Source organism: Puma concolor, chromosome B1, assembly GCF_028749965.1.
Source record: "Puma concolor isolate L17-30 chromosome B1, mPumCon1.1.hap2, whole genome shotgun sequence".
NCBI lineage: Eukaryota > Metazoa > Chordata > Mammalia > Carnivora > Felidae > Puma > Puma concolor.
Window position 1 is genome coordinate 151015001 of NC_141670.1, and position 131738 is coordinate 151146738.

At 36.3% G+C, this 131738-nt stretch overlaps 1 protein-coding gene and 2 pseudogenes across 3 annotated transcripts; all 3 read right to left on the reverse strand.

Annotated features, from left to right (window-relative positions):
- Positions 1–15726: 15726 nt before the first annotated feature.
- Positions 15727–46082, reverse strand: LOC112858719 (UDP-glucuronosyltransferase 2B31-like; annotated as a pseudogene).
- Positions 37850–38256, reverse strand: LOC147581955 (large ribosomal subunit protein eL32 pseudogene; annotated as a pseudogene).
- Positions 46083–70510: 24428 nt separating the features above from the next.
- Positions 70511–120837, reverse strand: LOC112858061 (UDP-glucuronosyltransferase 2C1-like). 3 transcript variants are annotated; one of them, XM_086704904.1, is made up of 6 exons: positions 120697–120837; positions 92529–92677; positions 87209–87340; positions 78552–78639; positions 75098–75317; positions 70511–72935 (listed from the first exon to the last, which is right to left on the reverse strand). In XM_086704904.1, exons 2-6 carry the CDS (start codon positions 92649–92651, stop codon positions 72656–72658), a joined length of 843 nt encoding a protein of 280 aa, XP_086561030.1. In that variant the 5' UTR covers positions 92652–92677; positions 120697–120837; the 3' UTR covers positions 70511–72655. The 3 variants fall into 3 exon arrangements, with proteins under 3 accessions (XP_086561030.1, XP_086561031.1, XP_025777180.2); XM_086704905.1 differs by lacking the exon at positions 120697–120837 and adding an exon at positions 102738–103315; XM_025921395.2 differs by lacking the exon at positions 120697–120837 and adding an exon at positions 98867–99672.
- Between the last annotated feature and the right edge of the window lie 10901 nt (positions 120838–131738).

Genomic DNA, 131738 nt, shown 5'->3' on the forward strand with positions numbered 1-131738 from the left:
CCATTTCACAATCAGATGGCCCACCATGTGACAAGTTCTATGATTTTTGGCAAGATACTTTTTATTACCTATAAAATATGGATCGCTTAGGGTACCTAAAATGTTCCCTAAGCTTCTTTGTGACTTCAGATTATTCATTTTAGTCTTTTATTCCCACAGATCCACAAACCCACTGATTCATTTCAATCACCATCCAGCTTTCTACTTTGATTCTTTACCATTGATGAACTGTTTTCCTTCACGTCACCTTGCATGCCTTTCTTCGGAATCTCATTCCAAGAGCTTATTTTCTGTGACCTGTGATATATGATTAATTTTTACAGATTTATACTGGAGACTTTGGTCTTGGCCTATGCTTCAACTCACTGGCACTGGTATCCTCATGTATTATATATATACAGCCAAAGGTTAATATTTTATTAGAACTCAGGTATTTATTTCCTCTGTAACTGTAAATTAATCTTGCATACCTTCTTAGTCTTTGAGAGTAATTATTACATTTATGTTAATGACAGTTAAGTTCCATTCAAAAGGGATATTTTTTAGGTTACTAAAACGTTTACAATAATGCCCCAACCAAAAATGCTTCACATATCTTACTAAATGGCAGTGAGGGAACATCTCTCTTAGCAAATATAAGTTTGGATAGGTGAGTGATATTCTAGCTATGGAAGGTGTCTGTTAAAAACACCACCCAGATCAAGAAAAACTAACCTAATGGTCTTCCTTGGTGCTTGGTACAATGTCTTTATGAGTAATATGTTGGGTTTTGAAGTCAGGATCCCTCTATTTCCTTTTATTAAATGCAATATGGAAGTGATTAGGTCCAGGAGCCAGACTGCTGCTGATTTCAATCACATCTCCACCACTTTCTCTCCATGATAGCTAGGGTAAGTTACCTGAACTTTCTGTACTACAGTTTCCACATCTGTAAAATGAAAAGAATAATAGTGCCTATAAAAAGGATTTCTGGGGGCACCTGGGTGGTTCAGTGGGTTAAGTATCTGACTCTTGATTTCAGCTCAGGTCATCATCTCACACTTGTGGGACTGAGCCCCATGTCGGGCTCTTTGCTGAGCACGGAGCCTGCTTGGAATTCCCTTTCGTCCTCTCTCTCTGCCCCTCCCCAGCTCTCTCTCTCTCTCTCTCTCTCTCTCTCAAAATAAATGAAAACAAACTTAAAAAAAGTAAGGATTTCTCTGTGTTTTTTCATGAGTTAATAAATATAGAAGATTTCCTAGGAGAGAGTAAATTCTCAACAAATGTTTATTAATTTCCCCTTTAACCAAAAGACATAAGTGAAGCTCAGTAAATTTTTGTTATTGAATGAATGTGATCACAGAATCATGACAGGGATCAGTCAGATATGAAAAATACATTGGACCCTCATATGTTTCTTCATTTTTCAAACTGAGGAGAAGTGCTGAATCTAGCATCAAAAAACAGAAATTGATAATTCTAATGTAATTCCCAATATTTTAGGTTTACTTAGCAGATAATTTTGATCCGATAAAAATAAAGGAGTAATAGTAAATAATTCCTAGAAATAACTCATCCACAACTAGGCAATTTTCTTTCCTAAGGGAGATATTCCATGATCAGATCGAAGAAATAATACAGATATAACTGAAAATTGAATCTAGAAAACAGATATCAGAGACTTTGATTTTCAAAGCTGAGTGGAACCTTAGCTATAAGTTCATAGAAATGTTTAATTGTAAAGGGCAATAAACTTAAAGTTCATACAAAGTAGTCATACTTCCATACATATAAACTGTATATTTTTATTATAAACAGATTTGGAAAATATATTTCCCCAAGACTAACTTTCACTTGATTTCATAAATATATTTAATGAAGTTTTTTGCTATAGTATATTAAAAATGGTTACATTTTTTTTGCAATTTCTCCTATCAGGAGGTGAGACTACTTCTCCAATCTTTGATTGGACTTGCCTCATGACCTGTTTTACCAATAGAGGTGGCAAAATGACATAGAGTGACTGCTACACTTAGGCCTAGAACTTTCATGCAAGCTCTTGTAGACTTCTGCTGTCACTAGAAAAAGCACAAGATGGTCCACTGGAGAGGCCACGGGAAGTGAGAATCAAAGTGTCCTGCTAATCTAGAAAACCTAGCCACATGCGTGACACTTTCCTGGACCTTTCCTCCTTAGTTAAGTTGAGAGCTAGCTTCAGCCTACTGAGTGAGCCCAGGAAAACCCCAAAGAAGAAACATTTCCTTGAGTCCAGCCCAAATTGCTGGTCCACAGGATCATGAGCAAATAATGTTTCTTATTTAAACCCTAAGTTTTAAGATAGTGGGTTACACAGCAATAAGCAGAGACATTAGGATTTGTGAAAAATACCATGCATATTTTGCTCTTCAAATAAGCCCTAAGAATGTAAATATAATGGATCAATGTTTAACTGGAGAGAGGTCTGGAGTATTACAGGATACTTTGCACAAGCTGTCCATAATGGCCTAAATATATTTTGACTAAGAAACCATCATATTTCCACTTCCTCACTACTCCTAACAGATGTAAAATATTTTAATTCATATATATGAATATATGAATATGTGAATTATATACATATATATGAATATATGTATTATATAAGCAAATATGAATATATGTATTATGTACATGTATAATATATATTATATTAAATTGTTATAATGATTATGTGTGTATATGTGTGTGTATATGTATATATATATACACACATACATACATACATACATATGTACATATGACACAAATCAAAGTTTCTATTTAACTGCAGGGAAAATGTAATAAATAAACAATTCACTTACCTAATACTCCAGTGTTGACCCAGAGAGCCCCTGGACTGTGTGAACTAAAATATTTATTACTTTCAGCTATGGTGAATGGGTTCATATACTTTTGGGAGAAAAGGCACTAGTAGTGTTGATATTTCAGGTATTTGATAAACAACTCCATCTCCTGGAGTTTGAACACAGGACAAATTACAAAGACAGTGGAGATAGTGGTTTCTGCAAAATTCATGCTATGGAAAATAAAATGAAAAGGTGATGGTTATTAACCATCAAATTAAGGCAAAGTGTGAAAGCCAGAGAGGCCTCCTTTGCAGCATATAAAGAGATTCTCATCTCTAGCAGAAGGCAAAAAAAAAAAGTGTATATATTTAAAATAAGACATTTCCAGTTCTACTTAAATTCCCAACCTAGTCTGATCTCTTACCCATGTCAGGGCCCTAGTTGAAAGAGAATAGAATCCCAAGTCATCTGAGAAATGGTTAATTGTATTTGGCAATCTTGAATTCCAAGATTCCCCTGAACGCTTTGAGTCTACAGTGGCCTGCTCCTCGCTGTTAAGGAATAACACTTTCCCATTGTTTGAAGTTGATATATTATGATCTTTTCCACAGGGCTTCATGTGTCCCTCTCAGAACCATAGTTCTGGGCCATAGTTCAATAAGTAGGGTTAAATCACATTGTCAACAGCCAGGTATAAGCTGGACCTATTAAGGGAGAAAAGATATTACTCTAATTCAAAAGAACTGGAGGACCTAGAAAATATCTCCTAGTAGTAACTAGGAGATTATATTGGAAACTGTATGCTGAGGGACAAGATTAAGGAAAGTAGAATGTAAAACTGCAGAAGGAAGAATAGTTTTATTTCGTAGCACTCTCTCAGAACACAGAATACCTGTGTTCAAACTCCAGGACATGGTGGTAACAGACTACTAGGATGCCCACAGAACCTTGGGAAAAGCAATGGCCTACACAAAGTAAAACTGACAGGCTGAAAGTGCCATGGTAAATAGTGGAAGAAGGAATCAAAAGGCTTAGAGCAGTGGATATACTAAGATAGAGGTACTATATAAGTCTGGAAAATCTACCAGTGATTATTTACTTAAGTTATAAGAAATGCTCAATGTGGCTGTTCTCTGAAAATTAGTTCTTTTGGTAATTACAAAACTGAGTTTTAGGTTAATTATAATCAAATCTGAAAATAATAGAGACCACTTGATGGTGCTTCGGTCATCAGAAGTCAACCAATAAGGATGATCACAATGAGCAGTAAGGTCAGAGTGGCAGCCAGGCAGGCCTAAAGCTATGGATATGGTTATACAGCAGGCAGAGCTAGGGACAAAATAGATAAGCCAGCAAAAACGGCATTGCTCAGTCTATACTACCAGATTACTTCAAAGATAGATATCTAAAGGGTGAGGACAATTGCTTCCCCAGAATCACAATCACTTGCCAAGTTTTTGGACCTGAGTATTTTCATACCTCAAATTCATTGACTGATATAAGAGTGGGTCCCCCAGAGAAAAAATCCTGTAACATCACAGTGCATGTACTTGCTAATAACTCCCTCAATTTTTTCCTAAAGGGACAACAGAACCCCTGGAACAACTGATGATTTTCTCAGTCCCCAAAATATATAATTGAAGAGGTATACTTTGTCATTGGCACAAGCCCCAGATTGCATCCTCAGCCTGTGGGATAAGGTCATAATAGAAAAGGCCAAATAGAAGCACTTTTCATGAATTTCCTAAAGCTGCTATATCAAATTAACACAAAGTTGGTGGCTTAAAACAATAGACATTTATTGTTCCAATAGTTCTGGAGGCCAGAAGTCTGAAGTCAAAGTGTTGTCAGGGTCCATTCTTTCTGGAAGCTTGGGGAAAAATCCATTCCATGCCACTCTTCTACCATCTGATGGTTGTTGACAACCCTTGGTGTTCCTTGGCTGTGGCTTCCCTGCAATCTCTGTCACTATTTTCACATTACCTTTTCTTTTATAGGTATCAAAATCTACCTCCATCTTTCTTCTTATAAATAGTCCTGTCATTGGATTTAAAGCCCATCCTAAACCCAAAGGAATTTATTTGATATCCTTGACTTAATTATATTGCAAAGGCTCTTTCTCTAAATAAAGTCACTTTCATATATTCTGGATGTTATGACTTGGACATATTTTTGGAAGGACCACTATTGAACCCTCCATATCCTTGAAATAACTTCCTTCCACCATCTCCCTGGCCACAACCAAAAGACGAAAATAGAATATAATATCACATTTCGGGGGGAGGGGTGGACATTAAATGTCTTAAATTCTTAAATAATTTAAATAATGATGGATTCCATTACATTTCCATTAGCTCCGTTGCAGTTTGCCACTGCAAACCAACAGATCCTGAAGACTGATAGTAGACTCCTGGAAACTCTACCAAGTAGCTGCTCCAGTATCATCTCTTGTGCCAGAGGTGCGCTCCCTGACCAATCAGATTAACTCATCTTTGAGGCCATTGCTTTGGTGTCCTCTTCCAACCCTAGGAAAGAGGATCAGAAACATTTCTCATTCTTATAATTTTCATTCTGTTGGAACAGTCAGTCATTGGCATACATTTACAGTTCTGCCTCAGGATTACATAAAATAACTTAGCTCCAGGAGATATGGATTATATGGAAATCCTTCAGAAAATTTCTCTAATCCACTATGTTGATGTCATTATGTAAATCACACAGAATGAGCGAGAAGTGGCTAGGATTTTGGAGACTTGTGTGAGATACATGAGATCCAGAAAGTGGGAGATAAACCTTGACATGTCCCAAATAGAGAATGTATTTTCACATTTTGCCATTTTCTCCATTGATAAAGGAGAGAATAAAATGAAATAAACATTGCTAAAAGTGTTGTTTAAAATGGAGCTAGGAGGACATTGAGGAACTAGTGTTTATGCACATCTCCTGTCTCTAATTCTCAGAATTGTTGCTGAACTCAGTTAAAAGCCAAGGAATCTTTTCCCATTCCGTTGGTTGCCTTTTAATTTTGTTGGTTGTTTCCTTTGCTGTGCAAAGATATTTGCAAATGACATATCGGACAAAGGGCTAGTATCCAAAATCTATAAAGAGCTCACCAAACTCCACACCCGAAAAACAAATAACCCAGTGAAGAAATGGGCAGAAAACATGAATAAACACTTCTCTAAAGAAGACATCCGGATGGCCAACAAGCACATGAAAAGATGCTCAACGTCGCTCCTTATCAGGGAAATACAAATCAAAACCACACTCAGATATCACCTCACGCCAGTCAGAGTAGCCAAAATGAACAAATCAGGAGACTATAGATGCTGGAGAGGATGTGGAGAAACGGGAACCCTCTTGCACTGTTGGTGGGAATGCCAACTGGTGCAGCCACTCTGGAAAACAGTGTGGAGGTTCCTCAGAAAATTAAAAATAGACCTACCCTATGACCCAGCAATAGCACTGCTAGGAATTTACCCAAGGGATACAGGAGTACTGATGCATAGGGGCACTTGTACCTCAATGTTTATAGCAGCACTCTCAACAATAGCCAAATTGTGGAAAGAGCCTAAATGTCCATCAACTGATGAATGGATAAAGAAATTGTGGTTTATATACACAATGGAGTACTACATGGCAATGAGAAAGAACGAAATATGGCCCTTTGTAGCAACGTGGATGGAACTGGAGAGTGTAATGCTAAGTGAAATAAGCCATACAGAGAAAGACAGATACCATATGTTTTCACTCTTATGTGGATCCTGAGAAACTTAACAGAAACCCATGGGGGAGGGGAAGGAAAAAAAAAAAAAAGAGGTTAGAGTGGGAGAGAGCCAAAGCATAAGAGATTGTTAAAAACTGAGAACAAACTGAGGGTTGATGGGGGGTGGGAGGGAGGGGAGGGTGGGTGATGGGTATTGAGGAGGGCACCTTTTGGGATGAACACTGGGTGTTGTATGGAAACCAATTTGACAATAAATTTCATATATTGAAAAAAAATAAAATAACAATAAAAAAAGCCAAGAAATCTGATGCATATTAGAATAGACATAAATGGACTTTCTGCCTAGCATTTGCCCTAGTAACCAATCACGTATAGATTCATGTAACTGTAGCTATACCAGCACCAATCAGATTTCATTCAAAGCAACTTGTATCTTTCCTCTTTAAAAACCCTAAACTTCTTTGTCTCTCAGAAGCACATGTTTGATTTTAGTCAACTCTGTCTCCCAGATTGCAATTCCTAAGATCCCAAATAAACACACGCATTTTATTTTGCAGTTTTCAGTTTTGTCATTCATTGGTTGCCCTCATTAAAAAGAACACAGTGACTTGTAGGCCTCTTCAGGAATTAAAAGAAGAATATTCCATCCCCCCTCCCACAACCCGTCCTGTAACCCTTAGTTTATTCTCCATATTTATGAGTCTCTTCTGTTTTGTCCCCTCCCTGTTTTTATATTAGTTTTGTTTCCCTTCCCTTATGTTCATCTGTTTTGTCTCTTAAAGTCCTCATATGAGTGAAGTAATATGATTTTTGTCTTTCTCTGACTAATTTCACTTAGCATAAATCCCTCCAGTTCCATCCACGTAGTTGCAAATGGCAAGATTTCATTCTTTTTGATTGCTGAGTAATACTCCATTGTGTATATATATATATATATATATATATATATATACCACATCTTCTTTATCCATTCATCCATCGATGGACATTTGGGCTCCTTCCATAGTTATATATATATATATATATATATATATATATATATATACCACATCTTCTTTATCCATTCATCCATCGATGGACATTTGGGCTCCTTCCATAGTTTACCTACTGTTGATAGTGCTGCTATAAACATGGGGGTGCATGTCTCCCTTCAAAACAGCACACTTGTATCCCATGGATAAATGCCTAGTGGTACAATTGCTGGGTCGTGGGGTAGTTCTATTTTTAGCTTTTTGAGGAACCTCCATACTATTTTCCAGACTGGCTGCACCAGCTTGCATTCCCACCAACAATGCAAAAGAGATCCTCTTTCTCTGCAAACTTGCCAACATCTGTTGTTGCCTGAGTTGTTAATGTTAGCCATTCTGACATGTGTGAGGTGGTATCTCATTATGATTTTGATTTGTAATTCCCTGATGATGAGTGATGTGGAGCATTTGTTCATGTGTTGCTTGGCCATCTGGATGTCTTCTTTGGAGAAGTGTCTATTCATGTCTTTGGCCCATTTCTTCATTGTATTATTTGGTTTTTGGGTGTTGAGATTGATCAGTTCTTTATAGATTTTGGATACTAACCTTTTATCTGATATGTCATTTGCAAATATCTTCTCCCATTCTGTCAGTTGCCTTTTAGTTTTGCTGATTGTTTCCTTCACTGTGCAGAAGCTTCTTATTTTGATGAGGTCCCAGTAGTTTATTTTTGCTTTTGTTTCCCTTGCCTCTGAAGACGTGTTGAGGAAGAAGTTGCTGGGGCCAAGATCAAAGAGGTTTTTGCCCGCTTTCTCCTCAAGGATTTTGATGGCTTTCTGTCTTACATTGAGGTCTTTCATCCATTTTGAGTTTGTTTTTGTGGATGGTGTAAGAAAGTGGTCCAGGTTCATGCTTCCTATCCAGGAGCATGGAGTCTTTTTCCATTTTTTTGTGTGTGTCTTCTTCAGTTCCTTTCATAAGCTTTCTATAATTTTCAGTGCATAGATTTTTCACCTCTTTGGTTAGATTTATTCCTAGGTATTTTACGGTTTTTGGTGCAACTGTAAATGGGATCGATTCCTTGATTTCTCTTTCTGTTGCTTCATTGTTGGTGTATAGGAATGCAACCAATTTCTGTGCATTGATTTTATATCCTGCAACTTTGCTGAATTCATGAATCAATTCTAGCAGTATTTTAGTGAAATCTTTTGGGTTCTCCATATAGAGTATCATGTCATCTGTGAAGAGTGAAAGTTTGACCTCCTCCTGGCCGATTTGGATGCCTTTTATTTCTTTGTGTTGTCTGATTGCAGAGGCTAAGACTTCCAATACCATGTTGAATAACAGTGGCAAGAGTGGATATCCCTGTCTTGTTCCTGACCTTAGGGGGAAAGCTCTCAGTTTTTCCCCATTGAGGATGATATTAGTGTTGGGTCGTTCATATATGGCTTTTATAATCTCGAGGTATGCTCCTTCTATCCCTACTTTCTTGAGGGTTTTTATCAAGAAAGGATGCTGTATTTTGTCAAATGCTTTCTCTGCATCTATTGAGAGGATCATATGGTTCTTGTCCTTTCTTTTATTGATGTGATGAATCACGTTAATTGTTTGCAGTGGAATTGTTGCAGTTTTCCTTCCAGTTCTATTTTTTGGAACAGCTTCAAGAGAATAGGTGTTAACTCTTCCTTAAATGTTTGGTAGAATTCCCCTGGAAAGTCATCTGGCCCTGGACTCTTGCTTTTTGGCAGATTTTTGATTACTAATTCAATTTCCTTATTGGTTATGGGTCTGTTCAAATTTTCTATTTCTTCCTGTTTCAGTTTTGGTAGTGTATCTGTTTCTAGGAATTTGTCCATTTCTTCCAGATTGCCCATTTTATTGGCATATAATTGCTCATAATATTCTCTTATTGTTTTTATTTCTGTTGTGTTGGTTGTGATCTCTCCTCTTTCATTCTTGATTTTATTTATTTGGGTCCTTTCCTTTTTCTTTTTGATCAAACTGGCTAGTGGTTTATCAATTTCATTAATTCAAAGAACCAGCTTCTCGTTTCATTGATCGGTTCTGCTATTTTTTTTGGTTTTGAAAGCGTTAATTTCTGCTCTAATCGTTATTATTTCATGTGTTCTGCTGGTTTTGGGTTTTATTTGTTGTTCTTTTTGCAGCTCCTTAAGGCGTAAGGTTAGGTTATGTATCTGAGATCTTTCTTCCGTTTTTAGGAAGGCCTGGATTGCTATATGCTTTCCTCTTATGACTGCCTTTGCTGTGTCCCAGAGGTTTTGGGTTCTGGTGTTATAATTTTCATTGATTCCCATATACTTTTTAATTTCCTCTTTAACTTCTTGGTTGGCCCATTCATTCTTTAGAAGGATGTTCTTTAGTCTCCAAGTATTTGTTACCTTTCCAAATTTTCTTGTTGTTGATTTCGAATTTCATAGCATTGTGGTCTGAAAATATGCATAGTATGATATCGATCTTTTTGTACTTGCTGAGGGCTGATTTGTGTCCCAGTATATGGTCTATTCTGGAGAACATTTCCATGTGCACTGGAGAATGTATATTATACTGCTTTAGGATGAAATGTTCTGAATATATCTGTTAAGTACATCTGGTCCAGTGTGTCATTCAAAGTCATTGTTTCCTTGTTGATTTTTTGATTAGACGATCCGTCCATCGTGTGAGTGGGGTGTTGAAGTCTCCTATTATTATGGTATTACTACCGATGAGTTTCTTTATGTTTGTGATTAATTGATTTATATATTTGGGTGCTGCCACATTTGGCGCATAAATGTTTACAATTGTTAGGTCTTCTTGGTCTATAGAGCCCTTGATTATGATATAATGCCCTTCTGCATCTCTTGGTACAGTCTTTATTTAAAGTCTAGATTGATATAAGTATGGCTACTCCAGCTTTCTTTTGTTGACCATTAGCATGATAGATGGTTCTCCATCCCCTTATTTTCAATGTGAAGGTGTCTTTATGTCTAAAGTGGGTCTCTTGTAAACAGAATATAGATGGGTCTTGTTTTCTTATACATTCTGTTACCCTATGTCTTTTGATTGGAGCATTGAGTCCATTGACATTTAGAGTAAGTACTGAAAGATATGAATTTATTGCCATTATGATACTTGTAGAGTTGGAGTTTCTGGTGGTGTTCTCTGGTCCTTTCTAATCTTTGTTGCTTTTGGTATTTATTTATTTATTTATTTATTTATTTATTTATATTTTCATCTTTTCTCCCTTCAGAGAGCTCCCTTAAAATTTCTTACAGGGCTGGTTTAATGGTCACAAACGCCTTTAATTTTTGTTTGTCTGGGAAACTATTTATCTCTCCTTCAATTTGAATGACAGCCTTGCTTGATAAAGAATTCTTGGCTGCATATTATTCTGATTCAGTACATTGAATATATCCTGCCACTTCTTTCTGGCCTGCCAAGTGTCTGTGGATAGGTCTGCTGCAGACCTGATCTGTCTTCCCTTATAGGTTAGGGACTTTTTTTCCCTTGCTGCTTTCATGATTCTCTCCTTGCCTGAGTATTTTGCGAATTGGACTATGATATGCCTTGTTGATGGCTGGTTTTTGTTGAATCTAATGGGGGTCCTCTGTGCTTCCTGGATTTTGATGTCTGTGTCTTTCCCCAGGTTAGGAAAGTTTTCCACTATGATTTGCTCACATAACCCTTCTACACCTATTTCTCTCTCTTCCTCTTCTGGGACCCCTATGATTCTGATGTTGCTCCTTTTTAATGAGTCACTGATTTCTCTAATTCTTAAATCGTGCTCTTTTGCCTTAATCTCCCCCTTTTTTTCTGCTTCATTATTCTCTATAAGTTTGTCCTCTATGTCGCTGATTCTCTGTTCTGCCTCATCCATCCTTGGCACCACTGCACCAATCCGTGATTGCAGCTCAGTTATAGCATTTTTAATTTCATCCTGAGTAGCTTTTACTTCTTTTATCTCTGCAGAAAGGGATTCTAATCCATTTTCGACTCCAGCTAGTATTCTTATTATCATGTTTCTAAATTCTGGTTCAGACATCTTGCTTGTATCGGTATTGGTGAAGTGACTGGCTGTCGTTTCTTTGTGCTCTTTCTTTTGGGGTGAATTCCTTCGTTTTGTCATTTTGAAGGGAGAAAAGGAATTAATGAGGTAGAAAAATTAAAATTAAAAAATTAAAATTAAAAAAATATTAATTCAAAAATTCGAAACACACACACACAAAAAAATTGAATAGATAATGCTAGATCCTAGGTGTGTTTTTCTCTGTGTGTGGAAAGTGACTTGATAGATTAGAGAAAAAAGAGGAAAAGAATTGTTTGAAAATTTGAAAAAATGGATACACTGAAGTAGACTAAGATGAGATGATGGAAGTAAAACAGAATTTGAATAAATTTTCACAAAAGTAAAAAATATAGTAGAAACAAATTTTTAAAAATATTTTTAATAAAAATTGATAATAAACATGAATTTTTTCTTTTTCTGTATTTAAGAAAAAGAAAAATGAAAAAGAGAAAAAAAAGAAAGAAAGAAAATTGAATAGATGGACCAGCTAACAGACTGAAACATGACTGAAATTCCTTCGTTTTCCCCTGAAGTCCAACTATGAGGCGCTTTATAGTTCATAAACTAAGCAGGCATGAGACTTGTGTTCCTGAAGAGTGAGGTTGGCCCACTTGGGCAAGGCTTAGTGTAACGGCTGTTTTCTCCACTAGATGGTGCTGCTAGCCTACTGAGGTGAATTGTTGTGGCGCTTGTAGGTGCATATGTGCATGCGCAGGAGTGGTGAAAATGGCATCACCCACCTACCCAGTCTCTAGTATGGGAACTCTGTTCTCCCTGGTCAGCAATTGAGCACCAGTCCGTCTTAGGCTTCAGTCCACCCCCCATTTTCACACTGTTCATGACCAAGCTCCAGGAAGCACATCCCTCCTGAGTTTTGTCTCAGATGCAGCTGCCTTCTCCAGCCCCCCACTTCTGAGGAACTGCAGCTTTGACCCACTCTGGACCCCCCTGTGGAGGGTCTCACCAAGCAATGGCCGGGTGCTGGCCGCACCCAGGAATGCTTGTGGGACTGTGCTGCTGCCGATGCCCAGAGACTGTGGCCAGATGCCAGCCCACCCCAGAAAAAGTTTGCAAGACAGTGTAGCAGCAGTGCCTCAGGGATTATGGAATATCACAACACACATCTGGCACCAGGCTTCACCCACAATGAACTTGTTCCAGTAGCAGCAAATGTGGCCTTTCTCTGGGGTCTGCTGAGCCCAGAGGTCTCACAGCCTCTACCAAATGTCCTTCCAGCAGTGGAACCACTTCTCACCATGTGGCCCGAGAACCTCCTAGACCTCACTCTGCTCTTGGGTATTTGCCCTTCCCACCAGAGCACCACCAGGTATTGAGCTGCGGAGTTTCAGACTCTGTGCTTTCCCCTGTTTACAGTCTTAATGGAATTTAAACCCTCTCCTTTCTCCTTTCTCCTTTCTCCTTTCTCCTTTCTCCTTTCTCCCTTTTTAGTTTAGTCCCTGCGGCTGTTTTCAATTTTCCACTTTCTCTCCAAGCTGCTTTTGGGGAGGGGTGCTTTTCCCATAATCTCCCCACCATCTCCATCCTCTCTCTGCATGCAAAAGCACCTCCCTGCCCGCCGTGGCTGCTCTCTCCCCAAGTTCACCTCTCCATGTTGCATACCTGCTGAATTCTGTGGTTCAGGTTGTGCAGATTGTTGTGTTAATCCTCCAGTTTTCTAGGTGTGCAGGATGGTTTAGTGTTGGTCTGGCTGTATTTCATGGATGTGAGACATACAAAAAACTTCCATGCTCTTCTGCCATCTTGGCTCCTCCTCCTGAAAAGATCAGTTTTGACAAAGTCATTACCTAATCTGCAGAAGTTAACTTCATTAAGAAAACCAGTAGGTTGGAATTCAGTTTCAGTATTGCACAGAGGGGCTTCCTTATGCCTCATGCTAATGTGTATGTGTAAGATTTCTCTCCTCTGATCCCTCCCCCACTCTCCTATTTTTTTTAAAAAAGATATTAATGTATTAAAGAACACTAATGCCGGGGCGCCTGGGTGGCGCAGTCGGTTAAGCGTCCGACTTCAGCCAGGTCACGATCTCGCGGTCCGTGAGTTCGAGCCCCGCGTCAGGCTCTGGGCTGATGGCTCAGAGCCTGGAGCCTGTTTCCGATTCTGTGTCTCCCTCTCTCTCTGCCCCTCCCCCGTTCATGCTCTGTCTCTCTCTGTCCCAAAAATAAATAAACGTTGAAAAAAAAATTTTTTTTTAAAAATAAATAAAAAAATAAAGAACACTAATGCCTTACTTTTTTTTCTTTTTTGTACTTTACTATTATATGTTCCAAGTTTAATAAATATTCATTGTTTCTTTTCTGGATATTATTATAATTAGTTTCATCCGCGATTATTGCTGAAAGTAATTTTGTTGTATAGAAGAATGCTATAAAAATATCTCCGTATATCAAGAGTGCAAAGTATGCCTCATTTCTGTCCAACTGTTTAAACATGTCTCTTGTCAGGCAGAAGAACTGCTCTTAACTTGGTTTCTTTCTTCTCTTTGTGGTTCACTTTTTAAGTTGTGTTCGAAAGGCTCGATTACCAATATTTAAAGGCAAGCTTTGGAGATCTTTTTGCTATTTCAAATGTTTTCTTATGCATGGACTTAAAAATTGTTGCATACAATATTTGGTTCTTTATGCCATCTGCAATTTATTTTTCTATGAGATGTGTGGAAAAAAATCAATAAAAAGATTATATAATTTTCTGTTTTGATATTCTCAATATCCCAGGTATTAGAGTTGGAAATATCTGACTGACTTGACAAGGTAAGACCAAAATATGGGCGATCATATTGCAGGAGGAGGGAAATCTAACATAATCCAGAGGGTTGGGCCAAATCTTGCTGGGCCTCGCCTAGCATTCCTACCCTCCTTTTATTTTGTGTTTTACCATCCACTTATAAAGCATTGTTCGATAGAGAAGAGTAATTGAAACATATCCAAGGCTTTGTGTGGAAATTATCTTTAGTCTTTTTAACCAAAGATCTTTTTTACTGGTTGCCCAGATTTAGGTAGGAATCCAGTAAGAACCATTCAGATTCCTGTAACAAAGGAAATTTACAGGAAGGAATATTTTGTATTTCATGAGGGTTGTGAACTGTAAACACAAAGGACTTGCCTAAACACTGTGCTTAAGGGACTTGTCCAAATTTTAACTTCTCTTCCATCTGCATGTAGGTCATGGCTTGTGTCCTTCAAACTGGCCCCAGCTCCCTTATTTAAATCTTTGCTCTGGGGCACCTGGATGGCTCAGTCGGTTAAGCGTCTGACTTAGGCTCAGGTCATGATCTCACGGCTTGTGAGTTCGAGCCCCACGTCGGGCTCTGTGCTGACAGCTCAGAGCCTGGAGCCTTTCAGATTCTGTCTTTCTCTCTCTGTCTGTCCCTCCCCCACTCACACTCTGTCTCCCTCTGTCTCTCAAAAATAAATAAATATTAAAAAAAAGTCTTTGCTCAAGAAATTATGATCCTACCAAACAACAAAACATACACTGTCAAACCCAACTTGCCAAACCATTTTCAGTAATTTTCCACTTACTCCTTTCTGTAATCTTCCATTTCCATGTAGTCACCTCGTCTCTTTTTTGTTCCCCTTTTTACTTTTCCGTAGTCCCTTTTTGTTCCCTGTCTGCTCTCCCTTTAAAAACATCAGTCACCTTTATCTTAGTTGGAGTTGAACTCATTTCATACTGGAATGTCTCTCCCCTTCTATAAATGGATGAATAAAATCTATCTTGCCATCTTTAACAACTGTTCAGTTGTGTTTTTCTTAGTCAGGGACACATATGTTCTATTTGATTGATTTTATTTATACAGTAGATGTTTCTGAAAATGCTTGGTAAAAACAATCAGGCTTCTCACTCTTAAATCACAGAATAAGGCTGTAGTGAAATCCCTGTTTTTTTCAGTTAGGAAATTATATATGTCAGTATTAAAGTAGAATTATTTGAGGATTTATACAATTAGAATTATAAATTGAGCATAATCCATCTATAGGTACCACATCTTCTTTGATTTGATGAACAGAATTGAAGAATCTCAAGATAAATATTGAAGAAGTGTTTGTCAAAAAATACATAGAGTTATTTCCCCCTTAGGGTGGAATGGGTTAACTAACACAATACGTTTAGCCAAGAGGAAAATATTTGGGCATGGCACACATCTTACAACATGGATTGTTGTGGAGGAGACTCTGTCACAACCTGATCCACAGTGGTTGGATTAAATAGAATGACTTTGCTTGTGCTTACTAGCTGTTTCAAATGTTTGCTACGCCTACTGTGTCTCAAAAGCCTACTCCCTGTTTTCTTCTTATTTTCTTTTTTAAACTTTTGACAAAACAAGCAACATTTTATGACACAGAAAGTAGCAATGACCACGCAGGCCAGTAGGAATCCGATCACATCCAAAGAGTGGTCCTGGAAACAGGTGAGGTTGTAACAAGCTGGTCGTAGGTGCTCGGCTCCTTTGTGCCGCGTGACAAACTCAGTCCAGGGGACTGCTCCATCCAAAGGCTTTAGAAGCTGATCATGATGAATGGTTGATAACCACATAGCATTCTCTTTGTAGCTGGAGGAAAATCAAATAATTTATAGAACAAACTGGAGAAGTATGTTGATTTTCACGTGGAGGGTAAAAATGAGTGCCACATAACCCTGGAAGAAAAATCTATTCTTTTTCTTAGAGATGATTATAGAGATCTTAATGGGCTAGAATTTGCTAATGTCTAGGATTTCAAGCTGTGAAGAAAAAGAGAAGTTGGGCAAGGACAAGTATTTCTAGCTTAGAAAGGCAAGAAAAAAAATTGAAATACATGATTTCTTTGTGCAAATTTTGAATTATCCAGTAAGGAATTGTTAATAGATCTGTTGAGCAAGTTTCAAAATATTATTATAATCCAGAGATAGGATATAAGTCCGTGATGAGGTTAATGGACATGTCCGAGCAGAGCTGATCAGGAGCTGGTATTGACATGATAGCAGTGAAATTAGTGATTAGAAGTGTGGAAGTGGATTGTATTGGCTTGAATCCTGACTCTGACACTTGTGTGCTTTTTTTAGTGTTTCTGTTCCTCGGGTTTTCATTTTTGAATGGATAGGAATAGTACCTTTCTTATCTGATTATTTTGAGGAATGACATATTGATTCTTGGATTTGACCCTATCATTTGGTGACCCAGTTTGTGTTTGCTGTTGTGGTTTTTCTTGTTGGTATTGTCATTTTAGAATCTGGAGAGTGCTCAGCATTCCACTTTCAGGCATTGCCAGTTTCACTGGTTTCTACTGTTGAAATGATTATGAACTAACAGACAAGGAAGAAGGCTAAACAAAGAGGGCTTACAAACTTTAAATCACAAAGTGCTATAACATGGGACTGTAGCAGTACAGTGGAGGTAATATCTGTCTTTGTCCTGTAAAAACCAGTGAGAATGCTGGGTTTTTGAGAGGAGAGAAGTAATCCTGAAACATATTTGTAATACAATAAGCAAAGACTATAGTGAAGAAGTTACTTACTCCCTACAAAGAATTTACTAGTACAATGTGTACCATATCCCAAACATTCAGTATACATCAGCTAATTTTCTTTTTTGGGCACAGCTTTACCTTATTAAAAATTTTAAAATGTAGAAAGACATCTATATTAGAAAGATGTGACTTTACATAAAACCACCAAATGGAAGATACAATCCTTAAAAAAAATGTGCTTCTCGTGGTGCTTAAGATGAATAACAGGTGGACTAAATTAAAACTAGATAACATTGTTTTTAAAATGCAAATGTCCATTTAAAATGCAAATGATACTATAACCAATATATATTCAAGCAAAATTTTATTTCTAAAGTCATTATGAAACCAAAAGGAGAAAATGTATACATAATTATGATATAATTATGTATACATAATAATAGGAATAATAATAGGAATAATAGGAATAATAATAATAGGAATAATAATAGGAATAGTAACATCCTGAACTAATTTGGAAACCAAATATTTCTGATACAGAAAATTTTACTTTTAAAAGGAATATTCCAATATATCTCTTCTAAGTCAATTGCTTTTTGATTTTATGGTTCTTCTACCAAATAAGACAAAAACAAGCATAAACAAAATTAATAGAATTTAACTAAATTTATAAGTAGTGTTCACATAATTTTTAATCGAGTAAATTTGAAAGCCCTAGTTATTTATCATTTAATCTGTGGTGGGATCAAAATATTACCATAGAAAATTTGGGAAGTATTTAATGGGAATTTGAGACTGATCAGGTCATGCTGATTTACAGAAAGTAAACTATTTTAGATGAGTTTTAAAACAATTTAGTTCTCATGCTGAAAGAAAATCATAATTGTGCAGGTTAGTACTATAACAGTACTCATCTTTTTTTTTCTGTTTACTTTTTTTGATTTTTTTTGCATTTCCCATTTAGCTTGGGTAATGAAACTAGACTGGTCAGTTTTATTCCAGTTTCTGTAAAACTCAGTTTTCCTTCCTGGTTTTCTGAGACTTGTGTGTTGGTTCAGAGCCCTGTGGGAAGTGTTGGAAAGCAAGCATACTCTGTACCTCCTGTTTTTCTGAACCTCGCAGATGATGCCAGTTTTGATATTTTCCCCCTTTTCCTTCTGCAGACGTCCAAACGGATTCTTTGGACAGAGGTGTTTGGAGAAACTGCTTTTGCGATTATACATGTTAGAGCCTAGGCAAAGTATGTTTGAAGATACAGACACTAGTCTCTGCTCCTTAGAAAGCTTCTGGGTATAGTCTCCCCAGTGTAGGGCATAGGGCCAGGTGTGTTGGTTGTTTTGATATTTGGCTGTTTTATTTCTCCTTGTTTTTTTGTATTGTGGTTTGTTCTCTTGTTTTGCTTTGTTTTTCCTTTTTTTTTAATGTTTTATTTATTTTTGACAGAGAGAGAGAGAGAGAGACAGAGACAGAAACAGAGCATGAGTGGGGGAGGGGCAGAGAGAGAGGGACACATAGAATCTGAAACAGGCTCCAGGCTCTGAGCTGTCAGCACAGAGCCCAACACGGTACTCGAACTCATGGACTGCGAGATCATGACCTGAACTGAAGTAGGACGCCCAACCAACAGCCACCCAGGCACCCTGCTTTGTTTTTCATTTTTGCCCTAATCCTTAGGTTTAAAGTTCAGGGCTGCAGGTAAGGGGCAGAGTGGCAAGGCCAGTACAAGTGGTACCCGTGCGAAGGAACCCAGCTGGCATCACTATAACAACATTCATGGTTCCCGACTTCAACTTTGTTCTCAGTGCTTCCTCTTAATCTTTCTGTTAACCATTTCAGTGATTCTTTTTATTGATATTTCAAAATTTATCCATTATTCTTTGTTTTAAAATTTTTAAACATTTATTTTTGAGAGAGAGAGACAGACAGAGTGTGAGTGGGGGGGGGGGGGTGGTGCAGAGAGAGAGGGAGACACAGAAACCAAAGCAGGATCCAGGCTCTGAGCTGTCAGTACAGAGCCTCACTCAGGGCTCAAACCCACCAACCATGAGATCATGACCTGAGCTGAAGTCAGATGCTTAACTGACTGAGCCACCAAGGCACCTTAAAATTTCTCCACTTTTTTAAACCTGTTACAAACATTTCCCCTAAAACCAATGAAGAAAACTTACTGTGCCACTCAAAATGGGTTATTGATGGCTATCTTCAAAACATTGAGCAGATCTTACTCATAATTGTGTTCATGTTAGGACTCATTTTTGCTCACCTCACCTTCATATTAGCATCTCTCTAGAAATAGTATCTAGTAAAAAAAAAAAAATTGTACTCGTGAAGAATCATTAATGACTCACTTCAATGCATTGAGCAAATCTGTACTTGACATTGTGTTCAAGTTCAGTCTAACAGCTGCTTTTCTGGCCTTTATGTGAGTGATGTTACCAGGTTGATCCACAAGCAAAGGAATGCCCACCATTGGATCCCTGTGATAGATCATCAGTTCCACCATGAGTTATACAAGCTTCAGTTTTTGGATGACCTAGAATTGAGTGAATTTTACTAAAATTATTATAAGTCTTTAAATCAGAAATGAGCATTATAATGCACTGAATCTAGAGGCAGTATTTTTTAGATAACAGAATATTATATACGTGAAAATGCATTTAAATTGCTTTCAGAGCTCAGAGCAAGAAGCATGTAAGTCTGCTGGAGAGGTAAATGAAGACTACATGAAAGAAGTGGTGTGTCATTTGAACTTCAAAAATGAACACAAGATTGGCAGGTGAACAAATTGGAAGAACATTTTGGATAAAAAGAAACATGTGCAAAAAAGCAGGGGGCATGTTGGAAACATTCTCTTAAAGTAGTGAAGTCATTGAGTCTGATATAAGGGACTTCAGGGCAGCAGAAAGGGTGATGGTGGTGACACTGGAAACAGAAGAAGGAAAATCCACATTTATTCATGAAACGTATTATTAATTAATGAAAAACATTGTATATTTTTTCCTATAGAAAATGGAGTACAATAAAAGTGCTGTTATTTTTTCAATAGCATGTGAAATACCCCTGCAACTAGGAGAAAGATAGATAGGTGTATGGAGAGAATTAAAAGACAGCAACAATTTTGGAAGTTATTGAAAAATTCACCTGTGAAAAGTAATTACACCTGAAATAAAAGTATTTTGGTTTGGGCCATAAGGAATGTAATGAAATGCCAACTCTTACATTTTTTCCTTAATTTTCCTAGGACTGGAAATAATAAAAATAACTTGTTTTATTTTTTAATGTTTCAATAATAAATGCTCACTAAATTTGTTTTTTGTTGAGCTATTATCGCATTGCTCAGCTGTTATGTTTTCAGTATTTGTTCTCCTGAGTCATACCAAGAAGGTCATTCTGGGGGATCCACATATACAGCCGAGTATTGATTGGGTCCTAAGGTTTCTGGCTTCTTGCCATCAAACCACCATAAAACCTGTTAAGATAAAATACTTTTCTGTAGTTGAACTTCAAAGTTACAGCATATTAGGATTCTAGGGCGATTCAAAGACATCCAGTTAAATCCCTTCCATATGATGGATGAAGAAATGAGGATAGGAGGTGTTAGGTAACGAGAACCAGTAAGACACTGTTATAATAGAAATGCTCATATAACATGTACATATTTTTTATGTTAAGTCAACTATGGAGTAAAGTCACATATTATGGCGTAGGCAAATCATAGTGGCATAATCAATGACAAATTCAGAGATTTAAGAAATTGTAAGGCTGTCATGATTCTAGAGCAGAAAACAGTGGCAAATTAATCTACACATTTATGTTGCTATATATACTAGCTCTCATTTTCTAAACTTAATATTAGCCTGTATTTGTTTTTGGCTCTTATATAAGGGAATTTACTTATATCCACTTGTTTCTCAAGTTATTACATGGAGTTTTGTATCTTTTGATATACAAAAAGGCTAATATATGCAATCAACTACTTATGAGAAGTATTTGTATTTCCTTATAATTAATAGTTAATTCTGCTTAGGAAATAAGTATAACTTCTTTTAGATTATAGATTGTTAAAACACTACCCCCAAGAAAAATTTCAATTGATAAGTTTTGACATGAATCCAGAGTATTAACACTACTGCTGGTTTGGAAATTCTTTTGATGTTGATAATGTATAAATAGCAGTGTGGCTGTTGAAAAAGTTCCAAAATTGTAATGCTAAAATTTATTCAGCTGACTTCCAGTACTTAAAAAATGAAGCACAAAGCATTGACGGCATTGTTTAACATGGTTTATGTATATACCAGTACCAAAACATGGTGCCGATTTTGGAATTTCCAAGCAATCCCCATGACTTGGATTATAATTTACTAGTGTTTAACTTCTGTTTGTTAAGCAGAATGTAAAGTAACTTTAGATTTTCAGCAAAAAAATTAGCATAGGTGATTAAGTGAAGATTCTATCAGATGGGAAACTAAATAGTAGTTCGCAAATACCCAAAGACCCCAGGTATTTTTTATATGTTAGTAGAAACTATTATATCTTAAGGTGAAGGATGCATCTGAGCTCTTTACATGCAGTCTTCCCTCTGCTTGACTCCTTTTATTCCTTCTTTCTCCATCAGCAGTAGTTAGAAGCAGAGTCCATTTGAGGCCAGATTTTATAATGCACAGGGTTCACTTAAGGACAGGACCCATCTCAACTATCTTTTATTTTCTTGTTTCAGATTTTAGTAGGGCCCAGTCAACCAGGACAGACTGATTTTTCTTTCTCTAAATCATGGTGGCTGGCTTAGATACCTGGCCACGGCTTGGTGAGCTCTGGCCATCCTGAAAAGCACACTGAATAGGCCTATTCAAAATTTAGAGGAAATAAAAGAAGGATTATATGGCATGTGTAAAAACTGCATGATGCATTCAGATTTTTATCAATATTGCCTAACATTATTGTGCTAGTACAGCTACTGTGAAAGTTTAACTTTTTTCTGATAACATCTACAGCGTGCACAGGGTCCTCAGGAATCCTTCAGTGAAAAGGAGCAAATGATAAGGTAGAATTTAGTGATTTTGTACCTGCCCACAATACCATTATAATACCAAAATTTCATCGTGCACCTCATATATAAATATACACACACACACACACACACACACACAAACACACAAATATGTATAGTTTATATATGGTATATAGATATATATTACAGTGTCAGTGTCAAAGTTACTGTCAGACACCCTCGGTACTACTTTAGCCCCTGCTGTGTTTTATTTTGGTTTTTAAATGGATATCTGAGGTAAATCTGTAGGCATAATAGTTACCTGTCTTGCAGGAAATGTTTATAATCAAAACTTTTACAGAGCTTGACTTACTAAGTAGCTGTTTGCTATAAGATACTTTACCTTCTGTGGAATCTGGCAAGGGCTGATGCGATCACGTCGGCTCTTTTTTCTGTCATGTTACTGACCATTGACCCCAGAGTAAAAACCACAATACCATTTTTTTCCAGAGCTCTGGGAAAACTTTCCCATTTCCTGTGAAAAAAGAATTTGCTCCATCACAAAAAAAAAGAACAACAAAGCAAACACTATTTAAAGGATAACTGTAGAAACAAACACATAAAATATAATCAGGAATTAAGGGAGCAGCTGTTTTTTTTAATTGTAAAATGCATATAAATTTTACCATCTTAATTATGCCTAAGTACACAGTTCAGTAGTGTATTCGTTGTGCAACCAATCTTCAGAACTTTTCTGTCTTGTAAAGCTGGAAGTCTATACCTATTAAAACTCTGTATCTCCCTCTTCCCTAGCCCTTGGCAATCATCATCCTACTTTCTGTTTCTATGAATTTGACAAGTCTAGATACTTCATGTAAGTTGAGTTGCACAGTATTTGTCTTTTTGTGACTGGCTCCTTTCGCTTACTGTCAACTTAGTCCGTGTTGTGACATGTGTCAGAATTTCCTTCCTTTTAAAGGCCAAGTAATATTCCATTTTTTGTTTATACCATGTTTAGTTTATTACTTTATCTCTTGATGGCCACTTGGGTTGCTTTTGCTTCTTGGCACTTGTTAATAGGGTTGCTGTGAACATGGCTGCACAAGTCTGTCATCTGGATCCTGATTTCAGTTCTTTTGTATATATACCCAGAAATGAAACAGCTGGATCATTTGATAATTCTATTTTAATCTTTTGAGGAAACTCCTTGTTGTTTTCAGTAATGGCTGTTTTTTTAACAGATATAATCCCTCATATCCTGGGAAAGAGATGTGTCCATGAGGTCAATTTCCTCTATTATATATATTTGTGCAAATGAGTGTATGTGTGTGTAAGCAAGAAATTAAGTAGAGCCAGTACACAATAGTGTGGAGGAGATCCTCTTAGAGAGTATTATATTCAGACTCTTTATAAATAATGCTATCAGTTACTACTGTGGGGGCCCCTGAGTGACTCAGTCAGTTAAGCGTCTGACTTTTACTCAGATCATGATCTCATAGTTCGTGAGTTCAAGCCCCGTGTAGGGCTCTGTGCTGACAGCTCAGAGCCTGGAGCCTGCTTCATATTCTGTGTCTCCTTCTTTCTATTCCTCTCCCGCATTCATGCTCTCGCTCTCTCTCTCTCTCTCAAAAATAAATAAATATTTTTTTGAAAAACCTTTTTTTTTTTAATTACTACTGTGGATTTTTGGATGAGAGCCACACAGCATTTATCGTTTATTGTTATACTTCTACTAAATCATTTGTGTTTATTCCAGGCAGGTTTTCTGGAGAATTATTTTACTCATTAGAATTTCATTTACCTGACTATGAGCACTACTAGGAAAATGTTACTTACGATTAAGATGAGTTTATATCTAACGTTATCTCAGCCTTATAATTCTTTATACCTTACCTTCAAATTTTTAAAATTTCCCAAACTCTCTCCTTAAATTACTGATTGCTGACATTGAGGAGTATGGTATTATAGTTTGAACTTTTGTGAAAGCATCCTATGAATCCTCTTTACAACCCGGAAATATACTTCTGTAGTTACATATTTGAGTAACAATATTGCTGGGTTTGTCTACATATGATACCATATACCCTGAAATTATATTGTAAAATTGATGTCTCATCAGAATGTGCTGTGTGTAGCTGGAAGTGAATGGAGGGGCCCTGGTCATCACCACAGTGAGTGTCTCAGAGAGCACTTGCACTGCGGTGGGAGAAGTATGCAGGGCTTTGTCCAGCAGACATGTGGTCATCCTCCTTAGTAGCTCAGTTCAAACTATATAAGGCTTCTGGTGAGGACATATTTGCCTGCAAATGTTTCAGAATCATCATGTCTTGTCCCTGATCCATGCCAGTTAAAAACAAATATTACTTTCTACGCTAGACTAACTCCACATTGCTCAGTGTACCCTCCTACCAAAAAAAGAAAAAAGAAAAAAAAATTGTAGAGGAACAAAAGTTTCCTAGATACCAGGTCGAAACCATATACTCATCTTTGTCTTTTTTTTTTTTTTTTTTTTTTTTTTTTTTTGCTTCTTTTCTTTAAATTGGTTATTCTTTTCTCTCTGGAACATAATGATCTAACTTTCCAATATAAAAACTCTACTTTCTCATCCTAATCATTGTCAAAAAACTTCTTTTCAAAATTGTTTTTACAGAAAAAGGAAACTGTTTTCAAGCTTTGGTGATCCTGTTGACTATATTTTGTAGAGCATTCTTCAAAGTATAATTCCACCCAGATAACATTATTTTTAATATGAGGATCACTGAACTTTCCTGTAATTCACCCAGTGCATCCTTGTTACATGTGTGATTTCAGTGATGTGTACCAACAGTTAAGGTTACCTGTTTTCAGTGTTTTGTTTCATTGGCCTAAAGCTTCTTCATTTGTACTGTGGAAGATGGTTCCTTATGGTATTACAGTAATATATCCTCTGTGGATTAATGACTGATGTGGACTGGTTGTTCTCATTCCCTGACATGCTTATGAAAATAATTTAAGCTTATTGCAAGAAAACTTACAAAAGTATAAAAAATCACAAAGAAGGAAATAAGAGTTACTCATGCTTTATATCAGGATATGCCTGGCTTAATATTTTGTATGCTTTCTTTTTTTAAATTGAAATGTGATATATAACATTGTGTAATTTAAGGTACACAACAGGTTGACTTGATACATTTGTATATTGTGATATGATTGCCATTGTAATTATAGCACCTCTATTGTGTCACATAATGATTTCCTTTCTGTGGTTGGAATAATTAAGATCTAGTCTCTTAGGAAATTTGAGGACTACAATACATTATTTTTGTATTCACTATACTCTGCATTAGCTCTCTAAGACGTACTTACTGCTAGTTGCAAGTCTGTACCCTTAAACAATATCTCTGCTATTTCTCCACTTTTTTTGGTGGTTAGCCCCTGATAACCACACTAACCGCTCTCTGTTTTTTTATGAGTTTGGCTTATTTAGATTCCACATATAAGAGATATTGCATATTTTTTCTCTGTCCTTTTGAAAAGATAAACAAAATTGGCAAAGCTTTAGACAGACTAAGAAAAAAGACTCAAAATTAGAAGACGTTATAGTTGATAATTCAGAAATGCATAGGATCACAAAAAACTACTATGAACAATTATATGCCAACAAATTAGATTACCTAGAAGAAAGGGATAAATTCCTAGAAACACAGAACCTATCAAGACTGAATTATGAAGAAATAGAAATCTGAACAGACCAATAATGAGTAAAGAGATCGAATCAGTAATCAAAAACCTTCCAACACAGAAATTCCCAGGAACAGACAGCTTCACTGGTGAAGTCTAACAAACATATAAAGAAATGTTAATGCCAATCCTTTTCAAATTCTCCCAAAAACTTGAAGAGGAGGAAGCACTTTCAAAATCATTCTCCAAGGCCAGCATTACCCTGATACTAAAGCCAAATAAGGACACCTCAAGAAAGAAAACTACAAATCAATATCCTTGATGAATATAGATGTAAAAATTCTCAACAAAATATTAGCAGACTGAATTCAAGACCATATTAAAAGGATTATACACCATGACCAAGTGGGATTTCTTCCTGAGATGCAAGGATAGTTCAATATATGGAAACTAGTAACTCTAATACATCACATTAATAGAATAAAAAATAAAATAATCCAATCCTCAATAGATACAAATACAGGTTTGATATAATACAACATCCTTTCATGATTAAAAAAAAAAAAACCCTCAACATATTGGTCATAGAAGGAATACAACTCAACATAATAAAGGTTATATATGGCAAATCCACAACTAACACTATACTAAATGGTGAAAAATTGAAAGCTTATCCTGTAAGATCAGGAAGAAGATAAGTATACTACTCTTGCCAGCCCTATTCAATATAGTACTAGAAGTCCTAGATAGAACAACTAGGCAAAATAAGAAGTAAAAGACATCTGATTGGAAAAGAATAAGTAAGTTGTGTTTTTTTGCAGATTATATAATTTTGTATATAGAAAATTCCAAAGACTCACCCAAAGAAACTGTTGTAACTAATCAACCAATTTAGTAAAGTTGCAGAATATAAAATTGACATACAGAAATCAATTGCATTTTTATACACCAGTAGTGAAACATCTAAAAAATAAACAAAACTGTCCTATTCACAAAAGCATCAAAAACAATAAAGTATCTAGGTATAAATTTAGCCAAAGAAATGAAAGGTCTATACAGCAAAAACTATAAGACATTGTGGAAAAAAAAATAGAAGACTCAAATGATAAGACCTCCCATGTTCATGGATGTAAAGAATTAATATTGCTAAAATGTCCATAATACCCAAAACCGTCTATAGATTCAATACAATCCCTATCAAAGTGTCAATGACTTTCTTCACAGAAATAGAATAAACAAGCATAAAACTGTTATGGAACCACAAAAGACTACAATTAGGCAAAGCATCCCTCAGGAAGAAGGACAAAGCCGAAGTCATAACACTCCCTGATTACAAACTATGTTGCAAAACTATAGTAATTAAAACACTATGGGACCAGCATAAAAATAGACATATAGGCCTCTAGAACAGAATACCGAGTCCAGAATTAAACCCTATATAAATGGTCAACTAATATTCAAAAAGGGAACCAAGAATACCCAATGGGGAAAGGATAATCTTGTCAATGAATGGTGTTAGGAAAACTGTGTCAGAAAAATGAAATTGGACCTGTATCTTATACCAGTCACAAAGATTGACTCGAATAAATCAGAGACTTAAACATAAGATCTGATACCATAACACTACTAAAAGATAAGATAGTGAAGAAGTTCCTTGACATTGGTCTTGGCCGTGATTTTTTTGGACATGAGACCAAAACCACAAACAACAAAAACAAAACCAACAAGTGGGACTACATCAAACTTAGTAGCTTTCAAACAGCAGAAGAGACAACAAAATGAAAAGGCAACCTATAGAATGGGAGAATATTTGCAAGCCATATATTGGATTAGTGGTTATTATCCAAAATATATAAGGAACTCCTACAACTCAATTACAAAAAAACAAACAATATGATTAAAAAATGGGCAGAGTAACTAAATAGACATGTTTCCAAAGAAGATATCCAAATAGCCAAGAGGTACACAAATGATGCTCAGAATCACTTATCATCAAAGAAATGCAAATCAAAACCACAATGAGATATAACCTCACATCTGTTAGAATGGCTATTATCAGGAAGTGATAAGTGTTTGTGAGGATGAGGAGAAAGGGGAACCCTTGTACACTGTACATGGGAATGTAAATTGGTTCAGCCACTATGAAAAACAATATGGAGATTCCTCAAAAACAAAATAGATCTGCCAGGGCTCCTGGATGGCTCAACTTTGGCTCAGGTCATGATACCACAGTTTGTGAGTTTGAGCCCCTGCTGTTAGTGCAGAGCCCATTTTGGATTTTCTGTCCCCTTCTCCCTGACCCTTCTCCACTCACACTCCCTCTCTCTCAAAAATAAAACACTAAACAAAAAATATATCTATCATATAATCCAACAATTCCATTTCTGGGTGTATACCCAAAAGAAATAACAGGATATTGACAAGATACATGCACTCCCATATGTATGGAAACATTGTTCACAATAATCGAGGGAAACAGCCTAAGTGGCCATCAACAAATGAATGGTAAAGAAGATGTGATATATATATATATATATATACACACACACAATGGAATATTATTTACCTATGAAAACAAAGGAAATCCTGCTATTTGGGACCACATGGATGGAGCTTGAGGACATTATGCTAAAATTTGTATGTTTTTATTCTAATCTTTATTCATATAATTAAATCTATATTATGACATGTTTTGAAAATTTTAATCCTAATTTATAGTTTTTTTTCATCCCATAAGGAAATTGTGCTCTTATATTTATCACTTTGTCCCTTTCTTTTCAACTAAACCTCATACTACAGCTAATTTAGTGTAATTAAGCATTATTTGATTAAACCTATTATAATGGTGTAATATGTACAAATATAAGTTATTTATTCATTGCTTAATTTTGGATATTTACAATACTTCCATTATTTACAGTGTTTACTCTTATGAATAATTGCCCAAAATAGATTTTGTGCCTCTGGATTATTTTTCTTTGTATAGTTTTATGAGTATATTATGAAGCCAAAGGCTATAAACATTTTTAAGACTCTTGATGAATCTTGCCAAATGTCTTAATTCTTAAAAAGTGTACAAAAATTTTCTGAGAAGGTAATAATTAATGGAAAAGTAAGTAGTGTGTAGAAACCATTTCTTTGTGTAACAATGTCTTCACAGTCACTGACATGGATTCAAATCTTGTTTTTGCAACTTAATAACAACAGCTGCTATTAGCAATCATTATTATCTGCCACTCATCCTTCTTGTCCTTCTCTTCCTCCTTTTTGTTTTCCTTCCTACTGACAATTACTTTCTCAAAACTGAGAGAGGAAATCTTTTAAGAATAAGGTTAGCTAAGGTAGAACTTTCACTAATCTTACCTCTGTCATTGAACTTTGTGAAACTTATCAGAGGTAGCATAAGTAATTTGCAATCAAAAGATACATTGTGTTTTACTTTCAAATAAGATACCAGTTTTATGTTGCTACCAGTAAAAAGGTAGACAAAAGGATCTCTTAAGAGATTGTAAAGTAGTCCACTAAAGATCATTTGCTTCCTATTTATGTTTTAAAGATCTATCAATTTAAAATGTATTAGATTATTGTTTTCCTTCATAAGGAATATCATCCTATAAACTGAATAGAATTGTTTGTAATTTTAAACTGTGGGTAGTTTTAAGATTCAAGTGGTAAAGATTATTTGATCTTTATTATATGGCAGAATTTATGGTTCTTATTATATATGAAGTCTACATTTTCTCTGTGCTCATTCTGTCAGGCAGCTATGATGTTGAGACCTATATTCCCTAGGGGAGCTTTACTGAGGTTTTCTGTAAATTTGGTGTAGGCAGAAAACATCTGTTCTAATAGACTAAGTCACTCTTTTAAAATGCTCTAAGATGGGGGTGCCTGGGTAGCTGAGTCGGTTAAGTGTCCGACTTCAGCTCAGGTCATGATCTCACACTTTGTGAGTTCCAGCCCTGCATCTGGCTCTGTGCTGACAGCTCAGAGCCTGGAGCCTGCTTCAGATTCTGTGTCTCCCTCTCTCTCTTTGCCCCTCCGCTGCTCATGCTCTGTCTCTCTCTGTCTCAAAAAATAAATAACAACATAAAAAAAAAACTTTTTTAAATGCTCTAAGATGTAAAATCGTGGGATTTCATATGAGAAATGTTTTTTATTATTAATAATTTATTTATTTTTCAATTTACATCCAAGTTAGCATACGGTGCAACAGTGATTTCAGGAGTAGATTCCTTAATGCCCCTTTACCCTTTTAGCCCCACCCCCCCTCCCACAACCCCTCCAGCAACCCTCTGTTTATTCTCTATATTTAAGACTCTCTTATGTTTTGTCCCCTTCCCTGTTTTTATATTATTTTCACTTCCCTTATGTTCATCTGTTTTTTTGTCTTAAAGTCCTCATATGAATGAAATCATATGATATTTGTCCTTCTCCGACTGACTAATTTCGTTTAGCATAATACCCTCTAGTTCCACTCACGTAGTTGAGGAGTGATTTAAATGCTGGAGTAGGGGCGCCTGGGTGGCGCAGTCGGTTAAGCGTCCGACTTCAGCCAGGTCACGATCTCGCGGTCCATGAGTTCGAGCCCCGCGTCAGGCTCTGGGCGGATGGCTCAGAGCCTGGAGCCTGTTTCCGATTCTGTGTCTCCCTCTCTCTCTGCCCCTCCCCCGTTCATGCTCTGTCTCTCTCTGTCCCAAAAATAAATAAACGTTGAAAAAAAAATTAAAAAAAAAAATAAATGCTGGAGTAGATGCAAATAAATGTTGGATTTAGCTCCAACATTGTTAGGGAACACATTTATATCATCGAAGAATGGTTTTCCTTTTAGTTAGAGAACTGGCAAAGAGCCTTAACCCTTACCAAAAAAGGTGAGCATTTTAACATGCTTGTCTCATTGCCAATCCTTACACATATACTTTTAAACAACTCCATAGGATACCTGCTCTCTAGGACTTTTCTAGAGAGTATAATCATGATGTGTTAGAAAACCAGTTCCTATTAAATGAGGAATTAGATCTGGGTGGTTGGCACCATTGGGTTGATTATTAATAGTATGTGATAGTACCAAAATAACAATAATACCGAGTTAACATTTCTTCTGGATTACTGAGTATGTGCCAAAGATATTTGGGATGTTTTATGTGTACTATTTTTTCCTCCACAACAGCAATATGAGCAATGATGATTATTACTATCATCTCTCTATGAACAGTGTAGTGTAGTTTTCCATAATTGCTGCCTATATTTTGCAACAGCCTGCTGAGTGGTCCCCCTTTTCACTCTTGCTTTTTTACAGGCTAACTCAGTGACTACATCTCGAGGGATTTTTTTAAAGAAGGAAATGTGATCATATTACTCCCTTTCTTAAACCTTTTCATTTTCTCCTTAATGCCCTTACTAGAGGTTTGAACCTCCTTATGATTGTCTGTCTCCAGCTTCTCCCTCCAGCATCATCTGTCCTTCACTTGGCATCTTCCTGCTAGGCTAAATTTGGAGCTCTTGAGAACTGTCATTCTTCTTTTACCTGCTTTGCTTTTGTGTCTTCCTTACTCTCTGCTCCCATCACTTCTACATATCCTTCTGTATATCCTTCTGCATATCCCGTGGATTGCACCTTGATTATCAATGACTGAGATATGCTGTCTGTGATTCCCACTGAGTGTTCCTTACCACTGTGATCCTTCGTTATTATAATATGTTTCATTCTGTTTTTATTATGTGCTTGTATTCTGTCTTTCCAAATAGAGTGTCAGGTCGGTGGTCATGAAACTCTACAGTTTCCCTGCATGTTGGCACTTACCTTTAGAATATGCTAACTACTTTGGAAGTATTCTTTTAGTGAATATCTGCTACTTACTTATGTATTGAATAATGTAGGCTTTGATTTAACTGACACTATTCTCAAAGTCTCCCAGGAATTCCACTTCATTTTGTAATGTTAATAAAATTCGGGTACTTGTGTTGTATAGAAATACGTGCGTTTCTAATTGGCAGGTCACTTTAGCTTCCCATATCTCTCTCACTATAAATAAACTAAGAATAGAATCATTCATATTGAAAATGCAAAGTGACCAAAGCAAAATAAAAAAATATATTACCTTACGCAGGGGTTCAGCAGGTTTGCAGGTGAGTCCCCCAACAAAATGAAAATGTGGTAAGAGTGGACGAGAAAATTCAAAATCCCAGTAGGTTCAAATGAGCCATATTTGAGCCTTCCCCATTAACTCAGATAATATATTGGGTCTTTGTGGGTGGAAAAACACATACAAAGACATAAAACAACTGTTAGACGAAATGAGAATTTTGTCATGTGACTGTAGTAATTTTGTGAAAGCAATTTGGAATGATGAGCCAAAGATGTTTGACAGTGTTCTTTGATACAGCAATTGTGTGTGGGTGTTGTGTATATCTATATAGATCTACATATATATTTATATATATATATATATATATATGAAAGGTGATGTGAGAGAAATGTGAGAGGAACATTTTATCTCTAATGTCATTCACATCAGTACATTCACCAACAAAATACTAACAACCAAATTCAAAGGCACATTAAGATCTTACACCATGCCAAGTGGAAATCATGTCTGGTATGCAGGGATGATTCAACAAATTAACATGATACATCACACTAACAGAATGAAGGATAAAAGTCATATAATTATTTTAATAGGTGCAGGAAAGCAGTTGACAAAATTTAACATCCTTTCATGATAAAAGCTCCCACCAAATTAGGTATACCAGGAACATACTTCAGTATAATAAAGACCATATCTGGCAAGCCCACCTCTAACATCATACTGCTTGATAAAAAATTGAGAGATGCCTGGGTGGCTCAGTTGGTTAAGCGCCCAAATCTTGGTTTCAGCTCAGGTCATGATCTCAAGGTTCATGAGTTTGAGCCCTGCCCTGGGCTCTGCACTGACAATACGGAACCTGCTCCCAAGCAGAAAAGGAGTAAAATTCTCTCTGCACGTGGCATGATACATATAGAAAATGCTGAAGACTCCACCAAAAAACTGTTACAACTAATAAATGAATTCAGTAAAATTGCAGGATCAAAAGCAACATACAAAACCCAGTTGAGTTTCTATACACTAACAATGAACTATCTGAAAGAGGAATTAAGAAAGGAATCCCACTTACAGTTGCATCAAAGGGAATAAAATTGTTAGGTGAACATTTAACCGGGAGGTGAAAAATCTGCACATGTGCACGTTATCCTTTTTCATGGGTATATACCGAGATGTGGAATTGCTGGTTCATATAGTAACTCTCTGTTTAACCTTTGAGGAATTTGCAAATTGTTTTCCAAAGTGGCTGTACCATTTTTAATTCCTAGAAGCAATATATAATGATTTTAATTTCCCCACATTCTTGTCAACCCTTGTTATTGTCTTTTTGTTTATAGTTATGGTACTGGGCATGAAGTTGTATCTCATTGTGGTTTTCACTTATATTTCCCTGATGCCTAACGATGTTGAGCGTTTTTTTCATGTGCTTATTGGTCATTTGTATATCTTCCATGTAGAAATTTGTTTTAGATACTTTACTCATTTTTTATTGGTTATTTTCCTATTATTGAGTCGTAGTATTTCTTTATATGTTTTCAGTACAAGCTCATTATCAGACATGATTTGCAAATATATTCTCTAATTCTGTGGGTTGTTTATTTTTCACTTTTTTGATGATATCCTTTGAAGCACAATAATTTTAATTTTGATGTTCAACTAATACAAATTTAATTTGATTGTTTGTGCTTTTGGTGTTTTACCTAAGAAAACATTGTTGAATCTAAGGTTACAAATATTACCCCATGTTTTTTATTAAGAGCTTTTAAAATTATTTTTCTAAGTCTTACATTAGATTTTTTATTTATTTTGAGTTAATTTTTTTTTTTTTAATTTTTTTTTTCAACGTTTATTTATTTTTGGGACAGAGAGAGACAGAGCATGAACGGGCGAGGGGCAGAGAGAGAGGGAGACACAGAATCGGAAACAGGCTCCAGGCTCTGAGCCATCAGCCCAGAGCCCAACGCGGGGCTCGAACTCACGGACCGTGAGATCGTGACCTGGTTGAAGTCGGACGCTTAACCGACTGCGCCACCCAGGCGCCCCTGAGTTAATTTTTGTATATGGTTTGAGGTAGAGTGATCCAACTTCATTCTTTCACATGTGGATAATTAATTTTCCCAGAAGGAATTATTCTGGATTTAAAATCTATTGATCTATACATCTATCGCTATGCCTGTAACACACTCCCTTGAGTACTGTAGATTTATAGTTGGCTCTGAAATCAGGAAGTGATTTAGATAGTCTTTAATGTCCTTCCACAGTATTTTGGAGTTTTCAATGGTGTGAGTTTTGAATTTCCTTTGTTAAATTTATTCCTAAGTATTTTATTCTTTTTGATGGTATTGTAAATGGAATTGTATTCTTAATTTCATTTTGGAGTGGTCATTGCAAAATATATAGAAACTCAATTGCTTTCTGTGTATTGATCTTGTATCCTGAAAACTTCCTTAGTTTGTGTTTTGATATAATATTATTTTAGTGTCACCCTTAGATTTTCTCTACATAAGATCATGTCATCAGTCAATAGTTTTACTTCTTCCTTGCAAATTAGGATTTATTTTATTTCATATTCTTGTTTAATGTCTTAGCTAGTACCTACATACTACATTAAATGAAAGTGAAGAGACTGGCTTTCCTTGTCTTTTTCCTTATCTAAGAATGAAAGCATTTAGGTCTTTCACCATTAAGTATGATGTTGGCATGGATTTTTTGTAGATGCCTTTTCTCAGTTTGAGGAAGCTCACTTCTATTCCTTGATATATTGAGTATTCTTGTCATGAAGTTTGTTGGAGTTCATAGAATAACAACAGTGAATTTGTTTGCATTTATTGAGATAATCATGCAGTTTTGTCTTTTATTCTATTTGTATGTGGTATTATATTAATTGATTTTTCAGATATTAAAGCCACTTTGCATTCCTGGGATTAGTTCCATTTGTGTGTGTGTGTGTGTATATAATTCTTCTAACATGGTTAAAGATTTGGTTCACTAGCATTTTGTTGAGGGTTTTTGGGTATATTCAAAAGGGATATTGGTCTGTAGTTTTCTTGTGATGTCATTGTTTGGTTTTAGTATCATGTTTTATTGAATGTATTTTCTGCTCTTGTATTTTTTGGAGAATTTTAAAAAATAATTGATACTAATTTTTCTTTAAATTCTTGGTAGAATCACTCAATGGATCCATCTGGGCCTGGGCTTTCCTTTGAGGTAGTTTTTTGATCCCTAATTCAATCAATCTTTTTGTTGTTGTTGTCATAGGTCTATTCAGATTTTCTGTTTCTACTTGAGTTCTTTTCATATCCATGTCTATCTAGTGATTTGTCCATTTCACCTATATCTCATTTGTTGGCATACAGTTTCTGTTAATGTTCTCTTATGATCCTTTTTATTTGCCTAAGGTTGCTAGTTGTATCTCCAATCTCATTTCTTATTTTAGAAACTTGTGTCTTTTCCTTTTTGGGGTGTCCATCTAGCTAGAGATTTATTAATTTTGTTGATACATTGAAAGAACCAAATTTTTGGTTCTGTTCTTTTGCTTTATTGTTTGTTATTCTCCGTTTTTGGGTATCTCAGCTCTAATCTTTGTTATTTCCTTTCTTCTACTATATTTGGGTTTTGTTTGCTCTTCTTTTTCTAGTGTCTGTGTTTTAAAAATCTATTTTCTGGTTTTACTAAGAGATATTGGCATATAACACTGTAAGGTATACCACTTAATAATTTGGTGCATGTATATATTGTATGTATATATATAAGTTTAGTTAATATCCATCACTTCACATAGGTACAAATTTTTTTTTCTTGTAATGGGAACTTGTAAGATCTATTCTTTTAACAACTTTCAAATATACAATACAATATCATTGATTACTGTCAACATGCTGTATATTACATCCCCAGATCTTATTTATATCATAACTAAAAGTTTGTACTTTTTGACCACCTTAACCCATTTCCCCCAAACTCCAGCTTTTATCTCTGGCAACCACCAGCCGGTTCTCCATTGCTGTGAGTTCAATTTTTTTGATTTCACATACAAGTGAGATTATACAGTATTTGTCTTCTCTGTCTGATTTATTTCATTTAGCATCATGCCCTTGAAGTCCATTCATGTTGTCACAAATGGCATGATTTCTTTCTTTTTTATACTTAATAATATCCCTAGGTATATATCAATACACCACATTTTCTTTATCCATTCATCACTGATGGACACTTAGAATGTTCCTATGTTATGGCTATTGTAAATAATGCCAAAGTAAACATGGGAGTGCAGATACCTTTTTGAGATAGTGATTTCGTTTCCTTGGGTGGCTGGGTCATACAATAGTTTTACTTTTAATATTTTAAAGAACCTTCCTAGTGGTTCTTTTCTGTGGTGGCTGCACCAATTTACATTCCCACTGAAGTGCACAAGGGTTTCTTTTTCTCCACATCCTTGCCAACACTTGTTACCTCTTGTCTTCTTGATAAGGGCCATTTTAATAGGTGTTAGGTGACATCTCATTATTTTGTTTCTGCATTTCCATGATGATTAGTGATGTTGAGCATCTTTTCATGTACCTGTTGGCTATTTGTGTGTCTCCTTTGGAAAAACGTCTATTCAGTTCATTTACCCATTATTTTTTTTTTAATTTTTTTTTCAACGTTTTTATTTATTTTTGGGACAGAGAGAGACAGAGCATGAATGGGGGAGGGGCAGAGAGAGAGGGAGACACAGAATCGGAAACAGGCTCCAGGCTCCAGGCTCCGAGCCATCAGCCCAGAGCCCGACGCGGGGCTCGAACTCACGGACCGCAAGATCGTGACCTGGCTGAAGTCGGACGTTTAACCGACTGCGCCACCCAGGCGCCCCGTACCCGTTATTTTAATTGGATTGTTTGTTATTTTGCTATTGAGTTACATGAGTTATTTACATATATTTTGGATGTTAACTGCTTATCAGGAAAATAATTTGTAAATATATTCTCTCATTCTACAAATTACCTTTTCATCTTGTTGACAGTTTCCTTTGCTACGCAGAAGCCTTTTATTTTGGTGTTGTCCCACTGGTTTATTTTGCTTTTGTTGCCTTTGCTTTTTGTGTTATATCTAAAAAGTTATTGCAATGACCAATATCAAGGAGCATATCCCCTATGTTTTGCTCCTAGAAGTTTTATAGTTTCAGGTCTCCTATCTAAGTTTTCAATCCATTTTGAGTTAATTTTTGTGTAGGGTGCAACATAGGGGTCCAGTGTTCTTATTTTGCATGTGACTGTCCTGTTTCCCCAATATTTATTGAAAATAGTGTCCTTTCCCCATTGCATAGTCTTGCCTCCTTTGTCCTAAGTTAATTGACCATATATGTGTGAGTTTATTTCTGGGCTCTCTATTCTGTTCCTTTGATCTCTTTTGCCAATATTTTACTGTTAAGATCACTATAGGTTTGTAACCTGATTTAAAATCAGGAAGTGTGACACCTCTAGCTTTGTACTTGTTTTTCAAGATTGCTTTCACTATTTGGGGCCTTTTGTGGTTTCCTACAAATTTTAGGGTTGCTCTATTTCCATGAAAAATACTAAGGGGTGCCTGGGTGGCTCAGTTGATTGAGCATCCGACTTCGGCTCAGGTCACGATCTCGGAGTTTGTGAGTTCAAGCCCTGCGTCAGTCTCTGTGTTGACAGCTCAGAGCCTGAAGCCTGCTTCAGATTCTGTGTCTCCCTCTCTCTGCCCCTTCCCCGCTCATGCTCTGTCTCTCTCTGTCTCTCAAAAATCAATAAACATTTAAAAAAAAAAAGAAAAATACTAAATACTATTGGAATTTTGATAGGGATTGCATTGAATCTATAGATTGCTTTGGGTAGTGTGGACATTTTAACAATGTTACTTCTTCCCATACATGAGCATGAAATATCTTTCTATTTATTTGAGTCTTCTTCAGTTTCTTTCATCAGTCTCTTTAATTTTCAGTGTACAGATATCTCGCCTCCCTAGTTAAATGTATTTAAGTATTTGTTCTCTTTGGTACAATTATATATGGGGTTGCTTTCTTAATTTCTCTTTTTTTAATAGTTTTGTGGTTTTATTAACACAAATATGACATGCACATAAGCTGTCTATTCATTTTCTTCATTGTGCAGCATGCACTGGAATTGGTGACTCTAATGGCCAGCTGGGCTGCTCTGTCCATAATGACTTTACAGTTCTTAGAGGAGTCATTGTGAGCAATCTCTGCACTGTAAGATTTGCTGAAGAACAGTAGCGCTTTAAGCTCCTTGATGTTGTGGACTAGGAACTTCCAGAAGCCACTGGGCAGCGTGTACTTTACTTTCTTGTTCCCATAACCAATGTTGGACATCAAGATCTGGTCATTGAATCTTCTGTGCACCGTATTGCCAATGTCTCTGGGTTTCTTCCAGTTGCACTTAGTTTTGACATATTGAATTTCTGACTGGTGCTGGATGAATTTCTTTGTCCTCTTTTTAATGATCTTTGGTTTCACCAGAGGTCTGCGGGTGGCCATGATGCCCAGTAGGAGATGGCTGCCACTTTTTCAGGTAGCACTGAGGAAGAGAGCTTAATTTTCCTTTCTGATAGTTGATGTTAGGGTATAGAAATGCAACTGAGATTTCTGTTTGAATTTTGTATACTACAAGTTTACTGAAATCCTTCATTACTTCTAGTAGTGTGTGTGTCTATGTGTGTGTGTGTAGTCTTTATGGTTTTCTACATATAATATTATGTCACCTGCAAATAGAGACAGTCTTAATCCTTCTTTTCCAATGTGGGTGATTTTATTTTTTCTTGCCTAATGCTATGAGAAGGACTGCCAGTACTATGTTAAATAAAGGTGGCAAGAGTGGGTATCCTTGTCTTGCTCCTTATCTTAGAGGGAAAACTTTCAGCTTTTCACCTTTGAGTACCAGCTGTGAGATGGCCATAAATGGCCTTTATTATGTTGAGGTGTTTTCCTTCTATACCCACTTTGTTGAGAGTTTATGTCATAAATGGATGTTGACTTTCGTAGGTAGGTTTTTTTCCTGCATTTATTGAGATGATCATATGACTTTCATCTGTACTTTTTTTGATGTGGTATGTTACATGGATTGACTAGCAGATGTTGAGCCATCCTTGGAATAAATTCCGCTTGATGATGGTATGCAATTTTTTTAATACATTCCTTTAATCTGTGGTTAAATTCAGCTTGCTATTATTTTGTTGAGGATTTTAGCATCCGTGTTATCTGGGATATCGACCTTTAATTTTCTTTTCTTATAGTGTTCTTGTCTGATTTTGGTTTCAGGTTAATGTGGGCCTCATAAAATAAATTTGGAACTGTTCCCTCCTATTTTTTTGGAAGAGTTTGAGAAAGATTGGCAACAATTTTTCTTTAAATGTTTGGTAGAATTTGGTAGTGAAGCTACCTGCTCCTGCTCTTTTATTTTTTGAGTGATATGATTACTGTTTCAATTTGCTTACTGATAAGTGGTCAGTTCAGATTTTCTATTCCTTCATGATTCAGTCTCCGTGGGTTGTGTGTTTCTAGGAATTTTCCAATTGCTTGTAGGTAGTTCAAATTGTTGGCATGTATTTTTTCACAGTAGCCTCTTATGATCTGTCATATTTGTGTGTTACAGTTGTTACGTCTCTTCTTTAATTTCTAATTTTATTCATTTGAGTCTTTTCTCTTTTTTAACTCTAGCTATAGGTTTTCTATTTTGTTCATCTTTTTTAAAAATGGCACTTAGTTTCATTGATCTTTTCTATTGTCTTTTAGTCTCTATTTCATTTATTTCTGTTCAGATCTTTGTTATTTCCCTCCGTCTAATAATGAGTGTGGTTTGTTCCTTTTCTCGTTCATTGAGGTGTAAAAAATTTTTTTTTAATTTGGGATCTTTCTTTTAAAGTTAGTGTAGATGTTGGGGTGCCTGGGTGGCTCGGTCGGTTAAGTGTCCGACTTCAGCTCAAGTCATGATCTCACAGTTTGTGAGTTAGAGCCCCACGTCGAGTTCTGCACCGACAGCTCGGAGCCTGGAGCCTGCTTCAGATTCTGTGTCTCCCTCTCTCTGACCAACGCCCCCCCCTCACTGCCTTCCATGCTCTGTCTCTCTCTGTCTCAAAAATAAATAAACATTAAAAAAAATAAAGTTAGTATAGATGTTTATCCATATGAACTTCTCTCTAGAACTGCTTCTGCTGCATGTTATAAATTTTCTTACTTTATATCTGTATGTTCTTTTATCGTAAGATATTTTTTGATTTCCCTTTAATTTCTTCTTTGACCCACTGGCTGTTTAGTAGTATGTGGTTTAATCTCTACATATTTGTGAATTTACCAGTTTTCTTTTTTGAATTGATTTCTAGTTTCTTAATGTAAGAAAACATTCCAGTCTTCTTCCTGTGTTTCTCCTTACTCTCATACTACTACCATGCTAAAAACATTCTTGACACAACTGGCCACCAAATATGTGTTTTGTTTTTTTTTTTTTTTACCATATCAAGAAATTCTCTGTGATACCACCTGGGTGTCCTCGAATTTGATTCTGACACCAGCTACCTGGAGGCAACAGATCTCACAGGTTAAGGGCTCTTGTCCCATGAGATGTCACTTCAGATGCCAATTACAAGTAGTCCATACTCTGGTTACCCTCAACTTCTGTTCAACTTGGCTACAAATTGTAAGTTTCCGTGGCCTCCTCCCTCTTTGGATTTGATAAGTTGCTAGAACAGCTCACAGAAGTCAGGGAAACACTTAATTATGTCTATCAGAGTATTAAAGGATGTGAACAGCCAAATGAGAAGACACGTAAGACCAAGTCTTAGAGGTTTTGGATTGTAGTAGGTTCTATATCAGTGGATTTGGGTGTACCACCCACCCCCAATCCATGGATGTGTTCTCCCATCTGAAAGCTCTCTGAACCTTGTACTTTTGGGAGTTTTTATAGAGGCTTCCTCATGTAGGCATGATCAATATTAACTCCAGTTCTAGCTCCTTTGCTCTGTCTAAAGCAGTGGGGAGTGAGGTTGAAAGTTGCAAGATCAAATTATGCTGTGGTCTTTCTGGTGACCAGCTCCCACCCAAGAGTCGGCCTAGAGTTACCTCATTAGAATAAAAGATGCTCTTAGTGTTCTTATCACTTAGGAATATATAAGAGTTTTAGAAGCCTTGTGTCAGGGACAGGGATCAAAGACCAATTGTTAGAATAGAAGATGCTCTAGTGTACTTACCACTAAGAAATTTATAAGGAGTTTAGGAGCTCTCTGTCAGGACCTGGGAATCAAGACCAATCTATATATTTCTTATTATTCCACAATACAACACTTCTGACACTTCTGACCAAGTCAGGAAAGTTGCTTGATATGATTTCAATTTTCTTAAGTTTATTTAGACATTTTTGTGACCTAATGTGTGATGTATTTGAAGAATATCCCAGAACCAAGGATCAAGTTTGGTGTTTCCTGTGCAGCTGCCACAAAACCTGGCATGTCAGACATGTGTACAACCTCATTCCAGTGAAGCAGTGGTAATCTGCAATGGGCAAAAATGTCAACATGAAAATGGTACCCACAGGCCTCCCTGGACTCTGGGGAGGATTGCAGTCTGTTGATAGATTTGTGCTGAATTTGAAGCCTAATCCTTGGGGAGCAGCTTTTAAAGTGTGAAATAGACCTCTTTTAGGGAAAGACTGGAAGATGGACATTTCTGTCTCCTGCCTCTGTGTTGAGCCTTAAGAGGTTAACCAGGTAGTAAGACCTTACATCTGTTACCTATCAAAGGCTGAATATGAGACTGAAAGCAGCCAGGTGAATATTTTTTTAAAAAGATGTATGTTTATTCATTTTTGAGAGAGAGAGAGAGACAGAGTACAAGTGGGGGAGGGGCAGAGAGAGAGGGAGACACAGAATCTGAAGCAGGATCCAGGCTCTGAGCTGTCAGCACAGAGTCCGATGCAGGGCTCAAACTTGTGAACCACGAGATCATGCTCTGAGCGAAAGTTAGACACTTAACTGACTTAGCCATTCAGAAGCCCCAGTCATGTGAATATGTTTAAAAGTCAGGAAGGAAAGAGAATTTGGTCATGAAATCAAAGACTTTCACATAGTTCAATTTTATAATAGGATGCAGGTATTAGTGGTTGTATTCCTTTATTTTAAGTCTATTTATTTTGAGAGAGAGAGCGAGCACAAGTGGGGGATGGGCAGAGAGAGAGAATCCCAAACAGGTTCCACAATGTCAGCACAGAGCCTGATGTGGGGCTTGAACTTATAAACCATGAGATCACGACCTGAGCCGAAATCAGGAGCTGGATGCTTAACTAACTGAGCTACTCAGGGTAGCTCATAGATTGGAAGAACAAATACTAAACTGTCTACACTACCCAAAGCAATCCAGATTTAATGTAATCGCTATCAAAACACTAACAGCATTTTTCACAGAGCTGGAACAAACAATCCTATAATTTGTATGGAACTACAAAAGACCCAAATAGCCAAAGCAATCTTGAAAAAGAAAAAAACTGGAGGCATCACAATTCCTGAATTCAAGTTATACTGCAAGGCTGTAGTAATCAAAACAGTATTGTATTGACACAAAGACAGACACATAGATCAATGGAACAGCATAGAAAACCCAGAATGAACCCACAATTATATGGTCAATTAATCTTTGACAAAACAGGAAAAAATATCCAATGGGAAAAAAAATCTCTTCAACAAATGATGTTGGTAAAACTGGATAGCCACATGCAAAGTATAAAACTAGACCACTTTCTTACACCATACACAAAAATACATTCAGAATAGATTAAAGACCTAAATGTGAGACCTGAGAATGTAAAAATCCTAGAGGAGAGCAAAGACAGTAATGTCTCTGACATGAGCAGTAGCAATATTTTTCTAGATATGGTTTTCTAGATTTTTCTCCTGAGGCAAGGGAAACCAAAGCAAAAATAAACTATTGGGATTACATCAAAATAAAATAAACCTTCCGTGCAATGAAGGAAATAATTAACAAAACTAAAAGGCAATTTAACTGAATGGGAGAAGATATTTGCAAATGATATATACAAGAAAACGTAAGTTATCCAAAATACATAAATAATTTGTGCAGCTCAACATCCCAAAACCAAATAATCCAATTAAAAAATGGACAGAAGACATAAACATACACCTCTCCAAAGAAGAGATATAGATGGCCAATAGACACATGAAAAGATGCTCCACGTCAGTTATCATCAGGGAAATACAAGTCAGAACTGCAATGAGATACCACTTCACACCTTTCAGAATGGCTAAAATAAAAAACACAAACAAGTGTGGAGATTTCTCAAAAAGTTAAAAATAGAACTACCCTATGATCCAGCAATTGCACTACCACATACCCCAAAATACAAAAATACTAATTCAAATGGATACATGTACCCATATGTTTATATCAGCATTATCTATAATAGCCAAATATGGAAACAGCCCAAGGGTCTGTAGATTGAACAGATACAGAAAAATGAAATCTTACCATTTGCAATGACATGGATGGAGCTAGAGAGTATTATGCTAAGTGAAATTAAGCTAAGTGAAATTGGCTAAGACCAATACCAAATGATTTCACTTATGTATGGATTTAAGAAATGAAACAAACAAGCAAAGGACAAAAAGAGAGAGAGAGACAAATCAAGAAACAGACTCTTAACTGTAGAGAACAAACTGATGGTTATCAGAGGGGAGGTGAATGAGGGGAATGGGTAAAATAGGTGATGGGGATTAATGAGCGCATTTGTTGTGATGAGCACTGAGTGATGGATGGAATTGTTGATTCACTGTATTGTCACCTGAAATGAACATAACACTGTTAACTATGCTGGAATCAAAATAAAAACTTAATAGAAAAAAAGAGTAAATAAGTAAGTACATAAATAAATAAATAAATAAACCCACACCAAGCAAAAGGTAGAGGAGATTAAAGTAATATAATGTGAATATATGAGGGAATTTTCTGAAAGGAGTTTGGAATAATTTAGCCAAAAATGTTTAAGAGTGTTTGTGGTTTAATTATGTACACACACAATACATATATGATACAAAGCACGTATAATGATGCACACATATATAATGATGCAAATATATATTTACATATATATGTTGTTCATATGTATATATAAAAGACAAAGTGTAAGAGGCTCATTTCTAACATCACAGTAGTACACTCACAATCATAAACGATTATTAAACCTAAGCCACTATCAAATTAAACACGCATCTGTTTACTCTGAAATGCTGCAAAAGTAACAGATGCAAATGTAAGCAACTATTTGAGCTCCCCAATCAGTTAACCAATGGAAACACCTTTCCCTAGAATCCTGTCTAATTTCTATAATTTAGCAAGTTATTTCCTTGATCCTAGATTTTCCAAGAAAACTGTGAGGCTTTGAGGGTATGGCTTGATTCCTTGTGCTTACCATTGCGGTTGGTTCATATGAGTAGCTTAATAATTTATGTGTATTAAATAATATTTGCAAATAACAGCTGGAATATTTTCATCAAGTATGGAAACACATGCACTGTTAACTTTGGCTCATTTTGTCTTTATGGAGTGACATAGTTGTGTGCACCCTTCAACAAGATGTTTAAGTCTTTAAAACATGATTTGTAAGGCCTTGTGAAAGAATGTGTAATCATTGGAAACTTCATATTATAGGTTCCTGAGTCTGGGATAGAGCCACCATATCTTCAAAATGTGAAGGAATCTTTCAGGTAATGTGACAAAACACTTTAAGTTTTAAATGAGGAAACTGAGGAGAAACAAATGAAAATGTCCTCAATACTCTATACAGACTGTTGTGCTAGAAATATGGAACTCCTCAGTCTACACGTCTGCTTACATCAAGATAGTGAAATTTCTAATGCCTTTTCTTAAAGATGGGAAAAGTATAGTAAAATGGATATGTAGGAAATAGGTGCAGCAGAGAGGACTTTTAAGGCACTACTCTGATATAATAGTGGCGGGTACATGTCATTACAAATTTGTTAAAACCTATAGAATGTACAACACCAAAAGTGAATTCTATTGTAAACTATGGACTTTGGATGATAATGTGTCAGTATAGGTTCATCAGTTGTAACGAATGTACCATTCTGGTGGGAGATGTTGATAATGGGGGAACTTACGAATGTGTGGGGACAGGGGTTATGTGGGAAATCTCGATTCAATATGCTGTGACTTCAAATTATTCTAAAAAATAAAGTATATCATAAGTAATATTTTCACCCTGTATTTAATAAACAAAGGAAGGATTAAACACTTTACCCAGAAAAAAGTAAAAAAAAAAAGTTTAAATATTAAAAACAAACACACAAATAATGGATATGTAATTGCTTCAAGAAATCCTCAGTGCTTTATTTATGGGTATTGACTTCCTGGAGTGTAAGTACTAATACTGGACCACAGGTTCAAACTGACCCTGTTGTATAAGTCTTTCCGTAATATTTGTGAGATTGAGGATTGAGAGATCATTTCATATTTTCATTTCATCGTTTCACTTATAAAAGACAAATTCCTCTGGCTTTATACAAATGTACCTTCCAAGGCACTAGGATAATTAAGACTTCATGCCACCAGTGAGAAACATGACTTAGTACTTCACTGTAAAACTGATCCCACCTCTTCTGATTAAATGTTTGGAACCAAAAGTCAAAATAAAGCACGTATATCATATTTTTTACTCTCTCCATGAATGCCATTTGATCACTTAATTCTGACATGATAACAGGTACGTAGGATGGAGGGAGAGAAAGTCCTCCACTATACTTTTCAAATGTAAAGCCCGGAGAGAAGGGGAGACTGTACACTAAAGGTATTTTGAGTAGCTCAGCCAGCAGGTCACCACAGGGTCCAACGGTATCTGCAAGTATGACATCAAACTTTGATTCTTGTAATTTTGTCATGAGTTTCCTGTTCAAAACTGCATCTTTACAGAGCTTTTCAATACAGTCAGAATATTCCCACGAGTTTTCTTGCAGTTGTGAAAAATATGCCCAGAATGTATCTTTCGATAAATTGTATGTCCATTTGGTGATCAATTTTCTGAAGAGAATCCTAAAATCATCTTTCAGTAAATGTGTAGGATAAATCTCATATTTAATAGTAGATGATTTGCTTGGATCAACAAGAATGGAAGCTCAAGATGTCAGAACAGTCACTTCATGACCTCTCTGGACAAGTTCATCCAGGATTGTCTTCATGTTGATCCAGTAGCTGTATTCTGTGGGCCACACCAGCACCTGTCCACAACTCCCAGAGCTAAAGTAACAGCTCAGCCGTAGCAGCAGAAGAACTGAAATCCATTTCATAGATATCCTGGTGGAATGTAATGCTTCTTTTCAAATTCCTGTTTCCTCCTACCATCGCTTGTGCTAATACCCAAAGAGAAGTCAATCAAGAAGTTAAAATGTAACCCTTACATTCAAGGTAAACACATTATATGAACAGTCAAAGCATTTGGATGGCAGGTGGAAAAAGTCAAAGGCAGATGACTTCAGCTGTATACACATGTGCTTAGTGTCTGTTTGATGATTATAAGTTCTATTATCTAGCTAAGAGCCAATGATCTTGCATGTGCAAATCACCTATCTTATGTAATATATTTTGAAGAGGCAAGAGGTAACTGTGTCTGCAGTCTTCTTAACAAGAATTAAAGTTATTATACAGGTGAATTATTTTGCTTGGATATGATGGTTCAAGGGATTTTTTTGTTCTGTTCATAGAAATTTTGTTGACATGTAATTCACATACTATACAATTGCCAAATTTAAAGTGTACAATTTAGTATTTCATAGTATATTCACAGAATTGTGCAACCATCGTGAACAAAACTGATCAATTTTAGAGCACTTTCTTCACCCCAGATGGAAACCTTTACCCTCTAATGAAACTCTCCATTTTCTTCATCTCTCAGCCCTAGCCACATTGTATCTACTTTCTGTCTTATATATTGCCTATTCTGAGCATTTCATATAAATGAAAATATAAATTATGTTGTCTTTTGTGCTGGTACTTTAATTAGCATAATGCTTTATTGTAAAATTTTGTTTTCTGACTTTATTGAGATATCATTGATATAACATTGTGCAGGTTTAAGGTGTACAAATATATCGTGAAATGATTTCTCCATAAAATTAGTTAACACATCCTTCACCTCACAAAATTTTTTTTGTGGCATGGACTTTTTAAAGATAATCTTTTAGGGGCGCCTGGGTGGCGCAGTCGGTTAAGCGGCCGATTTCAGCCAGGTCACGATCTCGCGGTCCATGAGTTCGAGCCCCGCGTCAGGCTGATGGCTCAGAGCCTGGAGCCTGTTTCTGATTCTGTGTCTCCCTCTCTCTCTGCCCCTCCCCCGTTCATGCTCTGTCTCTCTCTGTCCAAAAAATAAATAAACGTTGAAAAAAAAATTAAAAAAAAAATAAAATAAAATAAAAAAATAAAGATAATCTTTTATTCCTTTTTTTATTGAAGCATAGTTGACACACAATGTTATATTAGTTTTAGGTTACAACATAGTGATTCAACAAGTTATCTGTTATGCTATGCTCACCACAAATGTAGATTCTATTTGCCACCATACAGCGCCATTGAAGTAACTTTGACTATATTCCCTATGGTGTACCTTTTATCCTCCTGACATTCATTCCATAACTGGAAGCCTGTATCTCCTACTCCCTTTCACCCATTTTGCTTTCCCCTTCCCCCTCTTTTTTCTAGCAACCATCGGTTTTCTGTATTTTTGAGTCTTTCTGCTTTTGGTTTGTTTATTCATTTGCTTTGTTTTTTAGATTCCACATATAAGTGGAATCATATGGTATTTGTCTTTCTTTCTCTGACTTACTTCACTGAGCATAATACCCTCTAGGTCTGTCCATATTATCACAGATGGCAAGATCTCATTCTTTTTTCTTTTTTTTTTTTTACGGTGGAGTAACATTGCATTGTCTATATATACTATATCTTCTTTATTCATTCATCTATTGATGGACATTTGGGTTGCTTCCATATGCTGGCTATCGCAAATAATGTTGCAGGAAACATAGGTGCATATATATTTTTGAATTAGTGTTTTTGTTTTCTCTGGGTAAATACCCAGTAGCGGAATTACTGGATCGTATGGTGTTTCTATTTTTAATTTCTTGAGGAACCTCCATACTGTTTTCTATTGTGGCTGCACCACCAACAGGGTGGTGGTTCCTTTTTCTCCACATCTTTGCCAATAGCTGTTATTTTTTGTCTTTTTGATTCTAGCCATTCTGACTGATGTAAGGTGATATCTCATTGTGGTTTTGATTGGCATTTCCCTGATGATTAGTGATGTTGGGCATCTTTTCATGTGTCTGTGGGCCATCTGTTTGTCATCTTCTTTTTCTTCTTCTTCTTTTTTTTTTTTTTTAAGTAGGCTCCATGCCCAACATGGGGCTTGAACTCACAACTCTGAGATCAAGAGTCATGAGCTCTACTGACTAAGCCATACAGGCTTCATCTATTTGTCTTCTTTAGAAAGTGTCTATTCAGGTCCTCTATTTTTAATTGGATTATTTTGTTTCTTTGGCGTTGGATTGTATAATTTCTTATATATTTTGAATATTGACCCCTTCATGGATATGTCATTTGTGAATATCTTCTCCCTGTAACTTGCCTTTTTGTTTTGTTGATGGTTGCCTACCCTGTGCAAAACCTTATTTTGGTGTATTACCAATAATAAAATAGAAGTTTATTTTTGCTTTTGTTTCCCTTGCTTGAGGAGACATACCTAGAGAAATGTTGCTGCAAACAGTGTCAAAGAGATTGCTGCCTATGTTTTCTTCTAGGAGCTTTATGACTTCATGTTTCATATTTAGGTCTTTAATCCATTTTGAATTTATTTTTGAATATGTTGTAAGGAAGTGGTTCAGTTTTATTCTTTTGCAAATAACTTTCAGTTTTTCCAGCAGCATTAACTGAAGGGACTGTCTTTTCCTCATTGTATCTTCTTACCTCCTTCATTATAGATTAATTGACCATATAAGTGTGGGTTGATGTCTGGGCTCTCTATTCTGTTCCATTTATCTGTGTGCCTGCTTTCGTGTCAGTACCACACTGTTTTAATTACTGTAGTCTTGTAGTTGTCTTGAAATGTGAGATTGTGATGCCTCCAGCTTTGTTCTTCTTTCTCAAGATTGCTTTGGCTATTTGGAGTCTTTGGTGGTTCCATACAAATTTTAGTATTATTAATTTTTGTTCTATGAAAATTTTTATTGGTATTTTGATAGAGATTGCATTGAATCTGTAGATTGCTTTAGGTAGTATGGACATTTTAACAATGTTACTTCTTCCAGTCCATGAGCATAGAATATTTTTCCATTTATTAGTGTCATTTTTAATTTATTTCATCACTGTTTTATAGTTTTGAGTAGGTCTTTCAGCTCTTTTCAGCTTCCTTTATTCCTAGGTTTTCTATTCTGGGAAACTCTTTATCTCTCCTTCCATTCTGAATGACATCCTTCCCAGGTAGAGTATTCTTGGTTGAAGTTTTTTTCCTTTCAGCCCTTTGAATATATCATGTGTTCCATGAGAGGGAGATATATGCAAAATGATCTCTAAAGGCCAGAGGAACCATAAGACAAAATATAAAGACTGACAAGTCCTGCTTGACAATAAATGGTTTATTAAGGGGACTTAAGGGCAGAAACACATCTTAGGTAGCTGCAAGTAGATCTCCACAACTCCACCTCCTGTAAGACCTGCTTTTATAACTCCAGTGGCTGGGGAGTATGTGCTGGTAGGCCACTGGGGAGGAGATGTTTGAGAATTATAGTCATATCTCGAAAGCAGATCAAGGACATTATGTCCCAAGGGTGTATTTAAGGGTCGATTAAACAAAAATTGTAACCACTAATGTAGTTTACTTATTAAAACACATAGGTTATTCACGAAAACAAGTTTCAAGATCTCACCTCACTGTGTCCAACAATCCAAAGTGATGTCATAAACTTTTCCCAGTTCCAATCATTGCCATGCTTTACAAAATCTTCCTTGTGATCACCAACTCAGGCCCCAGCACCTTAGAATGATCCTCCCTTGACTTCCTTCTTCTCAAATCATAGTAAAACCCTGTCAAGGTGCTGTTCTCCCTTCTTGTTATGTCAAATAAACCTAGCTTTGATTGATCAACTTTTAATTAATTTATTTTTGTATCTTTTGAGGAGTTGGCAGTTGACTTATATATTCAAAAGGATCTGAACTGCTAACAGAAATCCTTGAATACAGTGAAAGACAAATCCATAACTAGGCTTCTTACATTTGTGTGTCATTGTGTCCAATATAGGTGTTATTGAATCGATCCATATTTCTTCTTGACAACATTTCATGAAGTCTCTTTTGATATATAGATTTTCCTGATTGTGAAGGCTACATATGATAATATAACCTAATTATGAGATTACATATAATCACTTTGGTAAGAGAAGGACAGCACTCTTGTTAAAACATTGAAATGCACATAAGAAAGAACCCTCAATTTATTAACCACAACCTTTCCTTGTGTTTCAAATTCCCACTATCAATAGGCTCCCCAAGTTTAAGCTTCAGCTAAGATTTATCCATTAATCTTTTTTTCTGGTGGTATTATATTAATTGATGGAGACAAAGATTTATGGAAATATTTTCCTTTTCCTTTTTTCTTTCTGCCTTATGCTCTGCTAATATCTGGCATGGTATATTAATCTCATCTCACATTAAGGAAATAACTTTTCAAAACCTTGTATACTTTTTTTCTTCCCTTTTACTCAGAACTTTTTACTCAGAGTTCTAACAAAATTGCAATGATGTGCATTAACATTATTTTTATATAAAATGATTAAATCTTGTATATAAATGTGATGCTATTTCTGATCCTGGCCCAGATATTTAAAGGGAGCCAGAGCCATAGTTATAATAATGAGTGTGACAAATTTTGCTTATAAACTATTTCAGGTGGATTTTACTCCTTGACAGTGTGATGTAATGGATAAGATATTTAATCAGTCTATATATAAACTAATTGGAGTGCATTACATAAAGTTATTGAAAACTTTTATTTGTATTTCTAACTTTGTGGCTTATTGTGTAGGTTAACATTAAACTGGATATTTCCTTCCTGGTATCTTACTTACTATATTTGTCTCAAGCCTAGCCAGTGATACTAGGCAATTTAAATGATTCAAATAAAATTATTCAGTATATGCACTAAAGAATGAATTTTAGTGCACCAGAACAAATAATTTCTGAGAAAGGCTTCTCAGAAACTATTCACAGTAGTTATGTTCTATAACAGAATGTGTTAGCAAATATCGAATCATTGCTCCCGGGGGAAATATACAGTTAGGTTCCTACTAGTCTCTCCTCACATTTTCCTCAGTTGATACACATATAACTTTGTTTCAGGTGTATTTCTGTTTAAAAACACTTTATTTAATATATATTATTGATTTATTACCATCAAATTCATAGTCAAAAGTGCTATAACTAATGGAACTGAATGAAGCTTAGCCAACAAACATATTTTCTCTCTGAGGCACATCACAATCTTCTTGCCTCCTCTTAGGAACATTAGAAAACACTTCAGCACTGTCCTCAGGGGCCATTCTAAACAATGAAATCACCAAGAAAGAGCACAGAAATGCAAAAGATGTGTCATAAAATATACTAGGAAAGGGACACTTGTTTATAGTCTGTAATGAAACAAGAAGGCAGAGTATGGCCTTATTCAGCCTCAACGGGGAACATGCCTATTGGGTGAATCTATGTTTGTTGCTGCTCTGTGCATATCTGTGAGTGACTATGAAAGCGCTACAAGTATTGGTTTGGGGGTTACCAATAAACTTTAGTGAGTAGACACGGTTGAAAATATGTCATCTGCAAATAATGAAAAATGTCATAGAGCTTTTTATTCTCACACCGATCCAATAAGGTAGGTATGCAAAACCTTTTTTTTTTCCTTCCCATTTTTCTCTCTTTTTTTTTCTTGTACAACCATATTTTATGGAAAAGGTATTAGTGTCAGGATTGGGGTCTTTGTATATTTTCTGGCTATCATAATACAATGTATCAAAACACTAGACTCTATCTTATCTTGATTTCATGAGCAGTAAGATCATGACCTGAGCTGAAATCAAGAGTCAGGTGTTTAACTGATTGAGCCACCCAGGTGCCCCAACATCTATAGTTTTCATAGCTGCTTATTCTATAAGTTTCCCAAGAGCAGTGACTGCATTTATGTCATTCACTCTCCTTCAGTGCTGAGGGTGGAATCTAGCATCTTGCGGATGCAGAACACACATTTGTGGAAAAAAATTATCCTTTCTTACATGTTGGACTGTGAAAGACTGTTTTATAGTGGCTATATCCACATGATCTTACACTTCTTTCACACTTTTCACAATGGTTATGTAGCCTGGAATCTTCGGTGGTAGGTGAACTATGAAACGCTGTCATGTGAGGGACTGGTGTGAAGAAATTTTACACATTGCCCCATGTCTTTTCGGTAAGATGTTTGAATGTCGGATGGAAGACTCTTTCTAAGGGATTAAAGTTTTACATTAGGCAATATTTTGGCAAGTTTTCAGTAGAGTCCTCCAATGAATGCAAAATTAGTTAATGGGGGTGGGATGGGGAGGAGGGGGTGAGGAAATTCAAAATCCCAATATTTTGTATCAGCCACATGCCAGCTTTTCCCATCATTTCACATAATGTAGTGGATCTTCCTGAAAAAGAAAATAGAGAAACAAAGATATATTAGTTGTGAATTTTTGTTTATATTTCTTAGAAGACATAGTAATACAGTTTCAGATCTCTGTGGGGCAGGACGTTCTACGTATGCCCGTGTTTAAAGTTTAAACAAACATTTAAACAACAAAAATGAAAAGAAGACCCTGTGCGTGAAAAGGTTACGTATTTAATAAAATACTCCCACTTCTGCAGGCTTTCTAGGTTCAAATATTCAATAAAAAGTCATTTTCCTTCATGTATTACAAATTCAAGGTGACTGATATGTTTGTGAGTATTTCTCTGTGAGCATTTATATGATTTATATTACATTCTAAATGGCTATCTTGTTTTCCATCTCCGTATCATTAGGCTTGTGTCTCTTTTATGATATTTGTGGTATTTTTACTTAACCCTATGGCATTTTAAGTGTGCTTTATTTTCCGTGCTAATGATCCTCATCATTTGACGAAGACACATGTGACTGAGTTTCACATGGCACCTGGGCCCAGCTCAGAACTCACTTTGCTCCTCATTGAAAATGGAGAAATGCCCCAAGGTTGATGTGAGTGACTGAATAAGAAGTTGTTTTCTTTTTCTTTTTTTTTACTGATTTTTTTAATGTTTATTTATTTATTTATTTATTTATTTATGTCTCATTTATTAACTCGTTTTATTTTTTATTTTTTTAAATTTACATCCAAATTAGTTAGCATATAGTGCAACAATGATTTCAGGAGTAGATTCTTTAGTGCCCCTTACCCATTTAGCCCATCCTCCCTCCCACAACCCCTCCAGCAACCCTGAGTTTGTTCTCCATATTTATGAGTCTCTTCTGTTTTTCTCCCTCCCTGTTTTGATATTATTTTTGTTTACCTTCCTTTACGTTCATCGTTTGTCTCTTAAAGTCCTCATATGAGTGAAGTCATAGGATTTTTGTCTTTCTCTGACCAACTAAATTCGCTTAGCACAATACCCTCTAGTTCCACCCACATAGTTCAGATGGCAATATTTCATTCTTTTTGATTGTCGAGTAATACTCCTTTGTATATATATACCACCTCTTCTTTATCCATTCATCCATCGATGGACATTTGGGCTCTTTCCATACTTTGGCTATTGTTGATAGTGCTACTATAAACATGGGGGCGCATGTGCCCCTTCAAAACAACACACCTGTATCCTGTGGATAAATGCCTAGTAGTACAATTGCTGGGTCGTAGGGTAGTTCTATTTTTAGTTTTTTGAGGAACCTCCATACTATTTTCCAGAGTGGCTGCACCAGCTTGCATTCCCACCAACAATGCAAAAGAGATCCTCTTTCTCTGCAACCTTGCCAACGTCTGTTGTTGCTTGAGTTGTTAATGTTAGCCATTCTGACACGTGTGAGGTGGTATCTCATTGTAGTTTTGATTTGTATTTCCCTGATGTTGAGTGATGTGGAGCATTTGTTCATGTGTCACTTGGCCATCTGGATGTCTTCTTTGGAGAAGTGTCTATTCATGTCTTTTGCCCATTTCTTCACTGGATTGTTTTCTGGGTGTTGAGTTTGATCAGTTCTTTATAGATTTTGGATACTAACCCTTTCTCTGATATGTCATTTGCAAATATCTTCTCCCATTCTGTCAGTTGCCTTTTAGTTTTGCTGATTGTTTCCTTCCCTGTGCAGAGGTTTTTATTTTGATGAAGTCCCAGTAGTTATTTTTTGCTTTTGTTTCCCTTGCCTCCAGAGACGTGTTGAGTGAGAAATTGCTGCAGGCAAGATCAAAGAGGTTTTTGCCTGCTTTCTCCTCGAGGATTTTGATGGCTTCCTGTCTTACATTGAGGTCTTTCATTCACTGTGAGTTTGTTTTTGTGTATGGTGTAAGAAAGTGGTCCAGGTTCATTCTTCTGCATGTCACTGTCCAGTTTTCCCAGCACCACTTGCTGAAGAGACTGTCTTTATTCCACTGGATATTCTTTCCTGCTTTGTCAAAGATTAGTTGGCCATACATTTGTGGGTCCAGTTCTGGGTTCTCTATTCTGTTCCATTGATTTGAGTGTCTGTTCTTGTGCCAGTACCATACTCTCTTGATGAATACAGCTTTGTAGTATAGCTTGAAGTCTGGGATTGTGATGCCTCCTGCTTTGGTTTTCTTTTTTAAGATCGCTTTGGCTATTCGGGGTCTTTTCTGGTTCCATATAAATTTTAGGATTATTTGTTCTAGCTCTGTGAAGAATGCTGGTGTTATTTTGATAGGGATTGCACTGAATATGTAGATTGCTTTGGGTAGTATCGAAATTTTAACAATATTTGTTCTTCCTATCCAGGAGCATGGAATCTTTTTACATTTCTTTGTGTCTTCTTCAATTTCTTTCATAAGCTTTCTATAGTTTTCAGTGTATAGATTTTTTACCTCTTTGGTTAGATTTATTCCTAGGTATTTTATGGTTATTTTGTGTTGTCTAAATCTCACCCTGATCTTCCATATTAAATATGGGTCTGCAGCATGAAAAATTTGCATTGATCACACTTCTCTCAATCTGGTCTTCAGTTGCACTCAGCCAGCCACCACAGCAAAGACAGGAAGTTGATTATCCTTTAGAAGTATAGGGAAAGGCAAGCAGAGAAGCCCCAGTGGCTCAAAGGTCCTCCCTGATGATGCAGACCTCACCAGGAATCAACATGCCTCCCTTTCCATAGCTTTGCAGACTCATCCTTTCCTGTATATTTTACAAAAGAAAAGTTATTGCAGGACCAAATTCCTGGACTTTCTATAATCAGTAAAGTGCATCATGAATGAGATGCACTACATAAAATGATGTCTTTCACCTCCACATCCATATCATGTATTTTTATCTGTTCGAGGAAACTTGAAACATTCTGACATGTATTAATTATTATGATTTAATGTAAAGGGAAGGCTGCTTGATAACTGCCAGGAAAGAATGGGAGCCAAAGAACTGTTCCATGATTCAGCCCATTAAGTGTTTTCCTGGATCTAAATTTGTGTCTCTGGTCTCCAGAAAAATAATAAAATTAAAAAACTGAAGATAAATATTACTAAGCATGTGGGAGTGGGTGGTAAGAGAGATTCACTTTCAAAGTGTTGTAAATTTTCCTTTTTATATATTTGTAATTTAACCAAGCGATCTCTTTTGTCACTTTCTAGGCCTAGAATAAATCAGCAGTGCTGTGATTGGTGCCTGTTCAAGAAAAGGCAAACAACTTCTGGAGAACTAAGCTGGAAAACTTCTTGTTGTACATGTTTATTTGCATCAGTCTTTTGCATCTATGTCCCCTTAGTTACCCAAAATAAGGGTTCCTTTGCTTCTTTATGACTTTGGATTATTTATTTAGTTTTTTATTCCCACAGACCCATTCCACTCACCATCCGGTTTTCTACTTTGGTTGTTTGCCTCTTGATGCCCTGTTTCTTTCGTATTACCGTGCAAGTCCGTATATTGCATCATCTAAAAGATTATTCTCTATGGCCTATGATTCTTGGTTAATTTTTAGCAGATTTATCTTAGAAACTTTGGTCTTTGTATTATCTCTTTAGTGTTTTTTGTGTTTCAGTTTGGTTTTTGGTCATGGATCTGCCCACCTTCTCACTTCATTTACCATCCAGCTTTCTACTTTAGTTGTCATTCAATGCCCTGTTTTCCTTCACATTACCTTTCATGAACTTGCAATGGAATCTCAGAGAGTCAAAAAAGTCCCCAATGTTCTAGGTTTACCTAAAAGAAGAGTTTCTTTTCTATGACCTGTGATTCTTTAATTTTTAGCAGATTTATTTTAGAGGCTTTAGTCTTACTTGTATTCTCTAACCCACTGCCTCCAGTAACCTCATACAAAATATATAGTCACAGGTTAATGTTTTAATAACTAAGAGCTTTATTTTCTCAGTAACCTTAATCTGACATACCTTTTAGCTCCTAAGAATAATTATGACATTTATACGAGGGTAGTTAACTTCCATTTGAAAGGGATATTTTTCTTAGGTTTCCAAAATGTTTATAATACTGCTCAACAAAAAGATGCTCTTTCTATTGAGTAAATTGTCATAAGAGAACACTTTTTTTGGTAAAGTTAAGTTTGGGTAGTTGGTGACATATGCTGGCAATGGAAAGCATCTGTTAAAAAGACCACTCAGGGGACGCCTGGGTGGCTCAGTTGGTTAAGCATCAGACTCTTGATTTTGGCTCAGGTTATGATCTCATGGTCATGAGATCAAGCCCCATATCAGGCCACATGCTGGGTGTGGAGGTTGCTTAAGATTCTCTTTTTCCCTCTACCTCAGCCCCTCCCCCACTCCTGCTCCCTCTCTCTCTGTCTCTCTATCTTTCTATCTCAAAAAAAAAAAAAAAGACCACTCAGATTAAGAAAAATTAACTTTCTTGGTCTTCTATATAATAGTATACTTGGTACTTAGTACAGTGTCTCTTCCAGTAATAGGTTTTGAAGTTAGGGTCTCTCTTTTCTTTCAGTTATTGCAATATGCAAATTTGTTAGGTCCAGGGGCCAGACTGCTGTCTTTCAATTCCATCCCAACATTTCTTACCTATGAGAACTTGAGTAAGTTACGTGAACTTTCTGTACTTCAGTTTTCACATCTGTAAAATGAGAAGACTAATAGTGCCTATAAAAAGAATTTCTATGTGTGTCCTCCATGAGTGAATAAATATGAAGGACATAGAAGATTTCCCGGGAGAGAGTAAGTTCTCAACAAATGTTTATCAATTTCCCCTTTAAACAGGAAACATAGGTGAAGCTCAATAAACTTCTTTATTGAATGAATGTGCTCACAGGATCATGATTAGAAATCATTCAGATATGACAAATATACCGGACCCTCACATTTTTGCTGAGAGTAAGTAATCTAGCATTAGAAAACAGATATTGATAATTCTAATGTAATCCCCAATGTTTCAGATTTACCTAGCAGATGATTTTTATTCCATTGAGAAGGAAGGAGTAATATAAATAATGCCCAGAGACAACTTATCCACAATGAAGCAATTTTCCTTTCTAATGGAGATATTAGATGATTAGATGAAAGAATTAGAACAGATATAATAGTAAAAATTTGAATCTAGAAGAGAGATATAAGAACTTTGATTTTTTTTTTACATTTATTTATTTATTTATTTATTTTTAACGTTTATTTATTATTTTTGGGACAGAGAGAGACAGAGCATGAATGGGGGAGGGGCAGAGAGAGGGAGACACAGAATCGGAAACAGGCTCCAGGCTCCGAGCCATCAGCCCAGAGCCCTACGCGGGGCTCGAACTCACGGACCGCGAGATCGTGACCTGGCTGAAGTCGGACGCTTAACCAACTGCGCCACCCAGGCGCCCCAACATTTATTTATTTTTGAGAGACAGAGAGAGACAGAGAAAGAGCAGGGGAGGGGCAGAGAGAGATGGAGACACAGAATCAGAAGCAGGCTCCAGGCTCCGAGCTGTCAGCACAGAGCCCGACTGGGGGCTCAAACCCACGAACCGCGAGATCATGACCTGAGCCGAAGTCGGACGTTCAACCGACTGAGCCACCCAGGTGCCCCAGGACTTTGATTTTGAAAGCTGAAAGGTACCTTAGCTACAAGTGCATAGTAATTTTTAATTGTAAAGGCAAGCAAATGTAAAGTTCACACAAAATAGTCACTATTTCTTATATATGAAGAATATTTTAAAACAGAAAGAGGCTTGGAAAATATGTTTCCTCATAACTGACCTTCATTGATTTTATAAGTATATTTAATGAAGTTTCTTCCTGTAGTGCATTGAAAATAGCTACATATTCTTTTTTTTTTTTTTTTTCAACGTTTATTTATTTTTGGGACAGAGAGAGACAGAGCATGAACGGGCGAGGGGCAGAGAGAGAGGGAGACAAAGAATCGGAAACAGGCTCCAGGCTCTGAGCCATCAGCCCAGAGCCCGACGCGGGGCTTGAACTCACGGACCGCGAGATCGTGACCTGGCTGAAGTCGGACGCTTAACCGACTGCGCCACCCAGGCGCCCCAGAAAATAGCTACATATTCTTTGCAAGTTCTTCTATCAAGATGTGGAGGCTATTTCTCCAAACTTTGGATTGGATTTGCCTCATGACCTGTTTTACCAATAGCAGTGGCAAAAGTGACATAGTATGACTTCTAAGCCTAGGCCTAGAACTTTCATGTGAGCTCTTGTGGACTTCTATCACTGGAAAAAGCACATGCTTGTCTTTGGATAGGCCATATGAAGTGAGAATCAAAGTGTCCTGCTAATTTAGCAAACCCTAGCCATGTGAGTGACACTTTTTTGGACCATTCCTCCTTAGCTGGGGCCTAATGAGTGAGTCCAGGAAAGCCCCAAAAGAAAAACATTCCCTTGAGCCCAGCCTAAATTGCTGGTCTGTAGGATCAGCAAATAATGTTTGGTTTAAACCCTGAGTTTTAAGATGGTAGGTTACACAGCAATAAATAACAGAGACATCAGGATTTATGAAAAACACAGTGCTCTTTAAATAATTAAAACCTTAAGAATATTAATATAGTAGATCAATGTCAAGTGGAGGGACATCTCTAGTGTCACAGAGTTCTAGATTACTTTACACAAGTTCTCTTGAATGATTGATAAATTTTGATTGAGAAACTATTATATATCCATTTCAACACTAAACCTAAGAAAATATAAATTCTCTTTAGTTTAAAATTATATATATATATATATATATATATAAACTCTACATCTATATCATCTATATCTATGTATCTATGTGTAGTATATCTATGTACAGTATATATAAAATAAGGTTTCTTTCCACCTACTTTAGATAAAATGTAATAAATAAACTACTGACTTATCTTTCATTGTAAAGCTTATCCCAATTCTTATTAAAGGTCTCAAATACAAAGTCAAAATATAGGAGTAATACGACATATTTGTCACCCTCTTCGTAATTATCACTTTGTCATTAAGTTCTGAGATGACAGCAGGTACAAAGGAAGATCACGTAAGCCTTCCACAGTTTTGCATACATATTGCTAGTGGTAAAGTAAAGACGGTAGACCAAAAGTAGGTTAAATGATTCAGACAGTAACTCACCACAAGGAGAAATGGCATCTCCAAAAATAATATCAAAGTTATATTCTTGCAGTTTCTTCATAAGTTCCTTGTTCAAAACTGCATCCCTCACAGAGCTTTGGAAAAGTATCAGAATATTTTTTTTTTTTTTGCATTTTTGAATCATACGTCCACATTTTACTCTTTGGTAATTCATATACCCACATCTTGAACTTTTCATGACAAGCAAATCAAATTCATTCTTAGTAAATGATGCAGGATACACTTCAAATTTCAGAACAGATGGTGTGGTGGAATCCGCAAGGATGAAACAGTCACCTCATGACCCCTCTGAGCAAATTCAGATAGTATTGTCTTTAAATTGATTTAGTGATTATTCCAATCGCCACATTAGCACCTTGCCACAGGTCCCACAGCTGAGATAAAAATACAGCACGGAAAGATAAGTCCATTTCTTAGATATTCTGGTAAAATGAATCGTTTTTTATAAACTTCTCTTAACTTCTGATGCGGCTGTCATTCACACACAGGAATGAATGAATTAAGTAGTTAAAATATAACTGGTACGAACTAACAGTAGAGGTTTCGGTAAGCAAATAAATAAGGAAAAGGGTAGATGATCTTGTATTCGTATGTGCCTCTAATCCCACTATCACTGGAAATACTGTTATCACTGGGCTAGAAAGAAACTACCTTGCATATAGGGAATCTTCAGATAAGAAAGCAGCATTGTGTTAGAGCAAATCTATTCTGATTTGAGCATTTCCAAACAAGCTTTCTGAATTTCCTCTTCCATATTTTACACGTTATATTTAGCTCTATTTCATTTCTTTGCCTTTGTTTTTCTGACTGTAGATACTACTACTTTTTTTTCTTTTTATCCATACTTGGGTGTCCTTTGAGTCCCACTTAAATTACTTTCATTCATTTGAAAATGCTACCTCCCAATTATGATATTTTCCTTTTCTGAACATTTGCAAAATTCTTATGTTAGTTTTACTTCCTCAACACTTTGACAAAGTATCCTCTAGGTATCTTCTGAACTTTGTTTTGCAGTCTACCTTCGTAATCCATGTAAATTGTATTTTAAAAATCTTATCAGGAAGTCTCTTCAAATTAGAAGTAGAAAGGGGAAGACTCGTCATGGAATAGGTTTGTTTTCTTGCTGTCAATAATCTGTTGACTTGAAATGAGAGGAGATTCTCTCTTAAAAAGGATTTGGACAGAAGATTCTAAGCAAAGCATTGTCTACAGAGTTGCAACATCCTTTAATATGGCAATGCCGTTTGGTGGATGTTTGATGTGTTACCCAGATTCTCCTTTTGGGAATATAGAAGTTATTCCTCCGCTGATGAGAAGATTGACAGCTCTCGTCTATCAGTTTCCTTTAAGAGCTGCTTCTGCTGAACAGAACTATGTAGTCTAAAGTGATGTCTTTTTCCTGGGGCAGCCCATATCCAATGCCTGCCTCTTCATTTCAATTTGGGGAAACTCTTAAAGGTGATCTTACTTTCAGATTGGGTTGGTTGAGACCTAGGCTGAAGCTTCATTGCAGTAGTCTCCCCACCCCTTATCTGCAAGGATATGTTCCAAGACCCTAAGTGGATGCCTGAAACCACAGATAGTACCAAACCCTGTATATGCTATGTTTCCATATCCATACATACCTAAGCTAAAGTTTTAATTTATAAATTAGGCAACAGTAACTAAATAACAGAAAAATTAAAACAATATACTGTAATAAAAGTTCTGTGTGGTCTTTTTCTCAAAATATTTTACTGTACTGTGTCATCCTTCTTCTTGTGATAACATGAGATGATAAAATGCCTATGTGATGAGATGAAGTGAAGTGAATGATGTAAGCATGGCGATATAGCACTAGACTACCTTTGATTTTCTGATGATATGTAAGAAGAATCATCTGCCTCTGAACTGCAGTTGACCAGGGGTAACTGAAACCACAGAAAACAAAACTGTGGATAAGGGGAGGGATACTGTAAGTCTCTTTTTTTTCTTTTTTCTTTCCATCTTTTTAAATTTTTTTAAAGTGTTTATTTTTGAGAGAGAGAGCACGAAAAGCGGAGGGGCAGAGAGAGAGAGAAAGACACAGAATCCAAAGCAGGATCCAGGCTCTGAGTTGTCAGTACAGAGCCCATTGCAGGGCTCAAACTCACAAACTGTGAGATCATGACCTGAGCCAAAGTCAGATGCTTAACCAACTGAGCCACCCAGGTGCCCTGTCTCTGTTTTTTCCACTGTTCAATCTTTCTTCAAATCCTTCATTTTCACAGACGTTGTTTCCAAGATCACTCCTTAATAATCTCCCTGCAAGCTTATCTTCAGCTTGATAATGGAATCAAGAATGGAATCAGAGTAGACACTGAGATTGGATTTTGGAGCTGGATCATTTACCGCCAGTTGTAACGAGGAAGATATTACTCAAACTCAAAAGAACTGGAGGACATAGCCAATATCTCCTAGTAGGAACTGGGAAATTATATAGAGAACTATATGCTGAGGGACTGGATTTAGGAAAGTGGAATATAAGCTTGCAGAAGGAAGCATAGTTTTATTTTGGAGCACTCTCTCTCAGGACATAGAATTCAATACCTTTGTTCACACTTCAGGAAGCGGTGGTAAGGAATGGCCCACACAAAGTGAAACTGACATGCTGGAAGTGCCATGGGAAACAGTGGAAGAAGGAATCAAAGGGTTTGGAGAAGTGCATATATTAAGACAGAGATGCTACATAAATCTGGAAAATCTGCCAGTGATTGTATACTGACTGAAGTTATAAGGAATGCTCAGTGTGGTGTCCTCTGATGGCCAGGTCTGTTTGTAGTTACAAAACAGCTCAAAAACAAGTTGATAGCACTCAATTGTTAGAAGCCAAGTGGTCACAATGATCACAATGAGCAGTAAAGTCAGAGTGGCAACCAGGCAGTCCTAACCCATGTAAAGCTATGGATATGGTTATATACAGCAGGCAGAGCTAAGGGTAAAATATATAGGCAGCCAAAAAGGCTTTGCACATTCTATATGTGCGGAATCTCTGGCAAGCCTAGGAGAGTAACAGCACAGCCAGATGATGCCATCTGGACTGAAGAATTACATGCATTTGAAAAAAAGAAATCCTGGCATGTTTCAGGACCCTGTTAGAACCCTTGACCATGAGATGCCATGTTAATGCCCACCAGAGAACATCCATCATGGAATAGGTGCTAAACACTAAAGTAGGCAAAATCACTCAGCCAGTCTCTATAAACAGCCATCCCAGTGCTGGCCCCAATAACAAATTAACGAAGTGACCATCATAGCAGACAGTAAGGCCATGTTTAGGCCTGCATGTATGGACTTCTATTTACCAAAGCTGATCTAACTACTATTTAAACTGAGTGTCAAGAATATCAAATCTGCTAGCTATAGAGTCGAACACTGTATCCCTGATATGGAATAGTTGAGGGTGCCAGTTTCCCAAATTGGATCCTTTCCACTCTGGCTATTTTCCCTGACAGCAATAGCCACGTATACTGAGAATTACTTTATCGTTCTTATCTGCATGGGCTCTGTGGAAAGGTCACATTCCATTAACCTGGAATTTTAGCATTTAAAACAGTTGATAAGGCTGAAAGATATAAATTGGTATTAAAATCAAGATAGTTTAAGGTCATGTGTGAAAACTGACTTTTGCGTGTCAAAACAAAGCCCTTTCTCAGTATCTTAATTTTCAGTAGAAAATAGTGTGGGCTATTTTGAATTTGCAAATTACATAGTGGCTATAGTCAGAAAACTGGAGAGACCTTAAGATTCACTTCATTAGTTTACCTTCTTTTAGTTATCATCTTCCTGTGATGCCTAATGTTCAATGTCTGAAAATAATTGTTATATATAACTTTCGCATTTTCTATTTATTTACAGTAGAGGTCTAGTCTGCCCACAGTAACACCATAAGGACCAGAAATGGAAGTCCAAACCTATTTTTAAGCAGTGCAAACAACTAGGAATAGTCTTGAGTAGACAAATTAAAGCAGAAACTGAAGAAGCTTTGTGGCAAGGGAATATTCTTTTTTTTTAAAATATTTTTAATGTATACTTATTTTGCAGAGAGAGAGACAGAGCAAATGGGGGAAGGGGCAGAGACAGCGGGAGACACAGAATCTGAAGCCCACTCCAGGCTTTGAGCTGTCATGAACCATGAACTGACTACATGAACCATGAACTCACGAACCATGAAATCATGACCTGAGCCGAAGTCGGATGTTCAACCTACTGAGCCACCCAGGCACCCCAGGAATATTCTTAATATAGATGTTTGGTGACTTACTGAACTGAGAGAGTGTACACCCTCTTATTTTTCCAGACTTCCTAAGATTAAGAAAACAAAGTAAGCACCCTTTTCCCCTAATAAAGAACAAAATAGTTTACACTCATGCCAGGATGCACCTATTAACATTGCACAAATAATACTGATAACAGATAAGTTCACTGGCTGTAGATCAGTGGTTTTTAGCAATTCTGTGGTGAATAACAGATATAATCAAAAGAATGTCTGATTTAGGGAATTAAAAAAAATGAACCAAAGCATAAAGTTAGAAAATAAAATATGTGATTTGAAATGCCTCACTTTATTATTTGAGTAATGATTTCTTCACATTTTTAGCCCCAGTTTCAGAAAAAAGTGCTATGGTATGTTAGCTGGGGGCTGGTGAATTAGACACATGGTCATTTCCTCTAGAGCTCTCCAGATTATCTGAGGAAAAGAAAGAACACTGTGTGTGTGTGTGTGTGTGTGTGTGTGTGTGTGGTTGAAAAAGCTAATTACAGTGTTTTATTTTTCTATTTTTTGCTTATTTGGTTGTCTCCTTGTTTAAGGAAACTCATGTCAGATGTCTTCAAGTGTAAGTATATTTTTCATTAAATATGCTGGTTCCTTTGACATGGGAGTTTATATTCTTAAAAGGGATAAATACTTTTCCATATATTTCTCATTCAAAACTATTTTTTAAAGCATGGAATTAGAATTCCACTGAATGCCTAATTACTTTAAGAAAGATAAGAAATGGGAAAGGACGTTTGGTTAAGAAATAATGACAAATTTGTAATTAGAAGATACTCTTGGGGCGCCTGGGTGGCTCAGTCGGTTAAGCGTCTGACTTCGACTCAGGTCATGATCTCGCAGTCCGTGAGTTCAAGCCCCACGTCGGGCTCTGTGCTGACAGCTCAGAGCCTGGAGCCTGTTTCAGATTCTGTGTCTCCCTCTCTCTCTGACCCTCCCCCGTTCATGCTGTCTCCCCCGTCTCAAAAATAAAATAAATGTTAAAAAAAATTAAAAAAAAAAAGATATTCTTAAGGACAATCATTGGAAAGATCTTTAATGATCTGAATTGCAAAGAAAATACTAAGTAACTGTAATCCTAAGGGTTTTGTTATAGTTTAAGTTGGAGTGAGATAATTTTTACTGATAATTTTAATTAGGAAATATACCAAACTTATATATACCAGTTTAAAAATGTTATTTTTTCCCTAAAATTACCTCATACTTTTTATATGAACTTAAAAAAAAAATCCTGTTGTAAACTTCCCTGGCAGGAACATATCATTAGAGTTTTATTTTGAAATGAATTTAGGCTGTGAGACTAAGACTATTTTGTTATTATAGATCTTAGATCATGAACTTCTTGATCAACTGAGATATTTACACGTCTCTCCTTATAGAAAACTCATCATGAAATAATTTTTGTGAGGAATTGTTAAATCTTTGTGAATTGGTTTCTAATTTTTCCCAATATCTTTATAATTTTTTATTTTGTCATTTATTAGAGATTTATGTTACTTAAAACACAGAGGAGTCATTTTTAATATCACCTCTGCTGAAAGACTCAGTGTTTATATGTTAAAGAGATGAGATGAAAAAAAGAGCTTTGAGAAAATATAGAAAGAATGAGAAAAGAGAACCTAAATTTTGTTTACAGGGAAAATAGCTTTATATACAACTTATTCATAAAAATACTTTCAATAACACAATATAGCCTACAATTTTGAAAGAATAATTATTCAAAGACTTTAACTTCATTAGATGAATTGCATTTGAGAACTTTCACTATTGAAGGATATGTATAGAGGGAGAAGATCTAAGTAAAATATCTTTAAAGCCACAAGGAAAAAATACTGTAAGTTGTGAAAGAAACAACTTTCCTAAATAGCTCCATATACCATAATCAAATTTAAAATCTAATGTAAATTTCTTTTTGAGGTGATTTATTTTTGAAACACAAAATTCTGGCCATTCCCTTTGGAGGAATTTGCCTGCATAAGGAGGGATTCTAAGGATGGATGTGGCACTATTGATCTCTCCAAACCTGATCAAAGCTGGACTCTAAGATTCAAATCTAGAATTTCTGTTTTCAGTGAGTGATGAAGCTGTAGGAAGTAAATCACATTTAATTAAAATATGGTGAGCATTTGCCAACAAATATTCTTTAAACTAGTTTGAGCACTTACACTTCAATAATCAAAGTACGTTTAGCACTTGAAATGATTTTTATTTATTTTTAATTTTTTTTCGGTGCTCAAAGGCCAAACTCACACTTCCCCCAACTCTGTGAATGGCTACTTGGACATACATCTGAGATTGGCAGTAAAAGTAAGCTCTGCTAGAAAGGGATTGTGCACAGAAAATTAGCCAAGGTCTATGGGCAAGGGAGAAACCACAAACTTGAACTGTAGTGTCTCTTTAGGAAAACAAAAGCAAAGTTTCAAGCAGCTGGCCTGATGAGTTTTAAGATCTGGAAAAGACGTAAGAAGCTTAAGGTTTCTGCCACAAAAGGGGGCAAGAAGCATGAAACAAGTGTATCCATACAACACTGAGAAAGCCCCAGATATAAACAAAACCAATGTAATGTATCTCTCAGTTGTTAGCAGTTGTAAAAATTGGAGGAGGTGACCGATAACCTCAAATGCAAAACTCCAAGGAACATCAAAAATCAAGGAAACATGGCATCACCAAAAGGTCACAAAATTGTCCAGTAACTATCACAAAGACTCAAAATTCTGCAACTTACCCAATCAAGAATTCAAAATAGCCATTTTAAGGAAACTTTTTTGGCTCCAAAAAAGACCCATAAATAATTCAGTAAAATCAGAAAAATGATACATGAAGAAAATAACACATTTAACAAAAAGATGGAAATAAAAAAGAATCAAATAGAAACTGTAGATCTGGAGAATACAGTGGATGAAATAAAAAATATATATATATTTAATAGAGACCATCAACAGCAGAATCGACCAAACAGAAGATAGAATTAGTGAGTTAGAAGATAGGAATTTGGACATAAGCCAATCAGAGGAGAATTAAAAAAAAAAAATACAGTGGAAAAAGTCTATAGAACATCAGTAAAAAGAAAAATTATCTACATATAAACGAATCATTGGAATTCCAGAAAGAGATGAGTGGGAGAAGGAGGCAGAAAGTTCATTTAAAGAAATACTAGCTGAGACGTGCTCAAACCAGAGAGAGACTTGGATATCCAACTTAACAAAACTAATAGATCACCCATAACTACAATTCAAAATAATCTTCTCAAAGACATATTATAATGAAGCTGTCAAAAATCAAAGACAAAGAGAGAATCCTGAAAACAAGGGAAAAGAAGATTGTAATCTATAAAGGAACCTCCATTAGGCTACCAGCAAAATTTTTTCAGCAAAACCCTTTCAGGCCAGGAGGAAGTGAAAGGATATATTGAAAGTGGTAGAAGAAAAAACTGCCAGCCAAGAATCCCCTATCGGGCAACGTTATCCTTCAGAAATGAAGAAGAAATAAAGACTTTACCAGACAAATAAAAGCTGAGGGAGTTCATTATTCCATATTTGCTTTGTAAGAAATGCTGAGAGGAGTTCTTTAGCTGAAATGAAAGGAGTTCTTTAAAATAAAAATTACTACACATCCACATTACAAGAAACAGTGAAAAGGAGTACTTTAGCTGAAATTAAATGAAAAAGTCCTTTACCCGACATGTTTTCAATGAAAACATATGAAAATATACAACACAGTAGTCAAATAGTAAATATACATATAAAGGTTAAAGGAAAAGAGAATTAAAAATAAATATGACAACTATAATTTGTTAATGAATACACAATATAAAAAGAGGTAAATTGTGACATCAAAATAAAAGGGGTGAGTAAAGGGAAGAACTTTTTATGCAATTGACTTTAAGTTGTTATCAGTTTAAATAAATTGTTTTTATTTATAAGATGTTTTATGTAAGCCTAATAGTAACAACAAGGCAGAAACCTATAGCAGATTCACAAAAGATAAAGAGAAGTGAATCAGAGCACACAACCATGGAAAATCACCTATCCACAAAGGTAGGCAGAAAGAAAGCAAAAGGAGGACAATAAAACTACAGAACAGCCAGAAAGCAATTAATAACATGGCATTACCAAATCATTACAAATTAATGATTATAATAAATATAAGTGGATTGTTCTCCAATCAAAACACACAGGGTAGCCTGATGGATCAAAAAAAAAAAAAAGACCCAGCTAACTATACGGTGCCTAAAAGCTTCTTACTTCCACTTTAAGGATACACATAGGTTCAAAGTGAAGGGATGGAAAAAGATATTCCATGCAAGTAGAAACCAAAATAAGAATAATAATAATAATAAATAAAAATTTAAAAAGAGAGAGGGGGGACAATTACACTTATATTAGACAAAATACACTTTAAGCCAAAACTGATAACAAGAGGCAAAGAAGGGCATTATATAATGATAAATGGGTGAGCTCATCAAGAAGATATAACCGTTCTATACACATATGCACCCGAGAGAGAGAGAGAGATGGAACGCTAGCAGAGAAGGCCAGACACAGAGGGAGACACAGAATCTAAAGCAGGCTCCAGGCTCTGAGCTGTCAGCAGAGCCCGATGCGGGGGTCGAACCCACTAAGGGCAAGATCATGACCTGAGCTGAAGTTGACGCTTAATCGACTGAGCTACTCCGGTGCTCCTAGGGCATTTTTTTAAATTACAAGTTGTTATGTACTATATGCTAGATCATTTCTAAAATAACACTGTGATAAAAGTAGTGTAGGTTTCTTGGAAGGAGTTTAGATCAGGCATGAGCCTGGCATGTAGTTCAAAAACAATGAGAAAGCTGATCTTATAATTTTAGAAAAACACTAAGATTGCAGAGGGAGAAGAGTGTTTGTTTCTTTTTCCCAGGTTAGACATAATTCTGCCCACTTATATTTTAACCAAGTGTATATCTGTACACTCTTACCCCAGCTGAGAATGTTCGAGTTGTTAACCTTATTTTTTAGAAGAAATTGGATTGATTGGCTTGATCACATTCTGGATGGGCAAGTGAGGAAACATTAAATTCAGGAACCTATGTCCCAACATTTTGTTGCCATTTCCCACCTGAAACTAGAAAAAGGACTAGCGATTTTGGACTGGCTTTTGGTTTTTCTCCTCTACTCCACAGAGTTTTAGTGGACTCATCATGGCCTATGAATCTCTCTCAGGAGATAAAATAAGTATGCTATTCCCAAATTTTACACTGCATTTGGTTTGGCAAAAGAGGGAATATGAGCAAAGGCAGGAGTTAGAGGTCATTTTAATCTAGAGTCAGAGCTTGTAAACTCAACACTTTGCCAATTCTACACTGGTTAACAGGTAGTGGGAGTAACATGACTCCCTCTGAAACTTCTTGCAGGTTTCACACTTTATCTAGAAACTGCCCCACCCCCTCCAATGGGAATAAAGCTTGCCTGAGGGATGAATTTAGAAATGCTTTTGCTCCTAGCCATACTGCCCAAATTTTATCCTTAATTTACAACATATAACTTCCTGAAAGCAATCCAAAGCAAGACTTGCGGAATTTAAGCAAATGAGTAAAAAGATATCTGGTTACACGTGCATTTTGAAATATTACTTCCTTTTGTAGAAAGCAATGTATAGTATGATAGAGTTTAAAGTTTATCTAACTTTCCATAAGATCTGGGCAAGGGCCACTGATTATGTTTGTGTTTTCTTCTGTGAGATTTTTGATTACTGATCTCAATGAAAGCATTGCAATACCATCTTCCCCAGAGCTCTGGGCAAATTCTTCCATTTCCTATAAAGAAAGAATTTCCTCATCTATGAAAGAAAGTCAACATAGGATTTTTTCAAAAAAGAAATGGGAACATATACTTGGAAATAAAGTGTTAATACAAACTCTTATGTCTAGGAGTTCTTGGAAAGGAGACAGGAACTAAAATGAGGCATGCTAATCAGCATAAAGGATCCCCAGGACAGAAGGGGTGGCTTCCCTTAATCACGGAATCATGATTTGATAATCTGACACTCACTTTAAAAGTAAAAAATAAGTGTCTGCATTTCATGGTATCATACGGATTTCTGGTATCATATGTGAAGGGAGTTCAACTGAGCAGATGAAAGGACCGTCTCTGGGAAAAATAATTGACAGGAATTAAAGTGAGAGATTAAGATTTCAGTCTCTTTAGCTGCGTTTAGAGCCAGAATCAGAACAATGGCAGAACTGAAGTGGGATTGAGAAGCAAAGAACCCGGGGAGAAAATAAAAGTGAGATTAGAAGGCACGTAGTGATTCAGTGTAAATTGTGGAACTTACATTTTTCTGTTCCATAGGCACCAGACACATTTTAGTCTCAACTATAACAGTTTAAAATATCATAAATATAGAGGTGCCTGGGTGGCTCAGTCAGTTAAGCCTCCGACTTCAGCTCAGGTCATGATCTTATGCTTCCTGAGTTCAAGCCCAGCATCAGGCTCTGTACTGACAGCTCAGAGCCTGGAGTCTGCTTTGAATTTTGTGTCTGCCTCTCTTTCTGCCCCTCCCCTGCTTGCACTCTCTCTCTCTCACTCTTTCTCTCTCAAAAAGAAGCATTAATTTTTTTAAAAAATAAAATACCACAAATACAAAAAAGAAATTCACAAATACTATTCCCTTTAATGTAGGGAGTATGGTAGATCTGAGCCTGCAGGTGAATCATTACTTTTGGTAAAATATGTAGAATATAACAGAAACAAATCCCTCATTGAAAAAGCCAAACAAGTTTAAAAATCAAAACATACAATATGAATGAATTTTTATTCACAACATGTAGAACATTCTTTGTGTTAACATATGTGCTCATGTACAAAACAATTACATCTACCTATTAGCATTTTCAATTAAATTATGATCTACGTTTTAATTGACTAGAAAAGCCAGAAGTCATTCAACTCCTGAAAAATGTGTTCTTATTAAAACTTAAACTGGAAAAAATATAATGCTTCAATGGTTTTATTTAGCCTTTGTATACCTAAAATTATTATCAGAGTTTATATATTTAATATTATGCTTTATAGATTATTTAAATAGGCAAATGTTTCTTTTTAAGAAAAGCTTTCATCTCCACAAAGTAGAATATATTCCTTTAATTGTTAAGGTAGTTGTTTTGAATAAACTCGGGAATTGCTAACAAGGTATGCAAATCTTTAACTCCTTTATATTATGTCATTTTATAACAAAAAAGAGGAGGAGTATCTTTAAACTATGATTTTAAAGACTATTATAGGAAAGCACATTATCTAATTGCCAGATAAAATAATTCAGCACTATGATACATTGCTTTGATAGATCTTAAACCAAGCAGCATTAGGGTTTACATTTTGAAACTTTATTCTTCAAAGCATCATAATTATTTTCAAACCTCATCAAATTGAGAAAATATGTTGTTTCTTTATATTTCTTTATTGTTAATTTAACACCTAAGAATTGTTTGCCTTGCTGTTATTTAGGCCACTATTCCTGTAAAACACAGATAATCCTCCAAATGATTTATATTGTTCTAAGATGCAGCTATAATTTTAGGTCTATTAAACTTGGATTATAAATATCAAACTGTGGTAAATCATTTACTGAGCTTGTTAAATACATAATTCCAGTTGGATTAAATAATTCTTCAACCTCAAGGGTAAAGAACTGGCAGATGTACTGGAAGATAGTTTTTTTAGAAAAGAAAGGGAGAGAGAATCCTTACTTCTATTGAAATTCAATGTATATCCTCATGCTTACTGCAGATTTCTGGCGAATGCTGGTTATCAAGAAGCCTAAGTATTTGTGCTTGGTATAGTGGTCACAGTACAGTTTTTGAGAGGACCAGGAGAAGTGCTGGGGCAAGGGAAAGGATGAAATGGGAAAACCCACTGCATTTCTGTTAGATGGAGAAATCATCCCCACAGCAGACAGAATTCTGAGAAATGCATATCCCCCCCCTCAAATTATCTGCAGTGCAGTTAAAGAGTTATAGTTTTGTCTCTTCTTTCCAAACATGGATATTATAAGTAAAATTGGTGGGAAGAGTAAAGGGCAGGTATTAAATTATAATTGTTTGGTTTTGTTCCACCATACCATCTATAATTCTAAGTAATCAAAATCAACTAGTTCTCTAAAGTCACAAAGTATTATGGTACAAATCTGGTACTATTATTATTAATTTTTAAATCAAGGGCAATCTTCAAATCAAAGACAAAAAATAGTGTTTTGTACTCCAAGGGGAACGAAGACCGATGTGTCATATGAAATGAAATTAATGGTTTTAAAACATGATTCACAGCAGTAGAAACTTTGAATCTCCTAATATTTCTGTTAGAAGGGAACCTCTGGCTATAGCATGCTTTTTTCTACTTTGTCTAGTTTAGAGAATATGCAATAATTATAACATACTGGATGTAAAATGATGTTGAGTATTTAGAAAACGTTTAATATGATTGGTACTGAAAATAGAATTTATTATTGCATTCCTGAGTTCTCAAACACCATCCTAATTTGTTGAGCTAAAACAAGTGAATAAAGTACTAGGATTTTAGTAGTAGGAACCTCCATGTGTTTATCTTCTCTTTTCAAAGAATAAGGTATTATACATCTTAACTCCAAATCAGGTGGTGAAATCCTTGGGTGATTCTTTGATCTTTGACTTCATAAGCTGAGGAATGGACAAGAACTGGGAAAACTAGGAAAGGAATCTGTTCAAATCACTGGCTGGTTAATTCAGATGGGCCCTGTTTTCTATCTAAACTATTAAAGAAAACTATTCTCTCTTGTTCTTCTTCCCTGTCTTACCACATTTCCAGCAACAAAACAGGCAACATTTTGTGACCAGGAATATAGTAGTAGCCACACAGGCCAGCAGGAACCCAATCACATCCAACGAGTGGTACTGGACCCAGGTGAGGTCATGGGAGGTTGGCCGAAGGTGTTTGGCTCCTTTGTGGCGCATGACAAACTCGATCCAGAAGACTGCTCGATCCAAGGGCTTTGTAGGCTGATCATGGTGAATTCTTGATAACCTCATAGCGTTCTCTTTATAGCTAAAGATTGGATACATAGATAGCAATTTGAAAAAATTCATTAAGAACATGAGATACCTAAAATTATGTTTCTATCATTAAAAGGATATTACATAATTATATAAGAAATTGTCATAAATGATATCGAGTACAGAATGCCTATGACAATTTATTTCCTCTTGAGAGATTTCTAGATACGTTGGCCCTATCAGCAGAATTGTTTGTAGTTTAAGTAATAATTGGAAGTAAGGGAGAAAAGACTTGCTAATTGGAAATACCATTAAAAAGTTTAGAAATAGGAATGTAGAGGTACACCTGGTTGGTTCAGTGGGTTAAGCCTCTGGCTCCTGGTTTTGGCTCAGGTCATGATCTCACGGTTTGTGAGTTCAACCCTGAATGGGGCTCCTTGCTGACAGTGTGGAGCCTGCTTGGATTCTCTCTCCCTCCCTCTCTCTGCCCCTCCCCTATTCATGTGCACTCATGAGCTATCTCTCACTCTCTCAAAATAAATGAAACTTAAAAAAAGAAATATAGAATATGTAGGTTGAGAATACAGACTTTTGATCTCATTTGCTAAGCAAGGTATTAGGAACGAGCTAGTGATAGGAAGCAGTATTGAGGGGCAGGCCAATGATAAGGGGCCCCCTCTTCCCCTGCCTGAGTTTGAGCTGGAGTGTTAGTGGGATGATGCAAGCAAAATGAATCTACATTCCTTTTCTTCTTGGGATGTTATTTTCAGTTTGTTGTTGTTGTTGTTGTCGTTGTTGTTGTTCTGATGTGTTGCTAAAATTTGTTAAGTGGACTCTAGTTCTTTTCTGGAGCTGTTTTCTTTCCTGGAGGGCTCTATAAGGTTGACCTTTGCCAGGCAACAGACAGGCTAGGGTCTTCCATCTTGCTGTTTGGATCTCTCAATTGTATTCTATCTTCTTTCTCTTGTTTTAAGTTAGTATATACCAATATAGGATTTAAAAAATTTTTTTAATGTTTATTTATTTTTGAGAGAGACAGACAGAATGCGAATGTGGGAAGGGCAGAGAGAGAGGGAGCCACAGAATCTGAAGCAGGCTCCAGGCTCTGAGCTGTCAGCACAGAGCCGGACACAGGGCTCAAACTCACAAACTGTGAGATCATGACCTGCGCTGAAGTCAAGACGCTTAACTTACTGAGCTACCCAGGCACCCCAATATAGAATTTTTTTTTAATTTTTTTTTTCAACGTTTATTTATTTTTGGGACAGAGAGAGACAGAGCATGAACGGGGGAGGGGCAGAGAAAGAGGGAGACACAGAATCAGAAACAGGCTCCAGGCTCTGAGCCATCAGCCCAGAGCCTGACGCGGGGCTCGAACTCACGGACCGCGAGATCGTGACCTGGCTGAAGTCGGACGCTTAACCGACTGCGCCACCTAGGCGCCCCTAGAATTTTTTTAATCAAAAAGTAGCATTATCCAATTTTTATAAAATTATTTCTTTTTCTTCCCTATTTATAGATTAGCAAAAGGAAATATCTGAAGTAATATTTCTCTACTGCTAACTAGTTATATCTGCATCAGGAAAGTTATTTTTTATTTTTATTTCTCTATTTTTTGTTATATTGCCTAATTCTTTATACTGGTAATATTTGCAATTTTTAAGAAATAAACAATAAAATTGTTAGGAAAAAATAAAGATCTGCGTCTCTTCAACAATAATTTATTTTCTTTAAATAAACAGTATTTCTTTGAGGTTGTAATCTATTACCTATTAACAGTAGGTGAATCAAAAGGCCTACATAAAATTTGAGAAGTATAAAACAATTGAATCTGATATTAGTTATTTGCTGTTGATTACCTAAAAGTGTCAGCTTAGGGCACCTGGGTGACTCAGTCATTAAGCATCTGACTTCGGCTTAGGTCATGATCTCACGGTGAGTTTGAGTCCCACATCCGGTGAGCTCCAGCCCCACTTTCGGTGAACACGAGCCCTGTTTCAGGTGAGCCCTGCTTCTCTCTCTCTCTCCTGTCTCTCTCTCACCCCCTCCTTTCTCTCCCTCTTTCCTTCCTGAGATTCTCTCTCTCCCTGCCCCCTGCTCACTTGCACCCTCTCTCTCCATCTCAAAAAAGTGTCAGTTTAAAAATTGAATGAAACAATTTACTCCTTTTAAAACACCAGATGCTTCTCAGAAAAGAATATATTCTATACTCACGAAGGGTTGTTAATAACTGCCTTCAAAGCGTTAAGTAGATCGGAACTTGTCATTGTATGTAAGTCTACTTTAAGAGCTGCCCCTTTGGCTTTCATACGAGCAATATTATCATACTGATCACCAAATATGGGAATTCCCACCATAGGGACCCCATGGTAAATAGCTTCATAGATCCCATTGGTTCCACAGTGAGTGATAAAAGCTCTGGTCTTGGGATGACCTAAGAGGAAAAAACATATCATTATTCAAATTGTGAGTTTCAGAAACAGAAAATCGTGACACCTATAAACCATTGATTCAATTAGGTAACATATACTTAAATTCAAGTTAGTTAACATGCCATGTAGTATTGGTTTCAGGAGTAGAATCCAGTGATTCATCACTTTCATATAAAACCCAGTGCTCATCCCACAAGCATCCTCCTTAATGCCCATCACTCATTTAGCCCCCTCCCTCCCTCCCTCCAGGAACCCTCAGTTTGTTCCATTTTTTTATGGTTATTTATTTTTGAGAGAGAGAGAGAGAGAGAGAGAAAGAAAGAGCATGAGCTGGGGAGGGACAGAGAGAGAAGGAAACACAGGATCCGAAGAAGGCTCCAGGCTCCAAGCTGTCAGCACAGACCCCTACATGGGGCTTGAACTCACCAAGCGTGAGAACATGACCTGAGCCAAAGTCGGATGCTTAACTGACGGAACCACCTAGGCACCCATTCTATGTCTTTAAAAGTCTCTTATGATTTAGGCAGCATCTTCTACACAATTCTGTGCCATGAGACTATATATAAATTCCTATAAGATCTAAAGAAAGCAGCAATTTGTTATTCCAGGCTAAGCAGCAATTACTCTAGCAAGTAAGTCATTTCACAACCTCTAAGGTCTGTGTGGACTTTAAATGATGGAGAGGAGTTGCCAGTTGGACAAATTGGGGTGAGGAATTAATAAAAAAAAGGATGGAGGGATTTAAAAAATGAAATTCTTGTATAGATAAGGGAAGGAGTGGTGGGAGGTACAGGGTTTCAGTGGGAGAATGTTGGCATAACAGTCTAGGAAGATATGGCACAAAAACAGACACATAGACCAATGGAATAGAATAGAAACCCCAGAACTAGACCCACAAACGTATGGCCAACTCATCTTTGACAAAGCAGGAAAGAACATCCAATGGAAAAAAGACAGTCTCTTTAACAAATGGTGCTGGGAGAACTGGACAGCAACATGCAGAAGGTTGAAACTAGACCACTTTCTCACACCATTCACAAAAATAAACTCAAAATGGATAAAGGACCTGAATGTGAGACAGGAAACCATCAAAACCCTAGAGGAGAAAGCAGGAAAAGACCTCTCTGACCTCAGCCGTAGCAATCTCTTCCTCGACACATCCCCAAAGGCAAGGGAATTAAAAGCAAAAGTGAATTACTGGGACCTTATGAAGATAAAAAGCTTCTGCACAGCAAAGGAAACAACCAACAAAACGAAAAGGCAACCAACGGAATGGGAAAAGATATTTGCCAATGACATATCGGACAAAGGGCTAGTATCCAAAATCTATAAAGAGCTCACCAAACTCCACACCCGAAAAGCAAATAACCCAGTGAAGAAATGGGCAGAAAACATGAATAGACACTTCTCTAAAGAAGACATCCGGATGGCCAACAGGCACATGAAAAGATGTTCAGCGTCGCTCCTTATCAGGGAAATACAAATCAAAACCACACTCAGGTATCACCTCACGCCAGTCAGAGTGGCCAAAATGAACAAATCAGGAGACTATAGATGCTGGAGAGGATGTGGAGAAACGGGAACCCTCTTGCACTGTTGGTGGGAATGCAAATTGGTGCAGCCGCTCTGGAAAGCAGTGTGGAGGTTCCTCAGAAAATTAAAAATAGACCTACCCTATGACCCAGCAATAGCACTGCTAGGAATTTATCCAAGGGACACAGGAGTACTGATGCATAGGGGCACTTGTACCCCAATGTTCATAGCAGCACTCTCAACAATAGCCAAATTATGGAAAGAGCTTAAATGTCCATCAACTGATGAATGGATAAAGAAATTGTGGTTTATATACACAATGGAGTACTACGTGGCAATGAGAAAAAATGAAAGATGGCCTTTTGTAGCAACGTGGATGGAACTGGAGAGTGTGATGCTAAGTGAAATAAGCCATACAGAGAAAGACAGATACCATATGGTTTCACTCTTATGTGGATCCTGAGAAACTTAAGAGAAACCCATGGGGGAGGGGAACAAAAAAAAAAAAAAAGAGGTTAGAGTGGGAGAGAGCCAAAGCATAAAAGACTGTTGAGAACTGAGAACAAACTGAGGGTTGATGGGGGGTGGGAGGGAGGAGAGGGTGGGTGATGGGTACTGAGGAGGGCACCTTTTGGGATGAGCACTGGGTGTTGTATGGAAACCAATTTGACAATAAATTTCATATATAAATAAAAAAAAAAAATGTGACTTCACCAGTCAGAAATTCAAAAAAAAAAACAAAAAAAAAAACAGTCTAGGAAGATAAATTAGGGAAAGTTCATGAAGCACTCTGTTTAATAAAATGGGATTTTTCATTTGATTTTATAGTAGTATAGAGACATTTATAATATTAGAGATGGTGAATAGGATTCTCACTTTTTTTTTTTTTCAAACAGAGGAGGAAAGAAGAGAGGTGGGAGTAAGTGGATATAGAGAACCAGGAGGCTGCTGCAGTATTTTATGCAAGAGTTAATGAGAGCCTGATCTAAAAGTGTGTTGACTCTGACTCTGAGGAGTCATAAATGGGAGAATTATATTTTGATTGTAATTTAGAGCTCGGGAAAGATTTGCTCCTTGACCAAACTCTAGTCAAATTTCTTTGAACTCTCTTCTCAACTAGGCTCTGATTTTGGAGCTTCTGAATTTCTCTCTGCATTGCCCAATTTTAGCAAGAATCCTACTAAATCAGTTTAGCTAGACTCCCCCAGTTTGGTATCTGATCACCCATATTTATATCTGATTGGTTTCCTCATCCTTCACTTTCCCCAGGTGGTGTTTGATGACCCTGGTCTGTTTTTGGCAAGAATCTGCTTAGCTTGGTGTAGCCAGAATCCCTCCCTTGCCCTGATGTTTCCTCTTAGTATTTTTCTACCCAGTGACCCCCACTCTGCTCCTTGGCTATAAGATCCCCACTTTTTCTTATTGTATTCAGAGTTGAGTCCAGTCTCTCTGCTTCACTGCAGAAGTCCATGAACAAGTATCTATATTCATCATAATGGTCTTGAATAAAGTGTGCCTCACAGTTTTTAACAAGTATCATGAAGAATTTTTTCTTTAACAAGTTCCAGAAGAAATGCAAAGAAGAAATTAAAGAGTTTTTTGCTTGTTTTTAACACAAATTTGTTGGATTGATCCGTTACTAAATTATCATTCAGAGGATCCCTCATTCACCTCTGTTGAGTTTTGCTTCTCTTTGGTCTTACCAAGAAGATCATTCTGGGGAATCCATTCATATAGCCGGGTATTGGGTCCTAACGTGTCTGGTTTCTTTCCTGTGTATCTCCACAGAACCTGTTAAAATAAATACCTTTAATCTATTAGAAGATTTTCAGAAGCACATCCTTTCAGAATGAGACACTTACTCAGAATTAGCCTAGTTCAATGCCTCCCTGTAACAAATGAACAAAATAAGGCCTTAAATGATTAAGTAATGAATGTTTAAAGCACTGAAACGGCAACTATGTTTTCAAATGCTTGCAATAATCCTAATAGACTGTCATCATCAGGGCCATTCTCAGTAGGTGAAGAAACAAAAACAGACAATCTGTATATGGAATAACTACATATTGGTGTTATTAGGCCTTTGTGGTTAAGGGAATTTTTTTAAACAACATTTCCAGAGGCAAAGGAGAAGGATGTTACATTCCCTTTAGGAATTTGTAAGTGTTTTGAACTTTTGTTATAAACTTGACAGTGACATAGAAGCAAGTATTATTGGGGTGCCTGGGTGGCTTAGTTGGTTAACCGTCTGACATCAGCTCAGGTCATGATCTCATGGTTCGTGAGACTGAGCCCCACGTTGGGCTCTGTGCTGACAGCTTGGAGCCTGGGGCCTTCTTCGGATCCTGTGCTTCCCTCTCTCTCTCTGCCCCTCCTCTGCTTGTGCTCTCTCTCTCTCAAAAATAAATAAATAAAACATTTTTTAAAAAAGAAGCAATGTCTTTTTTATTGTGGTCGAATATATGTAATGATATTTAGCATTTTAATGTATTATAAGTATACAATACAGTGGCATTAAATACATTCACAATATTGTAGAACCATTACTACTATTTTTAACTCAAATGTGTCTGTCCATCATCTCCAACATGAACTCTGTATCATTAAACAATTAACTCCCTATTCCTCCCACTTGGCAGACTTTGGTTACCTTTATTCTACTTTCTGTCTCTATGAATTTGACTGCTCTAGGTACCTCATCTAAGTGTAATCATACAGTATTTGTCTTTTTCTGACTGCCTTATTTCACTTAGCATTATGTCCTCAAGGTTCATTCATGTTATATCATATCAGAATTTCCTTCCTTTTTAAGGCTGAATAATACTCCATTGTGTGTATATACCACATTTTGTTTATCCATTTATTTGGTGGTTGTGAATAATGCTGCTATGACCATTGGTGTACAAATATCTCGTTGAGTCCCTGATTTCATTTGTTTGGGTTTTTTTTGGATATGTAGGTAGGATTGTAAACACTGGGTCATATGAGAGTTTTGTGTTTAATTCTTTGAAAAACAAAACTGTTTTTCATAGCTACTACATTATTTTGCACTCCTACCCACAATGTGCAAGAGTTCCAATTTCTCCACATTTTCACTAACACTTGTTATTTCCCAATTTTTAAATAATAGCTATACTAATGGATTTGAAGTGTTATATCTTTTGTGCTTTTGATTGCAATTTCCTTAATGATTAATGATGTTGAGCACCTTTTCATGTACTTATTGGCCATTGTATATATTCTTTGGAGAAATATCTGTTCAAGTCCTTTTCCATTTTTGAATTGGGTTTTTGTTGTTGAGTTTTAGGTGTCCTTTATGTATTGTGGACATTAATCCCTTATCAGATACATGATTTACAAAGCTTTTCTCCAAATCTGTATGTTGTGTTACTTTCTTGGTAGTATCTTTTGATGCACAAAAGTTCTTAATTTGATGAAGTCCATTTTTTTCTTTTGTTGCCTATGCCTCTGGTGTCATATCTGTGAAATCAAAGCCAAATCCAATGTGATGAAGTTTTCCTCCAATATTGTCTTCTATAAGTTTTATAGTTTTTCTTCTAAAGTTTAGGCTTCTGATCCATTTTGAGTTAGTTTTTGTATACGGTGTAAGATAGGGTTTTAACTTCATTCTTTGGCATGTAGATATCAGGATTTTACCAGCACTTTTTCAGAGACTCTCCTTTCCCTACTGGTCTTGTACCTTTGTTGAAAATCAACTGATCATATATGTGAGGGTTAGCTTTTATTCTGTCTTTCATGCCACTGGTTTATATGTCTCTTCTGCCAGTTCCACATTGTTTAATTTACTGTGGTTTTATAGTAAATTTCAAATTTCAGAGTTGAAAAATGGGAGTCCTCTAACTTTATCCTTTTTCATAGATTGTTTTGTCAATTTATGGCTCTTGCAATTCCATATGAAATTGAGGATTGGATTTTCATTTGTACAAAAAAGTCTGTTAGAATTTTGATAGGCATTGCATTAAATCTGTACATTGCTTTCGATCATGTTGACAACTTAACCATGTTAAGTTTTTCTATCCATGCACATGGTATGACTTTACTTATTTAGATATTCTCTGGTTTCTTGAAGAAAGGATGTTTTGGTGTTTTCAACATACAAATATTTCACCTCCTTGGTTAGATTTATTCCTAAGTATTTGATTTGTTTGGTTGCTCTTGGGAATGGAATTGTTTTCTTAATTTTATGCTCAGATTGTTCAAATATGTGTGTATAAACACAGCTGATTTTTGTGTATTGATTCCACAATTTTGTTGAGTTTGATTATTAGCTCTATTAGCTCTTTGTGGATTTTTGGGGATTTTCTATGTATAGGATGATGTCATCTGCAAATAAACATTATTTTACTCTTTTGTTCCAATTTGGATGCTTTTTCATTTCTTTTTCTAGTGTAATATGCCCAGACCATAACTGCTGGTACAATGCTAAATAGCAGCAATGAGATTAGGCATCCTTGTATTGTTCTTGATTTTAGGGAGAAAACTTTTAGTTTCTGCCATTAAGTGTGATGTTAGCTATGGGTTTTCCAAGTTTACTCTTTATCATATATTGAGGAATTTACCCTCTATTCCTAGATTTCTGAGATTTTTTTATTATTAAAGAATGTTGGATTTTATCAAATTCCATTTTTGGGTAAGTTGAAATAATCATGTGATTTTTTTTTTTCCTTCATAAGTATTAATGTGATGTATTGCACTGATTAATTTACTTCGGCTGAACTACTCTGGCATTCCTGGGATAAATCCCATTTATGGTGAAACACCTTTCAATATTATAGTGGATATCATTTTTTTAAATAATTAATTTTTTTCTAGTGGATTTTATTTGCAAATATTTTATTGAGTATTTTTACATCTATATTTACAAGGGATCTTGGTCTGTAATTTTATTTTGTTTTACTATCTTTATCTGGCTTTTGTATAAAGGCAGATTTGGCCTCAGAACCATTTAGGAAGTGATCCCTCCTCTTCAATTTTTTTGAAGAATTTGAAAAGCATTAGTTTATTTAACTATTTCTTAACTGTTTGGTAGTATTTACCAGTGAAGCTATATGTCCAGGACCTTTTGTCATTGAGAGGTTTTTGATTACCAATTCAATGTTTTGAGTTGTTATAGGTTTGTTGAAATATTTGTTTCTTTTTTAAAGTAAATTGTGTTTTTCAAGGAATTTATCCATTTCTTTTAGGTTGTCTAATTAGTTGATATACAATTGTTCCTAATAAGCTCTTATAATCCTTTTTATCTCTGTGAAATCAGTAATCTGCCCAGGTTCATTTCTGATATTAATTATTTGCATCTTCTTTTTCTTTTTTTTAATTCCTCTTTGCCAGCCTGGCTAGAAGTTTCAGAAATTTGTTGATATTTTCAAAGAACCAACTTTTGGTTTCATTGATTTTCTTTATTATTTTTCTACTCTGTCTTATTTCTGCTCTAATGTTATTTCATTCCTTCTAGTAACTTTGGGTTTAGTTAGCTTTCTTTTTAGGTGTTCTTTTTAGGTGGTTCTTTAAGGTGTAAAATTAGGTGTTGACTTTAGATCTTGCCTCTTTTTCAATGTAGACATTTATAGCTATAAACTTTCCTCTGAGCACTGCTTTCACTGCATCTCATAAATTTTGGTGTATTGTCTTCATTCATTTTCAAAGTATTTGTAATTACTCTTGTGATTTATTTTTTGGCTTATAAGTTGTAAAGTACAATAGGATACGTTAACTCTGCTCCTTCATAGCTACATCCCCCACTCTCTGTTCCTGATGACACAAGATACACATTTATACATTATGTTTATAAAAATAGATTAGATTAATAATGGCTATTTATGCATTTAAAAAAAATCTTTGAGAAGGTTTTAAAAAGTAGAATACAATTAAATTTTTGAGAAGATTTTAAAAAGAGGAATACAGTGGCACAAAAACAGACACTCAGATCAATGGAACAGAATACAGAACCCAGAACTGGACCCACAAACGTATGGCCAACTAATCTTTGACAAAGCAGGAAAGAATATACAATGGAATAAAGACAGTCTCTTCAGCAAATGGTGCTGGGAAAACTGGACGGCGACATGCAAAAAAAATGAACTTGGACTGCTTTCTTACACCATACAGAAATATAAACTTAAAATGGATGAAAGACCTAAATGTGACAGGAAGCCATCAAAATCCTCAAGAAGAAAGCAGGCAAAAACCTCTTTGACCTTGGCCGCAGCAACTTCTTACTCAACAAATCGTCTCCCGAGGCAAGGGAAACAAAAGCAAAAAGGAACTATTGGTACCTCATCAAAATAAAAAGCTTATGCACAGGGAAGGAAACAATCATCAAAACTAAAAGGCAACCGACCAGAATCAGAGAAGATATTTGCAAACGACATACCAGATAAAGGGTTAGTATCCAAAATCTATAAAGAACTGATCAAACTCAACACCCAAAAAACGAATAATCCAGTGAAGAAATGGGCAAAAGACATGAATAGACACTTCTCCAAAGAAGACATCCAGATGGCCAACAGACACATGAACAAATGCTCCACATCATTCACCATCAGGGAAATACAAATCAAAACCACAATGAGATACCACCTCACACCAGTCAGAATGGCTAACATTAATAACTCAGGCAACAACAGATGTTGGCAAGGATGCGGAGAAACAGGATCTCTTTTGCATTGTTGGTAGGAATGCAAACTGGTGCAGCCACTCAGGAAAACAGTGTGGAGGTTCCTCAAAAAACTAAAAATAGAACTACCCTATGACTCAGCAATTGCAGTACTAGGCATTTATCCAAGGGATACAGGTGTGCTGTTTCAAAGGGACACATGCACCCCAATATTCATAGCAGCACTATCAACAATAGCCAAAGTATGCAAAGAGCCCAAATGTCCATCAATGGATGAATGGATAAAGAAAAGGTGGTATATATATACAATGGAGTATTATTTGGCAATCAAAAAGAATGAAATATTGCCATCTGCAACTATGTGGGTGGAACTAGAGGGTATTGTGCTAAGCGAATTTAGTTGCTCAGAGAAAGACAAAAATCATATGACTTCACTCATATGAGGACTTTAAGAGACAAAACAGATGAACATAAGGGAAGGAAAGCAAAAATAATATAAAAACAGGGAGGGGGACAAAACATAAGAGATTCTTAAATATGGAGATCAAACAAAGGGTTACTGGAGGGATTGTGGGAGGGGGGATGGGCTAAATGGGTAAGGGACTTTGAGGAATCTACTCCTGAAATCATTGTTGCATTATATGCTGACTAACTTGGATGTAAATTTAAAAAATGAATTAAATTTAAAAAAATAAATAAGAAAAAAAGTAAAAAATCGAATACAATTACAACTACAATAATACTAGCTTTTGTAATTGCCTTAGTTTTTACCTTTGCTGCACATCTTTATTTTTTCACAATTTTGTGTTACTGTCTAGTAGCCTTTCATTTCCACCATAAAGACCTTTCATTTCTTGCAGGAGAGGTCTAGTGGTAATGATCTCCCTTGCTTTTGTTTATTTGTTAATGTTTTAATTTCTGACCTCATATATGAAAGAAATGTGCCTGAAATGAAATTCTCAGTTGGCAATTTTTTCTTTCAGCACTTTGAATATATCAACCCATTACCTTTTGGCCTCAAGGTTTCTGTTGAGAAATCGTCTAGTCACCTTTTATGTGTTGAGTTGCTTCCCAAGATTCTCTCATTGTCTTTGTCTTTCAACAACTTGATTATGTATCTTAGTGTGGATCCCTTTGAGTTTATTCTACTTTAAATTCATTAAGCTTCTGGGATTTTTAGATTTGTGTCTTTCATTGAATTTGGGACCTTTTAAGCCATTATTTCCTCAAATTATTTTTGCCCATTACTCTCAGGGACTCTCAGAGTGTGTTTGTTCTTCCACTTTATACTACCCTATAAGTCCTTTAGGCTTTGTTCACTTTTGTTTTTCTTTTTGTCCTTCTGTCTTGATAATTTCAATTATTCTTTCTTCAAGTTTGTTGATTCTTCTGCTAGCTCATATCTGATTTTGAATCTCTGAAGTGAATTTTTTATTTCAGTTATTGTAATTTTTAGCTGCAGAATTTCTTTTTGGTCATTCTTATGATATCCTTCTCTTTACTGATATTCTTATTTTGTTCCTACATCATTTTCTTCTCTTTATCAGGGTCTTCCTTTAACTATTTGAGCATCTTTAGGGCAATTGTTTTCTTTATCTAGTACTTCCAACAGCTAGGCTTCTTCAGGAATGGTTTCTCTCAGGGTGCCTGAGTGGCTCAGTTGGTTAAACATCTGATTGGGCTCAGGTCATGATCTCACGGTTCATAGGTTTGAGCTCTGTGTTGGGCTCCACACTGCTGGTGTGGAGACTGCTTAGGATTCTCTCTCTCTCTCTCTCTCTCTCTCAAAATAAGTAAATAAACTTTAAAAAAAGGAACGGTTTCTCTCAATATATTTTGGTCCTTTTGATAGGCCATAGGTTTACATACCTTTGTATGCCTTGTCACTTTTTTTGTTGTTGAGAACTGGACAAACGATTTTTGTAATCAATATAATAACTTTGGAAATCAGATTTTTTTTAGGCAATTTTTTTTTTAAATTTTAGAGAGAGAGCATACAGGCACGGTATTGGGCAGAGGGGGAGAGAGGGAGAGGAAGAGAGAGAGAGAGAGAGAGAGAGAGAGAGATTCTTAAACAGGCTCCATGTTCAGCATGGAGCACAATGCAGGGCTTGATTCCATGACCTTGGAACACGACCTGACCTGAAATCAAGAGTGGGACGCTCAACCAACTGAACCACCCAGTGCCCCTAAGCCTCTTTCCTTAGGGTTTGAGGCTTATTTATTTTCATTATTGAAAAGTGTCTCTTTGCTAGGAATCAGACTGAGGTGAATGCTTTAGATCTTCTATATCTAAAGCATTTTTTTTGAACCTGTATCTTTCCCTTGACATGGATATTGCTTTCTAAATTCCATTGTATGTCAGGTTGTTTTGAATGGCCTCATTCCTTAATGTCTGGCTCACAGGCAGAGAAAAGAGGGAAAAAGAAAAAAGAAAAAAAAAAAACAACAGTGCTGCTTCAACTAATGGGTGTTGAAATAATTATGACCAACTTTTGTTTCTACATATCAGTGGATGGAAGGCAGTAGTTAGCAATCAGAATGCAGAATCATAATATTTAGAGGATAAGATCCTTTTTGTCCATCTTGGCTCCACCAAATCACACAGTAATACAGGCAGGTTAGCTGCCATGAGGCTGGGTGATACAGGATCTGAAGCTCCTGCAATGCCAAAATTAACTACAATTGACCAAAATTAATTACAATTGATCAGCCAACATTTCTCCGCAAATTGCAAGTGCTCAGATAGACTGCAGAGTTCTAATACAGTTACTTCACAGTTTTTGCTAGTACAATTGCTGTTTAGGTGCTTCCTTGGTGCTTCCTACTTTACCTTGATGTCACCTCTAAACATATTTCAATACAATTAAAAATTTAATACTTTTATGAAGATTTTTAAAAATTAAATATTTAAATGGGTACTGCTTCCACACACAATTTTCCAAAGGAATTTAGTTATGAATTTAAGCACTGTCATGATTGTTTGGAACTTAAAAATACATGTAATTGTCTATTTTGACTAAAGCTAGAAAACAAAAAAATATCCCTGGTAGTTTAAGAACATTATTAAGTTATAACCTAGAATGCTATTAACTTAAAAAACAGATTTTGCTAGGAACATCATAGAGTGAACTGCAAAAATTTTTTACTGTATTACTAAAATTTTTAACTGTTTAAGAGAATCCTTATTTAGGAGTATTCTAGGAAGCTAAGCTGTCAGTTCCAGGCTAAACCAGGACCTGGTTCAAAACCATCAATTAAAAGTCCCAATTATATATAGTCCCAATTATGTCCCAATTATGAATTAAGTTCATATTTTTAAAATATCTTTTCCTTTACTATCATATTCGTTATAACTGGCATGTGTGCCTCAGACTTAAAAATAAACAAGAACAACAAAATAAGATTAGATTACATAGAAGCCTTAAATCCTAGACATAGAGCCAACAGATTGCTTCAGATTAGTGAATGATTTATTTTATCCTATTAGTAAAAATAAAAATACTACAATATGTGTTCCTGATAGTAATGCCAAGTTTAAAGCAAGATAATAATCAAATGTTTTTAGTGGCCCTCTCTAGCATTTAATACTTTTTCCTCAAAGTTCAGTTAAATTGATATTAACAATACTAATAGCTTTTCTTAACATTCATTAAGTAGATTTTTAAGGAGAACTTCATGGATTTTAAAATGGCTGCCCCTCAAAAAAAGATAAGATTATCCGACCTTCTGTGGAATCTGGGCAAGGGCTGATGCAATTAGATTAGACTTTTCTTCTGTGAGGTTTTTGATCATTGAACCCAGAGTAAATACCACAACTCCATCCTTTCCAGAGCTTTGGACAAACTCTTCTAACTCCTGTAAAGAAAACAGTCTTTGTAATAATGAAAATTTAGAGCTTACAAGAACAAGAAAGCCATATAACTTTAGCACTGTGTTTGAATTACTGAACAGTTCTGTCTTTCCATGTTAACCATTTTGGAGTATGAAATATGATCACTGGTTATCAGGCAAATAAAAAGAATTTACTTTGGAGGTTCCCTTCCAATGTGTTCTAAACACTTTTGAGGTATGTTTGTGTGTGCCTGTGTTTACAAATTATTGACTGTGTTATCTCCTGCCATGTGCTGAGGTCTTTGGATGCATTATTTAACTTAGATATATGGTGAACTTAAGAGATACGTATACATTTCCACATGGGAGAGCTGTTTCAGAGAGGTTAAGTAATTTGTCCAACACTACACAGCAGTAGCCGGCAGAACCAAATTTCTAAGTGAAGCTTGTTGACTGTACAGCCAGTGACCATACTTAGTACTCTCTACTGCCTCTAACATCCTCCCCATAATGCCCCAAATGTGGCATTTGATTACTGCTTTAAGTTAAATTCTTCTGGTACTTCACTTTATATTTAGCCTTGGATGCTAAGAAGATTATCATGAACCTTTATTTTCATTCACAGCCAGAATAATGATATGCTAATGACATACTTACTTTTTTTCTGTTTCTAAATTTAAATTTTCTTTTGGTTACATTTGTACTTTATATAAGCTTCCAGTACCACATTTAGAAATCAGGTAGCCATGCAACTTATCAGATAAGTAACACAGAAATACCTATAATATAATACCTGTAAGTGACAATAATATTATGGAAATATATGGCTTTGCAAAATAAAAATGGCATATTTAATCATGTTGAAGTCAAAAGCAATCTTTTTATCCCATTTTCAAGTACTAAATAAACTAAGCCAATCAAGTAAGACAAGAAAAAAAAAATGTATGATGATTGAAAGGGGAAGACAGGAAAGAGATTCATTTTAAGGAATTGGATCACATGATTATGGAGGCCGACAGGTCCAAAATCTGCAGGATAGGCTATCAGTCTGGAGACTCAGAGAAAAGCCAATACTGTCTTTCAGGTCTGAAGGCTGTCTGCTGTCAGAATTCTCTTTTGCTTCAGAATGGTCAGACTTTTGTTTCATTCAAGCCTTCAGAGGTTCACCAACATAATGGAGAGCAATTTGCTTTACTCAAAATCCACCTATTTAAATGTTAATTTTATCCAAAAATTACCTTGCAGAAACACCCAGAATAATATTTGACAAAATATTTAAGTATTTGGCCCAGGCAAGCTGACACATAAAATTAACTATCACACTGTGATGATAGATGGATTGACTTAATATGTAAACCCAACAGTCTCTTTAATTTTCAATTACAGCAAAATCTTCTTGAGAAATCGGCAAATATTTTATAATGTATGTAGAAGAATATCTTTAATAAATAATTAATGAACTTTGGAAAATAAAAGGAAATACTTGGGAGTACCTCAGATAATAATATGTAATATGTAACATGAAATATGTAAAATGATTGCTCTGATCTCCTACTAGATGATGTGAACAATAGAACAAAAGTAGTAAGACCAGAAAAAGAACTGAGTATATGAAAGCCTGCCATGGGATAAGAGTGATGTCAGAAGTTAGTGAGACAATCAATGAGAAAAAAAATCACACTGAGTAGATTATTAGGAGTGGTGTAATAATATATATATTATTGAGACAAAAAAGGGAAGTGAATATTTATCTCCTACATATATTTATATGATATTGTAATAATAATTTAAAATCTAAATAAGCCTGTTCAAGCCTTTAACTGACTAGATCACCCACATGATGGAGAGCAATTTGTTTTACTCAGAATCCACCTATTTGTTAATTCTTTAATATGCAAGCATTTTCACAAAATTTCATTCCCTGGATAATTCAGGTGTTTAGTTTTGGTATTAGAATATTGCAGGATTTTCAGTAATATCCCTAATTATAAAAAGCAGATTAAGGACACTAAATGTATGTTACCTACAAATAGAAGAGTCAATGTGAATGTACAAAGTAACCCATAATGAGGATGAAAAGTGAAGTAATCATGAGGTTTGAGGCTCTAACAGAAAGAAACATGACAAAATCTGATAAAACTTTATTCTTTCCACAAATAATAACCACATTTGTGTGCTGTTTTTGAGTTAGTGTTTGTACACTTTTGTAGTGTCCCTGGGGTCCTACTATGCTCTGGTGGGAAGAGATAGGGGAAATAAGATTGCATTGGAGAAACATATATTACTGGTGAAATAAATAATTATGTAAATACACACAAACATAGATTATGTAAACACATATGGTATGTTATGGTACCAGTAATAAGGCAATAGGAGGGTTCTGAATAGTACTGAATTATTAAGATATAGCAAATACGCCTATAAGTAAATCTTACACTATCCTGACAGTTTTTTCTTTGTCTTTAGAATTGAATCTATACAGTGCATGGATATTTTATCAAAAACTATGAAATAACTGAAAGAAGGCTCAGAATATTTAAGTGATTACTTATTTTTTAATGTTTGTTTATTTTGAGAGAGCAAGTGGGGAGGGATGGAGAGAAAGGAAGAAAGAAAATCCCAAGCAGATTCCATAAGGTCAGCACAGAGCCCAAAATGGACCTTGATCTCATAAAATGTGAGATCATGACCTGAGATAAAATCAATAGTTGGAGCTTAATAGGCTGAGCCACACAGATGCCCCTAAGTGATTACTTTCTGAGCAAAAGCAATAGTTTAGAATAATATAGAATGGATTTCCAATATTATTTAAGTTGTCAAAATATTAATTTATACAATAAAATAAAGTAAAACTTCCTGTTACACGGTTTAAAAATTCCCAAATATTCTGTCTCTTCGATGAGTATTCCATATACTTTCTGGTCTTACTGAAAATTGGATTTTGCCCTATAATCCTTTAAGTATACTCCATTCATTCTACCATACTTATATCAGTCAGGGTCCAGATAGACACTTGATCTGTGTTCTCCTCTCTTCTGACTGTATTTCCAACAGTTTCCTCTACTATGCCTTAAAAAAGTATCTTCATCTTTATGTTTTTAATCATAAAAACATATCAATATCAATAACCCATGATTCCTAATGCCAAATGTCAATCTTTTAGGAACAGCCCCCGTTCACAGAGGCATCTAGTTCATAGTCTTATGCTCCACCCCAACTTCTGTTTTTACTCTGGGTAACTTAATGTTCACGATAAGCACCCAATATGAAATCATGTTTTTTTTATCCCTTGACATCCCTAATTTAAGACCATTGCTTATTTAAAAGGCAAAACCATGGAGGCAGTAAAAAAGTGGTGATCCCAGGGATTTAGGGATAGGGATAGATGAATAAGTGGAGAATAGGAGATTTTTAGGGCAGTGAAACTGTTCCATATGATACTATAAGGGCCGATACATGACATTATACATGTATCAAAACCTATAATATATATAACATAAAGAGTTAACTTTAAGTTATGGAAATTGGTTGATATTGATTGTAACTGTGCCCCACTAGTGTGGGATATTTATGGTGGAAGAAGCTGTGTGTAGGAAAGAGGCAGGAAAGGGTGGGAATTCTCTATATTTGCTGCTAAATTTTGCTGTGAATGTAAATGGCTCTAAAAACAGTGCATTAAAATTAAAAGAAGAAAAACACAAATACTGCCTATCCCCTGAGATTAAGACACTGCATTCAACAGCTGCTTACTTAACATCGCATTGGTACCTCAAATTTAGCATGCCCAAATATGAACACATTATTTTCCCTCACAGCTGCTCCCCTTTAATTCTTCACTTTAGTAAATGCCACTATTCTCTGCTAATTGCCTGTAAGAAACCAACAAAGACATATACACAGAAACAACAAGCCAAGGATTCATTCTCGAACTCTCTCCCTTAATCCCCACCTCCAGCCAATCACCAAATCATAATGATTTTTTTTGTAAGTACTTCTTAAATCTCTCTACTTCTACTCAAAAATTACTATCATATTATAGTTTGAATCTCTATAGTTTCTTGCAGGAATTATTGCAACTGTATCTCAGCTCATTTCCCTGTGTTAAATCTTGCTTCATTCCAAACAATTCAATAGTCAATGTTTATCAAAAGGTAAGCTGTATCACATTGCTATTTAAGAATTATACACTGATCTTTCATTGATCTTAAATTTGAAGAATACTTAGTATTGCCCATTTGTTGTTTTTTTTGTTTTTTTATTTTTTTTTTTAATTTTTTTTTTCAACGTTTATTTATTTTTGGGACAGAGAGAGACAGAGCATGAACGGGGGAGGGGCAGAGAGAGAGGGAGACACAGAATCGGAAACAGGCTCCAGGCTGTGAGCCATCAGCCCAGAGCCTGACGCGGGGCTCGAACTCACGGACCGCGAGATCGTGACCTGGCTGAAGTCGGACGCTTAACCGACTGCGCCACCCAGGCGCCCCTGTTTTTTTGTTTTTTTAATAAACTATCTCCTGATAACCTTTTCAGTCTAACTTCTCGTCTTTGTTAAAACCAAACAGTTCATCATTGTTGAACTTTTGCCAGGTTTTTTGGATGGGCCATTATATCTCTATTTGAAATATTCTCAGAGTATTATAATTTCCCCACTATTATCCATTTCTAAGACTAGGTTATGCTAAATAACATGCAGCTACAAAATCTCAGTGGCCTAAGACAACAATTTATTTTTTTCTTATGTTGAATCCTTATCTATTGAGCTGCAGCTGGTTTATCCATTCTTTAATCGGGAACTCAGGTTGACATATTATCTAGAACACTACCTGTAGCTACTATCTGTAGCCCTTTGACATAACAAAGGAAAAGAGAACTCTGTAGTAACCAGATCTAACAATTAAATAGTGGGCCTAGAAGGGATACATACCACTTTAGCTCAGTCTCATTGTGCAGAGTACTCCATGGTTCCACTATACTCAGGGGCTAGGAATCTCATCCTTAGCAAATATGTGGCATAGCTGATGAACAACATCACTAGTGGTTGCCATGATAATGTTATAAGATACCTATGGTAGTATAATAGTCTAAGAAAATAATGTCCATTAATTGCTGTGTCTATGTTTTCAGTTTAGGGATTAAACATTATAAATAATAAACTAGAAATAATTCCAGGAGATAAAAAGTTAAACAATCAAAAATAAGCACACTTATTTACCTTCGGTAGGGGCTTTGCGGGCTTGCAGTGCAGTCCTCCAACAAATTCAATGTTAGGTAAATAAGGGTAAGGAAATTCAATATCCCAGTAAGTTCGAATCAACCACATTTCAGCTTTCCCCATAATCTCACATAATGTGGCAGGTTTTCCTGAATAAAAATGAAGGATAATGGAAAACAAACTGGTGTATTAAATAGGAAATGTTTGACCATCTAATTTTCTAAGAAAAATCTTTAAAGAACCAATATTGGGCCCATGCAAACCATACAAAATCAATTCACCTTTTCCCCCTGAAGGCACATAATAGTGAGATTTTGAATAACCAAGCAAGGATTTAAGTCTAGAACAAGACCAAAAGCCTGCTGCTTTCTCCTGCCAATGGAGTCTGTCTCTTCAGCTAAGCCTGAGCCCTACTTCATGCTCAGAACTGGCAAATACTCTCAGCAAAGGATAAGAAACAAGCAGTGATCCTTGGCTCATTGTAGTAGGGTCTCTGACTCTTCTGGAATTACAGTTTATCTCACTCTTGTTGCTCCAAAAGCCTTTTGATTTCTTTAAAAACTGACCTTTGAAATTCATCTGTCCTCTCGTGTTTTCAAGTGTGCTATAAACACCTAATCACACCCAGCCAGGAATAGAAATCTTTTAATACATTTTTGAAAAGTCTTATCTCCTTTGCTATGCAAAAATTAAAGTTCCTGTTTCACAAGAGTTTGTCCTCTTTGGTGGCAAAATATTAGTTATTCTGACATATTTAGTTGACTGACAGCAACAAAGGAGTACCTTTCAACCGATGTGGCAACCAATTGAACATTAACAGAATAAAAACTCAAATTAGTGGCTGAATTAAATGATTTTCCTTATTTAGGAGCCAGAGCTTTATTTCTGAGTTCTAGTCAATTACTATGGTATAAGGAAACTTACCCAGAGGTTTTGTGTCCTTTTGAAATATATATTCAGTATTGCTGATACGAGGAAATTGTAACTATATAGTTTTCCACCATAAGGCCTTTTAAATATTCTCCTTGATAATTCTAAATATGCTAAAATTTTGATCAGAAAATATGAGGGATTTTGAATTGACCAGGACAATCTATCTGTATAAGCAATCACAAACAAATCTCAGTAATTTATGGGTTTGATTCTGGTAATGGCAATGGTATTGAAAATCCAACTTCATACTCAGTACATACTCCATTTTAGTGACTTCCTGGTGTCAGCCACGGATGTAATCTTCTTCTCTTTGTGTAATGCTTCACTCGCCCCACCTTTTTTATAACAGTTTTGCAATTTATATGCCATACAATACTTCCTTCTAAAATACACAGTTCGGTAGTTTTTAGTATATTCATAAAGTTATGCAGCCATCACCATTATTTAATTTTAGAATATTTTCATTACCCCCTCTAAAAAACCCTGTATCCATTGGCAGTCATTCTGTTTCCCCTTCTTCACAGCCTCTGACAACCACTACTCTACTTTCAGTCTGCATTGGTCTGTTCCAGAATAATCTCACTCATTTCATATCAATAAATTACAAATGGTCTTTTGTGCTCCCATTTTTCACTTAGCATAATGTTTTCAAGGTTCATCCATGTTGTAGTCTGTACCAGTTCTTCATTACTTTTTATTGCTTAATAAGATTTCTTTATATGGATATGCTTCATTTTCTTTATCCATTTATCAGTTGATGATCATTTAGGTTGTTTTCATTTTGGGCTACTATGAATAATGCTGCTATGAGCATTCATGTATATGTTTGTGTGGGCATATGTTTTTATTTATTGTGGATACACAGCTAAGAGTAGAACTGCTGGGTCATAATGGTTGATTCACTTCTTCATGACAAGATAATATCTTTTTGCTGTTGAATCTCCATTCCTGAGAGATTAATTTAGGACACTTAATGCAATTTATTGAAATGAAGTCAATATAGTACAAGGGAAGTAAAAATAATTGATTTGGATAAAGAGATTTTTAGAAACCATTGTCTCAAATTTGGAAGTCAAAAGAAACCACAGCATGCCTTTTTGATGTCATACTGAGACACTGTTAAACAATAAATGATGGAAGAATTATTTAATTCTTTAGAAGAATGTGCCTATATTTTACTTTTTTATTACTGATTCCCTATTTACTTTTGAGTCCACATATAGTTAGGTTAAATGTTAGCTTGCATATTTCTGTCTGGTAGAAAATATCATCCCCCAAATTATGATTTTATTGCTCTATATGACATTAAGCAGTTTTGTGTCTAACTTTAGTAGTATTACCCTAACATTACTTTTACCCCCCAGTTGTTTACAAGTAGCTCCTCAAAATATATTTGAACCACACTTGCATTCTTAACTGGTTTCCTCCTCAATGATTGAAAATATATATATATATATATATATATATATATATATATGTATGTATATATATATGTATATGTATACATATATGTGTATGTATATATATGCATACATATACATATATATATTTATGATTCATTTAATGATTGTATAAGAATTATGGGTTGTATTTTTTTCAAAAATAATTCAAAAAATACTTGGAATACATTACATAATGAAGATCCTAAATTCTGAATAACCTAAATAAAAAATAACTTTATTCTACTAAAGTAATAGAATTTTTAAACTTTTGAGTCAAAGAAATGTTTTCCGTCTACCTATCAAGCCTTCACATTCTTCTTTCTCAGATTATGGATATATTCCCAAAAAGAATATTCTAGGGTGCCAAAAGCTAAGAATCAGAGACAAAGTCATGTTCCATCAATGATGGTTCACTATAAAAGAGGTTCCAAAACTTCATGTTAAGTTTCTGGAACCAGAAATAAACAGACAACTTAGATCCAGCAACAGATCACTCACCGCTTTATTCATGACTCAGAAAATGTCTCCAAGATGAGATACTGTTACCTTTCCTCAGTTTTGCCTTTTGCTGTTTGGCCCCTGACCATGGGTAAGTGATGGGCATAGCAGTTTCTGTCCACATGTTTTTAGGGCCAAATCTAGAAGAAATAAGCACCTGCTTCCATCCACAGAAGGCCCAGAAAAAGTCACGGTGCTGTGTGTTAGATCTTATACTATCCTGAACTAATCACTGGCATATCTTGGGCAGCATACTTCATCAGCAAAGGCAAATGCTGTTTGATATCGATTATATGCAGAATCTAGAAAAATCAAACTCATGATAAGAGAGATCCGATTCGTGGTTGCCAGAGGCAGAGTGTAGAGTGGATGAATGGGACGAAGGTTGTCAAAAGATGTCCATTTCCAGTTATAAGATCATAAATACTGGGGAATATAGTGTACAACATAATCATTATAGCTAAGAATACTATTTTGTTTATTTGCAAGTTTCTAAGAGAGTAGATCTTAAAAGTTCTCACCATAAGGAAAACAATTATAAGTATGTGAGGTAATGGGTGCAAACTTATTATGGTAATCATTTCACAGTAATACATCTCTCAAATCATTGCGATGAGTATCTTATAAAATGTTATACCTCAACTGTATCTCAGTAAAAGTGCAAAAATTCATAACAAGAAAAGAGTTTTGGTTATCACCTATTACTCATGATCTTACTGGAGCAGTCAGTCAATGGAATACGCAGCACACACACATACACACACATACACACACACACACACACACACACACACACTCTCTCACAAAATCACACAAAAACAAAAAACAACCCTCCAAAACAAACCAAAAAGTGAGATCAACTTCTGAAACAAAAAAAATGACTGTCATTATTTACTTTTTATGAATTGTCAGTCTAATCTAAATCTAATTTAAATACTAGTAGAGTTGCTAAGGGATTATATTTAGGTTGCTGAATTCAAGAGTGAAATACAAAAGCACCAACGGATCTCCTTTATCTTTATAACTATAAAAAAGAGATATTAATGGTAACTAGACTATAAAAAATAATGCTAGAAATAAGTAAGAGTTTTAGCAAAGAATGGTAAAATATTACTGATTGTTATAAAAAAGATCTGAATAAAAATTTGTTTTGAAAAACTTTAGATGTGCAAGAGGTCAGTTTTCCCCTGATTGATCTCTGAATTCAGTGTAAACTTAACTCAGTAAACACATAGAATGCTTCATAAACTTTCCGTAAAGTTCATTTGAGAGGAAAGATGCAGAAGGCTATCTACAAACATTTTATAATAAACAAACATAGTAGGAATTTATACTCTTAAGCTCCAGAGATATAACTGAAGAATCTTATGTGGGAGTTTTTTTCCTGACATTATTTTGTTCTGGCATTGAGAAGAATGAATACAGAGAAACCTAAAAGCAAGGTGAAACTAATATGTATAATGTGAAAATGTCTCCCATCACATGGAAGTGTGATTCAACGGTAATAGTTGATAAGTTATTTGGCCATGTTAAAATTTACACTTAAGGTATTAATATTCTAAATCTTTAGGGTTACATAGAAAAACTTCATAGGGAGGGTAAGTGATTATTTTGTTACTGTTAATATGCCAGTAGTAATGCCCAGGGACCAAGTTGTTGAGAAGAGTGATTTTGCTTTTAAAATAGACTTTAAAGAGAAAGACAAGGATGTAAGATGTCCAAAATATGCAGACTTGTAAATTGGAAGACTAGGCAAGCATAAAATAATAATGAAGATACTTTCTATCCTTATAGCTTTTTTTTTTTATGTTTATTTTTGAGAGAGAGAATGAGCGCGCAAGTTGGGAAGGGGCAGATGCAGAGGGAGACACAGAATCCGAAGCAGGCTCCACACAGAATCCGAAGCAGGCTCCAGGCTCCTAGCTGTCAGGACAGAGCCCAACACGGGGCTCAAACCCACAAACTGCGAGATCATGACATGAGCCAAAGTCGGTGCTCGCTCAACTAACTGAGACACTCAGGCGCCCCTATTTATATTGCTCTTTGTAATATAAAACAAGACAAGCCGTAACAGCAAAAACTTCCTAACCTTTTGGAAAAAAAGAATTATTATTATTATTTTTAATGTTTATTTATTAGAGAGGGAGGGGGTTGGGGCAGAGAGAGACAGAGACAGAACCCAAAGCAGGCTCCAGCCTCTGAGCTGTCAGCACGAAGCCCAATGAGGAGCTTGAACCCACAGGCTGTGGTATCATGACCTGAGCTGAAGTTGGGACACCTTAACCAACTAAGCCACCTAGGCGCCCCTGGAAAAAGAATTATAATGGAACTTCCCATTGAACTAATCTATAGTATGGGAATGTAGAATATAAAGAGGTAAAAGGAATTGCTGAAATAAGAAACAGTGTGCTCAGGGTCAAAGCTCACAATTTGACCTCTAATGCAATTTTGAAAAGAACAAAAAAAACAAAACAGTGGGATTTAAAAATCTGGAAACATGGTCTTTTAGGGGAAAAAAAAATCACATTTTGCCATTGGGAGAGAACTGCATATGAAACCAATATATATTTATTTATTTTCTAGTTTTGTGCTTATCACATGCTGAACCCTGCAACCAGCAATAAAATCTAAATTGGATGCAAACAGAAAGCCTGAGAAAAAGCAAGTCGATCAGGGAAAAAAAAAAAAAAAAAACACAAAAAAACCCCAAAAACCAGACTGTATAAAAGCAAAACTAAACAAGAGAGGAATAGTCCAGAATTATGTCAAATTCAGCACACAGTTTTCTAGATATTCCAAAAACATTAGTAGCAGCAACCAGGATTTATGTGTATACATAGAGAATATTCTTCCTGTGATAATTTGTAAAAAATCAATCATCCAAAACCAAAAAAAATTTTTTTTTGTTTTTTTTTTTTGTTTTTTACTTAAAAAGCTTGGGTCCTCACTTAAAAATATTTTTTTAAGGGATGCGTGAGTGGCTCAATCAGTTAAATGTCTGACTTGGTCTCAGATCATGATCTCACAGTTTGTGGGTTCAATCCTTGCATCAAGCTCTGTGCTGACAACTAGCTCAGAGCCTGGAGCCTATCTTTAGATTCTAACCCTCTCTCTCTGTCCTTCTGCTACTTGCACTCTATCAAAAATAAATAAAACACATACAAAAAATTTTTTTAAATACCTTTTTTAAGATTTTATATCGTCAGGTAAATATTTACATTTTATTTTATTTTTTAAGTGTTTATATTGAGAGAGAAAGCACACAGGTGTGAGTGCATGAGTGGGGGGAGAAGCAAAGAGCGAGGAGAGAGAGAGAGAATCCCAAGCAGGTCTCGGGCTTGATCTCATGATCACAAGATCATGACCTGAGTCACAATCAAGAGTCAGATGTTTAACCAACTCCGCCACCCAGGCACCCTTTTTCTTATGAAGTAAGAATCTTTAATGCATGCAAATATATCTTACCTAAAGCCTTGCTGTAATAGTCATCCCATTCCGGAAATACAAAATATAAAAACATAATATCAGTCACTATGTACAGTAACCAATTCTCTAGTCTCTGTACAAAAGTCATGCGGTCTGTCAATCCTGATGTGATGCCAGGAACATATGAAGAAGGGATAGGAAGCTGAGCACACAGTCTCTCAATGACATTCCCATAAGAAAATCGAAAAGAGTATATAAATGGAATATTGAGGAGCTCAGCCAACAATTCCCCACAAAAGCTTAAGGGATCAGCTAAACAGATATCAAACTTAGCTGCTTGTAGCCTGCTGAGTAACTCCTTATTTGTGACAGCACTCTCACACATTCTTTTGGCTGTCCTAGAAAACCTGTAGACAAGTTCTGTCAGTTTTCCTTGCATGCTCCACCATGAAAGTTTTGGCAGTTCAAAGGAAACATCATAGAGAATACCATTGAGCTCTTCCATGAGAGTTTCTTTAGTTACTGGAAGTTGAAGGATCTCCACATTAAAGGGAATCTTGGTATGATCAAACAGATAACTTGGTGAAGGTACCAGGACAGTTACCTCATGCCCATGAAGCTGGAGTTGATCCAGGATAACTTTTAAATTAATCCAGTGACTAAAATCCAAGGGCCACACAAGTATTTTCCCAGTTCTTCCAGAGTCGAAGAAATATAGATGTAGCATGAAAAGAACCCAGAAACCTTTTACAGTCCTCATGATCAACTCTTGCTCTAACTAAACCGAGGCTTAAACCAAGTTCATGAAGTTCACAATCCCACAGATCTCTTTCATGACTTTCTCAATTTATAGTAGGTTGAGCTGAACTTTGGAGTACATAGTTGGTTTTACCAAATGCAGCTGTTTTGTTTTAAAAAAAAAATCAATACAGTTGGGGCGCCTGGGTGGCTCAGTCGGTTAGGCATCCAACTTTGGCTCAGGTCATGGTCTAGTGATTCGTGAATTTGAGCCATGCGTCAGGCTCTGTGCTGACCCCTCAGAGCCTGGAGCCCACTTCAGATTCTGTGTCTCCCTCTCTCTGCCCCTCCTCCACTCGTGCGAGCGCGTGTTCTCTCTCTCCCTCCCCCTCAAAAATAAACAAACATTAAAAAAATGTTTTTAATCAGTACAAACAACGAAATGAGTTAGGAAGAAAATAGAATGAGAATTTTAAAACTTCTTTTAGAGGATATGAAAACAAAAAGGCTTAAACACAAATTGAGAATAAATTCTAAATGATGTTAAAATCCATCACCATGTGAAGCATATTCAATTAAGACTGGGTATTTTGGTAACTTTTTCTCTGGTATCTTAAGTTCCTTTGAACAGAATGGTCTGTGTAGTATTTTTCTTACGGACAACTCTGCTAGGAATTCTAGAGGAAAGAGGTTATCACCTACTTCCAGAAGCAGAGTATATGTGCCAGAGGCATTAGGGCAGGGAGAAAATTTAAATCCAAATGTTCTCATGCTGAATTCAGTGCCCTTTCTGCCAAATCACATCTATCTTTAAGAGAAAAAAATATTTTTTTTCTTTTGCTATTACTTCATATATGAATTCAAGTTCTGATTCTAGATCAGATTCATATTATGTTGAAAAGAAACAGAATAAAGGCAAGTCATGAAGAAGATACCTTAATAATCTTATTCTTCCTTCCAGCACATTCAATTCTATTTTCTTTACTTTCTTGTTCTAACAAACTTTTTATAATGTAAAATTCTATTTTCTTTTTTTTGCTTGGATCCCTACACCTGGAAACCACCACCCCATGTAGAAATGGGTCCAATGATATTTAGGACAATAACTTTATCAATAATCCTTTTGCTTAAAAAGTTGATTTTAGGGGCGCCTGGGTGGCTCAGTCGGTTGAGTCTGACCTCGGCTCAGGTCATGATTTCACAGCCCATGGATTCGAGCCCCACATGGGACCCTGTGCTGACAGCTCAGAGCCTGAGACTGCTTTCGATTCTGTGTCTCCCTCTCTCTCTGCCCCTTCCCTACTTGTGCTCTGTCTCTCTTTCTCTCCCTCTCAAAAAAATAAAAAAATTTTTTCTTAAAAAAAATTGATTTTATACAAGGAATTAGTCAGTAAGAAATATATCATAATAACATTATCATTTCCAATATCATATCTGACTAATAAAAAACAGGATTGAGCAATTATTCAATTGATCACCGTATCTATAAGTTCTACTCCCAAGTTATATATTGATCTGTTCTTCTCTGTCAGTTGCTACTATCACTTTAAACCTAGCCATTTTCATATCCAACTTGGATTTACTGTAATAGTTTTCTAACATCCCTACTTTCATTTTTACACTCTCATTACCCGCTTTAAACAAAGAAACTTTCCTGACTTTCAAAAAGTTTATTTCAGAGAATGTCAGTCTTGGGTAAAATATGTTAACTCTCTTTTTCGTATATGTTAAAATCTGTATTCTCTGAAATGGACCCATGAATCCTGACTGATATTCTAATCTTATGTTATCCACATCAGCTTTCTTTGAGCTTTTTGATTATTAGCAATTGTTTTCTGAAGTGATACCAGCAAGAATTATGGACTCCATCAGGAAGCCTGCCTACCAGCTTTTGGGGACATCTCATCTTCACACCTCCCTTCCCCAGCTAGGCCCACAGTTGTCCCCCACACTGCATGTACCTCACTCCTATTAGCTTGATAGCTCAAGGTGCAGGACCCCATTATGGTGAGACTAAGCCTTTGTAGACAGCTTTTGGGCAAGTGAAAAAGGCTGGCCTGAATCTGTGGGATTGGGAGAGTTTACACAAACTTAAACATTTCAGGGTCCTGCCCTAGGGAAAATGAATGGGAAGCTCTCAACACTAGGTCTGTTTTTGTGGGTTAGGATAAGTCATACAATCTGAAGACATCCCCTCAAGAGGGAACAAGAAGTAAGGAGCAGACATATCCATAGAAAAGGACTGATAAAGCTAGTTGGACCGACGGGTGAAGGTGTTTTTTTCCCCCAGAGCCAGTCAGCAAACCCTGGAGGGAATGATCACTTCTTTAATGTGAAAACTGACACAAGACTTCAAGGAATAAGAAAAGTCAAGGAAATATGACACCACCAAAGAACACAAAGAAATGCAAATCTGTGAATTGCCTGCAAAAATTACAAATTAGATCGTTCTAAGGAAGCAGAGTAAGCTTAAAAGAACACAGAAAAATCAATGAAATCAGAAAAACAATATATGTACACAATGGGAGTTTCAGTACAGATAGAAATCATAAAAAAATGAGCCAAAGATAAAGTGAGAAAAAAATTAAAGAGGATATTTTGCTTATATGAGGACCAAACAAACAGAAATATTGGGTCTGAAGAATATAATGAATGAAATGAAAAAATGAATACAGATCATCAACAGCATACTCTATGAAGCAGAAGAATCTGTGAACTCAAATACAAGTTATTGAGATATTGGAGGAGCCAAGATGGCAGAACAGCATGAAAGTTTTTTGTGTGTCTCGCGTCCATGAAATACAGCCAGACCAACACTAAACCATCCTATACACCTAAAAAACTAATTGGAGGATTAACACAACAATCTGCACAACCTGAACCACAGAATTCAGCAGGTATGTGGCACGAAGAGGTGAACTTGGGGGAGAGAGAAGCCGGTGGAGGGCAGGGAGCCACTTTGCAGGCAAAGAGAGGATGGCGACTTGGGAGGGGGAGGAATACGGGAAAAGTACCCCTCCCCAAAAGCAGCTGGAGAGAAAGTGGAAAATTAGAAACAGCCGCAGGGACTCAACTAAAAAGGGAAAAGGAGAAAGGAGAAAGGAGAGGGTTTAAATTCCATTCAGACTATAAACAAGGGGAGCACAAAGTCTGCAACTCCACAGCTCGATACGTGGAGGTGCTCTGGTGAGAAGGGTGAATCGCCAGGAACAGAGTGGGGTCCGGGAGGTTCTCAGGCCACACGGGGAAAATCAGTTCCACTGCTGAAAGGCCATTTAGTGGAGACTACTGAAGCCACCGGTCGCAGCAGACCCCAGAAAACAGCCACATTCGCTGGTGCTGGAACAAGGTCGTTAAGGGTGAAGCCTGGTGCCAGATATGTGTTGTGATTTTCCATAATCCCTGAAAAGCTGCTGCTACACTATCTCGCAAACTTTTTATGGGGCAGGCAGGCACCTGGCCACAGTCTCGGGGCACGGGCAGCAGCAGGGTCCCACAAGCGTTCCTGGGTGCAGCCAGCTTTTGGCCATTGCTCAGTGAGACCCTCCCACAGAGGGGCAGAACGGGTCAAAGCCACAGTCCTTCAGAAGTAAGAGACCAGGGTAAAAAGCCGCATTTGATACAAAACTTGGGAGAGAGGTACTGCCTGGGTGGGGCCTGGTCATGAACAGTGAAAAAGCAGGGAGCAGATGAAAGCTGAAGACAGAGGACAAGTGCGCAATTGCCGATCGGGGAGAACATAGATCCGATACTAGAGACTGGGTAGCTGTCTGACGGCATTTTCACCTCTCCCACACATGCGCATGCATACACACCTACGAGCACCACAACAATCCACCCCCCGTGGACTAGCAGTGCCATCTAGTGGAGAACGGAGCCGTTACAATGAGCCCCGCCCAACGAGGCCACCTCATTCTTCAAGAACACAAGTCTCACCACCTACTTAGTTTATGGACTATAAAGCGCTACATAGTCTGACTTCTATGGGAAAAGGAAGTAATTTCACTCCTATTTCAATCTGTAGGTCCATCTATTCAATTTTCTTTTTTCTCTTTACACTATTTTTCTTTTTCTTGAATACAGAAAGAAAAATTCATTTTTATTTTCAATTTTTAATATTTTTAATTTCTTTACTATATTTTTTACTTTTGTGTAAATTTTTTCAAACTCTCTTACTTCCATCATTTTATTTTAGTCTACTTCAGTGTATTCACCTTTTCAAATTTTCAAACGATTTCCTTTTTTTTTTGTTTCTATTCTTTTTCTTGAATGCAGAAAAACTTCATTTCTATGTTCAATTTCTATTAAAAATATTTTCCTTTAATTTTTTTACTATATTTTTTGCTTTTATGTAAATTTTTTCAAATTCTATTTTACTTCCATTATTTTATTTTAGTCAACTACAGTGTATCCACTTTTTCAAATTTTCAAAATTTTCAATCATTTCTTTCTTTTCTTTTTTTGAATACAAAAAGAAAAAATTCATTTTCATTTTTAGTTTTTATTAAAAATATTTTTCTTTAATTTTTTTCTACTATATTCTTCACTTTTGTGTAAATTTTTTCAAATTCTATTTTACTCCCATCATCTCATTTTAGTCTACTTCAGTGTATTCACTCTTTCAAACTCTCAAATGATTTCCATCCCCCCCCCCCCTTTTTTCTGTCTAATCACTATCAACACCCAGACCAAAACACACCTAGGATCTAGCACCATTTATTAGATTTTCTGTGTGTGTGTGAGTGTTTATTTTTTAACTTTCATATTTTTTTATTTTAATTTTTTCATTTTAATTTTTCTACCTCATTAATTCCTTTTCTCCCTTCAAAATGACAAAACGAAGGAAGTCACCCCAAAAGAAAGAGCAGGAAGAAACGACAGCCAGGGATTTAACCAACACAGATACAAGCAAGATGTCTGAACCAGAATTTAGAATTGCGATAATAAGAATACTAGCTGGAGTCAAAAATAGATTAGAATCCCTTTCTACAGAGATAAAAGAAGTAAAAAATAGCCAGAATGAAATTAAAAATGCTGTAACTGAGCTGCAATCATGGACGGATGCAGCAGCAGAAAGGATGGATGAGACAGAACAGAGAATCAGCAATATAGGACAAACTTATAGAAAATAATTAAGCAGAAAAAAAGAGGACGATTAAGACAAAAGAGCACGATTTAAGAATTAGAGAAATCAGTGACTCATTAAAAAGGAACAAGATCAGAATCATCAGGGTCCCAAAGGAGGAAGAGGAGAAATAGGGGTAGAAGGGTTATGTGAGCAAATCATAGTGGAAAACTTTCCTAACCTGGGGAAAGACACAGACATCAAAATCCAGGAAACACAGAGGACCCCCATGAGATTCAACAAAAACCAAACATGAACAAGGCATATTATAGTCAATTAAACAAAATACTCAGGCAAGGAGAGAATCATGAAAGCAACAAGGGAAAATAAAATCCCTACACAACAAGGGAAGACAAATCAGATTTACAGCAGACCTATCCACAGAAACTTGGCAGGCCAGAAAGGAGTGGCAGGATATATTCAATGTGCTGAATCAGAAAAATATGTACTCAAGAATTCTTTATCCAGCAAGGCTGTCATTCAAAATAGGAGAGATAAAAAGTTTCCCAAACAAAAATTAAAGGATTTAGTTTGTGACCACTAAACCAGCCCTGCAAGAAATTTTAAGGGAGACTCTCTGAAGGGAGAAAAGATGAATATATATAGAAAATACATACATACATAAATACATACATACATAAATACCAAAAGCAACAAAGATAAGAAAGGACCAGAGACCACCACCAGAAACTCCAACTCTACAAGCATCATAATGGCAATAAGTTCATATCTTTCAGTACTCACTCTAAACATCAATGGACTAAATGCTCAATCAAAAGATGTAGGGTAATAAAACGGTAAGAAAACAAGATCCATCTATATGCTGTTTACAAGAGACCCACCTTAGACCTAAAGACACCTTCACATTGAAAATAAGGGGATGGAGAACCATCTATCATGCTAATGGTCAATAAAAGAAAGCCAAAGATAGCCATACTTCTATCAGACAATCTAGACTTTAAAATAAAGACGGTATCAAGAGATGCAGAAGGGCATTATATCATAATCAAGGGCTCTATAACTAAGAAGACCTAACAACTGTAAACATTTATGCACCAAATGTGAGAGCACCCAAAGACATACACCAATTAATCACAAACATAAAGAAACTCATTAGTAATACCATAATGGTAGGAGACTTCAACACCCCACTCACAGCAATGGATAGATCATCTAATCAAAAAGTCAACAAGGAAACAATGACTTTGAATGACACACTGGACCAGATGGACTTAACAGATATATTCAGAACATTTCATCCTAAAGCAGCATAATATACATTCTTCTCCAGTGCACATGGAACGTTCTCCAGAATAGACCATGTACTGGGACATAAATCAGCCCTCAGCAAGCACAAAAAGATCGAGATCATACCATGCATATTTTCAGACCACAACACCCTGAAACTTGAAATCAACAACAAGAAAAAATTTGGAAAGGTAACAATCACTTGGAGACTAAAGAACAACCTTCTAAAGTATGAATGGGCCAACCAAGAAATTAAAGAGGAAATTAAAAAGTATATGGAAGCCAATGAAAATGATAACACCACAACCCAAAACCTCTGGGACGCAGTACAGGCAGTCATAAGAGAAAAGTATATAGCAATCCAGGCCTTCCTAAAGAAGGAAGAAAGATCTCAGATACACAACCTAACCTTACGCTTAAGGAGCTGCAAAAAGAACAACAAATAAAACCCAAAACCAGCAGAACACAGGAAATAATAAAGATTACAGCAGAAATTAATGCTATCAATACCAAAAAAATAGCAGAACCAATCAATGAAATGAGAAGCTGGTTCTTTGAAAGAATTAACAAAATTGGTAAACCACCTGCCAGTTTGATCAAAAAGAACCCAAATAAATAAAATCAAGAATGAAAAAGGAGAGATCACAACCAACACAGAAGAAATACAAACAATAATAGAATATTATGAGCAATTACATGTCAATACAATGGGCAACCTGGAAGAAATGGACAAATTCCTAGAAACAGATACACTACCAAAACTGAAACAGAAAGAAATAGAAAATTTGAGCAGACCCATAACCAATAAGGAAATTGAATTAGTAATCAAAAATCTGCCAAAAAGCAAGAGTCCAGGGCCAGATGGCTTTCCAGGGGAATTCTACCAAACATTTAAGGAAGAGTTAACACCTATTCCTTTGAAGCTGTTCTAAAAAATAGAAATGGAAGGAAAAATTCCAAACTCTTGCTATAAGGCCATTACCTTGATTCCAAAAGGAGACAGAAACCCCCACTAAAAAGAACTAGAGATCAATTTCCCTGATGAACATGGATGCAAAAATCCTCAACAAGATATTAGCCAACCGAATCCAACAATACATTAAAAAAATTATTCACCACGACCAAGTGGGATTTATACCTGGGATGCAGGGCTGGTTCAATATCCACAAAACAATTAATGTGATTCATCACATCAATAAAAGAAAGGACAAAAACCATATGACCCTCTCAATAGATGCAGAGAAAGCGTTTGACAAAATACAGCATCCTTTCTTGATAAAAACCCTCAAGAAAGTAGGGACAGAAGGATCATACCTTGAGATCATAAAAGCCATATATGAACGACCCAACACTAATATCATCCTCAATGGGGAAAAACTGAGAGCTTTCCCCCTAAGGTTAGGAACAAGACAGTGATGTTCACTCTTGCCACTGTTATTCAACATGGTATTGGAAGTCTTAGCCTCTGCAATCAGACAACACAAAGAAATAAAGGGCATCCAAATCAGCCAGGAGGAGGTCAACCTTTTACTCTTCGCGGATGATATGGTACTCTATATGGAAAACCCAAAAGATGCCACCAAAAAACTGCTAGAATTGATTCATGAACTCAGCAACGTTGCAGGATATAAAATCAATGCACAGAAATCGGTTGCATTCCTATTCACGAACAATGAAGCAACAGAAAGAGAAATCAAGGAATTGATCCCATTTACAGTTGCACCAAAACCCATAAAATACCTAGGAATAAATCTAACCAAAGGGGTGAAAAAGCTATACACTGAAAACTACAGAAGGCTTATGAAAGAAATTGAAGACACACACAAAAAAAGGAAAAAGATTCCATGCTCCTAGATAGGAAGAACATTGTTAAAATGTCGATACTACCCAAAGCAATCTACATATTCAATGCAATCCCTATGAAAGTAACACCAGAATTCTTCACAGAGCTAGAACAAACAATCCTAAAATTTCTATGGAACCAGAAAAGACCCTGAATAGCCCAAGCAATCTTGAAAAAGAAAACCAAAGCAGGAGCATCACAATCCCAGACTTCAAGCTTTACTACAAAGCTGTAATCATCAAGACAGTATGGTACTGGCACAAAAACAGACACTCAGACCAATGAAACAGAATAGAGAACCCAGAAATGGACCCACAAATGTATGGGGAACTAATCTTTGACAAAGAAGGAAAGAATATCCAATGGAATAAAGACAGTCTCTTCAGCAAGTGGTGCTGGGAAAACTGGACAGCGACATGCAGAAGAATGAACCTGGACCACTTTCTTACACCATACACAAAAATAAACTCAAAATGGATGAAAGACCTCAATGTAAGACAGGAAGCCATCAAAATCCTCGAGGAGAAAGCAGGCAAAAACCTCTTTGACCTTGGCCGCAGTAATTTCTTCCTCAACACGTCTCCGGAGGCAAGGGAAACAAAAGCAATAATGAACTACTGGGACCTCATCAAAATAAGAAGCTTCTGCACAGCGAAGGAAACAATCAGCAAAACTAAAAGGCAACTGACAGAATGGGAGAAGATATTTGCAAATGACATATCAGATAAAGGGTTAGTATCCAAAATCTATAAAGAACTTACCAACCTCAACACCCAAAAAACAAATAATCCAGTGAAGAAATGGGCAAAAGACATGAATAGCACTTCTCCAAAGAAGACACCCAGATGGCCAACTGACACATGAAAAAATGCTCAACATCACTCATCAGTGAAATACAAATCAAAACCACGATGAGATACCACCTCATACCTGTCAGAATGGCTAACATTAACATCTCAGGCAACAACAGATGTTGGTGAGGATGCTGAGAAAGAGGATCTCTTTTGCGCTGCTGGTGGGAATGCAAAGTGGCATAGCCACTCTGGAAAACAGTATGGAGGTTTCTCAAAAAATTATAGAACTATCCCATGACCCAGCAATTGCACTACTAGTTATTTATCCAAGGGATACAGAGGTGCTGTTTCGAAGGGGCATATGCACCCCAATGTTCACAGCAGCACTATCAACAATAGCCAAAGTATGCAAAGAGCCCAAATGTCCATCGATGGATGAATGGATAAAGAAGAGTTGGTATGTGTGTGTATATATATATATATATATATATATATATATATATATATACACACACACACACATATATACACATATATATACACATATATACATATATATACACATATATACATATACACATATATACATATATATAGACACATATATACATATATATATATACACATACAATGGAGTATTACTCGGCTCAAAATGAATGAAATCTTGCCATTTGCAACTGCATGGATGGAACTGGAGGGTATTATGCTAAGTGAAATTAGAGAAAGACAAAAATCATATGACTTCACTCATATGAGGACTTTAGGAAACAAAACAGATGAACATAAGGGAGGGGAAAAAATAATATAAAAACAGGGAGGGGGACAAAACAGAAAAGACTCATAAATATGGAGAACAAACAGAGGGTTACTGGAGGGGTTGCAGGAGGGGGGATGGGCTAAATGGGTAAGGGGCACTAAGGAATCTACTCTGAAATCACTGTTGCACTATATGCTAATTTGGATGTAAATTTTAAAAAATAAAATTAGGGGCGCCTGGGTGGCTCAGTCGGTTAAGCGTCCGACTTCCGCTCAGGTCACGATCTCGCCGTCCGTGAGTTGGAGCCCCGCGTCGGGCTCTGTGCTGACAGCTCAGAGCCTGGAGCCTGTTTCGGATTCTGTGTCTCCCTCTATCTCTCTGACCCTCCCTTGTTCATGCTCTGTCTCTCTGTCTCAAAAATAAATAAACGTTAAAAAAAATTTTTTTTTAATAAAATTAAAAAATATAAAAATACGGTTTTCTGTTGCAAAGTAACTACTATAATTGAGAAATGGTGTGTGAAGATTTCCCCCCACTCTAGTAGACATAATTTCAAGGCCCCCTCTATATTGCCTCATTCATGGTATAATACCCAACATTTTTTTCTCAGGCCTTTTTGCTTATATGGAAATGACAGGTACTTTGAAACATACTGGATGTTAGAGTTTGCTTACAGATTGTTGAGAAACTACATGAATACGAACTATCTCAATAAAAATGCAGATTATGTATAGAACACCATATCTTAGGTGTTTTCTGTTTCAAGTAGAAGTACTTTCTCTTAGATTTTTCTTTTTACTTCATAACACTTGTCATTGTCTTTCAGGTGGAAATGAGGTATAGTCAGCATTGTTGCAAATGCACCTACATTCCTGTATATATTATGCATTTGTGCATAATTAACCTCATTATAAACTAAAAGCCACATAAATAATGCAAACTGTCCCTGTGATAACTGTGCATATCATAATGTATCTAAGTGCTGGATGTAAATGTGGATAAAAGCATCAGTGAAACTGAAAATATTTTAATGTTTTCTGCTCTGCAACAACAACAATTTTCAAAGCTTTAATCACTTAGAAATTAAATACCAGAAAGGTAGGTATTTAATAATACCAGGCTTCCTCGGAGCCTTCTCTGGTAAGAAGATAAGCTAGTATTTTATAGACCAATTTGGATGCCTTTAACATAACATAATTTCTAAAAGATCCAGTTTTATAAATCTAGAATAATGGTTAAAAACAAGGCTTTACCAACAGTTTTGTTCAAATAAAAATAAAAGTGCAAACAGTCAAAATCTAAATTAACTGTAATTATTTTCTCCTAAGTGTTGTAACCCTTGTGGGAAACAGCATTTCTGGCAGTGTTCCCACAGGACTTGAATATAAAGCAAACCTAAAGCACAAGCAAAATTGCTTTTATTTACATTGTCCTTGAGTTAAGCACCTATTCTTTATATTTGCATACATATTAATAATTTGTGTTAAGGGAATTAAATTACTTTAAGTGTAATTTTATTCCACTGTATTTTAGCTTGATAAGTAACTTTTATAAGTTGACTACAGTGGCTTAAAAACATGGAATTTAAGTAAAATCTACACTGAAAATAATACCTGTAAACCACACCAAAAATAACAGAAAATGGGTTAGGTAGTATATTTGGTATACAAGGTAAAGTTTTAACAATATATTCATCATACAGTGTATAATGTTATTACCAAAAATCACTTTAATAATAAAATTTTATGTCACTGTTATAATTGCATTCAGAAATTAAAAATGTTTTTAATTGTGTAATTTTTAAACATGTGTTTTGACTATATTAAAATGTAATAAATAGTTTTATTCTAAAAAAAATTGATCTTTGCAATTCTTAGACCATATAATCAGATACATAAACCTATGTCCAATCATACATGATCAAAGAATCCTCTTATTCACTTTAATTTTGCAGTTTCACATAAAGCAATATATATACATAGAGTTAGGAAAAGAGGCAAACATAAAGATACATTGAACAGAGTCACAAAAATCCCATTATACATTGCAAAAACTACAATACTATCCATGTGGTTGTTTCTTCAAGATCAATCCTAACAGCTTTCAAATGTCTAAGTTGTCCAAAAAAATTTAAACACAAAAACTCCAAGCGGTTACACAGAATGACAGGATTGATGTAACTTTTTCATCTTTATAATCTCTGTGTTAATACTGTTTATTTCAAATATACAGCTTACAGTCAGAATTTTGTAAGCAACATAGAGGTCAAAGACAAAAATCAAGTGATTATGAAGTTATTCTTGAAAATAACACAGGGAAGATGGGTCCATCTACATCAGGAACTGTGTAGGAGTTTTGATTTCCATATAGAATGCAGTATCTATTAAAGGATAAGTAATACAAATAAGTAATACAAATATTAAGATTTTTTATATTTTTAAAAGTATCTTTAGAACTTTTAAGTACATTTTTAAAAATATATGTTCTTAAAATCCAATAATATTCACAAAAATTACCAGATAATAATAAAAGTCACTCCAGGGACCTCTACTGGTGAAGCTTGACATTTATCCAGTTAGCAAAGAAGAAATGTTTACAGGGTCCAGATTCAATATCACAAAGCTGAATCTGAAGCTGAGACACAATAAACTGAAAACTGGCACAGCAGATATTTCAAATTTCTCATTTTTTAGCATCCCAAAGATTCTGTACCTTTGGGTACTGCACCATGATACAACTCAGATGAATAATTTTAAAGTGAAGTCTGTGAAATGGGGGTTATATGAAGCCCTGACAAAGATAAGCATGAAGGAGGCCCACCGAATCTTCAGCCCCATTGATCTCCAGAAGTATAATCCAAGTAGACATACGAGCAGGCTAGATTCTTTGTATCAGTATTAGTAGCCCAGTCATAGTTAGAGGGAGTCATTCTGGTAGGCCATGTGTAAACCTTCATCTCTGCACCCATCACCAATCTGTCGAAAGAGCCATCAGACCAGCTCTAGAGTCACCAGTTATTTGGTGCCTCTCCTATGGTGGATATTTATTTTACCAATGCAAAACATATGGAAATGCAGTTTACTGGGTTTAATTGGCCATCTTTTTGTATGTTTTTTGTCTCTTCAGGTTTGTTGTTGTTTGCACGTACTGCGCACATTGTCTACTGTGGTGTTTTTTCTACTGACTCTTCTTTGGTGAAGACAAGCTGCAAAGGGTAAACTCATTATCTAAAAAATATAGAATTCTGGGGTCATGGATGACAGGGCCCAGAGTGGCAAAAAAACAAAGATTGATTATACGATCAAAAATAAGATCATATAAACTAGCAACAATTAATTAGAAATACTAAGTCAGAGATGAACTTTGGAGCTATGACTGATCAATCATAATGAGGACATGCAGGTTTTGAGAGGCAGAATGGAATGAAATAAAAACTGGGGCAAGGGGACACCTGGGTCGCTCAGTTAATTTACTGTCTGACTCTGTTTTGGCTCAGGTCACAATCCCAGGGTTGTGTGATCAAGCACCACATCAGGGAGCTCCACTCACTGAGTGTGGAGCCTGCTTAAGATTCTCATTCTTTCTCTCTCTCTCTCCCCCACTTGTGCACTCAATCTCTCTCTCTCTTTCTTAAAAAAAAAAAAAAAAATGAGGGTGGCTCGGTCTACTGAGTGTCCGACTTTGGCTCAGGTCATGATCTCATGGCTAAGTTTGAGCCCCACATCAGGCTCGCTGCTGTCAGTGCAGAGCCCACTTCAGATCCTCTGTCTCTGTCTTGCTCTGCCTTTCCCCCACTTGTGCTCTCTGTCTCTCAACAATAAATAAAACATTAAAAAAATTATTTAAAAAAATTTTTTAATTGAGGCAAAGACATTGAAATCAATCCCAGATGCTGCAATAAAATATAGGATAGGTGATCAATGCCAGGAGAACAATTAGAAACAAAAAAGCCTTCGAAGTACAACAGGTAACCATCAGAGCTCTAATGTAGGCAGTCAGCATGTAACACCTCTATTTTAATCAGTTTACTGTAAATTCCTAGAGCCTTTAGGTCTAGGGGGCTCTATCAGTCAAGGTTCAGTCAGGAAAACAAAAAATTCACTAATTCCATCTACAGCTGATCTTGTTCGCTCTTCTATTCATCCATTCAGTTCAGTTTCACTTCATATAATATTAAATTTCATATAATAAATGAATTTCTGATTTCTAGAATTTTGGAATAGTTATTTTATGTATCTTTCTCAACTCATTCCATTCTTATATTAACTTACCCTTTCATGTCTAAACACTTTTTTTCCTCTGTCTACAATCTTTAGGTGCAAATCATCCTATTTTGTATAGTTGTTATCTCATGTGGTTTTCATGAATTAATCTTCAATAGGTACTGATCTCTGCAAACACTGCACATGTCCTGGATTGTGAAAGCATCCATTCACAATTTTTCTGTCCTCCTTTGCTGCAGCTTAACGTGATCACCAATTTCATTATAATTTAACTTTTTTGGCCTGAAGTCACTGCACTCTACAGATAGTGTAAATTTTGATGCCTATTGTTAAGGCACTTACCTTTTTAAAAATTTTTTTTTAATTTTTTTTTTTTAATGTTTATTTATTTTTGAGACAGAGAGAGACACAGCATGAGCAGGGAAGGGGCAGAGAGAGAGACACAGAATGTGAAGCAGGCTCCAGGCTCTGAGCTGTTAGCACAGAGCCTGATACGGGGCTCGAATTCACGAACTGTGAGATCTTGACCTGAGCCGAAGTCGGACGCTTAACCGACTGAGCCACCCAGGTGCCCCAAAGTTTTTTTTATTCTCCCCCAAAACCACTTTTTTATACTTCCTACAAGCATCTATTCATGGAATTTCCTTTTATTAAACCTAACAATCGGTGGATATCCTTTCGTGGTTTCAGACTTGGCTGTGTATGTTGTTCTATGTTGTCTTTTCTTCAGGATGTATATGCATGCGACTGAAGCAGAAGTGGAAAAGCGTGGAGTCCATTAAAATCAACTCAGTCCACTACACTGAATAGAACTCTTAATGTACATGTTTGGGGGAAGGATATTCCTTTTAATTAATGGTTTCTTAAAATTTTCTTGCACTATAGTCAAGAGTTGTTTTACATAGATACGTTAGAATTTGTTGAGGTTTTATCTGTGACCATGTCTAAGTTCAATTGTACAAAATTTTTCATCTGCACTTGAAAAGAATGTACATACTTCCTTTGAGCTACCGAATTCAACTGATGAATCTTGTTACTTGTTTTGCCAAAATACTCAACTTCCGGTGCCCCTGGGTGGTTCAGTAGGTTGAACATCTGACTCTATGTATCAGCTTAGGTCTTGATCTAGCAGTTGAAAGATCATGCCCCACGTTGGGCTCTGCACTAACAACATGGAGCCTGCTTGGGATTCTTTCTCTCCCTCACTCCCTGCCCCTGCCCCACCCCCTCTCTCTCTCAAAATAAAAAAAATGAACTTTTTTTAAAAAAATCAACTTTCAACTTTTGTTACAAAAACAATTTTCATACTAATTTATTGTTTGCTTGATTTACTGGTTTCCGAGGTATACTGAAATCTTACAATTTTTCTTATTTGTTAATTCTTAGTGAATTACTTCTATCCACAGAAATGTTTTTCTTTATTACATTTCATACTGTGCATCTTTTATTCTACTTTGATATTAACAGCATTACATTAATTTTCACTTAGTACTGGCTAAATACAGACACATATATAAAACAATTCAAGGTCATTCTGTATTAGTTATTTTCATTTTAAACAAAAATAAAAGGTGGATTAAACAATCTTTCTTAATAGATGAGTTTACTTGATTCATACTTAAATTAATGTAAAAGTAATACATTAAATGAAAATGAAAGCAACTACATTAAAATACTAGTTTACACTTATCTGTAACAATTTAACATTTAATTACCATGTTTTTTCTCACTGCATTCTCTTTTTCCTGCCTTTTTATTAGAATGATCAAAATGTTTCTATTCTCTTGAACTGCCAATAAAAGTTACACTGTACACATATTTTTCTCAACTCTAAGAAGGGCCTAGAAACAGTAACATCCCAGCAACAATGAGCACAGCTACAACCCAGATCTTAATTTCTGTGTATTACTCCTCAAAAATAGGAACCACAGCTTCCTGGACAAATGACTGATTTTAGTTCAAGGCAAGAAAAACTACAAGATGAGCATGAATCATCTTGAAGTACATTAAATGATGGGAACACATCAAAAGGGTAGTGAGCAACTGGAGAGGGCTCCAATGAATCAAATCTGGAATAATTTGAGCGTAAAAAATTAATAATGATAGTTTTGGATTAAACTCCATAGGATAAATCAAATATCCATAAATCTATACTGACAGAAACAAAAATAAATAAATAAAGGAAAGGGGAAGCTCTTCCTTATGTTCTAATTCCAGTTAATAATTAATGGATACTAAAAATAGAGGGCAGGGGTGCCTGGGTGGCACAGTCGGTTAAGCGTCCGACTTCAGCCAGGTCACGATCTCACGGTCCGTGAGTTCGAGCCCCGCGTCAGGCTCTGGGCTGATGGCTCAGAGCCTGGAGCCTGTTTCCGATTCTGTGTCTCCCTCTCTCTCTGCCCCTCCCCTGTTCGTGCTCTGTCTCTCTCTGTCCCAAAAATAAATAAACGTTGAAAAAAAAAATTAAAAAAATAAATAAATAAAAATAGAGGGCAAAGTATGATGACAAACAGGGTATTTACACAGTTTCAAGGTATCTCCTCACAAAATACTTAATTTCAAAAGGAAAAATTGTAACTTTACAGTGCAGAAACCTGGAAACATCATCTTAATCAAGTGATCAGAGTTAATTTACCATTAATGAGATACATTAACATTATATGAGTCATGAAAATCATAATGAAAAGAGCATATCACTTCTGTCATATTCTTGCCAAAAATGCACAACTGGAATTTAATCATAAAGAGACATCCAACAAACCTAAGCTGAAAGTCATTCTATAAAATAACTGGCCAATAATTCATCAATAGTGGTAAAATTAAGAAAGACAAAAACAAAACGAAACAACAACAACAAACACCCCAAAGGATTATCTCAGATTAAAAGAGACTAAGGAGGTATGATAACTAAATGCAACATATGATCCAGGACTAGATACTGGTACAGGAAAAAATATATATACATATCAGCTTCTAGACACTTACACTTGTGGTCCATACACTTCTACCCTCCTTAATCCCCCCTCCTCCCCGCACTGACCACAAAAAAATTGAGAGTCCTTTTCTAAAGGAAATGAAATAAACAGTCCAAGATGAAATAAAGTAACCAGAATCAATGTACCACATCCAAGTAAAGCCTTTTTCATTTTGACATTTACAGTACTTAGTAATGTCTAGTAATATACACATACTTAGCATAAAAGTCAACATCAGTCAGAAATAAAAATCTCAAATTAAAAAAAAAAAAAAAAAACTAGCCAGTTAACAAGTCCTTCACTGGTGCAGAGATCCCTGTGAGTCAAAATGCGTGCGCGCGCACGCACACACACACACACACACACTCTCTCTCTCTCTCTCTCTCTCTCTCTCTCTCTCTCTCTCTCCCCCCCCTCCTCAGGACACAGTGAAAAAGGATAACTTTAAAAAGTGAAAGGTTAACTGTTTTAGCAAATATAGATATCCAAAATATTCATCCATATAAATAATATACTGTAAAACAGAACAGAAAAAAGGGAGGACTCATATATTTCACACCTCTTATGCCCCACCTCTTATCTCTTCAGCCCATTTTCCTCCTCCAGTTTTTGCTGTGGCAAGGAGCTTCTGCACAGTTGTAACCTAACAGCATAGATCTCTCAGCTTCTGCACTATGACTTCTTTGGCACCACTGCATACTGCTGAAGAACCTCACCTAGCACTCACATGTATATAACTGCAGTATGTTCAGTAGGAGTGCTCGCCTATACTTCAGGTAGTCAGGTCCCAGCTGGATTAAGTCCCAATTGTTCACAGTGATGATCAGCTTGGTAATGTACTTTCCTCCTTTCTCTGGACTTTCCTGGTTTACCTTTCCCTGTTCCCTACTCCTGTAACCCTTGGATTTCTTAAAATAAACTACTACATTCTGATCCTCATTTCAGGCTCTGTTTTCGAGGAGAACACAGACTGAGACAGTCTGTAACAGAACTGGAAATAAGAGCAGAGCCACAAAATAAGACTTGGGAATTGGACAATTAACTTGTAACTGGCAGTAACAATCTCATTGCTGATGACATGAGCAATAACTATAACATGAGTGATAACTTCTAGAATTCAATGAAATCAACAACTTATGATTCACACAGGGGAGTAAAGAATTGGGAGATGGTAAAGTACTGATCTATGGACAGTATGGACACAATGGTAATTAAATACTATACAGAGTGAAAATGGCTTTTGTTTACAGTTTTCTATGCCTTGTAAAAAAAAAAATGACAGTGTCAGTTTAAATAAACATCAAATCAAAACATGCTGTCAAAGTCAGAAGTTCTCACTGGCAGTGTTTAGACTCTTTTCTTCTGAAGCAGCAGAAAAGCAGGTTTAGAATTGCAAAGGTAGCAGAGCTACAAAAGAGACTCAACTCACAACTTCAACAGGCCTCCTGTGCGAGAGTCAGGGCCTAGATAGAAAAAGAATGAAACCCTGGGAGACTTGGGGTGAGGGGAAAAAAGCCTGAAAATCCTGAATCTCCCAGATTCTTCTGGGTTCTGCTTCTGGGGGTAGGTTGGTAGAGAAATTTCTATCAGGGGATACAGTAAGGTTTCCACTCACCTAAAGCTATGACTTGCTCATTTTGGACTCCTCGTATCAGTGGGACAATGGGCAAAGAAAATAGTTATTATTAGTGGGAACAACTAACTTTGACAATTACCCTGATCAGGATCACAGTTACATGGTAGGAAAAACAGATTTTTCCAAGACCCAGGAGATGTAGAGGAGTGCCTAAAATTCAGAGTGGTAGAAATCATTGCCTAATGATAACTCTTACAAGTTTACCTGCAGCAGCCATGATCGAATAATGCTAAGGTAACTTGGGGATGAAGGCTCATGTCATCCCATCAGACTAATAGTTCAGAACAGCCAAATGCAGGCCCAGAGAGAAGGAAACAAGAAATTTGTAAAAGGGGAGGAGGATGATAGATACTTTATTATTCCTTCAGGGCCAGCTGCAGTAGCTAGGACCAAAGCCTGTTCCCACTAATTCCCTTTGGTAAAGGGGAATGAACTTGGCCACCATATTGAAAACACTGCAACTAACTGTACTCAATAGAGGGCACCAAGGGATATGAGCATTGCAAAATGTGGACTATAGTTATCACTCATTTTGCCCTACCTCACCTCTCCACTGCTTTCTACTCCCCAACCATCCTTCAGCCACTGCCATAGTCAAACCAACTTCCTTAAAGAGATAACCAGACACTAGCCAGAGGTCCTGAACAATCTTGCTTTCTGCCCCGGAGTTTCTCTGATGTGACTGTGGGACGTCTATGAGCAGCTATGTTGACCACATGCATCCAAATACGGCAGAGAGTTACTGGCACCTTACACCAACCTTGACAAATGGGGGACAAGAGCCAATAATACATTCTCTCCTTCCTCTACTATTTTTTAGGTGGCCTAATTAATCTAAGAAGCATTCTACATACTACCTGAAATGGTCCCAGGAGGATAGAAACCAACTCTCCACAGTACTGACCAGGCTGGTAACATACCCTGGTACTGACTTTCCCTCCTTTATGTCACTTTCCTTGTCCTACACTCCTACTTCATGGAATCAGTTCTAGAAACAAAACACTAACATGCAAGTCCTTTTCTTAACTGCAGCTTTCTGGGGTAACTAAGCTAAGAGACACATTCTTATAAGAGAAAAAAACACAGTGGCTAAAATTGAAATAGGTGAAAACAAAAGGTATGTTGGAACATAATATAAGGAAATCTCTTAGAATATATAAACAAAAAACAAAGATGACAGAAAATGTGAGAAATGAGATAAAGTGAGTTATTAATAAAGTAGAGGTCCAACTAAGATCAAATGAAGAAAAAAAGAACTGAGAAAATAAAAAGCAGCAAATTATTAGCAAACCAATGCAATGAAGTTTCCCAGAACACAGACATGCATGTAATCTTCAAAAAGAAACAGCCAATGGAGAGCTAAGCTGGATACATAAAATATTCATTACTATGACATTTTAAATGAGGATAAATGGAAGATCCTAAAAGATTTGAGAGGAGGAAAATTTTGATGACCAGCAAAGGAATAGGAATTGCACTGCCATCAGCGTATCATCAGCAACAAGAAATGCAAGAGGACAACATAACAATGTCTTTATATTCCAGAAGGAAATGGATTTTTAATATAGAATTTTACATCTCTCCAAATTAACTATCAAGTATTCAGAAAATAATATAATTTGAAATTAGGAGTTACACTCATATCTTTCCGACGTCCGTCAGGATACTAGGTTATGCTGCAATAATCACTCAAAACTCTTCCAGGCTTAAAACAATAAAGGTGTATTTCTCTCTCATGTTATATGTCCACTGCAGTTATATTGAGAGTTCTGTGTCAAATAACCCTCATTCTAGAAACCAGACTGACAGAACTGCCACTATCTGGAACACTTCTAGTGACTCTCAGACAGGAAAGGAGGCTTTTCACTGAAAAGTTAAACTTGAAAGCAAGTTAACTTTTAGGCAGCAGAACTATACAAACCTACAGTGTGCCTAGAAGTTGGGTGGTATGTGCAGGGGAGAAAAATGCATGCTATACAGCACTAATGACTATTATACTTTCTCAGGCAGTTATGTGAATTTACTTCAATAAAACAAAACTCTACACCAAGGAACAAAAAAGAAACTGGAACCACCGAACAGTGGACTCACAGGGAAACTGCTGTGCCAAGTGTAGGCACCATCAAGTTGGAAAAGGATGACACACGGCTCGCAGAAGACAGTTAAAAATGAGTGAAAAAGACGACTGAGAAACTGGAAAAAAGTGAGGACATGATGAAGAAAATTATGGGGTGGGGGTGCTGAGGAGGAGGAGGAAGAAAAGAGGTGAAGAAAGAGGAAAAAGGAAGAAGGGAGAAAGATGGGGGTGGGGAAAGAAAAGAAATCCAATTAAAATTTACCCTAGGAATATTAACCATTCAGTAGCATGGGTGTCACAACATGGAACATGTAAAGAAGTAAACGGTATTATTTGGCTTGGGAGTAATAGTTGCAATAAAGAAAGCAAAGAAAACTGTATTTATTGACTGTTAAGAATCAAACTATAAAGACAGAAACTTTATGCTTACAAAGCAATACAAATGTCACTAACCTTGAAAATGTAAAAGCAGCAGTGTATTTTAGAGTAGTTAGGTAAAGGCAGTAGGTTAATGGAGGTAGAGAGGTAGGTGGAAGGATAGAAGAACTAATGTCCTGATCTTAAAAATGAAGAGACAAGTGACGCTGTCTCTTAAAAAAAAAACAAAAAACAAAACAAAACAGTGGTTGCAGTTTCTCAGTGGAGAAAATGAGACTAAAAAACTGGAAGGATTTGAAAGGAAGTAAAAAGTTTTACAAGGGTTAGGTAAATTTATTCAACACACATACATTATCTAAACTTTAGAAGTCTTTTTGTTTTTCTTTTTAAGTTTGTTTATTTTGAAAGAGTGCCCCAGTGAGCAAGCAAGGGAGGGGCAGAGAGAGCGAATCCCAAGCAGGCTCTGCACTGTCAGCGCATCCAGAGCTGGACTTAGGGCCTGAACCCATGAACCGAGAGGTCATGACTTGAGCTGAAACCAAGAGCCAGACATTTAACCGATTTAGCCACCCAGGCACCCCTAAACTTTATAAATCTTCAAAGAGCTACATACCATTATCTAGAGATGTGATAACCATCAGTAAAAACCAAAACTGAAATGGTTAAATAAGGCAGATTGTCAGAAGATACTTCTTTTTCTTTTTTTTAATGTTTTTTTTTTATGTTTTTGAGAAAGAGAGACAGAGAGTGAGCGGGAGAGGGGCGAGGAGAGAGGGAGACACAAAATCTGAAGCAGGTTCCAGGCTCTGAGCTGTCAGCACAGAGCCCCATGCGGGGCTCAAACCCACGAACCATGAGATCATAACCTGAGCTGAAGTCAGGCTTAGCCAACTGAGCCACCCAGATGCCCCACTTCTTTTTCAATAAGCCCATATATACCATTTGATCTATCTAATCACAATTATAAATTCCCAGGATTTTGCTAAGTTGTGTTTATTTTTTTCCTTTCCCCAGTGAAATATTATCCTTGAAGTACTGGACAAGAATGTTTAGTTGTTAATCTGAACTATTCACTATGGTACTGGAAGTCCTAGCCAATAAGAAAATAATGTAAAAAAATAAATAAAATTTGGAACACAGGAGGAGAATTTGTCATCATTTGTGAGCAATGTGGTATTGAAGAAAATCAAACACAACAAATAAAAAATTATCACAGATTATTTTAAATTCTCTAGGATAACCAAATATAAGATCAGTATTAAAAATCTAAATATTTCCTGAGAAAAAAAATCAATCATAAGGTATTGTAGAATTTGCCACAATAAACAGAAACACAAAATAAAGGATGATTTCTCAATGATAAATCATGTTGGAACAATTATGCAGTGAGATCTCAATACCATATTCTCACAAAAACAAATTTCAAATTGAATATTACATCTTTAAATGCAAAAAACAAAAAAAACCAAAACTTTAAAATTTAAAAATATGTAAAAAAAACTTGAGATGAAAACAGTAGAAAATCAAGAACTCATAAATAAACTACTTACATATTTAACTATATGAAAGATTTTAAACATTTATATGAAGGAAGATACCATAAACAAACAGAAAGCCTATCATTGGTAGAGAATATATACCACAAACCATTAATATTCATGTGTATTATTCATATGCATAAAGCAAAATAAAAAAGTAAACTCATAAATATATGAGCAGAGACTGCAAAAAGACAATTGCCACAAAAAGAAATATAAACGGTTAAATGAATTATGAAAAGATGCTCAAACTTATAAATAATTATAGAAATACAAATTAATACAAAAATGAAAATAGTGTTTTTCTCTTGTTAGAATGGCAGGAATTTAATGGCTCTATATTTTCCAGTACTGATAAGAAAATATAGTAAATGGGCAAGTCTCAGAGACTGTGTAAACTGTACAACTATTTGGAGAATGACTTGACAATACCTACGAAAATGTAAAATGACCAAATTGTATCATTCAGTATTTTATGAAAAATAGTATAAGTGTTAAAATATATGTGCAAGAATATCCATTACAGCACAGATGCAATAGCAACATTTAGAAGTTCTCTGCCCAAGGATAAGTAAATAGATAAAGACATTTTGGTTCATCTATACACTAGAAAATATGAAGCTACTAAAAAGAAAAAGGGATGGCTGGGTGGCTCAGTCAGTTGAGCGTCTGACTTCTGATTTCAGCTCGGTCATGATCCCAGGGTACTAGGATCAAGTCCTGAGTCGGACTCCATGCTGAGCATGGCCCCTTCTTAGGATTCTGTCTCTCTCTTTTCCCCTCTCCCCCACTCACTCCTCTCTCGTTTTCTAAAATAAAATTTAAAAAAAAAATTTTTTTTTAAAGAAAAAAGGCAGTCAATATGCACTAACTCAGAAGTATGTTCATGATATACTGTTGAGTGCAAAGAAGCTATCTACAGAAGTATTTATTATTCTCTAACACAATAATCTTAAAACATAAGTATACAGATGATTACAGAAATATAGGGGAAAAAAGCCTGGAATAATAAATAACAAACTGATAACACACTACCCATGGAAATGAGCTTCGACTGGAAAGTAAGACTCCCATTTTATGTATTTTAATTTAGTATTTGTTCAAGGGGCATGCACTACTCTTGTAATTTCAAGAGATAATTACAGTACTTTTTCTACAGTTATTACTTTACATAAAAAAACCATTCCCAGCAAATAATTCCTGGCAATCTAGCTCTAACATAGCTTTTGAATACACTTTCAACTATAGTCCTCTCCCATGTTCCAACACTCCACCTTACATGTAGCATTTCTAAATCTCACCCATTTTCCCCAAACAATCCTGCTTCATCATTTGAATTTATACTCATATTCTTCTTGCTTATATACTTTATCTCCATATAAGATTTAATCTCGGGGCACCTGAGTGGCTCAGTCAGTTGAGTGTCCGACTTTGGCTCAGGTCATGATATCACCATTGGTAGGTTCGAGCCCCCGGTCAGACTCTGTGCTGACAGCCCAGACCCTGGAGGCTGCTTTGGATTCTGTGTCTCCCTCTCTCTCTGCTCCTCCCCCACTCATGCTGTCTCTCTCTCTCAAAAATGAATAAACATTAAAAAAAAAAAATTAAAAAAAAAAAAAGATTTAATCTCCTTGAGGGCAGAGATTGTCCTTTTATCTCCCAAAGTGTCCCACTGAAAATGTTTAATATGTTGTTAAATTGAATTAATGTAAATTTACAGATATGCTATACTGAACATACTTTGAAAATCTGCACTAGTTCATATTTGTTCACCATTTTTTAAGGGAAGCTCTAAGAAAACTAAATAGAAGTGTTTTTATAGGAGATAGTTCAAGACAGTGACACAGAAAAGATCCTGAATTTGCCTCCTCCCACAGACAAACCAAGTCTACGGCTACGTATGTAATAATTTCCTCCGAGAAAGACCTGAAAACTACCTGAGTAACTCCTTCACATTGGGCAAATGAGAAAGAAGCGACATTAAGGCAGAGTGCAGAGCCTAAGACCCAAGCTCGCCATAAGCCCCACCCCCAGTGCAATGAACCACAACTGGGAGGGAATGCACAACCCTGAAGCTTCTTCCTGAGAAGCAAAGGGTTAGTCCCCCAAATTAGACACACCAACTTTTAAGACCCCCAAAACATATGCCTTGAAAGCTAATGGGACTCCCGTCCACAAGCCTCAAAGGACTGTAACGAACTAGAAACGGCTCTTAAAGGACTTATGTGCAGACTCACTCACCACAGGGCCTAGCGCAGAAACAGCCACAAAGCACAGAAGCAGCCATCTGAGAAAAGGTACCAGACCTTATGTGGAAGAAATTCATCTGCTGACCTTAAAAGCACTGGCCAGAAGGGCAGGGGCTTTTGGGGATCTCTCAGGGGATGGAGTCTGCTGGGATCCACTTTTGACATTTTCCTCCCTCTCTTCTTGTCATCTTCACACTCTCCCTCTACCACTCCCCAGAGTGCCAGTATCTCCCAGAGGGAAGTTTTTACATTCATCTGGTGCCCCGGTTTTTACATCTGATTTTACAGCTGCAACTCAGGTGAAACCCCTGGCTCACTTGGCCCTGGGAGGCCTGTGGGGCTTGCATTCCTGGGTACCATGGGACTAAAATAACTGGGAAGGTGGTTGTTAGCAGATTCCAGTCCCCATAGTACTGCACAGATAGCAGACAGAAAGACATCTGTGGACTTTCTGAGAAAGAAGCCTATGTACATAGGAGCTTTGGCCTGAGGGCTAGGTTTCTGGTCTGGCACACTTCTAGAGGCCTATGGAGATGTTCTCAGGTACTGTTAAAACTAATAAATTCAGTGAAGAGTATATAAAATCAATATAAAAAATCTGTTGCATTTATATACACTAATAATGAACTACCAGAAAGAGAAATTAAGAAAACAATCGCATTTACAATGCATCAAACAGAATAAAATACCTAGCAATAAATTTAACCAAGGAAATGAAAGAGCAGTGTACTGAACACTATAGACACTGCTGAAAGAAACTGAAGATCCAAATAAATGGGAAAGATATTCTGTACTCACAGATGGGAACTGTTAAAATGTCCGCACTACCCAAAGCAATGCATAGACTCAATGCAATTCTTATCAAAATTACAATGACATTTATCACAGAAATAGAAAAATAATCATAAAATTTATATGGAAACACAAAAGACCCTGAACAGTCAAAGCAATCTTGAGAAACAAGAACAAACCTGGAGGCATCAACTCCCTGATTTCAAACTACATTACAAAGCTATAATAATTAAAATTGTAAGGTACTGGCATTAAAAAAAAAACAAAAACAAACAAACACAGAATAATGGAACACAATCCAGAATTCAGAAATAAACCCATGCATATACGGTCAATTAATTTACAACAGAGAAGCCAAGAATACACAATGAGGAAAGAACAGTCTCTTCAATAAATGATGCTGGGGAAACTGGACAGCCACATATAAAAGAATGAAACTAAAATCACTATTTTACATCATACACAAGTTAAGTCAAAATGGATTAAAGACCTGAACTTAAGACCTGAAACGATAGAACTCCTAAAAGAAAACACAGGTGGCAAGCTCCTTGACATTGGTCTTGGTGATGATTTTTTGATAGGACTCTAAAAGGAAAGGCAACAAAAGCAAAAATAAACAAGTGGGACTATACCAAAGTAAAAAGCCTCTGCACAGAAAGGAAACCACCAACAAGATGCAAAGTCAATATACAGAATAGTAGAAAGTATCTCTACGTACAGAAAGTAGAAAGAAATCATGTATCTGATAAAGGGCTAATATCCAAATAAAGAATTCATACAGAGCTCCTGGATGGCCAATTGGTTGAGGGTCTGACTCTTGACGTTGACTTAGGTTATCATCTCAGTGTCCCGGGGTTGAGCCCTACATTGGGCGCCATGCTGAGCATGGAACCAGACCACTTGGGATTCTCTATCCCGCTGCCCCTCTCCCCTGATCACACTTTCTCTCTCCAAAAAACCAAACAAAACAACAAAAACAAAAACAAACAATCTAATTTAAAAATGGGCAAAAGATCTGAACAGACATTTTCCCAAAAAAGGCATACAGGTAGGCAACAGGTACATGAAAAAGTACTGACATCACTAATGATCAGAATCACAAGGTATTAGTCACACCTGTTAGAATGACTATTATCAAAAAAGACAAGCAATAGTAAGTGTTGGTTAGGATATGGAGAAAAAGGAACCCCTGTGACTGTTGGTGGGAATGTAAATTGGTTATAGCCATTGCGGAAAACAGTGTAGAGGTTCCTCAAAAAATTATATAGCTACTATGTGACCCAGCAATTCCACTACTGGGTATCTATCCAAATAAAACGAAAATACCAGTTCAAAGATATATATATGCATCCCCATTTTCGCTGAAGCATTATTCACAATAGTCAAGATATGGAAACAACCCAAGTATCAATCAAAGATAAACAGATGAAGATATGATATACACACACAAAAAGGACTACTACTCAGCCATAAAAGGAATATTTATCTTGTCATTTGCAACAACATGGAGAAACCTTGAATGTATTATGCTAAGTGAAACAAGTCTAACAGAAAAGGACAAATACCATAGGATTTCATTTATATGTGGAATCTAAAAAAACAATCAAACAAAACCTAGACTCACAGATGCAGGAAACAGACTGGTGGCTGCCAGAGGTGAAGGGGGTGAAGGTGGGAGATGACAGGGGTGAAGGCGATTAAGAAATACAAAAAACAATGTCCAACTCTTGACTCCGGCTCAGGTCATGATCTCATGGTTCATGGGTTCAAGCCCTAAAACTGGCTCCTTGAGGAGCCGGCTTGAGATTTGGTGCAGAGCCTGCTTGAGATTCTCTCTCTCTCCTCTCTCTGCCCCTCTCTCTCAAAATAAATAAAAAATAAACTTAAAAACAAAAGAAGTACAAAGGTCCAGTTATAAAAGTAGTCATGGAGATACAGTGTATAGCATGGGGAATATAGTTACTAACAAGGTATTAACTTTGTAAAGTGCCAGTGACTAGACTTTGGTGGTAACCATTTCGCAATACACACAAATGACAAATCACTATGTTGTACACTTGAAACTAATATATGTCAATTTACCTCAATAAATTTTTAAAAATATGATTGTGGGCTACTGAGTTAAAACAATGAGGCTCAAAGCCTGACTTTACTGCATGCTGGCAATAAAGTCTGAGGCACCTACCAGAGATGATGTGAGAATTAAATGTGACATCATAAAAGCTCTCTTTTGCTTTTCCTCCTTTACCTTATTTTTTACTATGCAACTCCAATGTGCTCTGAGCACCTTTCTGCCCCCATCCACTCTTGAGTCTCATGAATCCAGTCGTAAAACCTATCCCTGTGTGATTTCTAGACGAGCAGAAATGTACTTTAACAAAATCTATTTGTCCCTATTAATCCTGCACCCTCACCCTCTACTTTATTCAGATGATCTCTTCCCAAATAGTTTTTGTTTCTGTAAGTCTCTGATCATGTTTAAAGGATCTTTAGGGGGCACCTGGGTGGCTCAGTCGGTTGAGCATCCGACTTCGGCTCAGGTCATGATCTTGAGGTCCGCGAGTTCAAGCCCCGCATCAGTATCTGTGCTGACAGCTCAGAGCCTGGAGCTTGCTTCTGATTCTGTGTCTCCCTCTCCCTGCCCCTCCCCCGCTCATGCTCTGTCTCTGTCAAAAATAAACTTAAAAAATAAAAAATTAAAAAATAAAAAATAAAGGATCTTTAGGTCAAGGTCCAGTGGAAAAAAAATATATTCCTCAAAGATTAAAGAAAGTTCTATTCTATGGGGGGCCTGGGTGGCACAGTCGGTAAACTGTCCGACTTCAGCTCAGGTCATGATCTCACGGTTCCTAAGTTCGACCTCCACATCAGGATCTCTGTCAGCGCACAGCCTGCTTCAGATCTTCTGTCTTCCTCTCTCTTTCACTGCCCCCCTCCCGCTCGCAAACACTCTCTCTCAAAAATAAACAAACATTAAAAAAAAAAGTTCTATTCTATAACGCAAGATATTTCTGGCTTTGTCTTCTTGTTTGTTGGATTTATCTTAAACCAGTTTCCTGAAGCTGACAAAATAGTTCTAACAACTTCAGGCTTATCACATAATTTAGTCCCCTAAGGTGAAAAAGTATCTATTCTACTGACTCTTTCCTAAGAGCAAGTAAATCTCTTTTCCAGAAATCCTCAGAAAAACTCTCATAGCATTCATTGGCATATGTATGGTAAACTGCTCAGTTCTAAACCAAGTCTTGGGGAAAAGGAATGCCATGCCCAGACTGATTTAGGAGTTCCTGAGGGAAAAAACGAATACAAGGCAGAGCCAGCTATTTCTGAACCACATGGGTTATGGGGGGGGGGGGGGGGGGGGAGGGATACTTCAGTGATAGTTCAAGAACTGTTAGGATAACAGAGCCATACAGGAAACCAGTAACGTTCACCATAACCGTTATTTAAAATTTATTAATAAAAGGAGTCAGTGGAAATCTGTTCTCAAACTCTTCAACTGTGTGTCCTCATGGCAGTGGTAACAGACAGCTGCTATACTAAAGGTAATGTATGTTTCTAAAGATGTCTGCTTGCAAAGTATGCAAAGTTTGAAACACAAAAATTAAAAAAAAAAAACACATTAAGTATTGTGAGCTGAAAATTAATCCCAGTAACATTGTATCTCCACAGATCTCAGTTAAAAACTCTCTCAAGTTAAATAGACAAAAAATACTCCATCTAGAGAATGTTCCCATAAAAACCACTTAAGTCTTAATTTGTACCACGATTCTCATACACTTCCGAAATACCACCACAAATGAACTGGGAAGTAGGCATGTTTGCATTCTATAAGCCAGTTATGTGCCAAGTGATCCAATATTTCCAGCCAAAAACTAAGCTTACATTTCAAACCAGAGTCCCCTGGAAACTTTGAGAGGCTAACTGTAGCCTCCTGTGTTCTGGCCATATAATTTAAAAATAAAGTTCCTTTCAGTGGCATCAGTGGAAGTCAAATCTAGAACAATAATTTACTGACCTGTTACACCCTGAGTACCGTTAGTAGGATTGAACAGTCTTTCAGATGCCACACAAGAGACAGAAAAAACTGAAAGGGAAACACAAAATGTAAGATTTAGGGTCACGAAAAGAGGCAAAAATATTAGATGACCTGTATTACTATAAATTAAATTCGTAAGATTCCTATCCCCACTACAATGAACTTGAGGTCTGAAAGTTTGCCCCTCCCCTCAAAAAAATAAAATTTTGCCCCCATAGTATCATATGCCTCATTTTTAATTTGTGTATCAAATTGTGTTAGGCATTTTCTATCCAAACCAAACAATTCTAAAATTCAGGACAAAATGACTTACGTGTCACCCTTACCTTGAGGTCGGGGAACTCTAGCAAAGTCAGTGAAATGCTGGCAACAATTCTCATTTCCTTCTTTGTATTCCATACATCCGACATCCCTTGGGATCATTTACAATAGTATGGCAAAGCAGAATCTATGTCCTTCAGAAGAGTGACCAATGCATTCTACAGCAGGAAAAGAGATATCCAGGAAAAGGAAGCTATGCCTATGACAAAATACTCTCAGTGAGTGAAAAGTGAAGACATTCAGATGTTAGTTCTGTATGAGATCACACATTAAGTTTTATCAGATATGTTACTCTGTCCACCATTTGGAAGCCATCCTTCCTGACAGAAATCCTCTGGAGCTGACCATTATCATCTCCTGCCTCTTTTGCCTCCCACACTGGTTGGTCAAAGAACCCCACTTCCCTGGACACACATTAGGTCAGAGCTGGCCCCATGAAACTAGCATGGCTATTCAGAGTCCTTTTGAGGAAATGCTATAGAAACATAGTGGAAAACTGATCTCTCTCTTTCTGACATTGAGAAGTATATGGATAATGGAAGCCTGGAGATGGTGATGGACATTTATAGAACACTTAAGACTATGACTGGGGCACTTAGGTGGCTCAGTCAGTTAACCACCCAACTCTTGATTTCTGCTCAGGTCATGATCTCACAGTTCGTGAATTCAAGCCCTGTGTCAGGCTCTGTGCTGACAGGGCAGAGCCTGCATAGGATTCTCTCTCTCCCTCTCTCTCTCTGTCCCTCCTCCACTTGTACTGTCTTCCAAAATAAACTAAAAAAACTTTTTAAAAAAAAGACTATGACTAAGAATAAAGCATAGAGGGAAAGCAAAACCAAGAAAAGTGATACGCCTGAATTCACACTCTTGAACTTTTGCTCTAGCCAATAAAATCCCAGACTGATTTTTAAACTTTGAATAACTGAAATTTCTTTTACTTGAACCTATGTTATATGTTACTGATTAGAGATTTTTAGAATTAATATCGTAGAGTACACAGAAGAAACCATGCCTCTCCCAGTAAGAAAAACGATCATGTCTTCAACTATTTACTATTATGACTCCTTTGCAGAGGGGAAAAATTATAACGCAATCTTTCACACTATGTTCCTGTCAGTTTTTTCATCCAAACAAAAAAAAAATTAGAAATCAATTCTTGTGAAGATTAAATGAGCTAACGTTAAGTATATAGAATGCCTAATAATTAGTAAGAACTCAATAAATGTTAATTTTTTAGAATAAATTAACTGGATAGCAAGCTTATAAAGCATAGGTTAACATCTAAGTGACTACACACTCCAGGAATAACTTCTCCATAGTAAGAAAGCTTTAAGAAAATGTTTAATATCCTTAGGAGAACCTAGCACCCTGGTTTTAAACATGTATTAATTTATGTTCTCTTTCTTTCCAAAACAGATGAGGTGACTTCTTTGGAAAGACCAAATTAGATACAATATGGATGGACACTTGCTCCATCAACTGCTACCTTTGTACTCTTGGGCAACTTTAATCTCTCTGGGCCTGTCTCCCCATCTATAAAAACAGTAAGTGAGATGTTACAGAAGGATGAAATAAGTAACGGAAGCACAAAGTGCCTTTTTATACTAAGCACTCGATGATTTACAATTTATTACTATTATTTCAGGAAAATGACTTTAGTATTACCTAATTTTGCATAACTGGTTATTTCTTAAAATAACGTTTTTGGTGATTCCTCTAAATCTTAGAAATTTTCAGTTTAAATTTTTTTTTTCAACGTTTATTTATTTTTGGGACAGAGAGAGACAGAGCATGAACGGGGGAGGGGCAGAGAGAGAGGGAGACACAGAATTGGAAACAGGCTCCAGGCTCTGAGCCATCAGCCCAGAGCCTGACGCGGGGCTTGAACTCACAGACCGCGAGATCGTGACCTGGCTGAAGTCAGACGCTTAACCGACTGTGCCACCCAGGCGCCCCAGAAATTTTCAGTTTAAAACTTGAAGAAAACCATTAGCTATTAACTTCTGTACCTTATTGATGAATACCAACAAATGTCAGTTATATTATCAACTGTTTTAAGTCCAATTAAAGACAATGCTGCAACCAGAACCCAGGTTTCCTAACCTCCCCCCCCAAACCCCAGCTAAATGTTCTTTCTTCTCTACTACACTGCACATAATTAAAATAAATCCTTACGCT

What these genes read in the sequence shown, in the direction of transcription:
- LOC112858061 (XM_025921395.2), bottom strand. Translation starts at nt 99,587, where the DNA reads ATGAGGACTGTAAAAGGTTTCTGGGTTCTTTTCATGCTACATCTATAT. An exon ending in CTATTACAGCAAGGCTTTAG is followed by an intron (nt 92,678 to 98,866) that starts GTAAGATATATT and finishes ATTTTTATTCAG; the next exon opens with GAAAACCTGCCACATTATGT. An exon ending in TTGCCCAGATTCCACAGAAG is followed by an intron (nt 78,640 to 87,208) that starts GTCGGATAATCT and finishes TTATTTTAACAG; the next exon opens with GTTCTGTGGAGATACACAGG.